Source organism: Spinacia oleracea, chromosome 1 (assembly GCF_020520425.1).
Source record: "Spinacia oleracea cultivar Varoflay chromosome 1, BTI_SOV_V1, whole genome shotgun sequence".
In the NCBI taxonomy this organism is placed as follows: Eukaryota; Viridiplantae; Streptophyta; class Magnoliopsida; order Caryophyllales; family Amaranthaceae; genus Spinacia; species Spinacia oleracea.
The window spans coordinates 39,254,300-39,379,831 of record NC_079487.1 but is presented as its reverse complement, the minus strand read 5'-3'; the positions used below and the strand labels follow the sequence as shown (position 1 = coordinate 39,379,831).

The 125,532-nt window shown below is 38.8% G+C and overlaps 1 protein-coding gene and 3 long non-coding RNA genes across 6 annotated transcripts; 2 read left to right on the top strand and 2 right to left on the bottom strand.

The window, feature by feature from the left end:
- Positions 1-14,607: 14,607 nt before the first annotated feature.
- Positions 14,608-18,753, bottom strand: LOC110785390 (uncharacterized). The gene is made up of 4 exons (XR_008925847.1): positions 17,992-18,753; positions 17,671-17,739; positions 15,752-17,035; positions 14,608-15,616 (listed from the first exon to the last, which is right to left on the bottom strand). It is a non-coding gene; the product is annotated as an uncharacterized lncRNA (long non-coding RNA).
- A 775-nt stretch (positions 18,754-19,528) lies between these two features.
- On the bottom strand, positions 19,529-23,254 carry LOC130465830 (uncharacterized). Of its 2 annotated transcripts, none has more exons than XR_008925846.1 (3): positions 22,814-23,254; positions 22,493-22,561; positions 19,529-21,858 (listed from the first exon to the last, which is right to left on the bottom strand). It is a non-coding gene; the product is annotated as an uncharacterized lncRNA (long non-coding RNA). The 2 variants fall into 2 exon arrangements; XR_008925845.1 differs by having other exon boundaries at positions 22,493-22,533.
- Positions 23,255-41,739: 18,485 nt separating this feature from the next.
- Positions 41,740-46,426, top strand: LOC130465829 (uncharacterized). 2 transcript variants are annotated; one of them, XR_008925843.1, is made up of 7 exons: positions 41,740-41,835; positions 41,915-42,000; positions 42,201-42,365; positions 42,764-42,923; positions 43,120-43,401; positions 44,073-44,395; positions 45,970-46,426. It is a non-coding gene; the product is annotated as an uncharacterized lncRNA (long non-coding RNA). The 2 variants fall into 2 exon arrangements; XR_008925844.1 differs by having other exon boundaries at positions 42,743-42,923.
- A 22,726-nt stretch (positions 46,427-69,152) lies between these two features.
- Positions 69,153-78,748, top strand: LOC110779339 (uncharacterized). Its single transcript, XM_021983859.2, has 11 exons — positions 69,153-69,723; positions 70,776-70,863; positions 73,430-73,521; positions 73,602-73,720; positions 76,759-76,874; positions 76,947-77,077; positions 77,175-77,261; positions 77,738-77,798; positions 77,878-77,918; positions 78,001-78,121; positions 78,353-78,748. The coding sequence occupies exons 1-11, from the start codon at positions 69,344-69,346 to the stop codon at positions 78,410-78,412; spliced, it is 1,296 nt and encodes a 431-aa protein (XP_021839551.1). The 5' UTR covers positions 69,153-69,343; the 3' UTR covers positions 78,413-78,748.
- The last annotated feature ends 46,784 nt before the right edge of the window (positions 78,749-125,532 follow it).

Genomic DNA, 125,532 nt, shown 5'->3' with positions numbered 1-125,532 from the left:
AAGGGTTAAAATCTAAAGTGTCAATCAACGAAAATTATGGTCCAATTAGCCTAAGTCTGAGAGTCGCTTGGTCAAGTGTTATAGGCTTACGCCGCGTCATTATTTTGAGTCTAGGCCACCTCCTTGTATTCATACACGGGTTATAATCAGAAAATTAATGAAAGTTCGAGTCTAAATCACGACTTCCAATTAAATCCCGGAAACTGGAGTCTGGAAAGAAACAAAAATATTTTCGATGTAATTCTTTCGTTAAATTTCAATAAGGTAAAAACAACATTTTGAATCTACGCTATTTGCACCTTTTAAGAAACGGCTAAATACGCTTGCAAAGTAAGACAATTTAAAAGGTCCACCCCAAGCCTACTAAAGCTAAAGGTCCACCCTAGGCCCACTAAAATTAAAGGTCCACTATAGGCCTACCAAACGAGGCTCACTCAGTCTCGCCTCGTGACTCAAAGACCACAACCATATACCTTTTAGCCAAAAAATTTATGTTGGGGAGAAATCCCATGCAAAAGGAAAAAATAGAAAGAGAAAAGGAAGAGCGAAGAGAGCGAGCCATGATATACTTAGCCCGTACAACCCAAAGTGCGAAATCTACCCAAGTAAACGAAGGAAAAGAATTGACTCAACCAATCCAAATCATAAAATTCTACGATGTCTACCCTTTCCAATCCTTATGCTCTTAGACGCCTTCGCTCTGGGGTCCCTGTTCAGCTCATTTAACCCATCCATGTTCTCATTGCCATAACCCAAGAAACCATTACCTCAACTCTTGTTTTTGAACTTGTTATCAACCGCAAACCACGCACGGCCATTGACACGTGCGTCACCCATCATTTCCAAAATCCAAACCTGCTCTTACACCACCATTAGCATAATGACCATATAACTGGTTTGGATACGTCCTGTTGATATACCCTTGAGCCGTCCCTATGCTACTCATTGGCCTTGATTGATGTAAACTCGTGACACTAGCCTGGGGCCGTAAAATGTGAATCCTAGCAGATGTAATCCTCATGCTTGACCAATACCTATACAAATTATCCTATCTCATTCAACCCATCCTTCAAACCGTCTTGAGTCACGAATAAAAAAAGGAAAACAAATGAAAAGTACAAAAAAGTAATAAATAATAAAAGGGAACTTTGCAAAGCGCCTCTAAAGTTAGTCTAAAAAGAAAAAGGAGCATTTAGCGCACCAAAAAAGATCCGCCCAGAAATAATTTTCAGCGCCCACAGCTGGGCGCCGAAATCTTTAGCGCCCCAGCGTCGGCGCTGAATCTCTCTGCTTGCCAAATCTTGTCCAGAAGTGCTCGTCATTTTATCCGCACATGCACGGAAAAATAACGAACACTTGGAGGGGTACAACACGTATTCAGGTATACGTATACGTACCAAAAAACACATGAAAATAAAATACATGTACTTAAAAAATAAAACAAAATTTTGGCTTACGGCAAAGCAGCAGATTAAATAATAATGAACTTCACTTATCTCATCCTATTTCAAGCATTACGATTCCACCTCAGAACGTACTTGTTTAAAATCAGCATTCTAAGAAACCATTTTCTAGGCTAAGAACTACGCAAGACCTGATTCCAAATTAAATCTATTTAAGGAGGATACGTAGGCAATCCATGATTCGGTCCAACCAATTTGCAAAAATATTAAAGCCTATAGAAAAACATGAATAAAAAATAGAAGTCCCTTATTGAAATTTAATTACTTGCAATCCAAGTCGAAAGAAAAATTTAAGTCAAAGGAAGAATCCAAGTCGTCAAGATGCCAAAATTAATGAGCACACATCGAAAAATAATAAGGGCACGTACCCTTGCCAGAAGGAGCACTCACACTCCTAGGCACTTAGCCAAGACTCAAAAAGATCGCTTTGCCTCAATTGAATAGGGGGCTAGCGCAAGCGTCCATGACCTCTAAAGTACTCGACTTGACCCTCCCTAAAGAGAACTAACTCACTTAAAGACTTTCTTTCACCACTAGACATAGTCGTTCGCTTAAAGACCTTCTTTCACCACTAGACACATTCATAATCGCCAACAAGTAGTAAAGGCAGTAAGCTTGCAATAAAGAGGATTGTTCTACGGCGTCGCCCCATCGTTCCTTCGAGCTCAGGGCACCCGTTCATGGTAACTCAAATGCTCGCGAATCCCGTTTTTTAAAAAAATCAAACATTGTCAATAGGACTTGGCACTTAACCAAGGCTCACTCTACTCAGACATATGACACGGGCATCTAAAAACGAAATCTGAAACATCATTAATGGGAAGACATAACAGCAACTGGGGGCTAAAAGATTGAAATGAAAAAAACTAGGGAAAGAACTAAGTATACCTTGACCTTTTGTACAGACATACACCAGGTAAATCTAAGTCAATTTGAAAACGGTTTATATTCCCGCAATTCTGGAAAAGATGGCCTTAAAAGCCTAAAGCATATGCCAAACGGGCACAAGTATATCTTGACGCCTGCACCCTGGCTCCCAGCAAATCCTTAGACAGCATTCCAAAAATCGTAACAGTATTTTGATTCACTCATGTAATCCTGTACGAACCCTTCTATAAGTCAACTTACTTAGGACACCTCGGACTGTACACAGTAGGATTCGGATTTTAAATAATTTCCAAATAATTTTCAAAGACTTCTTCGAACATAATAAAGAGTCGTTGGTTTAATCTAAGTATGCGTTTATCCCGATGTTGCAAGTGAGTCAAAAAGATTTCTAAATATGATTATGTGTAAAAGAAAGGCACCTAACTTTTGGTCAAGGCACACTTCCACGTGTTACTACCTTGACCATGGCGATGTCGCATAATACGACATTTACAAGAGAAGTAGCAGGTCACTACTCGAACGTACCTCGCACTAAACGAGTCTGGTTCAAACTATTCATGATCCATGTCACCATGAATGCATAAAGACGTATGCAAAGCATTATAGCACCAAGCCAATCATGTAGCTACAATTGGGGGCTTGAGAAAAACACTCTAAAAATGCTTGAAATGACGATTTTATCGCAAATTCTCTACGCTAATGCTATACATATGTCATAGGGGCACAATCCTAAGCTTTAATCGCGTAAAACGAACCTTAGAATGGCTACAACCCCTCCCAAATTCTAAGCGCTACTTAGAATATATAAAGTCACCCCACTAACAAGGGTAACTGAAAATCGCGAGTCACCAAAACTCCGATTAAACTACTGCACCCAACGCTCGCCCTATAAGCGCCCGTTACATAGTCTACGTCGTTCCAAAGAAAAAGCGAAAGAAAAATCAAGGATAAGAAATGTCAAAACATACCCAGAGATAATTTTCAACGCCCAGAGTTGGGCGCCGATATCATTAACGCCCCAGCCTGGGCTCTGAATCTTTCTGCTAGCCAAGTTTTGCCCAGATATAAAAATAAGAAAGAAACACCTATGAATCCTCGCATCGAACGAAGTAATAAACCGTGCAAACCCACACAGAAGGTGCTACAATTGTTCGAACACCTGAACGAGGCGTGATGAAGTACTCCAATGCAAAAATAATAATGATATCCCAACGCCTGGAGGAATGTTCTAAGACACGTTGTTAGGCCACACAAGCCTACGTCGCACCATAAGTTCAACCATCCCACGGTACAAGTTTCAAAAAGGAGAGTAAGGCATATTGCACTAATGTAGGCACGACCAAGAGCATGCGTAAAAGAGGCAAAGACTACTTATCGCCCAAATTCAAAATGCAAGCCACACGACTCCTACATTAAGGATTATGAAGGAAATAATGCCCTTGGTCCAAGTATGCATTCTATGTTAAGTCTAATAAGTGCGGTTCAGTATTAATTAACAAGTTAATAATTCAGTGAGATCAAGTGAGCTGAATGCCTAGCTAGAGGCCGCTTCAGTTCAAGTGGAATTAATGATATTAATCCACAGCTTACTCTTGACTGAACCCGTAGGGTCACACAAATAGTACGTAAACGGATCAAGTATTTAATGGCATTAAATACTCCATCTATGGATATTCGGAATCGACGGATCTTGGTTTCAGTGGGAGCTGAGATCGTCACAGGCAAGAAATGAATGCTCCGGAAACGATGATATTGCCGGAAACGGAAATATGGATCGTATCGGAAATATAAATATTATCCAAGTCGTAGATGTTGCCGGAAACGGAATCATGGTACGTATCGGAAAATATTATCGGAAATGGAAATATTGCCGGAATCGGAAATATTGCCGGAAACGGAAATATTGTCAGAATCGGAAATATTATCGGAATCGGAAAATAATTCCGGAAACGGAAATATTAAATATTTGTTCGAAACGGAAATTAATTCCGGAATCGGAAATATTAAATATTGTTCGTATCGGAAATGAATTCCGGAATCGGGAAATTAATCGGAAGCGTATCGTACGAATTAGCATCGGACGAGGCCTGCCAGACGAAGGCCCAGCACGAAGCCGGGCCATCGCCCAGCAAGCTAGCGCGCCACAACGCACCAGCCAAGGCTGCGCCAGGCCCACCGCAAGGCAGGCCCAGCGCGCGCCAACGCTGCGGCAGCGTGTGGGCCTCGCAGCAATGGGCTGCGAGCTCGCGGGCTGCGCGCGCGCGCATGGCGCCCCTCGTGGGCTGCTGTGCGTGCGTGTGTGTTGGTGTGCTATACGAATCCTAAAGCTATCAGGTTTCGACTAATGATTAAATTCCTAAACCTAAAAGGATGAATTAATTAAATAAGAATTCTATTAGGATTCTAGTTTAATTAATTCGTATCCTAATAGGTTTACGATTCCCTTTCCATACCTCTATAAATAAAGGCCTAGGGTCATTATTTTATATAGAGATTTCAAGTATTAAAAGTGATTTTTGAGAGCAAAAATTCAGTCATACAATTGCCTATACTAGCAGAAAATTCTAAGTACCTTAAGGCCGATCCTAGTTGGTCAAGCTTAAGGCGGATCCGGACGTGCTGTGGAGTATCTACGGAGGGACGACACTTGGAGTCCTAAAGACTTGTTCTTGTTCGGTTCGGGCGCAGCTAGGGAAGGCACGCAACAAAGTGTATGCATCTAAACTATGCTAAATGATTATGTGTAAATAATATGCTTTCCTGGCTTTATGGTTTTTCCGCATGATTTATGAATTGTCATATGTATCATAACCTAACAGTGGTATCACGAGCCTCTTATTATTTTCATAATCTAAATTGCATGAACATGGTTAAATATTACAAATTTGCAAGAATTAAAATGGGTAATTAATTTTCGTAATTGTTAATTAATTGCAAATTGCGTTTATTTAATTATATGTACGCAGTTTTTCGGCAGTTTCTTCGTTACTCATCCAAATCGAGTGATTTTTGTGTCAATTCCGCATGTAAAAGGCATTCTAAAATTTTGACAAAAATAGTAATTTTCGGCCGAACCCAGAATTCTCAAATTCGAAGCCTAACTATGACTTTTGGGAGGTTTTAGTTTTTCGAATGCAAAATTTCGTAAATTTAAGATGTTAAATTAAATATTTGCGATTCTTGTTGATAAATCTTGAATTTTTGATTGACCTACTGTATATGTTTAACAAGTTTGAATGCCTAGCCTTGTTAATTATGCAATCTAATTTGTAATTATGATTAATTTGTTGAAAATTGGAATAATTTAGAATTAATTTGATTTTCATAATTAAGTTATAATTTAATTAGATACCTATGATTAAAAACCACCATAAAAATTGTAAATTTATGTTAAATTTTAAATTTTTATGACCTAGACTTGAATCCATGTTAATCGGAAATCAATTGAATAATAAATTTTCGATTTTTCGCCCTAAAATTATGAAATTAATATTATTTATTAATTTGTCATTAATTTTGAATATAAATTTTAAATTTTTATGCGATTCGCTCATATAACTTGCACGCACAAAGCAATGGACGCTACGTGTTACCCTTAAGGGGTGTTGTATAGTGCGGGCATGTGACGACGAGCAAGGGAGCTCGTCGCCCATGCGGTATGAATGCAATGAGCAAGGCCATGGTGCACGAGCACAAGGCAGCAGCCCTGCCTTGTGTCGTGGGCTGTGTGCGATTGGCGAATGGGCGAGGGCGAGAGCAAGGCACGAGCAGTCGCGTGTGGGCAGCAAGCGAGCTGCGCCACAGCGCGCACTGCCTCGCGCAAGCGTGCGGAGCCTCGCGCGCAGCGAGCGCAAGCTCGCGTGCCACGAGTGCTACGCTCCAGCAATGATCGCTCGCGCGCAACGAGCGCTATTGTGCGTGCGACAAGCGCTGCGCCCAGCGATGGCGTGCAGCGTGCTTGTTGCGACGTGCGACGAGCGCTGCGCCCAGCGATGGCAAGCAGCGTGCTTGTTGCGACGTGCGACGAGCGCTGCGCCCAGCGATGGCAAGCAGCTTGCTTGTTGCGACGTGCGAAGAGCGCTGCGCCCAGCGATGGGCTGCGGCAGCATGCTCGTGCGTCGAGCGCTGGCGCGCGCAGCGAGCACCAGCTCGCGTGATGCCTTGCGATGGTGAGCAGCAGCGATGCGACGCAGCGCATGGGCTGCGCGCACATGGCCAGCGATGGATGTGTGCGTGTGGCCCATGGGCGTGCGATGCGTGGGATTGTTGCGTTGCGATTAGATCGTTTTGAAATTTTAATTTGAAATTTTCAGTTTACGTAATTTTAATTAATTTTAAAATTGATAATTTAAATTATTTTCTTGGATTTCAATTTTGAATATTGTAATTATAATAAATTTTATTTATTCTAATTATTTTACTAAAATTAAAATCATGAATTAATTTAAATACGACTGAAATTAAATTAAACTTTTGGATTCAATTATAAATTTATATGAGCTTTAAATTTTAATTAAATTTGTATGTTTCCGGTTAGACTAGAAATACATTTTTATGTTTAAAATTAGTAAAGCATATGAATTTATTGGTTTAAGTGGGAGCCCCTTTTAGTCATAAACTCTTGATTAGGTCTACAAATCCTTAAGGTTAAAACAACTTGATTAGAATTAATAAGGACTGAATAATTTGTAGATTATTGGTGCCCTTGATTAATTGCAGCAAATGTTTATGTGATGCATAATGTGTTTTACTAACCAGCTATGTGGGCCATTCATGATAATGAATGGGTGAATGGTATATATTGTATATGTACTGTTTTGCAGGTTATGAAGTGACTAGTATGACCCAAATAGGATAGAAAATATGGTCTGCGTACCATTAATTTGAATGTAATTGGTCTAAAGTACCAAAGTTATTTTTCAATTCAAATATGGTCTGCGTACCATCAAATAGTTGTAATTAGTTTTAATTATAGCTTATCCTATTTGAAGAAAATGGTGCCTCCCACGGAGATTTTCAAGACGGACTTTGAAGTTAAAGTTTCAAGATGAAGTCGGGCCATACTAGATCACATTTATCTTATGCATGTTTTAAGTTATTTATTGCTTTTAAATATGTCTTAAAATGCATGAGATCAAAAGCTTGATTATGTTGCATGATTAAGGATTTTAGTTCACTTAAAATCTAACCAACATAGTAAGAGCCTTAAGTTCCAAACTTAAAAATTGAGTTAAAAGGTGCCATGCCAAAATATACACTTGCTTGGATATCCTTTACATCAATCTAGTAATAGTTTTCGCTCAGCGAGGTGTTACTTATTGGTCCTAAAGGGGCAAGGTACACAAATAATTGTGAGTACATGTTAGTTTTGGTGAAACTCAACGATATAAGTAAGGAGTCCTTTTATGTCGTGGCAAAATCGATAGGTTTACCTAATAAGTTCTTAGACGTACCTATCAACCAAGAATAGTTTCTAGACTATTAGCAAAAGGCTTTTGCTTACCTAAGATGTTTTAGGATTAAGTCGACAAACTGTGCTTAGTTCTTCAATGATTTTAGGATCTTGGAATCATTTTATTCACACCTGCCGGAACACATAACTTGAATAAAATGCTTAATGAACATTGAATTATACATGTATGCTAGAATTTAAGTTTATTAAGAGAAACTGTGAATGGTTATTTATTTGTTTATTCTTTTCAATTGTAGTTTTAAATATGGCAAACAACAATTCATTCAACATTCGATCAATTCTCGAAAAGGAGAAGTTGAACGGGAAAAACTTCCTTGACTGGCAAAGGAACTTGCAAATAGTTCTTATGCGGGAAGAAAATGAGTATGTCCTAGAAGAGGCGATGCCCGAAGCCGCAGGCGACGGGGTCACTCAGGCAGCCCTCAATCGTTGGATTGATGCCAACAAGGATGTGAAATGTCTAATGCTCGCCACCATGAGTGCAGATCTGCAGAAAACGTTCATCAACTCAGATGCTTTCACAATCATCAGTGAGTTGAAGAACATGTTCCAAGATCTGGCTCGAGTCGAAAGATTCGAGACTCATAGGCAAATTCTTGAGACCAAGCTTAAGAAAGGCGAGCCCGTAAGTCCACATTTTCTCAAAATGATTGGACTCATTGAGAATATGAGTCGGCTGGATCAGCAATTTTCTCAGGAAATGGCTATAGACACCATCCTCCATTCTCTTCATAGCGGGTATGATCAATTCAAACTGAACTACAGTATGAATAGTCTGGACAAAACGCTCACTGAGCTTCACGGTATGCTGAAGACCGCTGAAAAGAAGCTCAAAAGTGATAAGCAGGATGTGCTTATGGTGCGTGGGGGCAAGTTCAAGAAATCTGGAAAGAAGAGGAATGCTAAGAAAGGTGGCAACAAGGCCAGCCCAACTAAGTAAACTGGCGCCAAATCTGTAAAGAGGAAGGTCAGTCAACCCACTTCTGAATCCGAATGCTTCTACTGCAAGAAGAAGGGGCATTGGAAGAGAGATTGCTTGAAGCTAAAGGAAGATCAGAAGAACGGAACAGTCGTTCCATCTTCAGGTATTTTCGTTATAGATTGTATAATTGCTAATTCAACTTCTTGGGTATTAGATACAGGTTGTGGCTCACACTTATGTTCCAATCCACAGGGACTAAGAAGAAGTAGAAAGTTAAGCAAGGGTGAAGTCGACCTACGAGTGGGAAATGGAGCACGGATTGCTGCATTAACTGTAGGAACTTACTATTTGTCGTTGCCCTCCGGGCTAGTTTTGGAACTGGAAGAATGTTTCCATGTTCCAAGTCTTACTAAAAACATCATTTCAGTTTCTTGCTTAGATGCTAAGGGATTTTCCTTTTTAATAAAAGACAATAGTTGTTCGTTTTATTTTAAAGAGATGTTTTATGGATCTGCTAGATTAGTCAATGGACTTTATTTATTAGATCACGACAAACAAGTATATAACATAAATACCAAAAAGGCCAAAAAGGATAATTCAGATCTCACCTATCTGTGGCATTGTCGATTAGGCCATATAAACTTGAAACGCTTAGAAAGACTTCAAAAGGAAGGAATTCTAGAACTTTTGACTTAGAGGATTATGGTAAATGCGAATCATGTTTACTTGGCAAAATGACAAAGCAACCTTTCTCTAAAGTTGGAGAAAGAGCAAATGAACTATTGGGTTTAATCCATACAGATGTATGTGGACCAATGAGTACAAATGCTAGAGGTGGTTTCAGCTACTTTATCACTTTCACTGATGACTTTAGTAGATATGGTTATGTCTACCTAATGAAGCATAAGTCTGAATCCTTTGACAAATTCAAGGAATTTCAGAGTTAAGTATAGAATCAATTAGGCAAGAAGATTAAGGCACTGCGGTCTGATAGAGGCGGTGAATATCTGAGCTATGAATTTGATGACCATCTGAAAGAATGTGGAATTCTATCAGAATTGACTCCTCCTGGAACACCACAATGGAACGGTGTGTCGGAACGGAGGAACATAACCTTGCTAGACATGGTCAGGTCAATGATGGGTCAGGCCAAACTTCCATTAGAATTTTGGGGACATGCACTAAATACAGCTGCACTCACTATAAATAGAGCTCCGTCTAAAGCTGTCGAAAAGACTCTATATGAATTATGGTTTGGAAAGCCTCCAAATGTGTCTTTTCTTAAGATTTGGGGATGTGAAGTATACGTCAAACGATTAATTTCAGACAAACTTCATCCAAAATCTGACAAATGTATCCTTGTGGGCTATCGAAAGGAAACAAAGGGGTATTACTTCTACAATACATCTGAGAACAAGGTGTTTGTTGCTCGAGATGGTGTCTTTTTGGAGAAAGATCACATTTCCAAAATGACAAGTGGGAGAAAAGTAGACCTCGAAGAAATTCGAGTCGAACAACAAACTCTAGAGAATGCTCAAGATGACATTCAGGATGAAACTCAGAGATCCTTAGAAGAATCTGGTGAGAATCATGGTCAATCTAGAAATGTTACCCGCGTAGATCGCAAAGATATAGATCTCAACCGGAAAGGTACTTAGGTATTTTGACGAACGAGAGCTATGACGTTCTATTACTTGAAAGTGATGAACCTGCGACTTACAAACAAGCTATGACGAGCCCTAGCTCCAAGCAATGGCAAGAAGCCATGCAATCTGAATTAGACTCCATGTCTGAAAACCAAGTATGGGATTTGGTCGATTTGCCAGATGGCTACCAAGCCATTGGAAGCAAATGGGTTTTCAAACTGAAAAAAGACAAGGATGGGAAACTTGAAGTTTTCAAAGCTAGATTGGTTGCAAAAGGTTACAGGCAAGTCCACGGTGTGGATTACGATGAAACCTTTTCACCAGTTGCAATGCTAAAGTCTATTCGGATAATGTTAGCAATCGCTGCATATTACGATTACGAAATATGGTAGATGGATGTCAAAACTGCTTTCTTAAACGGCGTTTTAACAGAAACTGTGTTTATGACACAGCCTGAAGGTTTTGAGGATCCAAAGAATGCTAAAAAGGTATGCAAGCTAAAGAAGTCAATCTACGGATTGAAGCAGGCATCCAGGAGCTGGAATATACGTTTTGATGAAGCAGTAAGTGACTTTGGTTTCATCAAGAACGCAGACGAATCTTGTGTATACAAGAAGGTCAGTGGGAGCAAAATTGTTTTCCTAGTATTATATGTCGACGACATATTACTTATCGGAAATGACATTCCTATGTTGAACTCTGTCAAGATTTGGCTTGGGAAATGTTTTTCGATGAAAGATCTAGGAGAAGCACAGTACATATTGGGCATCAAGATTTACAGAGATAGATCTAAAAAGATGATTGGACTTAGTCAAAGCACTTATATCAATAAGATGCTTGATAGGTTCAAGATGGCGGACTCCAAGCGAGGCTACCTACCCATGTCTCATGGAATAACTCTAAGCAAGACTCAGTGCCCAAAAATACTTGATGAGCGTAGACGAATGAATGGGATTCCATATGCATCATTGATTGGTTCAATAATGTATGCTATGATATGTACACGCCCGGATGTTGCGTACGCACTCAGTGCTACGAGCAGATACCAGTCAGACCCAGGAGAGGCGCATTGGACTGCTGCCAAGAATATTCTGAAGTACCTGAAAAGGCACAAAGATGACTTCCTGGTCTATGGTGGAGATGATGAATTAATTGTTAAAGGCTATACGGATGCAAGTTTCCAAATCGACAAAGATGATTTCAGATCACAGTCTGGGTTTGTCTTCTGCCTCAACGGGGGTGCAGTAAGCTGGAAAAGTGCTAAGCAAAGCACCATTGCGGATTCTACAACTGAAGCGGAGTACATTGCTGCACATGAAGCAGCAAAGGAAGCTATATGGCTAAGGAAGTTCATAGGTGAACTTGGTGTAGTCCCCTCCATTAAAGGACCAATAGCCCTGTATTGTGATAATAACGGAGCTATTGCACAGGCAAAGGAGCCTAGACACCACCAGAGAGTCAAGCATGTACTTCGTAGATTTCACCTTCTACGAGAGTTCGTTGAAAGAAAAGAAGTCGAGATAAACAAGATTGGAATTGATGACAACATATCAGATCCATTGACTAAACCTCTGCCGCAGGCGAAGCACAACTCGCACACTGCAGCTATGGGAATCAAGCATATTGGAGAATGGCTTTGATATCCCTGTTTAATGTTTTAAAGTTTTAGAGTTTAAATCTTTGTAAAACATTATTGGTTAATCATTCATAACAAATGAAAAGAATTCATTTTTCCATTTAATTTGTGGTTTATTAAATGATGAGTCCCTTCAATTTGACGATATATTCAAGATAGGATGTCAGGACCAGTCCTGTGACTAAGAAATGTCTATCAAGTGAACTTGAATGTCAAAGGTTGAAAATGGTCCCTAGTCGGAGTTTTCTATAAAATTGGACGCATAGAAAACGTTAGACGATTAGAATGCAAGATGACTAAAAGTTCTGTTTCTTGAACTATGTGGACATGGCAATGTCATAATCATTTGCATAGATACTTACTTTGGGAAGACTAGTATCGGACAAGACCTACGAAACTTTACTGTAAGAGATGAAAATCTGTCATAAGTAAATTTCATTAAAATTATTAGACACTAAATCCTCAATACCTGAGTGATTTGAGATTACTTGTTTGAGACCTGGTTGCTTTGACGTTGACCAACCGTCGCACCGTAAAAGGAGGCTATAAAGGCAACGCTCAGGTAATCACCTATCAAACGAAGTCTAATCTCAAGATCGCAAGATTGGGATTGTCCTCCCATAAATCGGGATGAGATGCTTAAAAGTTGTACAAGGCCACTCGGAGAGCTAGAAACTGTGGAATGCATGGCCGTGCTCGGATGAATCATAGGCTATGATTATCTGTTTATTTGATCAGTTGAACTCTGAAACCGAGGAACACCTCTGGACATAATAAGGATGACAACTCTTACCTTATGTTCAAGAGCAAGCATCGAGCGACAAAGGAATTAGGAAATGCACACTTGTCCCTAAGGACAAGTGGGAGACTGAAGGAAATAATGCCCTTGGTCCAAGTATGCATTCTATGTTAAGTCTAATAAGTGCGGTTCAGTATTAATTAACAAGTTAATAATTCAGTGAGATCAAGTGAGCTGAATGCCTAGCTAGAGGCCGCTTCAGTTCAAGTGGAATTAATGATATTAATCCACAGCTTACTCTTGACTGAACCCGTAGGGTCACACAAATAGTACGTAAACGGATCAAGTATTTAATGGCATTAAATACTCCATCTATGGATATTCGGAATCAACGGATCTTGGTTTCAGTGGGAGCTGAGATCGTCACAGGCAAGAAATGAATGCTCCGGAAACGATGATATTGCCGGAAACAGAAATATGGATCGTATCGGAAATATAAATATTATCCAAGTCGTAGATGTTGCCGGAAACGGAAACATGGTACGTATCGGAAAATATTATCGGAAATGGAAATATTGCCGGAATCGGAAATATTGCCGGAAACGGAAATATTGTCAGAATCGGAAATATTATCGGAATCGGAAAATAATTCCGGAAACGGAAATATTAAATATTTGTTCGAAACGGAAATTAATTCCGGAATCGGAAATATTAAATATTGTTCGTATCGGAAATGAATTCCGGAATCGGGAAATTAATCGGAAGCGTATCGTACGAATTAGCATCGGACGAGGCCTGCCAGACGAAGGCCCAGCACGAAGCCGGGCCATCGCCCAGCAAGCCAGCGCGCATAAACGCACCAGCCAAGGCTGCGCCAGGCCCACCGCAAGGCAGGCCCAGCGCGCGCCAACGTTGCGGCAGCGTGTGGGCCTCGCAGCAATGGGCTGCGAGCTCGCGGGCTGCGCCCGCGCGCATGGCGCCCCTCGTGGGCTGCTGTGCGTGCGTGTGTGTTGGTGTGCTATACGAATCCTAAAGCTATCAGGTTTCGACTAATGATTAAATTCCTAAACCTAAAAGGATGAATTAATTAAATAAGAATTCTATTAGGATTCTAGTTTAATTAATTCGTATCCTAATAGGTTTACGATTCCCTTTCCATACCTCTATAAATAAAGGCCTAGGGTCATTATTTTATATAGAGATTTCAAGTATTAAAAGTGATTTTTGAGAGCAAAAATTCAGTCATACAATTGCCTATACTAGCCGAAAATTCTAAGTACCTTAAGGGCGATCCTAGTTGGTCAAGCTTAAGGCGGATCCGGACGTGCTGTGGACTATCTACGGAGGGACGACACTTGGAGTCCTAAAGACTTGTTCTTGTTCGGTTCGGGCGCAGCTAGGGAAGGCACGCAACAAAGTGTATGCATCTAAACTATGCTAAATGATTATGTGTAAATAATATGCTTTCCTGGCTTTATGGTTTTTCCGCATGATTTATGAATTGTCATATGTATCATAACCTAACAGATTAAAGGTAGCAAAATATTACCTACCACGGAAGGGATAGCTCGCACCTACACGAGCGGAACACCAAGGCATCTTCCTCGAAAGAACCTACAAAAATCGTACGCCAAAAGGAAGCATCCCAACATGCATACTTGGGGGCTCCAAGCTACGAAACGACCATAGCAAAATAAAAAACTCGAAGCAAATGTTTGAACGATCAAGAAGGGCACGATGCTTGAGCCCACTTCATGAATGGGCCTGAACCCTATCAAGCTTCTAAGCAAACTATTCAAAATCAGTCATTGCTCAAAAAAAATGATTCAAGCAAACTGATTAATGGACCGCACACAACGGCCATTCTATGAACGCTCGTTCGCACATACATATCATCATTCTAAGTATCGAACATTCACGAACGCGTTCAAAAGGAAAGATATACAACAACAAGAGCGGTCAAAGTCTTACGCCTCAAGGTATGTTCCTCGGGCCATATAGACTCGCCCAACTATCGCAATAACTGTACGCCTTAAGAGCAACAGTTCCTTAAAATAATCGCCCCAAAGCGACAAGCACCGTAGTCCACCAATCGGCTACGGCTTCTCAAGAAAATCATCACGTTCTAAAAACAAAGAAAAAACAAAAGAAAAGAGAATACATAGAACTTCCAAGTGAAATAAACGAATGAACAGGAGGCCAACTGTGTCATCAAAAGACCAGCCCAAACAACACTTTCAACGCCCCACCTGGGCGTGAATTATTTCAACGCCCAGGCCTGGGCGCCGAAAATGTACCCTGGCTCAAAAAAAGGCCCTAACTTCTAGTGGGCCCTGCCGCATCCATTCGACTCGAAAATTGCCGATTTCCTTACTGAAAGTCGCACCTCACGACTTTGTCAAGAGTAGCACACCACTACAAAGATCGCTCGCACTTACGAGCACAATCCCAAAACATGATCAAGGACATCACAAATTGCGTATCCCCAAGGAATCCCTTTGACAAGAAATGACCGTCAAGCACGAGTGCTTGGTGGCTCGAAAGAAAAAAAATATATCTAAAAAAAAGTATGCAAAGTTAAAACAATATTCCCAGACTACGCTGTACAAAGTCCCGTGTTTGGATAATCTCAAAAGATAAAACCGGATTACGACCTCAAGACAAATGTCGCCGTTGATACTTATACATAGTCCCCTAATCAAGGACCCAGGTAATGGAAAAATTGAGCCATAAATACTAGCTCAAAACCATGAAAGAAGATGAACACAAGACAATGGTCCATCTAAGCACGTTGTCAACCCACATTCAGGTTGCAACTAAATCCGAGCATCCCTCGAAAGAATTCGCTCCTGCAAGAATGAATGAAAACAAATTCTCAAGAGAAATCACAAGAAAAAAAATGAAATAGGGACTTGTCCACCTCAATCAGGCAAGACCGCGGCACGCGAATCCCAAATCAAAAAGACGAATTCAGGTTCGCTCACCTCCAGCGAGCGGGGCGTCCACCCTTAGCGGACAGGGCTCGCCCACCTTCAGCGGGCGGGGTCTGCGTCACTAGCCGCGCAGGTCCTCAGTTTTCGAAAAATAAAGTCTTCAAATTCAAAATAGGCTCGCCATCTTCAGCCGGCGGGGTCTACGTCACAAACCATGTAGGTCCTTATTTTCAAAAAAAAAAAGCAAACAAACCTTAAAACAGATTCGTCCACTTCTATCGGATGGGGTGTCCACCTTTAGCGGATAGGCTCGCCATCTTTAGCCGGCGGGGTCTGCGCCACTAACCGCGCAGGTCCTTAGTCGCTGCAGCGACAACTTTTTCTGGTTTTCCCTTTTTCCAAAAATTAAAGGATCGGTTTTCCCTTTTTCCAAAAATTAAAGGATCGATTTTCCCTTTTTCCAAAAATTAAAGGATCGGTTTTCCCTTTTTCCAAAAATTAAAGGATTGATTTTCCGTTTTTCCAAAAAAGAACGATGTGCTGGATTTTCCTTCATTTTACGTCCCATAAAAACAAGGGGGTTTTTCTCGTTTAGCTAACCCTGAAAATGAGAATCTTTAAAAACATTTTTACCTCGTGGTTGGGCTTGGCCAGACCCAATTACACTTTATAGCTTTGATTTCGAAAACATCTGTAGCTACTCCCAATGGCAAAGTGAGGGAGTTTCTACGCCTCTTTAGATACTTCCAATGACAAAGTGAGGGAGTATTCTATACTATCCGTTGACAAAACCCAATGACACGTGAGGGATATGTCGACACTCCAAGTGATGACCCTTAAGTCAAATGTTATCACTCGGGGGCTCGTGAGACCCTCGCAAAAACAGGTCACCATGGCTTGTGTGGCGCACTCCGTCTAGTACTTTGACCATCGTCTTATTCCAAGACTCATTCAAAGTGGGGGCTAACTGTAGACACCTACTTTTGTCCCCATTCCCGAAAGGGAAGGTGTAACACCCCGACTTCTAAACACCATTAATTAGGTTAATTATCTTTAATTAGCAGCGGAAAATCCTAGCTTAGTCGGAGCGTCACATGTCGTATCTCCCTCGTAGAAAATATAAGGCGACATAACCTTTTTAAATTACTAAATAATCTTTAATAATAAACACTTCTAGCATTGATTAAATATTAATATTCAATTCTTGAAATTAAACTTAGAGTTTAAATAATACATCCATTATTACTAGTGAGACATAGTTATCTTTACTGAAGATCGATCGTGAATTTGGTGGTTGCATCCTCACTCTAAGGCATCCTATGATCTTCTTTGTACCTAAAATAAAAGCAACATCGTGAGCCGAGGCCCAGTAACATACTGCCCTAACAACGTAAATTCATTTCAATTCATTTTATTTAATTTGCAATCAGGGAGAATAGAATATAGTAAATCACTTTCATAAACTCATTATAATAAAACATCATTTATAACTTGAAACTTTAATAGTTCCCATTATCTTTCATAAAACATCCATTTTACTTGGTAACTGACAAGTTAGCCTTGCGGGACGTCTCCCACCTTGCGATAGTCCTCAAGGAGCACTCTCCCTTGTTGGACATACGCCCGTACCTAAATAATTTCTCTTTTAGCTTGCGGTAACCCTCAAGGAGCACTCTCCCTTGTTGGGTGTCCCGCGGTACGGCGGTACGTGCACGACCTAGAAATAGTAACCCCACTAACTGCCAGAACCTGTTACACTTTTATTTATCATGTTTCGTATCTTATTCGTAACTCATAAACATCATTCTTATAAAATCATTTATCAATACATTTGAATATCATCATGCATAAAACAAACTTCATAAATACATTTCATATCCCACAATCCAATACAACATATCATTATAAACACATTTTATAATCTAAACACATTTCATAAGGGGATTGTGGGTGTTAGCAATAGATGTTACCTCAACCGTAGTTTATACTTCCTGTTTGATGGATCTTCATCCTGAGCTTCGAGGACCAATTAATTACTCCTTTCGTATATGAAATATCAAATTAGTAAATATACAAACAATATAATAACGTGATCCTTTTAAATATATTTTTGGGTTTATTATGAAATCATCACTTTATTATTCATAAAACGATCTTACTCTATTTTGAAAACAATGTGATAAAAACCATACGGCAATCAGCATATATATTGTTTTTATAATAGTACAAAATTGTGGGTTGACTTTTAGAAGAATATAATTGCCAAGTTTTAGGAAGTTTTAAAGACTAACCTTTCTTAATAAAAGAGTATGAAGAAGAGGAGGGAGATGGAGTTGCGTGAGCGGACGACGACCAAACAAGGGTGGCGTCCATGGTGGCTGGAAAACTCACCAGATTTTATGGGCGGTGGTATGGGTGGTTGTTGTGGTGGTTGTTCGCATCGGTTATGAGAGAGAGAAAGAGGTAATACCCGAGTTCGGGTGCGGTTTCAGCAACAGAATATACAACTTAGGCACGACATTTGTGGGTATTGGTTGTTACTCGTTTGTGCTTTCTGTAAGGAGTGTCATGTTGATGACGGTAGCAGAAATAGTTTGCAGTGGTGGAGGAGCCATGGTGGCTATAGTGGTGGTCAAGAACAAGTATGAAACAAGGGAGTTTCTAAGGGCTTTAGAAAGTAGCTTTCTTTGGATTAATTTGCTATGAATTGTTGTTTGTTGTCTGAGTTTTATGGCCAGATTAACTGGGTATTTATATAGGAATGAAGGGGGGAAAATAACGTAATCCATGATATCATGTTAATGGTATTACAAAACCATCTAATTTCAATACCGTGGGATTTTTGTGAGAGAAAGAATGAAACCAGGGATTTTACAATTGATGAGTAAGCTAGAATGAGAAGAATGAGTGACAACTGGAAAGTAATGTTTCTTGGTTTAACACGTATGGAAGAGTATAGAGAAAGAAGAAGATAGTTTGTCTTCTTGGAGTCATAAGGGTGAAAAGGTAATTTGCATCAATTAGGCAAATTTCTGAAATTCCATTGTTATAATTAGGAATTCACAAAAATAGAAATCCTTAACTAAAACGAGTTTTGAAATAATTCTTTATAACATATCGATAACATAAATTTAGTTTTCGAATAAATTAAGAATGTTCAGAAATTATTAAAAATTCGAAAAAAAAAGAAAAAAAATGTTTAAGCTCGGAAAATTAAATTATAAAATCTTAAAATTAAAGCGTGTAACGATATTAAAATTAATTTAGCATAATTACTCAAGTTTTAAAAATTCGGGGTATTACATTCTTACCCCTTAGAAAAAGTTTCGTCCTCGAAACTTGAAAATTTAGTTGTATAAAATGATTGTTGAAAATCGAAAACATTCGAAATAAAAGTATGATATTTTATTTTAAAACCAAGATCTCACAATTTCATTCCAATTCCGACAATGTCTAGCTTTCATTCCGCCATCTTCTTTGATGACTCCGCTTCAACTCGAGACCTAGAATTGAAGAGTAAAAAAAGGGCAAAATTATATATCGACCCTTAATCGTCATTAAGGTCAATTACATTCTGCCAGCATCTTTCTTATCTCCACTTTACTTCATAAAATAGGATCAAGGAGCAAAGAACATAAAAGGGGCAAACTTGTTAGCTTAGACTAGGCTCCCATTTTACTTTGTGATATCTTGTTTGAAAATATTTTTCTTACCAAAAATAGTAATATTTAATGCAAAATTATGATTTTGAAAATGAAAATAAATATTTATCTAACAATTGCAATACTCAAACAATTTGTAAAAATCATTTATTATAACAATCTCGTACTCTGAGCTCAGGAGAACTTCCATCGAAGACGGCTTCCTTGTATGACGATTATATTACCAATACAATCATATCAGCATAAACATTTTCCACAAAGCATATCATAAAGACATAATTGAAAATTTCACATTCAACATAAGAATAACATTCCTATCATAATCATTTGATCTAACACACGAGCATGGTTGATTCATAACACGTTTACATAAAACATTGCGATTCGTACATTATATCATTCTTGGGCGACTAATTGGAGATATTGCGTTTTCGTTTGCTCTTGCGCTTCTTTGCTGCAGGAATCTTGTCGTTGACTTTCTCTAGTTGATTTGTTTTGATTTTGATCTCAGATCTTTTCTTCTACGTTGGATAACTTCGTTGACTACGTTCGTTGCAGGGGTTCGAGTCCAATCACGTGACTAGAAATATATCGTTAGACATATGACTTCGTTACTTATCCTTGATATTTTAAGTTAGTAAATCTCGTATTTTGCAGATAATACTAAGCCATCAAGCGTGCCTAGCTCCTAGAGAACTTAGTTCAGACTACCTGGTTCCATAGACATGTCATTTTTTCGACTTTCTATTCCCAATTTCATTGCATTCCTCAATCATTCATAATTCTCTTCGATTCCATAACATTCATTGATATCATCAACCTAATAGACAAACTAATTCTCAATAACTTATTTTGGTAAGGTCCTCAAAACTTTATATGCAAACCCACTTTCATATTTTCACCATAAATCATGCTCGATTTCGCATAATATTCTTGCATAACCTTTAAAATTTCTAGCTTAGCTTCCCTAACAGAGGCATATCAATCATCATTTAGATAGTAGACTTTTGTACTTATAACCACCAAAATATTCATGGTGAATAACACAGGAAGATAACCCTAAAATCAATTTCATTCTTAACTTGAACACTTTAATCCTAGAATAACCTTTACTTAATTAATGATCCACCACTCGTGAAATACAACCTTATTCTCGTTTGGTACTTAAACATTTCTACTATCCTTAAAGATTTCATAACCATAAAAGTTCATATCCACAAATTCTTTGAGTTTGCATCGTGCTTAACTTAACTTCTTCCAAGAAAATAGTAATGCTTAAACTTTGCGTAGTCTGTCCAGGGTAAGAAACTCGATAAACATAAAATCAAGGGAAGTTCGGTTCCAGAGTGAGAGAGATAAATTAAAATAATATCAGCATTGGCGTCATCTTCGTCTTTCATCATGTAAGCTCTTACGTATATTGGTGGTCGTGATGGATTATGATTAACCTTAGCATCGTTGCTCCGTCCGTGATCGGTCGAGGTTTCTCCTCCTGTATTCGTGAAAGGTGGTTTAGGACAGTCTCTCGCGAAATGATCTTTCCTCCACATCGATAACATGTATTCGTTTCTGCACGACACTTGCTTCCTATTCGTCGGGCATTACAAAGTTTTGAATAGTTGATCTATCTGGTTGATCCATTTTTCATGTTCCATCGAATCGGGCTTGTCGTCATAGATTGGTGGATTTGAGTGTGAATTTTTTTTCGTATGGTGAAGCATTTTCGTTCGCTTTAGTGTCTTTCGTTTGTCGAGAATCTTTGACTAATTCAGTTAACATCGTACTTGTCGTTCCTAATCGTTCCATCATCTCTTGTGGTCTTCTATAGGTTGGTCGTCATAAATATCAACATGGAAAACATCATTGTGGACGACGTCATCGTGAATGTTGCGCTTGTAAGCTTCGTTCGTGGCATCGTTAGTAACCTCGATAGTCGATATTTTGCATAACATATTCAATCAAGAAAACATAAATAACAGAAGAAATAAATCCCTTTTATCCCGTTCCTACACTCAAACTCATTCCATTTTAACTTGACTTGATTTTAACATATTCTTTTTTAACTTATTCCTTAAAATTCTTGCTTAACGCCTATTGAATTTTTATTTCGTGCAAAACCCGTAAGGTTTAGCACTTATGGTCGCAGAACCTTGGCTCTGAATACCAAACTGTAACACCCCGACTTCTAAACACCATTAATTAGGTTAATTATCTTTAATTAGCAGCGGAAAATCCTAGCTTAGTCGGAGCGTCACATGTCGTATCTCCCTCGTGGAAAATATAAGGCGACATAACCTTTTTAAATTACTAAATAATCTTTAATAATAAACACTTCTAGCATTGATTAAATATTAATATTCAATTCTTGAAATTAAACTTAGAGTTTAAATAATACATCCATTATTACTAGTGAGACATAGTTATCTTTACTGAACATCGATCGTGAATTTGGTGGTTGCATCCTCACTCTAAGGCATCCTATGATCTTCTTTGTACCTAAAATAAAAGCAACATCGTGAGCCGAGGCCCAGTAACATACTACCCTAACAACGTAAATTCATTTCAATTCATTTTATTTACTTTGCAATCAGGGAGAATAGAATATAGTAAATCACTTTCATAAACTCATTATAATAAAACATCATTTATAACTTGAAACTTTAATAGTTCCCATTATCTTTCATAAAACATCCATTTTACTTGGTAACTGACAAGTTAGCCTTGCGGGACGTCTCCCACCTTGCGATAGTCCTCAAGGAGCACTCTCCCTTGTTGGACATACGCCCGTACCTAAATAATTTCTCTTTTAGCTTGCGGTAACCCTCAAGGAGCACTCTCCCTTGAGGGTGTCCCGCGGTACGGCGGTACGTGCACGACCTAGAAATAGTAACCCCACTAACTGCCAGAACCTGTTACACTTTTATTTATCATGTTTCGTATCTTATTCGTAACTCATAAACATCATTCTTATAAAATCATTTATCAATACATTTGAATATCATCATGCATAAAACAAACTTCATAAATACATTTCATATCCTACAATCCAATACAACATATCATTATAAACACATTTTATAATCTAAACACATTTCATAAGGGGATTGTGGGTGTTAGCAATAGATGTTACCTCAACCGTAGTTTATACTTCCTGTTTGATGGATCTTCATCCTAAGTTTTGAGGACCAATTAATTACTCCTTTCGTATATGAAATATCAAATTAGTAAATATACAAACAATATAATAACGTGATCCTTTTAAATATATTTTTGGGTTTATTATGAAATCATCACTTTATTATTCATAAAACGATCTTACTCTATTTTGAAAACAATGTGATAAAAACCATACGGCAATCAACATATATATTGTTTTTATAATAGTACAAAATTGTGGGTTGACTTTTAGAAGAATATAATTGCCAAGTTTTAGGAAGTTTTAAAGACTAACCTTTCTTAATAAAAGAGTATGAAGAAGAGGAGGGAGATGGAGTTGCGTGAGCGGACGACGACCAAACAAGGGTGGCGTCCATGGTGGCTGGAAAACTCACCAGATTTTATGGGCGGTGGTATGGGTGGTTGTTGTGGTGGTTGTTCGCATCGGTTATGAGAGAGAGAAAGAGGTAATACCCGAGTTCGGGTGCGGTTTCAGCAACAGAATATACAACTTAGGCACGACATTTGTGGGTATTGGTTGTTACTCGTTTGTGCTTTCTGTAAGGAGTGTCATGTTGATGACGGTAGCAGAAATAGTTTGCAGTGGTGGAGGAGCCATGGTGGCTATAGTGGTGGTCAAGAACAAGTATGAAACAAGGGAGTTTCTAAGGGCTTTAGAAAGTAGCTTTCTTTGGATTAATTTGCTATGAATTGTTGTTTGTTGTCTGAGTTTTATGGCCAGATTAACTGGGTATTTATATAGGAATGAAGGGGGGAAAATAACGTAATCCTTGATATCATGTTAATGGTATCACAAAACCATCTAATTTCAATACCGTGGGATTTTTGTGAGAGAAAGAATGAAACCAGGGATTTTACAATTGATGAGTAAGCTAGAATGAGAAGAATGAGTGACAACTGGAAAGTAATGTTTCTTGGTTTAACACGTATGGAAGAGTATAGAGGAAGAAGAAGATAGTTTGTCTTCTTGGAGTCATAAGGGTGAAAAGGTAATTTGCATCAATTAGGCAAATTTCTGAAATTCCATTGTTATAATTAGGAATTCACAAAAATAGAAATCCTTAACTAAAACGAGTTTTGAAATAATTCTTTATAACATATCGATAACATAAATTTAGTTTTTGAATAAATTAAGAATGTTCCGAAATTATTAAAAATTCGAAAAAAAAGAAAAAAAATGTTTAAGCTCGGAAAATTAAATTATAAAATCTTAAAATTAAAGCGTGTAACGATATTAAAATTCAATCTCATTAAAACTTCTTTAATTAAAATATTTGAAGTTAGGATTTTAAATGGTTTTAAGCTAAAATAAAAATTAATTTAGCATAATTACTCAAGTTTTAAAAATTCGGGGTATTACAGAAGGTTCGATGATGAAAACGTAAATCTCCACTTGACAACGCATCTCCTATAAAATAACGAATCTCATTACCCCTATTCATTTCACCCGAAACCTGCTATTTATAGAAACCTGCTATTTATGGAAACCTGTTAAAAATAGTAACTGCCGTAATGGGTAGTTGTTAAAAGTGGCAAGTCATAAAAGATAGAAACCTATCAGAATTAGGTGTTGCACTCCAACATAAATCCTAAATGAGATAGAAATTGCGAGAGAATCCTATTCCTAATATGATTCGAAAGTAAGAGTCACGTATTAATTAAAATCCTAACGAGCCTAGAGTTCGTAACGGGCCCGGACGCATCCCGTCACAAGGTTAATATGCACTAAAGGACTCAATTAAATCTCAAATACTCCGGATTCTAGGAATCCGAATCTGACTAAGAAAAACGGCCCAGATCCTATTTTCAACGCCTGGTTCTGGGCGCCGAAATCTTCGGCGCCCAAGCTTGGGCGCTGAAAATACCTGGTACGTGTTTTTTCCTAATTCCTCGTGGATTAGAGTTCTGCAATTCTATCTTTCCACGAACTATTTTCTATAAATAGGGCCTTAAGTTCGACGTGAAAAGGACACAACACACAATTATATTCTGAGTATTGACTCTAAACCCCTAAGCCTAAGCCTCACGCTGCAAAACTGATCATGCGTTCTGTCGCAATCGATCCATAAATCGAACAGAACGTATCCTGTCCCATAATTTGAGATTCGTTAAATAAAAGGAGAAATAGCAAAGTCAAAGTGGTTAGTTTTTTGAGAACCATGACGCACCTCTCAAGGGTGCGTCGTAATGTGTCCTTTTTTCCATGGTTTAATTGCTTTCCTCGCCCTTTTATGAACTGTTAAACTAACTAAATCTGATTGTTCGATCACACTTAATAAATATGATATTTTTGGGAAATTGGATTATCATGCTAGGTCCCTTAAAACAACCTAAATCAGATAATCACGTTCGATCTAGTACTATATGTTGCATATTGATAAAATCAACTCAGATTAGTTTAATAGTTAACGCATGTCCCTTCAATTATTTATGCTGAGCTAGTAAGGATATCCTGCCTCTGGAGTTATCGAAGAACGAGTACTCCTCTCGGTAGTTACAGTCCCCCGAACCCTCAATCTCTACCCTACGGGTGTACGTTGAGCGATCCCCACCACCAGGGATCACAAGGGAACCTACGGTCGTCGTGGTCAAACATAATTGCACTCCCTTTATGTCACGATAACCGGGTTTTGTCAGTTTTTCTCATTGTTGTTAAAAACTGAATGGCGACTCCTATATTACTAGTCAATTGGGTGTAAACTCACAGGAAATCCAATTACACTTGATTTGACAAAAAGAAGTGTCACACCCATGAGGGACGAGGTCACGCAATAGCCTCGTGCTTTTTCAACCCCCTCACACAGCCAAGGCAAGGCAGCAGGCTGGCACGCCCAGCATGGGCCGCGTGCCAGCGCTGCTGGGCCGAGCCGCGCGTGCGCACAGCGCCCCTCGTGGGCTGCTCGTGTGTGTGTGTGTGTGTTGCGTTCGTGCATGCTACGAATCCTTAGATGCTTATGATTTGTCCGGTTAGTTGTTTTCCTAAATCCACTAGTGTTAGTCGTTTAACTAAACACTAAAATACAAAGGATTAATTTTAATAGAATTATAATTGAATTAGTAAATTGAATCCTAGTGGATATCTAAGTCCGATAATTCCTCCCTATAAATAGGTGATACATAATCACAATTTATATAATATAATCTCAAGTATTCATTTAGTTTTAAGATTAAACTAAGCTTAATAATTTGCCAAATAATTAAGTTCGAATAACATAAAACCTTAGACTATATTCTAGTTAATTGAATCTAAGGCGATCCGAACGTGCTGTGGACTAACTACGGAGGGACTACACTTGGAGTCCTAAACTTGTTTTTGTTCGGTTCGGGAGCAGGTTGGGAAGGCCTGCATCACATGTATGTATCCTAAATTATGCTAATTGACTATGTGGCAATTAATTTGGATTCCTGGCTTTATGGTTTTTCCGCATGAAATATATGTTTTATATTTGTCATAACCTAACAGTAATACCACCTCGCCCCCACCCCCCCCCCTCTATCTCTCTCTAAGCACGTTGTTCTTGATTTTTCTTAAGCACATTGGAAGTATGTTGTTTATTTTTCTTGCTTAATTAGTTACAATTCGTTTTGCAGAGAAGGATAATCTTATAATGTATGGTTTTCATGCAAATGATTAAAGGTGGGTAAATCGTCATCGACATTTTGAGACTTTTAGGTGGGTTTTATTTGTATATTTTTGTTGTTAGGGGAATTTACATTTAGTTTTAGTTTTCCTATAAGAAAAGTTTTGTCAGTATATTTCAATAGCTAGACTTTGTTAAGTCTTTCCCTTAATTGGATAACATGAGTATAGTCGTAAACTGTAATAGTTGCAAATTTGTTTGGTCTTTGTACAAATGATATGTTATTGGTGGTAATAAGTGATTTAAAGTGGATCTATTTTTTCAGGGAAGATGAACATAAGCAGAAAAATGTAATGATTAAAAAGACAAGACTTCATATGTCAAAGTTTTACTTATTGTCATTTGGTTTAAACACCTTCTAACACCTACTTAAGAACAGCATAACTTCTAAATTCCATTACCCGACCAACATATAACCAGCCCGTTCGCCGAACGGGTCCAAAAACTAGTTAAGTCTAATACCAATGTTCAGATTACTTACGAACAATTAATTCAGTGAGATCAAGTGATCGGAACAGCTAGCTGGAGCAATGCTTCCGATCAGTGAGTTCTGATCTATATTAGGCTCACAGCTTACTCTTGACTGAACCTATAAGGTCACACCAATGGCATGTAACAGATAACCGGATTAAATGAATCGAAAATTCATTTAATAGCTTTTCGGGAATTAGTTCGGAAAAACATAATATACGATACGACCTTGCATCGGAATCGTATATCGTGTCGCGAATATTCGTAAGCTGGGCGAAACGAATGATCGTATCGTACGACAGTGATTCGTCATGCACGATACGATAAATAATAGCCGTAAGGCTTTTGTCGCGAATACGAGCCGCAACGGAGTTGCCGGCCCGTCGAGCCAAACTCGCATGCACGCAAGGCCTAACGAGCCAGCGAGCTCGCGTGAAGCAAGCAAGCCAGCCCGCGGCACAGCATGTGCACGCACAAAGGAAAGCAGGCAGCGAGCATAGCAAGCAACGGCCCGCGGCCCATTGCTGTTGCTCGGCTGCTGTGGACTTCGGCCATGTCTGGGCTTGCGTGTGAGTGTGTGCATGCGTGTGGCCAGTCAAGGACTTATGTCTTGGCCGGTTACACAAATATAACCTTAGGTTTATATTCCAAACACTCTTAGTAGTTTTTCCGACCCTATACCTAATTCAAAAATTACGTAGTTTCAGTTTTGTTCTCTACACAAAACTGTTCTTCCCAAAAGGCAAACACTCTTGAATAGTGTCTAAGCTACATTATCAAGACGAATCTGAGCGTGTCGGTGAACCAAATAGAAGAACGATAATTGGAGTTCTTTTTTCGTGTTCGTTGATACTAAACTCCGGAAAACATGCTTCGAATGTAAGTTTGCTTAATATGTGCTTTATACATGTTTCCTGGCTTTGGGGATTGTTCCGCACATGTTATATGTATTTAACTGTATTCCCCTGCACCGAATACTCCATAATAAATACTACATACACTTTTTGTGACAAAAACGAAACCCTTAAAATAGGGAAAATTATATCAAACAAAACACAACATAGCCGTTAGGCGGTGCGACCGTGAAGAGTTTCAATCTTTCAATACTAAGGATTGTATTTATCTTCTTCATGGTTAGTGTATTGGTACTTAGATACAAATATGGGATCAAATCTTTATTAATCACCGTATTCTTATTTTTTATCATCATAAAAAAAAGTTTAACATCACAAAGTATAGAGATATAACAAAAAAAAAATACTTTCATGGTACTGTATACTTATCTTTTTTGTATCATACGAAGTAGAATTTAAGTTTTAAACACAAGATATTAACACCAAATCGTGCATCGCACGGGCTTAAAACTATTTACTACGAAAAAGAAACAAGATTGTTTGGTATCCTTATAGAGGTGTGATACACCGCATGGGGACAACGGATTTTCGTCCCCCTACCCACCCAAAAAAAGTAAAAGAAAAGTAATTGGAGAGGATGGCCCACCCCTTAATTGAATGTAAAAGTGTTGCTAACTTGCTATATATTGTCAACAGTTATATAAGTTGTCATTGTTGTATTAAAATCTGTCATAATCACCCAAAGAAAAGGAAATGAAATAGAAAAGTAAATTAACCACTTAAATGAATGGGTAAAAGTATTGCATATATACTGTCATCGTTTTTATAACACTGTCATGATTGTAGTAAAGTATTTTCATTGTTGTATTAATTACTGTCATTGTTGTCGATACTTAGTACTTTGTTTGACTTTTCAACACATTAAGCGAAAATATTATTTTACCCCTTGATATGGGCGAAAAATCCGCTATCCCCAACAGTGTATCAAGCCTCATCATATACCACGTGTCAAACATTTCTTGGGTGAAGTTGGTTTTCCATTTCTCTCTCCTCTCTCTACCTATTTTGTACTTTATTTTAATCTATCTATAACCCTAAAAGAAAAACTAATACGTGTCGCTCTCACAATTAAAAATTTCCTGTTCTTTTGTCATTACCTAATTAAACAGAATAATTATATTATTTGCTTGATTTATGACAATATTTTCCCTTCCCAAATTAAAAAAATAATTACTCCGTATATGCTTTACTTGATTTATGATAAAACTATATTATTATATATGTTAAAAAAATATAGATTGTTAACTAAAGAAAATATTTTAAATGTATTATTTATATCTGGATATGTGAAGTTTTTACGATTTTTCAAAAGATTCTACTATTTTGTACAGTTAGTACTAAGTATGAGTTTTTTTAACATGTTGGACATAAAAATATAAAAACATATTGTTTATCATAGATATATTTTGTCAGCTTTGATAAGAGTATGTCATACAATTAATTTTTTGTTACTTTTTTTTAGTTTTTAAGAATTCTTTATTATATGATGAAAGCTACATTATATTTATTGTAATTTTATTAGCGAACAGGAGTACTAAAAAAATATAAACAAAGAATATGTATAAAAAAACTGAATCAAAATAATAGTGTTACGTTGTAGAAAAATTCTCTCTAAAGGTTAATTCACCAAATTTGGTATAAAATTAAGTTGCCCCCTCACGTCCTAATATATATCTAAATAAATTTTATTTAGTCTTCTATACATTTTATTTTGTGCAGTACTGTTTAATATTATTTTAAAGTACGTGTTTAATTGCATTATACGACTAATAAGAATGTTAGCTAAGAGTATGAAACTGATTTAAGGGGTGAAAATTTTCCTCAATGCCCGTTAAAAAGAAGGATTTGAATAGGAAAATATATTTAGGGATAAAGGTTTTGTGCATATTTTTCCTACTTTTAATTAACTTCACAATCTTTCCTTTTGTTTGAATAAATTTCGTTCAAATATAATCTAAATTTACTTATTAAATTTAGTTCATTAATTATTGTTGAGACAATAATTAGTGGTAACCAAGAGAATTCAAAAAGAAAAGTGAGAATATTAATACTTTGGGAAGTACCAAATTACAACCCACATGAAATTTGTTCACTCAAAAAGGTATTGGTGAACAAGAAGGTAGACCCCTTGAGAAAGTAAATAAAGTACATAGTGTAGACACCTACTCTTGTCCACATTCCCGCAAGGGAAAGGTTCGATGATGAAAGCATAAAAACTCCACTTGACAACGCATCTCCTATAAAATAAACGAATCTCGATTTCCCATTTCTTTTCACCCGAAACCTGCTATTTATGGAAACCTGCTAAAAATAGTAACTGCCGTAAAAAGTAGCGTCTAAAAGTGGCAAATCATAAAAGATAGAAACCTGTCAGAATTAGGTGATGCATTCCAACATAAATCCTAAATGAGATTGAAAACCGCGAGAATCCTATTCCTAATAGGATTCGGAAATAAGAGTTACGTATTAATTAAAATCCTAACGAGCCTAGAGTTCGTAACGGGCCCAGACGCATTCCGTCACAAAATTGATACGCGCTAAAAGACTCGAATTAATCTCAAACTCTACGGATTTTAGGAATCCGAATCTGACTAAACAAAGCTGCCCAGACCCTATTTTCAACGCCTGGCTCTGGGCGCCGAAATCTTCGGCGCCCAGGCCTGGGCGCTGAAAGTACCTGGGTACGTCTCTTTTCCTAATTCTTTGCGGATTAGAACTCTGCAAATTCTATCTTTCCACGAACTCTTCCCTATAAATAGGCCCCTAGTTTCGACGTGAAACAACACACAACAACACATAATATATTCTGAGTATTGACTCTAAACCCCTTAGCCTAAGCCTCTCGCTGCGAAACTGTTCACGCGTTCTGTTGCAATCGATCCATAAATCGAACAGAACGTATCCTGTCCCATAATTGAGATTCGTTAAATAAAAAGGAGAAATAGCAAAGTCAAAGTGGTTAGTTTTCTGAGAACCGTGACGCACCTCTCAAGGGTGCGTCGTGATGTGTCCCTTTTCGATGATTTAACTGCTTTCCTCGCCCTTTTTATGAACTGTTAAACTAACCTAATATGATTGTTCTATCACGCCTAACAAATATAATATTTTTGGGAAATCGGATTATCATGCTAGGTCCCTTAATGTTATTTAAATCAGATAATCACGATCGAATTAGTATTATATGTTGCATATTGCTAAAATCAACTCAGATTAGTTTAATAGTTAACGCATGTCCCTTCAATTATTTATGCTGAGCTAGTAAGGATATCCTGCCTCTGGAGTTATCGACGAGCGAATTACTCCTCTCGGTAGTTACAGTCCCCCGAACCCTCAATCTCTACCTTACGGGTGTATATTGAGAGATCCCCACACCAGGGATCACAAGGGAACCTACGGCCGTCGTGGTCAAACATAATTGCACTCCCTTTATGTCACGATAACCGGGTTTTGTCAGTTTTTCTCATTGTCGTTAAAAACTGAATGGCGACTCCTATATTACTAGTCAATTGGGTATATACTCACAGGAAATCCAATTACACTTGATTGAATAAAAAGAATCGTCACATCCACGAGGGACAAGGTCACGCATTAGCCTCGCGCTTTTTCGACCCCCTCACAGTGGCGACTCCACTGGGGATAGTGAAGGAAATACTTGTGCTTGTAGGTAATCAAAATAGCCGAAGGGCGAAACGATCCTACCCCGCGTTTATTTCCCCATCAAGTTGGGACGACCTGAAAATCAGCATATTAATGTGAACGGGCAGAACATCATAACGAATCTCGGCTCCCTCGGGAGTTGGGACTAAGGATACCTTTTTTCGCCAATAGGGGGGTGCATACGCCGCGCATATTTCCCACTCGGTACTTGTGCAGGTAGTACACCTATCCCGAACCCAATCGCTCGCCCATTAGGTCCCTCTCGCCTGCCTGCCCCTTGGCTTGCACTTGCGAGTTGGCCTCTTGAGCGAAATTCGTCTGTTGAAGACACTACCTCGACCGGGGCATGTGTTGGATCTACGATAGAAGCGGTACCAAGCCAGGCGCAAATACTACCCAGAGAAGCCTATCATAAACTACGTGGCATATTTAATTTTCAAATCCATGTTTGTAATGTAGTTATGTGTAGCGAAATATGTGATTGTGTGTGACAAACTATCCTAGAAAACCAATGACCTTAAAAATTGCCCAAACATTCATAGACTAATTTGCCAAAGAGTTATACCGAAACACGTGTTCCGCAAACCCGAATGATCGCCACAAAATAAGCGACGCTCGGGATGGCCTGTAACGAATCCCACAAACGCTGTTACGCGTAAAGGACGTTATTAGGCAAGCGCGCAAATCGAAGTCGCATAAACAGAAAACAGAAAACGAGAACCAGCCAGGGACGCATTTTCAACGCCCCTGGTTGGGCGCCAAAATTTCTCACGCCCACTGCAGGGCGCTGAAGTTGCTGCTTGGCTTTCTGGTCAGGCGCAGCAGCCTCGGTGCCCAAGCAAAAAGAAAGTACGTAGCACAAAAAATGCTCATCAAAAGAATTGCTACGAGGGCGTAAGAAAAGCACTCGATTTCAAAAGGCGACTCGCGAAAAATTAATAACTCTTTGTGTCGTCGTTAGGCCTCCTACGACGGCAATGCTCGGCACCAAAACCGAACATGCTAACAACTATGAATGTCACACGGGCAAGTGTTTCGAAAATCCAAAGAACGACCAAAATAAAAAAAAAAAAACCCCAAAAAGTGTACCGACAGAAGAAAGAGCGAAAAGAAAACACCAATTTAGAGAGTCGAAGTCTAGACTAAGTAATGCTTGAAACTTTGGGAACCTAAACTTTAGCTTATCTTATGCCTAGGACTGGTCCTGCCACTTGTTGCCGATCAGGGAATCAACGGCTAGTGCGTCTCGAAGATACATCACCAACACCAGGTCTAGTAACTCCAAGCTCCGTCCGTCGTCCCTCATTTCAAGGATCTCCGCTTCCCCAACCTCGATTCGCACCTCCAAACATGTCCATCGAAGATTTGCGAGACCAGATGGTCCAAATGACCCAACTCATGGGCCAACTGAAAATGGAAAATGAAGCCTTAGCGGCTGCGCATGCCAAAAATGACCTCGAAAACGAGAAGAGGATCGAAAAAATGGTCCTACAGCAAACCATGGGGAGCAAATACTTCTCCCTCGAGCCTGAACCTTTTTCTGGAAAATTACCAGAAAAGTTCAGTTCATCTGACTTACCAAAGTTCAAGGCCATGGACAACCCCCGTGATCATCTACTGAGCTTTGTGAATACCATGAACTTGAAAGGCGTGGACAAGTCCATGTACCTACCTGCCATTCCTTTGTCCTTGGAACCTGTGCCGCTCAAATGGTACTATCACCAGGACCCTAAGCTCTTCCCCACCTGGGAAGACTTTGTCAATGTCTTCATCAAGCAATACTCGTCGAACATGGATTTCCAAGTCACCATGCGCGAGCTGGAAGTTCTCTTCCAAAAGAAAAATGAGGGTTTCACAACCTACTTTGCTAGATGGAGGGACCAGGCGGCCCAGCTAATCAATAGGCCTCCCGAAACAGAATTGGTCCAAAAATTCATTGACAACTTGGACCCGGCTTACAGACAACACCTTAGGTACCTGGGACTCGACACTTTCAAAAGGGTTTATGATGTGGGAATAAAAATCGAGGACGACCACGCCAAAACCATACAGAGCAAACCTGCATATAAGACCAACACCTATAATCGGGGTAACACACCCCAAGCCCAAGAAGTCCATGCTGTAGAAGAGGCTCCCGCCCGAAGATACCCTGTAAGATGGGTCCGAGACCGAAAGTTTGCCCAACTCGGGTCAACTTTGGTACAAGCCTTTGAAAGACTAACCAATCAAGGAAAGTTGAGACCTATAGGCCCCACCCGTGACCCTCCTGTCAAAAACAAATATTGGGTCGAAGGTACTTACTGCAAATTCCATCAAGGAAATTGGCATGACACTGAAAACTGCTGGAATCTAAAACATACGATCCAGGACATGATAGAGGATGAAGTAATACCTCTCCCTAACGTTGGCAAACCCAACAACAACAAGAGCCCACTCGGCTCTTGTCACATCTCTCTCGACCAACCAGAGAATTTCGACCCCACGGTGTATATTACACCTCAAGGTGCACCACTCGCTGTGGTACCTATGGATCGAATCGAGGGGGAAGTGTGCGGTGTGTGGAACGATGATGCTGAAGATATTTACCTATCTCAAATATCGGGCCAGGACCTCTTCACTGAAACTTGGCCCGGGTATGCTCTCATTGACACCACCCCTTAGGAGCCCGAGGTCGACAACCTCACCCGATCCGGAAGGATATACCAACCGGATATTCACCCACCTCCTATGGACGACATCCCTGTTAGGAAAACTCCTGAGAACGGGCGGCACGCCACCGTCGCGGAAGTCATTGAAAATCCTCTCCTGAAACAACTGAAAAGAACCAAGGCTGAGATTACCATCTGGGATCTTATGTGTACTTCAAAGGAACATAGCGAAAAGCTTATTCGCTCACTTGACCTCATCTCAGTACCCACAGATATCACACCTGACTCATTGGTTAGCCATGTCACGAGAGATGCCGGAGAAAAGGCCATAGTTTTCACTGATAAAGACTTACCCAAAGAGGGGGGTGCTCACAATAAAGCCCTTTACTTAGTGGTTGGATGCAAAGGACATCCCCCTAGCGCTCGTAGATAATGGTTCGGCGGTTAATGTCTGCCCATTGCGAACCGCCCATTGCTTGGGGCCAGGAAGCGATGACTTCCAAACCTCCTCACAAGGGGTACGAGCTTATGATAACTCCCGAAGGCCTGTGTTGGGAAAAATCAACCTTACCATACAAACTGGGCCTGTGGCACGCACCACAGAGTTTCAAATAATCGACATCAAGCCCACTTTCAACCTCCTCTTGGGGCGACCTTGGCTCCATGACTTAGGAGGTGTGGCTTCAACCTTTCACCAAATGGTTAAACTTAACCATAACGGGGTAATACTAGAAATCCGCGCCCCTCCTCTCGACGTCAGTTGTACTATGGTTGGAACGGCCGAAACTGCAGATGACCTTTATGGGTTTCAAATGGAAGAAGCAATCCAGTTCATCGAAGATTATGATCCAGCATTCCTAGACCCGCATGCATCCCGAGTCATCCCTAGAATGCTGTTGGCTCAAGGTTATTTCCCAGGAACCCCATTGGGCATAAGGAAGAAGGAATGCACATTCCATCATTTTCCCGACAAATCTACTCCCTTTGGCTTAGGTTATGAACCAACGGAGGAAGATATTGCTGACCGCCTATCTAGGCTACGCCTTAACAAAGCCAAACAAACCACCCTCCTTCCCCCATATCAAAGGACCCTTAACGGGATGTTTGTTCGGGAAGGAGAAGAACACCCATGCTGTGATTTCCCCGAACCCTTCGTTCAGGATGGCTTGCTAAAACCCGGATTTGAAATTTTCCATGACTGCCACACCTTGGATGAGGCACCCCACCTCACCAAGACTAAAACAGCTGAAATATTGGACAATCAGGCTCTATGGACATTGTTTAACGAATCGAGGCCTATGGAGAACGAGACTGTGATGACTACCCTAGCTTTACAAGATGAAGGTTTTGATCCAACCCGGTTAATCTCTCCTGCATCAACACTAGAAGAGGTCGGGAACGGATGGGTGAAGACATATCAGTGGGTCAACGCAAAAGGAATAGGATTCAAGATGAGTACCGGTGAAGGACCGAAGTTTTATGAGACTAAACCCCAGGCTTGAGCCATATAGAGCAACATTAGTAGTTCTTTAGATTGATAGAAAAAATAATAGAGACTTTAGATGGTCCTAAGGCCCTTTAGAATATGGGTCAGTTTTATTTCAGTGTGTTTTCCTTACTTTCCAAATCAATAAAGGCGTAATATTTCTCCTAAAAATTTTATTCTAACACTAAATAAACACCAAATGTACTTGCAAGATAAAAAAAATAAAGAAGCGGCCCACTATAGGCCCAACAAACAAAGCCCACTCGGTTTTGAAATAATGCCATGTGAACCAGTTCCCGAAACCCACAAAATAAACCACACTATCCCATCCTCAAAACCTAAAAAGCCAACCAATGTCATCATGAGAGCCAATCCATGCAACCCAAAATCAAAAAGAAATCAAAAATTTAAAACAAATGCAAATGTTACCAAAAAAATAAATTCATAAAACATAGAATCCGCCAACAGTTGTTTCACATAGATTCCATCATACCCTCCACAAAGATCTTCATGAGTTCCGCACCCTAACTCCATTTGCAAAACTATTTTGAGTCACCAATAGAAAAAATTAATCTGGACAAAAATGCGTTTCACGCTAACAGTCAAAAAGCCTCCAAAATAGCCTCAAAATTAACTTTAACTACGAAGAAAAATATCAAGGCACAAAAAACGAAATAGAAATAAACGCAAGAACATGTGAAGCAAAAACGTCAAAATTGACCGCCCAAGTTATTTTCAGCGCCCAGGGCTGGGCGCCGAAATTTCTGACGCCCCAGCCTGGGCGTTGAAACTCTCTGCCTGCCAAAAGTTTTCCTTTTTTCGAAAAGTGCTCGTCATTTTATCCGCACACAACGGAAAAATAACGAACACTTGGGGGGTACAGTACGTATCCAAATAGGTTTACCAACAAATTGGTCGAATTTTACGCAACCTATGGAAAACGGCAGATGAAAATAATGGCAAATACTTCACTCATTTGACCGATTAAGTAATATGTTTCCACTTCAGGACATATCTACCGAAATCCGGCATACTAGAACTTATTCTAAAGCTAAGAACTACGCGCGACCTGATTCTGACAAGATACGTAGGCAATCCTTACCAAGGATTCGGTCCAAATAATAATAAAAAAATTATATTCTTTGTGTAAAAAAGTGTTAGACATATAAACAAAATTGAATGGAAACTAAAAATACGCCTTTATTAAAATATAATAAGAAGGAAAACAAAGTGCTAGGAATAAAAACAAACACAACTGAAATAAATAGAAGGCACCTACACCCTAGCAAAGAACTACACTACTCTAGTTCTTCCGGATCATCAAATAAATTCTTGAAGAGAGCAATATTCGCAGGATCCACCCCCATAGTCTTCTGCGCTGCCCCAATATCAATCTCCATAAGAACTGGCTCCTGGACAGTAACTTCCAAAGATGCCAAAGCTTTAGAAACATTCTCAGTTATAGCCCGCTCAGCCTCAAGGGCACAAACAGTGGTGGGAGAAGGATTACTATCATCAACTGGACTAGCCACTGTTTCTACAAGCGGCTGAGCCTTCCTAACCCATACATTGTTCCGGCGACGATCTCCGCGAGACCTTGCATTTCTTTTAACAACAGCAGGCCCCTTCATGTTAGGCATCTTTTTAGGCCTGACACTGGAACGGGGAAGAACTTCCTTTCGCTTTCGATCAGGACGAGCTTTCACAGTCTTAAAACTATAGGTACGAGGTCTGGCAGAATCAGGACCCTCATACTTAACACGAATACGAGGTATCAAAAGCTCAGCCGACTCCCCATTACGAGCCTCGGTCCTCACATCCTTGTCATCGGAACTCATCCACAACTTATAGTTTTCAGAAAGACCCACAAACCCATTTGTAGCTACAGCCCAACGCGGGAGCCATCATAATACCTAGCCCACGCTAAGACCCGTGTTTGTGCAAAGGTCGCTACCTTAGGTGGTACCGTATCAGAAAAGGGGATAGTCTGCCTTAAACCATATTGACGCATGACTCGGTAAGGAAAAATATAAATGGGACAAGATAGCCCCAACAAAGAAACATAAACCGATACATCAGACCCCCCTGTCATAGTAGTCAAACCCCACCATGGTACCACCCACTTAATAGAACAAATGCCATTAGTAAAAAAGGAGGTCCATTCGACCTCGTCCTGGCCTTGGTGCAAGTATTTTCGGTTACCCAAAGCTATAGGGCGATAATGTTTAGGATCGGCAGGAGCTTCCAAAAGTCTAAGCCGTTCCGCAAGCCAAATCTGCAAAAATAGGTACGATCGAATCAAAAGAATGAAAAGAAAGAAAAAAGGTTCCTGGGGCGCAGTTTCAACGCCCAGGACCAGGCGCCGAATATTCCAGCGCCCAGCCCTGGGCGCTGAAACTCAGCCCCAGGCAAAAAGAAATATATAAAAGTGGCGTATGTGTGCGCAAAGAAAAAAATAGATTACCTGCAGTAATAGGGGGCTTCCCTTAAAAATTTCGGATTTGGCATCCTTTTTCAGCTCATCCGCACTCAGCAAAGTCTCAGCAACAACCAACGGCATAATAGAATAGCATCTTTCCATCTGGCTAATCAAGGGGATCAGCCTTATGTCACCGAACTCACCATTATTATTCGACAGCAAATAATGATTCAACAAGCAAAATACAAGGGCTCGAATGTTCAATTTTTGTTCGGTCATATTCTTACTAGGCCTAAAATGATGTTTTACGAGTTTTGCCAAGTTAACCTTATCGTCTACAACAAGTTCAGCAAACATGTTATCATCTAGCCCTAGGAAAGCCCTTATGGTTGTTTTACCCTCTTCAATAGTGCCAGGGGTAACAGGAGTAGCATTAGTAGGATAACCAAGGATCGCAGCAAATTCATCAGGCAAAGGACATATTTCATTGCCCCGAAAGGAAAAAACATGATGATCGGAGTCCCAAAAGTTTAGGGCAGCATGCAGAAAATTATAATCAATATTAATTTGTTGTAAGCCTAAAAGTGCCTCTAAGTGGTATTCTTTTAACAAAGCTTTTTCTGTGGGAGTAAGGGCTCGTAGCCAACGCCTAACAGTTCGTTGGAGTTAGAAAGTAGGGATCGACATGGCAAAAGCAGTAAATAATTAGAGCACAGCAAAAAAGAGAGAAAGAATTTGAGAGTGGTGGAAAATAAGGACGTACCTAGCCCCTATATAACTGAACGTACCCAATAAACATCCTGATCCCATTCGGAAACGTGTTTAGAAATCCGAAAATCAAATATTTCCAGGAAAGAACTTTCAGCGCCCACCTCTGGGCGCCGAAATTTTTAACGCCTGAGCTTGGGCGCTGAAAATGCAGCCCAAGGCCCAGATTTCACAAAAACACGGAATAGGAAAGGACTTAAGACCGTGTTGCTAAAACACGAGGCCCTATTACAAGTAAGATCAAGCCCAAAGCACCTTTAGCTCCCAAATAAGCAAAAAATAATAATAACATTGAAACTTGGTCGAAACTTAGACTCATCTCAGAAAACGCTCATGTACACTTTTCAAAAAAAGCAAGTTAAATATCATGGTCATTATCTTCGAAACACCAAAAATATGTGTCGTCAAGTCATTGGTTTTCCAAATAGAAAATGTCTGTCTGTCAAAGGGATAATCCGGGCCAAGCCAAAACCGGATGTCGCCTGAAAGCTAAAGTCGCACTCTACGGCTTCACTAAAATAGCACACTACTATAGGAGGTCGCTCGCACATACGAGCGTGACCCCAAACATGATTACAAGACGCGAAAAACAACCGACGAGCCCCAACACTTGGGGGCTCGCGAAAAATGGACTCCAACAAAGAGTGCGCAATCAAAATCACATTCCCAGACTGCGCCACGCACCATATCATGTTTGGATATCTCAAAAAATATATTGTTAAATATACACGGTGTGGACCCACTTATAGGACACATCTAATCAGGAAATATTACGACCCACCAACAGGTTGTAATCACCAAAAGCTCTTCTACATAGGCAAAATAAGAAATTCAAATGGGCTCGCCCACCCTCAGCGGGCGGGGTCTGCGTCACTAGCCGCGCAGGTCCTCAGTTTTTCGAAGAATAAAGTCTTCAAATTTAAAATAGGCTCGCCATCTTCAGCCGGCGGGGTCTACGGCGCAAACCACGTAGGTCCTTATTTTCAAAAAAAAAAAAAAAAAATTTCAAAACAGATTCGTCCACTTCTATCGGACGGGGCGTCCACCCTCAGCGGACAGGTTCGCCATCTTCAGCCGGCGTGGTCTACGTCACAAACCGCGTAGGTCCTTATTTTCAAAAACATCAAACAGATTCGTCCACTTCTATCGGACGGGGGGTCCACCCTCAGCGGACAGGCTCGCCCACCTTCAGCGGGCGGGGTCTGCGTCACTAACAGCGCAGGTCCTTAGTCGCTGTAGCGATAACTTTTATCGGTTTTCCCTTTTTCCGAAAATCAAAGGATCGGTTTTCCCTTTTTCCGAAAATCAAAGGAACGGTTTTCCCTTTTTCCGAAAATTAAAGGATCGGTTTTCCCTTTTTCCGAAAATTAAAGGATTGGTTTTCCCTTTTTCCAAAATTTAAAGGATTGGTTTTTCGTTTTTCCAAAAAAGAGCGATGTGTTGGATTTTCCTTCGTTTTACTTCCTATAAAAACAAGGGGGTTTTCTCGTTTAGCTAGCCCTGAAAATGAGAATCTTTAAAAACGTTTTACCTCGTGATTGGGCTTGGCCAGGCCCAATTACACTTTACAGCTTTAATTTCGAAAACATCTGTAGTTACTCCCAATGACAAAGTGAGGGAGTTTCTACGCATCTTTAGATCCTTCCAATGACAAAGTGAGGAAGTTTCTATACTATCAGTTGACAAATCCCAATGACACGTGAGGGATATGTCGACACTTCAAGTGATGACCCTTAAGTCAAATGTTATCACTCGGGGGCTCGTGAGACCCTCGCAAAACAGGTCACATACACCATGGCTTGTGTGACGCACTCCGTCTAATACTTTGACCATCGTCTTACTCCAAGACTCAGTCAAAGTGGGGCTAACTGTAGACACCTACTCTTGTACCCATTCCCGCAAGGGAAAGGTTCGATGATGAAAGCATAAAAACTCCACTTGACAACGCATCTCCTATAAAATAAACGAATCTCGATTCCCCATTTCATTTCACCCGAAACCTGCTATTTATGGAAACCTACTAAAAATAGTGAAGGAAATAATGCCCTTGGTCCAAGTATGCATTCTATGTTATGTCTAATAAGTGCGGTTCAGTATTAATTAACAAGTTAATAATTCAGTGAGATCAAGTGAGCTGAATGCCTAGCTAGTGGCCGCTTCAGTTCAAGTGGAATTAATTATATTAATCCACAGCTTACTCTTGACTGAACCCGTAGGGTCACACAAATAGTACGTAAACGGATCAAGTATTTAATGGCATTAAATACTCCATCTATGGATATTCGGAATCGACGGATCTTGGTTTCAGTGGGAGCTGAGATCGTCACAGGCAAGAAATGAATACTCCGGAAACGATGATATTGCCGGAAACGGAAATATGGATCGTATTGGAAATATAAATATTATCCAAGTCGTAGATGTTGCCGGAAACGGAAACATGGTACGTATCGGAAAATATTATCGGAAATGGAAATATTGCCGGAATCGGAAATATTGCCGGAAACGGAAATATTGTCAGAATCGGAAATATTATCGGAATCGGAAAATAATTCCGGAAACGGAAATATTAAATATTTATTCGAAACGGAAATTAATTCCGGAATCGGAAATATTAAATGTTGTTCGTATCGGAAATGAATTTCGGAATCGGGAGTTTAATCGGAAGCGTATAGTACGAATTAGCATCGGACGAGGCCCACTAGACGAAGGCCCAGCACGAAGCCAGGCCATCGCCCAGCGAGCCGCACGCAGCAACGCACGCCTCGACCAGACCCAGCGCAAGGCCAGGCCCAGCCAGGGCGCGCGCGCGCAGCACCGCACATGGGCTGTGCGCTTGTCGTGGGCCGCAAGGCCTGCGCGGGTGCACGGCTTGTACGATGCGTGTGCGGGAAATCCTAATCCTATTAGGATTCGTGCGAAGATTAAAATCCTAATCCTATTAGATTTGCTTTGTTATTTAAAGTCCTAATAAAGTTCTAATTAACAAATCCACATCCTAGTAGGATTACAATTCCTTTTCCATCTCTATTATATAAAGGAACAGCTGAGGGCATTTTAGTAACAACAATTTTTGTGTCCCCTTTTAAAAAGACTAATATACCCCTTTACACTACTCTATTCTACACGAGGATTCATTCAAAGTTCAAACCCTTACTGCTCGGCTGCTCCACCGTTTTCTCTCTCCTTCCTCCCGTTTTCTCCTTCGATCTTCTTCCTCTACGATCTTCTTCGATCTTCTTCCTCAAAAATTACGCCCTTCGTTCTCAACTCCATCGCAATTTCAATCATAATGGTGAGTATTTTACAATTTCAATCGCAATTTACCCTTTTTCAATTTGATTTCAATTTTCTGACTAATTGAATCTTCTCAGAATTGCAAATCTGGAATTAGTCCGCTCCAGGGTTCTTTAAATTTGGGTGAAATTCCTGGGTTTGATCGATCTTCTTCAATTATCGGGTAAAAGTTCTTCATTTTCTTTTCTGTTTTGTTTAAATTACATTTCTTTTTCTGGGTATTTTTTTTTCTTCTGTTTTGATAATTATTAGGATTTTAATTAGGTGTTGGTAATTTAATTTCGTTTTGTGTTTGTTTTCAAGCAATATTCTGATTTCCTTTAGGTGAATTTAATTTCATTTTGTGATTTTTTTTTTCTTCAGGATTTTAGTTAATTTTTAGTTTGCTGAGGTTTCTGCAATTTATTTTTGAGAAAATGGGAAAGCGTGGAAATAATCAGAAGAAAGCCCCTCAGAATTTGAAGAAAATGAAGCTGAATAATGAAGATGTGAAAAAATTCAGTAGTATGGAGGATGAAATTAATGTCTGTAAGTATTCTCCTTCTTATTGTTCTTATAATTATTGTATTGAGTTTGTATTTATTAGAAATATTGAGTTTGTATTGATTTCTTTGATTAATTAAATTGTAGAGTATTTCTTTGAATTATTACAGAGTATTTCTTTGAATTATTTTAGTTTGTAGAGTATACCCTATGATTTTATAACCTATGATTTTTCAGTATTATTTTGCAGTTCATATTTATGGGAATAGCAATTTAACTTTAATCAGCAATTTAAAAGACTAATGTGGTACTATAAATGTTGAATGTATGGTGGGTTTAATTCAGTTAGTTTCTTTGATGTGTATGTTGCTTCTGTCACTCTGTGCATAGGCTTTGAGTTGTTGCTTAATTTAGATGAGTAGTTATCCTCCTGTTTTCTGCAGGGCCGTTTCGAAATTTTATCACTCAGATTCATTCACGCTTTCAAATGGTGGTGGTCCACGTAGCAGGGGCGGCGGTTTAAGTGTTTCTTTAGCTGGGCCAGATGGGCGGGTCTTAGGAGGTGGTGTTGCCGGTGTTTTAATAGCTGCGTCCCCAGTACAGGTTTGACATCTGTTTATCTCTCACTCTTCCTCATAGGCCAACTTTGTACTTTTTTTCAGCGTCTGGCAATGGTTATAAGTTGTGGATTGATTAGTTGTACTGAAAAAATGCCACATATTTTTGGTAAAATCTAAATGCTTTGACTGCTCATGTTGTGCTTTGACTCCAACTACATCCGAATTCGATTTTATTGCAGACTTATACAAGATAAAGTTTGGCCAAATCTATTTGAGTAAGTCGATGCCGACAGAATCAGATGGTGAAACAAATAACCCAGAGAATGGCATGGAGCCTCAAAGAGCTGCAATGGGGAAGCAGAACCACTGTCAGGTTCAATATACCCAGCAGGCCCACCTCCAGCAGCAGACACAGTGAGGAGAATAACCAGCACAAAGAAGCTGAAGGAACTAATGAAATGACATGGACAGCTCAAGCAGAAATGCTGGAGAAGTGCTTGATCGTCTCACACTTATAACAGGTTCAGTTTCTCTCATTGCATAAAAATTCTGAGTACTGTTTGTGGGCTTGGGAAATTGGAAAAGCAATGTTGATGATGGGAGTGTAGGGTGAAGTTAAAAGAGCTGTTAGATTTGAATTTGATTGATTATCATCATAATGTTTGGAACTCCAAATGTGTTGAAATTTTTGTATAATTAGAAACGAAGTTTGAAAGTTTCAGTTCGTATTCGATGCATAAAATCAGATTAAGATCAATTAGTGTATGATGAAATGTTAAAACGATGTTGAATCGAGTCATATACGAATCTGATGTAATGCAGGCATGCAGTTATGTTAATTTTGAAGTTCTTGCTGCTGATCATTTATCAAGTGGAGTAGAATTTATGATCATGAAAATTTGGTAATGCATTGTTGTAGATTTAAGAAAATCGAAATGTGTTGAAAATTTGTATCTAAGCATACTTATGACCAAGCCAGTATCCCAGCATGTTAGTATCTAAGTATCTACCAACTGACATACTTGCATAATACATTTCTGCATAACTGTTTTTGGAGTATTGCGAACTTGAGGACTGCAGTTCTGCTTCTATAGTCAATTATTTTGTTTTTAAAATGTTGGTCTTTTTATTACAAATTTGAGATGATTCTTTTTTCATCTTATTTTGGGTACTGTAAACTGATTGAGTGCAGGGAGCAAATTTGTGAATATTTTGCACTCGGCTTCTCTGTAGCAATTCCTCGAGCAGCTTGAGTGCAGGGAGTAAATCACCGGTCAGGGTGGTCGTTGAAGCTGTCAGCGACATGCTGTCGACGGCATTTCCGGTATGGGTTGCTCTAGGATGCTTAATGGGGCTTCTGAAGCCAAGTGCTTTCAGTTGGGTCAGTCCACAGATGTCTATAAGGGGCTTGACTATAACTATGTTGGGTATGGGCATGACAATTACTTTGGATGATTTGAGTGGGGCATTTGCGTTGCCTAAAGAAGTTATGCCGGATTTTTTCTTCAGTACTCGGTTTGTTTCTCAACTGGAACTTTCAGTATGGTTTGTTATTTCAATTGTTCAATATGTTTGTTCCCTTGATAATCTCTATTATATAAGCCAAGAGGTGAGGGGTATTACGGTAAACACACTTTTCGTGTCCACTATAAAAAAGACGAAAATACTCTATATCTTTTACTGTCAAACCACCTCGCGTACAACACATATTTCATTTCTCCGCCCCTTCCCTATCACTCTCACAGTATCACATACTTTCTCTCTCCTTCGATCTCCCTCAAACCCTCAAATCTTCGATAAAGGCTAAGGAGCTCTCCATCCTTTGCGACGCCGAGGTTGGAATCATTATCTTCCCCAGCATCGGCAAGGTCTATGAAATTATTATTTGGTATGTTAATATGTTTGCTGTATATTAATTCCTACTATACCATCAAATTAGGTATTTGAAAAAATTAGGTATATTAATTCCTACTATACCTACTATACCTACTATCGTATTTGAATCTGATTGTTACCAATTAATCTGTTTGCCACAAATTTTATAAGTATCAAATTGATTATAACATTAGTCTTCTAATCAACCAGAGGTTGTAATTTTAGAATTAGAATTAGGAAAAACAATCCTGGGCTTTTACTATTTGACTGAGCAGGAGAGAGGCATATGATGCTAGAAAGTCTAATGTGAATACCCTTTTCAACACTCTGGTCAAGATTTAGAGCAATTAGTGCTACAATCTTTAATTGGTATTTGATTATTATGCGCATCTATGTAAGCCAAGGTCTCCATTCAAGTAGTAGTATCTGGATGGCTACAATTCTAAACGCATTAACCTCATTCAGGTAGTAATTGGGCCTTTTTGCTATGATAAATCAAAGACCCCTGCTGATATCCAAAATGAGAGAATTTAGGCTAATTAAAGCTACCTAATTAATTTTATCTAAGGAAAAATTACAATATTGAGGGCTATATGTAGCTCTTCCCCTCTTATAAGGAAAATTTAGGCTTATTAAAGCTACCTAATTATTATTTTTAATCAAGTGCGACCCACATAAAGTTGTATACCTCTCTCCCCCTCTTTCTCTTGCTCCTTGATTTTGCATCAAATTTGTTGTTTCTTCGGATTTGGTTCTGTTTTGTGACTCCGAATTACAAATTAGGGATTTTAATTGCTAATTGTTTTTGTTTTTGCAATTTTCATTGCCAATTGAAAGTGTATTTATAACGAGGTTTTGTTTTTTTATTAGGTTTTAGAAATCTGATTTGGGTTCCTAATAAGTTCTGCCTACAATCTGTTATGAAGTAATTTTAGGTTTTCCAATGATGTTTGTTGAAATTTGGAAATATTCGCTGTGATTTCGATCTGTTTCTGCTATTATTTATAGAATTACGGAAGTTTTGGTGAATATTACTTGAAATGGCGTAATTCTTAGCTTAAAATTTGTGGCCACTTCTCTCATTTGAAGCTTAATGGTTATTATTGATGAACTTCTGAACAATTATATGTTTTTAAGTTCTGTTAATTTTTTGCATATTATGCTTGAATCAAATGAAGGTTTGCTGAAACTGATTGCCAGATTTTAATTCACAGATGATTACCGAGGCCTTGGTGTCACTCAAGGAGAGAAATGGATCAAGCCATTACGCAATCGCCAAACACATAGAAGAGCAGAAGGTGAATGATCTCCCTTCTAACTTCAGGATTCTTGGAGCAGAAGCCATTAGAAACTAGACCGACATTCTGGAAGCAAAGCTGAGACCACTGAACCAATTCTTGGAGGCAAGATTGTGGCTCAAGTTACTGGTACTTATGCAGTTGCAAGGTGCTACAATTAGCTTCAGCTTGCTTGCTACAGGCTAACAGGCTACAACTTACCATCTGATTTATGCAATTAATTAAATTCGTCTTTATTTCGATCATGCACTTAATAAACCAAATGCTTCCCTCTTTGGGATTGTGATTTGTGATCTGTGATCAATAAATAGAAAAGAAGGATGCTCCCTTTTATGCTTTGTAATCACATCGATCTATTATCAATGCTAATTAAGAGTTTTTATTTTAATACTATTGACTTTACATTGAATTATGAATTTTTTGTGCTATTTGTTAATATTGATGATTTTATCTTGATTTTACAGTATGTTGGCTCAAGGAGATCAAATTTGCTTTTTTAAAATCGCACGCATCGCGTGCATATAAGACTAGTACCTCTATAAATAAGGGCCTAGGGTCATTATTTGTATATACGATTCAAGTATTCAAAGTGATTTTTGAGAGCAAAAATTCAGTCATATAATTGCCTACAATAGCCGAAAATTCTAAGTACCTTAAGGGCGATCCTAGTTGGTCAAGCTTAAGGCGGATCCGGACGTGCTGTGGACTATCTAAGGAGAAACGACACTTGGAGTCCTAAAGACTTGTTCTTGTTCGATTCGGGCGCAGCTAGAGAGGGCACGCAACAAAGTGTATGCATCAATACTATGCTAAATAATTATGTGAATATAATATGCTTTCCTGGCTTTATGGTTTTTCCGCATGATTTATGAATTGTCATATGTATCATAACCTAACAGTGGTATCACGAGCCTCTTATTATTTTCATAATCTAAATTGCATAAACATGGTTAAATATTACAAATTTGCAAGAATTAAAAGGGGTGATTAATTTTCGTAATTGTTAATTAATTGCAAATTGCGTTTATTTAATTATACGTACGCAGTTTTTCGGCAGTTTCTTCGTTACTCATCCAAATCGAGTGATTTTTGTGTCAATTCCGCATGTAAAAGGCATTCTAAAATTTTCGGCCGAACCCAGAATTCTCAAATTCGAAGCCTAACTATGACTTTTCGGAGGTTTTAGTTTTTCGAATGCAAAATTTCGTAAATTTAAGATGTTAAATTAAATATTTGCGATTCTTGTTGATAAATCTTGAATTTTTGATTGACCTACTGTATATGTTTAACAAGTTTTAATGCCTAGCCTTGTTAATTATGCAATCTAATTTGTAATTATGATTAATTTGTTGAAAATTGGAATAATTTAGAATTAATTTGATTTTCATAACTAGTTATAATTTAATTATAAACCTATGATTAAAAACCACCATAAAAATTGTAAATTTATGTTAAATTTTAAATTTTTATGACCTAGACTTTGATCCATGTTAATCGGAAATCAATTGAATAATAAATTTTCGATTTTTCGCCCTAAAATTATGAAATTAATATTATTTATTAATTTGTCATTAATTTTGAATATAAATTTTTAATTTTTATGCGATTCGCTCATATAACTTGCACGCACAAAGGAATGGACGCTACGTGTTACCCTTAAGGGGTGTTGTATAGTGCGGGCATGCGACGACGAGCAAGGGAGCTCGTCGCCCATGCGGTACGAATGCAACGAGCAATGGCATGGTGCACGAGCACAAGGCAGAAGCCCTGCCTTGTGTCGTGGGCTGTGTGCTATGGGCGCATGGGCAAGGGCGAAAGCAAGGCACGAGCAGTCGCGTGTGGGCAAGCGTGCAGAGCCTCGCGAGCAGCGAGCGCAAGCTCGCGTGCCACGAGCGCTACGCCCAGCGTCGATCGCTCGCGCGCAGCGAGCGCCAGCTCGCATGCCGCTGCCTCGTGCGATGAGCGCAAGCTCGCGTGCGAGAAAGGCAGGCGCGCAGCGAGCGATGGCTCGCATGGATCGAGCGCTGGCAAACGCGCGCAGCGAGCGATGGCTCGCGTGCATCGAGCGATGGCTCGCGTGCATCGAGCGCTGGCGCGCGCAGCGAGCACTGGCTCGCGTGTTCGATTGATGCCTTGCGATGGGGTGCAGCAGCGATGCGACGCAGCGCATGGGCTGCGCGCACATGGCCAGCTATGGCTGTGTGCGTGTGGCCCATGGGCGTGCATTGCGTGGGGTTGTTGCGTTGCGATTAGATCGTTTTGAAATTTTAATTTAAGATTTTCAGTTTACGTAATTTTAATTAATTTTAAAATTAATAATTTAAATTATTTTCTTGGATTTTAATTTTGAATATTGTAATTATAATAAATTTTATTTATTCTAATTATTTTACTAAAATTAAAATCATGAATTAATTTAAATACGACTGAAATTAAATTAAATTTATGGAATCAATTATAAATTTATATGAGCTTTAAATTTTAATTAAATTTGTATGTTTCCGGTTAGACTAGAAATACATTTTTATGTTTAAAATTAGTAAAGCATATGAATTTATTGGTTTAAGTGGGAGCCCTTTTAGTCATATACTCTTGATTAGGTCTACAAATCCTTAAGGTTAAAACAACTTGATTAGAATTAATAAGGACTGAATAATTTGTAGATTATTGGTGCCCTTGATTAATTGCTGCAAATGTTTATGTAATGCATAATGTGTTTTACTAACCAGCTATGTGGGCCATTCATGATAATGAATGGGTGAAAGGTATATATTGTATATGTACTGTTTTGCAGGTTATGAAGTGACTAGTATGGCCCAAATAGGATAGAAAATATGGTCTGCGTACCATTAATTTGAATGTAATTGGTCTAAAGTACCAAAGTTGTTTTTCAATTCAAATATGGTATGCGTACCATCAAATAGTTGTAATTAGTTTTAATTATAGCTTATCCTATTTGAAGAAAATGGTGCCTCCCACGGAGATTTTCAAGACGGACTTTGAAGTTAAAGCTTCAAGATGAAGTCGGGCCATACTAGATCACATTTATCTTATGCATGTTTTAAGTTATTTATTGCTTTTAAATATGTCTTAAAATGCATGAGATCAAAAGCTTGATTATGTTGCATGATTAAGGATTTTAGTTCACTTAAAATCTAACCAACATAGTAAGAGCCTTAAGTTCCAAACTTAAAAATTGAGTTAAAAGGTGCCATGCCAAAATATACACTTGCTTGGATATCCTTTACATCAATCTAGTAATAGTTTTCGCTCAGCGAGGTGTTACTTATTGGTCCTAAAGGGGCAAGGTACACAAATAATTGTGAGTACATGTTAGTTTTGGTGAAACTCAACGATATAAGTAGGGAGTCCTTTTATGTCGTGGCAAAATCGATAGGTTTACCTAATAAGTTCTTAGACGTGCCTATCAACCAAGAATAGTTTCTAGACTATTAGCAAGGCTTTTGCTTACCTAAGATGTTTTAGGATTAAGTCGACAAACTGTGCTTAGTTCTTCAATGATTTTAGGATCTTGGAATCATTTTATTCACACCTGCCGGAACACATAATTCGAATAAAATGCTAATGACTTGTTTAAATTTCATGATTGCTTTCATTTTCAAGTTATTATTCATGATAAATGTTTAGACTTTGCATGCTTCAATGTATGTTTTAATTATTGTTTATAATTAAATATCTTGCACTGCAATAAATCCTTTTAGAAAGGTAACAGTAAATTTCCTCGATTGGTAGTGAATTCAAGAACGATTCACGGAAATGAGAGAAAATGAGCGATTTAAAATGTACGTTTCTTTTAGCGACTTTTATGGTTGTTTTCGAGTATCAAAGTCGAATGGCAAACCGATTGGTGCTTGTGAATTCAAAATACAATGTAGTTTTGAGATCATAAAGCATTGAGTTTAAACGCTCAGCTTTACCAATGGTTAACAACCTAAAATCCTTTTTCCATTTAATTCTCGAATGAGTCTAGTTCCTAGACATTCGAATACATCAATGCTTAGAGAACTTTAGAAGCTTCTGGTAAGATCATCTAGTTGAAACAGAATATTCAACATAAATGGTAAGAACTTTGATAAAATGACATTGGACATGTCTAACAAAGTATAAAAGTCAACACTAGAGAATTCAATTCTTAAGACTATAAGAAAGGGTACAAGAAATAGGAAAACAAAGGAACAAATGAAAGGAATTTACGATTCCGGTTCTACCTATAAGTTTATGTTTAAAGAGAAGGTCCCTAGCAATCAAACTTCCTTGGTATCATATACCGCTTGAGGTTCTTACTTCGGTAATAACTCAAACAATGGAAGCTAGGCTACACTAATGACCTACAAGTGGGAAATGAAGCATGGCAATGCTACATTAGTTGTAGGGTCATCTAGTTTGTTTTAAGTCCTTTCAAAGGCTGGAACTTAATGGATATTTTGTTCCATAATCAGCATACCTAAATTTCTGTTTCAAACACAGAAAGACTCACATTCAGAAGAACAAAAACAATGTTTGTTTGTTTGTTTGAATGAAATGGTCATTTACGGGTTGAGTCAATATGCTTGATTAAAACAAACAAATCTTTAACAATGAAACTTTACTAGGTTCAAATCAATCTCTTGATTTGAGTTCCACTAACCTTTAGCATTGTTGCTTAGACCATATCAACAAGTTAACATTCAAAAGCTCTATTTTTGATGGACTTTTGAAAGTTCTTTGATTTCTAAATCAATTTAAGACAACTAGTCTTACTTGTTGAAAGTAACAAAAGATATGAACTATTGTTAGAACGCCTAGACAATAAAGTTCAAAGCTAAAGAAAGGTTTTATGACTTTATTATTTCACACAGATTTGAGTGAATATAGGTTTATTTACTCAATGTGATATAAGTTTGAATCTGTTTGGCTAGTTCAAAGATTCAGAAGTATAAATCCCACTTGGTAAGAAATCATAAAGATCTAGGTTAGATCATGTTGATGATTACTTAAATCAAGAATGATCATCAATGATTGTGTAGTAAAATTCACAATCTAGCTCCATAGGATATGGCATATCTAAGTTGGAATGATCGAAGTCGATTAGTACTTGATTCGATCAATGATGGATCATAAAGACTTTTCCTTTAATTTCTAAAACAAAATGCTCAACTACCACCAAACTAAACTAAATTCGTCAAAGCTATAGAAAAGTAATTTCAGAATATCTTTTCGATAATATATATCTAGAGAGTTGCTAAACTCAGTGGGAGCTTAGTGTTTGTTATTCAACAAACTAAGGCCCAAGTATAGATATATGTTTCATTGTGATTTATTCAAATGAGACACAAGGGTATTGTTTCTACCACGAATTTTTTGAGAACATAATATTTGTTTGCTCGAAATGATGTCCTTTTGGAGATTCGTTTCCAAAATGACAAGTGGGAGAAAATAGACCTCGAAAGTCTTCGAGGCGAATAACAAACATAAACGGACATTCCGGAGGCTTTTCGAGTTCTTTAGAAAATCCGAACACGTATTCTTTAAGGACTTTAGAAGTGGCTTTAAAGAATAGACATCTCTTAGAAGACTTTACAAGTGCTTCAAGGAGAACAGAATATTCAAAGGACTTTTAAGTGGCTATTGATATTCTGTTGTTTGATGTTCTATACCCTTGTAGGCATAGAGTTCAAGTCACTGAAACTATGAGATTCTTCTATTAGATAGTGAAGAAACATGGAGTTCAGGTCACTGAAACTATGCAATTCTTCTATTAGATAGTGAAGAAACCTACAACTTGCAGTCAAACTATTATCATGTAGATTAATGAGTTTGTGACTTGTAAGAAAGCTATGACGAAACCCAGATTCCCTAAAATGGTTAGAGGCCATATATAGACTCAATGTTTTAAATGGTTAGAGGCCATAAAACATACTCAATGTTTTGATGACAAAATTGAAATTTTGTTGATTTGCAAGAATATTTTCACACCTATTGGTTGCAAGTTTGTTTTAAGGATAAAAACCATCAAACATGGAATTGTGTTCACACACAAAGCTAGATTAGTTGCTAAAGGTTACAAGCAAATTCATGACATGGATTGTGTTGAAACCTCATGCATAATCGTAATGCTTAAGTCTATAATTCAAGCAATGATTGCATATGGCAATTGGATGACAAAACATCTTCCTCAGTCAAATGTTGGAAGAAACTATGTACATGGCATGTCATAGGATTTTTGGATCCAAATAAATGCTTGAAAAGGAATGCTAACTTATGAAATCTAAGTACAGATTTAAGCAAGCAATTGGGAATTGGAACTGTATTTTAGTGAAGCTAATAAGCATTTTTAGTTTCATAAAATATACATGATTCTTATAGATATATAAGAAGTTTAGTGGGAGTACGTAAAACTTATTTGGTCCTATGTGTATCACACATATCTCTCTATTGTGAAATAACATTCAAATGCTAATGACTTAGATTTGAAATTATTCATCAATGATGGACCAAGGCGAAACTTAGTACATACTGGGTATTATGATCTATTTACAAAGATCTTATATTAATGTTTTGGATTAAGTAATGGCATTTACTAAATCAAACACGAAAGACTCCATTGGAGATATTCGACCCATGTGAATAAATCTAAGTAAAGAATGTTTGAACTATGTATAAGCGTTTACTAAGTTAAACATCAAAGGATCTAAGTAAGATTCTTAACCTATATTATATGTCAAAGAATTTAGTTGGATTCAGTATCTACTGAAACTGAATGAGCTAAAGTTACATGAATAGAATTCAATTGGGAATTATTCTGCAAAAGAATTTATCATGTATATAATATAATATGAGGATCGCCAAAAACGTATCGTATGACTTTAGGCATGACGAACATATACCAATCTCTATTGATCTAAGTGAAGATCAACTAGATTGAGATCAAGAATACTTATGGTACTTGAAAAGGTACATAGGAATAGTTCTTAATTCAAGAAAATAAAGATATGCTAAATATTGATGCTACACGCATAAACACTGGCAAAGGATCAAGCAAGACCCTTTGGAGTTAACCATTGATAAGGACGAGCTATAAAGCATCGTGTTTTGAAATGGCAACATGGATTGGAGACCATGAGTTGTTGCGTGGGAAATTAAAATAATAATTTCTATGTTCTAAGATATAGTTGGAGAGTCTTCCACATATCTGTGAACTGCTTGGATAAGTAGATCCAAACAAAGCATCACTAGCAACCTATACAGTTGAAGTAAAAGTAATTATTGCCTAAGAAGCAATAAAATAGAGTTGTTTATATGAGTTCTTCATTGAACTTGGGAAGATCACATGTCTGTTGACTTAATGGTTCTTCATTGCAAAATGCGTAGAACCACTAATGTAGCAAGAAAGACTAGATCACAAAATAAACATACTCAAAAGTTCTTATCATCATATCTCGAAGAACATTCGATGAAAAGGATGTTAAGATTGGCAAAGCGTGATGACTAAACCTATGCAACAAGTGAGAAGCAACACTCACGTTGTAGCACTGGAAATCAAGCATAGCTTTGAATTCCATGAACTGTTTTAAAAAGATGGGTTTGAGGCCCATGGTTGTAAAACAATGGGGTTGAACATTTATCATATATGAAATGTATTTTCATATTCCATTTAATCTTGGTTTAGTATTAAATGATGAGTCCCTTCAATTTAACGATATATTCAAGATAGACTGTCAGGACCAGTCCTGTGACTAAGAAATGTCTATCAAATGAACTTGAATGTCAAAGGTTGAAAATGGTCCCTAGTCGGAGTTTTCTATAAAATTGGACGCATAGAAAACGTTAGACGATTAGAATGCAAGATGACTAGTAGTTCTGTTTCTTGAACTATGTGGACATGGCAATGTCATAATCATTTGCATAGATACTTACTTTGGGAAGACTAGTATCGGACAAGACCTATGAAACTTTACTGTAAGAGATGAAAATCTGTCATAAGTATATTTCATTAAAATTATTAGACACTAAATCCTCAATACCTGAGTGATTTGAGATTACTTGTTTGAGAACTGGTTGCTTTGACGTTGACCAACAGTCGCACCGTAAAAGGAGGCTATAAAGGCAACGCTCAGGTAATCACCTATCAAACGAAGTCTAATCTCAAGATCGCAAGATTGGGATTGTCCTCCCATAAATCGGGATGAGATGCTTAAAAGTTGTACAAGGCCACTCGGAGAGCTAGAAACTGTGAAATGCATGGCCGTGCTCGGATGAATCATAGGCTATGATTATCTGTTTATTTGATCAGTTGAACTCTTAAACCGAGAAACACCTCTGGACATAATAAGGATGACAACTCTTACCTTATGTTCAAGAGCAAGCATCGAGCGACAAAGGAATTAGGAAATGCACACTTGTCCCTAAGGACAAGTGGGAGACTGAAGGAAATAATGCCCTTGGTCCAAGTATGCATTCTATGTTATGTCTAATAAGTGCGGTTCAGTATTAATTAACAAGTTAATAATTCAGTGAGATCAAGTGAGCTGAATTCCTAGCTAGAGGCCGCTTCAGTTCAAGTGGAATTAATTATATTAATCCACAACTTACTCTTGACTGAACCCGTAGGGTCACACAAATAGTACGTAAACGGATCAAGTATTTAATGGCATTAAATACTCCATCTATGGGTATTCGGAATCGACGGATCTTGGTTTCAGTGGGAGCTGAGATCGTCACAGGCAAGAAATGAATACTCCGGAAACGATGATATTGCCGGAAGCGGAAATATGGATCGTATCGGAAATATAAATATTATCCAAGTCGTAGATGTTGCCGGAAACGGAAACATGGTACGTATCGGAAAATATTATCGGAAATGGAAATTTTGCCGGAATCGGAAATATTGCCGGAAACGGAAATATTGTCAGAATCGGAAATATTATCGGAATCGGAAAATAATTCCGGAAACGGAAATATTAAATATTTATTCGAAGCGGAAATTAATTCCGGAATCGGAAATATTAAATGTTGTTCGTATCGGAAATGAATTTCGGAATCGGGAATTTAATCGGAAGCGTATCGTACGAATTAGCATCGGACGAGGCCCACTAGACGAAGGCCCAGCACGAAGCCAGGCCATCGCCCAGCAAGCCGCACGCAGCAACGCACGCCTCGACCAGGCCCAGCGCAAGGCCAGGCCCAGCCAAGGGCGCGCGCGCGCGCAGCACCGCACATGGGATGTGCGCTTGTCGTGCGCCGCAAGGCCTGCGCGGGTGCACGGCTTGTACGATGCGTGTGCGGGAAATCCTAATCCTATTAGGATTCGTGCGAAGATTAAAATCCTAATCCTATTAGATTTGCTTTGTTATTTAGAGTCCTAATAAAGTTCTAATTAACAAATCCACATCCTAGTAGGATTACAATTCCTTTTCCATACCTCTATAAATAAGGGCCTAGGGTCATTATTTGTATATACGATTCAAGTATTCAAAGTGATTTTTGAGAGCCAAAATTCAGTCATATAATTGCCTACAATAGCCGAAACTTCTAAGTACCTTAAGGGCTATCCTAGTTGGTCAAGCTTAAGGCGGATCCGGACGTGCTGTGGACTATCTACGGAGGGACGACACTTGGAGTCCTAAAGACTTGTTCTTGTTCGGTTCGGGCGCAGCTAGGGAAGGCACGCAACAAAGTGTATGCATCTAAACTATGCTAAATGATTATGTGTAAATAATATGCTTTCCTGGCTTTATGGTTTTTCCGCATGATTTATGAATTGTCATATGTATCATAACCTAACGGTGGTATCACGAGCCTCTTATTATTTTCATAATCTAAATTGCATGAACATGGTTAAATATTAAAAATTTGCAAGAATTAAAAGGGGTAATTAATTTTCGTAATTGTTAATTAATTGCAAATTGCGTTTATTTAATTATACGTACGCAGTTTTTCGGCAGTTTCTTCGTTACTCATCCAAATCGAGTGATTTTTGTGTCAATTCCGCATGCAAAAGGCATTCTAAAATTTTCGGCCGAACCCAGAATTCTCAAATTCAAGCCTAACTATGACTTTTCGGAGGTTTTAGTTTTTCGAATGCAAAATTTCGTAAATTTAAGATGTTAAATTAAATATTTGCGATTCTTGTTGATAAATCTTAAATTTTTGATTGACCTACTGTATATGTTTAACAAGTTTGAATGCCTAGCCTTGTTAATTATGCAATCTAATTTGTAATTATGATTAATATGTTGAAAATTGGAATAATTTAGAATTAATTTGATTTTCATAATTAGTTATAATTTAATTAGATACCTATGATTAAAAACCACCATAAAAATTGTAAATTTATGTTAAATTTTAAATTTTTATGACCTAGACTTTGATCCATGTTAATCGGAAATCAATTGAATAATAAATTTTCGATTTTTCGCCCTAAAATTATGAAATTAATATTATTTATTAATTTGTCATTAATTTTGAATATAAATTTTAAAATTTCATGCGATTCGCTCATATAACTTGCACGCACAAAGCAATGGACGCTACGTGTTACCCTTAAGGGGTGTTGTATAGTGCGGGCATGTGACGATGAGCAAAGGAGCTCGTCGCCCATGCGGTACGAATGCAATGAGCAAGGCCATGGTGCACGAGCACAAGGCAGCAGCCCTGCCTTGTGTCGTGGGCTGTGTGCGATGGGCGAATGGGCGAGGGCGAGAGCAAGGCACGAGCAGTCGCGTGTGGGCAGCAAGCGAGCTGCGCCACAGCGCGCACTGCCTCGCACAAGCGTGCGGAGCCTCGCGCGCAGCGAGCGCAAGCTCGCGTGCCACGAGTGCTACGCCCCAGCATCGATCGCTCGCGCGCAGCGAGCGCTATTGTGCATGCGACAAGCGCTGCGCCCAGCGATGGCGTGCAGCGTGCTTGTTGCGACGTGCGACGTGCGACGAGCGCTGCGCCCAGCGATGGGCTGCGGCAGCATGCTCGTGCGTCGAGCGCTGGCGCGCGCAGCGAGCACCAGCTCGCATGATGCCTTGCGATGGTGAGCAGCAGCGATGCGACGCAGCGCATGGGCTGCGCGCACATGGCCAGCGATGGCTGTGTGCGTGTGGCCCATGGGCGTACGATGCGTAGGATTGTTGCGTTGCGATTAGATCGTTTTGAAATTTTAATTTGAAATTTTCAGTTTACGTAATTTTAATTAATTTTAAAATTGATAATTTAAATTATTTTCTTGGATTTTAATTTTGAATATTGTAATTATAATAAATTTTATTTATTCTAATTATTTTACTAAAATTAAAATCATGAATTAATTTAAATACGACTGAAATTAAATTAAACTTTTTGGATTCAATTATAAATTTATATGAGCTTTAAATTTTAATTAAATTTGTATGTTTCCGGTTAGACTAGAAATACATTTTTATGTTTAAAATTAGTAAAACATATGAATTTATTGGTTTAAGTGGGAGCCCTTTTTAGTCATAAACTCTTGATTAGGTCTACAAATCCTTAAGGTTAAAACAACTTGATTAGAATTAATAAGGACTGAATAATTGGTAGATTATTGGTGCCCTTGATTAATTGCTGCAAATGTTTACGTGATGCATAATGTGTTTTACTAACCAGCTATGTGGGCCATTCATGATAATGAATGGGTGAATGGTATATATTGTATATGTACTGTTTTGCAGGTTATGAAGTGACTAGTATGGCCCAAATAGGATAGAAAATATGGTCTGCGTACCATTAATTTGAATGTAATTGGTCTAAAGTACCAAAGTTGTTTTTCAATTCAAACATGGTCTGCGAACCATCAAATAGTTGTAATTAGTTTTTAATTATAGCTATCCTATTTGAAGAAAATGGTGCCTCCCACGGAGATTTTCAAGACGGACTTTGAAGTTAAAGCTTCAAGATGAAGTCGGGTCATACTAGATCACATTTATCTTATGCATGTTTTAAGTTATTTATTGCTTTTAAATATGTCTTAAAATGCATGAGATCAAAAGCTTGATTATGTTGCATGATTAAGGATTTTAGTTCACTTAAAATCTAACCAACATAGTAAGAGCCTTAAGTTCCAAACTTAAAAATTAAGTTAAAAGGTGCCATGCCAAAATATACACTTGCTTGGATATCCTTTACATCAATCTAGTAATAGTTTTCGCTCAGCGAGGTGTTACTTATTGGTCCTAAAGGGGCAAGGTACACAAATAATTGTGAGTACTTGTTAGTTTTGGTGAAACTCAACGATATAAGTAAGGAGTCCTTTTATGTCGTGGAAAAATCGATAGGTTTACTTAATAAGTTCTTAGACGTACCTATCAACCAAGAATAGTTTCTAGACTATTAGCAAAAGGCTTTTGCTTACCTAAGATGTTTTAGGATTAAGTCGACAAACTGTGCTTAGTTCTTCAATGATTTTAGGATCTTGGAATCATTTTATTCACACCTGCCGGAACACATAACTTGAATAAAATGCTTAATGAACATTGAATTATGCATATATGCTAGAATTTAAGTTTATTAAGAGAAACTGTGAATGGTTATTTATTTGTTTATTCTTTTCAATTGTAGTTTTAAATATGGCAAACAACAATTCATTCAACATTCGATCAATTCTCGAAAAGGAGAAGTTGAACGGGAAAAACTTCCTTGACTGGCAAAGGAACTTGCAAATAGTTCTTATGCAGGAAGAAAAGGAGTATGTCCTAGAAGAGGCGATGCCCGAAGCCGCAGGCGACGGGGTCACTCAGGCAGCCCTCAATCGTTGGATTGATGCCAACAAGGATGTGAAATGTCTAATGCTCGCCACCATGAGTGCAGATCTGCAGAAAACGTTCATCAACTCAGATCGTGAGTTGAAGAACATGTTCCAAGATCTGGCTCGAGTCGAAAGATTTGAGACTCATAGGCAAATTCTTGAGACCAAGCTTAAGAAAGGCGAGCCCGTAAGTCCACATGTTCTCAAAATGATTGGACTCATTGAGAATATGAGTCAGCTGGATCAGCAATTTTCTCAGGAAATGGCTATAGACACCATCCTCCATTCTCTTCATAGCGGGTATGATCAGTTCAAACTGAACTACAGTATGAATAGTCTGGACAAAACGCTCACTGAGCTTCACGGTATGCTGAAGACCGCTGAAAAGACGCTCAAAAGTGATAAGCAAGATGTGCTTATGGTGCGTGGGGGCAAGTTCAAGAAATCTGGAAAAAAGAGGAATGCTAAGAAAGGTGGCAACAAGGCCAGCCCAACTAAGCAAACTGGCGCCAAATCTGTAAAGAGGAAGGTCAGTCAACCCACTTCTGAATCCGAATGCTTCTACTGCAAGAAGAAGGGGCATTGGAAGAGAGATTGCTTGAAGCTTAAGGAAGATCAGAAGAACGGAACAGTCGTTCCATCTTCAGGTATTTTCGTTATAGACTGTATAATTGCTAATTCAACTTCTTGGGTATTAGATACAGGTTGTGGCTCACACTTATGTTCCAATCCACAGGGACTAAGAAGAAGTAGAAAGTTAAGCAAGGGTGAAGTCGACCTACGAGTGGGAAATGGAGCACGGATTGCTGCATTAGCTGTAGGAACTTATTATTTGTCGTTGCCCTCCGGGCTAGTTTTGGAACTGGAAGAATGTTTCCATGTTCCAAGTCTTACTAAAAACATCATTTCAGTTTCTTGCTTAGATGCTAAGGGATTTTCCTTTTTAATAAAAGACAATAGTTGTTCGTTTTATTTTAAAGAGATGTTTTATGGATCTGCTAGATTAGTCAATGGACTTTATTTATTAGATCACGACAAACAAGTATATAACATAAATACCAAAAAGGCCAAAAAGGATAATTCAGATCTCACCTATCTGTGGCATTGTCGATTAGGCCATATAAACTTGAAACGCTTAGAAAGACTTCAAAAGGAAGGGATTCTAGAACTTTTGACTTAGAGGATTATGGTAAATGCGAATCATGTTTACTTGGCAAAATGACAAAGCAACCTTTCTCTAAAGTTGGAGAAAGTGAAAATGAACTATTGGGTTTAATCCATACAGATGTATGTGGACCAATGAGTACAAATGCTAGAGGTGGTTTCAGCTACTTTATCACTTTCACTGATGACTTCAGTAGATATGGTTATGTCTACCTAATGAAGCATAAGTCTGAATCCTTTGACAAATTCAAGGAATTTCAGAGTGAAGTAGAGAATCAATTAGGCAAGAAGATTAAGGCACTGCGGTCTGATAGAGGCGGTGAATATCTGAGCTATGAATTTGATGACCATCTGAAAGAATGTGGAATTCTATCAGAATTGACTCCTCCTGGAACACCACAATGGAACGGTGTGTCGGAACGGAGGAACAGAACCTTGCTAGACATGGTCAGGTCAATGATGGGTCAGGCCAAACTTCCATTAGAATTTTGGGGACATGCACTAAATACAGCTGCACTCACTATAAATAGAGCTCCGTCTAAAGCTGTCGAAAAGACTCCATATGAATTATGGTTTGGAAAGCCTCCAAATGTGTCTTTTCTTAAGATTTGGGGATGTGAAGTATACGTCAAACGATTAATTTCAGACAAACTTCATCCAAAATCTGACAAATGTATCCTTGTGGGCTATCCAAAGGAAACAAAGGGGTATTACTTCTACAATACATCTGAGAACAAGGTGTTTGTTGCTCGAGATGGTGTCTTTTTGGAGAAAGATCACATTTCCAAAATGACAAGTGGGAGAAAAGTAGACCTCGAAGAAATTCGAGTCGAACAACAAACTCTAGAGAATGCTCAAGATGACATTCAGGATGAAACTCAGAGATCTTTAGAAGAATCTGGTGAGAATCATGGTCAATCTAGAAATGTTACCCCGCGTAGATCGCAAAGATATAGATCTCAACCGGAAAGGTACTTAGGTATTTTGACGAACGAGAGCTATGACGTTCTATTACTTGAAAGTGATGAATCTGCGACTTACAAACAAGCTATGACGAGCCCTAGCTCCAAGCAATGGCAAGAAGCCATGCAATCTGAATTAGACTCCATGTCTGAAAACCAAGTATGGGATTTGGTCGATTTGCCAGATGGCTACCAAGCCATTGGAAGCAAATGGGTTTTCAAACTGAAAAAGGACAAGGATGGGAAACTTGAAGTTTTCAAAGCTAGATTGGTTGCAAAAGGTTATAGGCAAGTCCACGGTGTGGATTACGATGAAACCTTTTCACCAGTTGCAATGCTAAAGTCTATTCGGATAATGTTAGCAATCGCTGCATATTACGATTACGAAATATGGCAGATGGATGTCAAAACTGCTTTCTTAAACGGCGTTTTAACAGAAACTGTGTTTATGACACAGCCTGAAGGTTTTGAGGATCCAAAGAATGCTAAAAAGGTATGCAAGCTAAAGAAGTCAATCTACGGATTGAAGCAGGCATCCAGGAGCTGGAATATACGTTTTGATGAAGCAGTCAGTGACTTTGGTTTCATCAAGAACGCAGACGAATCTTGTGTATACAAGAAGGTCAGTGGGAGCAAAATTTCTTTCCTAGTATTATATGTCGACGACATATTACTTATCGGAAATGACATTCCTATGTTGAACTCTGTCAAGATTTGGCTTGGGAAATGTTTTTCGATGAAAGATCTAGGAGAAGCACAGTACATATTGGGCATCAAGATTTACAGAGATAGATCTAAAAAGATGATTGTACTTAGTCAAAGCACTTATATCAATAAGGTGCTTGATAGGTTCAAGATGGCAGACTCCAAGCGAGGCTACCTACCCATGTCTCATGGAATAACTCTAAGCAAGACTCAGTGCCCAAAAACACTTGATGAGCGTAGACGAATGAATGGGATTCCATATGCATCATTGATTGGTTCAATAATGTATGCTATGATATGTACACGCCCGGATGTTGCGTACGCACTCAGTACTACGAGCAGATACCAGTCAGACCCAGGAGAGGCGCATTGGACTGCTGCCAAGAATATTCTGAAGTACCTGAAAAGGCACAAAGATGACTTCCTGGTCTATGGTGGAGATGATGAATTAATTGTTAAAGGCTATACGGACGCAAGTTTCCAAACCGACAAAGATGATTTCAGATCACAGTCTGGGTTTGTCTTATGCCTCAACGGGGGTGCAGTAAGCTGGAAAAGTGCTAAGCAAAGCACCATTGCGGATTCTACAACTGAAGCGGAGTACATTGATGCACATGAAGCAGCAAAGGAAGCTATATGCCTAAGGAAGTTCATAGGTGAACTTGGTGTAGTCCCCTCCATTAAAGGACCAATAGCCCTGTATTGTGATAATAACGGAGCTATTGCACAGGCAAAGGAGCCTAGACACCACCAGAGAGTCAAGCATGTACTTCGTAGATTTCACCTTCTACGAGAGTTCGTTGAAAGAAAAGAAGTCGAGATAAACAAGATTGGAACTGATGACAACATATCAGATCCATTGACTAAACCTCTGCCGCAGGCGAAGCACAACTCGCACACTGCAGCTATGGGAATCAAGCATATTGGAGAATGGCTTTGATATCCCTGTTTAATGTTTTAAACTTTTAGAGTTTAAATCTTTGTAAAACATTATTGGTTAATCATTCACAATAAATGAAAAGAATTCATTTTTTCCATTTAATTTGTGGTTTATTAAATGATGAGTCCCTTCAATTTGACGATGTATTCAAGATAGACTGTCAGGACCAGTCCTGTGACTAAGAAATGTCTATCAAGTGAACTTGAATGTCAAAGGTTGAAAATGGTCCCTAGTCGGAGTTTTCTATAAAATTGGACGCATAGAAAACGTTAGACGACTAGAATGCAAGATGACTAGTAGCTCTGTTTCTTGAACTATGTGGACATGGCAATGTCATAATCATTTGCATAGATACTTACTTTGGGAAGACTAGTATCGGACAAGACCTATGAAACTTTACTGTAAGAGATGAAAATCTGTCATAAGTAAATTTCATTAAAATTATTAGACACTAAATCCTCAATACCTGAGTGATTTGAGATTACTTGTTTGAGAACTGGTTGCTTTGACGTTGACCAACCGTCGCACCGTAAAAGGAGGCTATAAAGGCAACGCTCAGGTAATCACCTATCTATCAAACGAAGTCTAATCTCAAGATCGCAAGATTGGGATTGTCCTCCCATAAATCGGGATGAGATGCTTAAAAGTTGTACAAGGCCACTCGGAGAGCTAGAAACTGTGAAATGCATGGCCGTGCTCGGATGAATCATAGGCTATGATTATCTGTTTATTTGATCAGTTGAACTCTGAAACCGAGGAACACCTCTGGACATAATAAGGATGACAACTCTTACCTTATGTTCAAGAGCAAGCATCGAGCGACAAAGGAATTAGGAAATGCACACTTGTCCCTAAGGACAAGTGGGAGACTGAAGGAAATAATGCCCTTGGTCCAAGTATGCATTCAATGTTAAGTCTAATAAATGCGGGTTAGTACTAATTAACAAGTTAATAATTCAGTGAGATCAAGTGAGCTGAATGCCTGACTAGAGGCCGCTTCAGTTCAAGTGGAATTAATTATACGGTTTTTTCATGAAATACCCTCGAGCTTTACAAAAACGTACCAAATACCCTCGCGTGTTTCGATTCACATAATATACCCCTATTTATCCGTACTGTTCATGAGATGCACCTAACAGTTAACGGCGTTAGTCTACCGTTAGTGGAGTTTTACTATTTTGCCCTTAATTGTGTTATGACCCCCATTTAATTACCTTCCCTTTGGCAGAAACTCAAAAAAAAAAATCTCATATTCTTCTATTTCTCTCTCCTCTCCCCTGATCTTCAAGCTTCAACCTACTCGAAACCCAGTAATTCTGGGTAGATCCGTCCGATCTCATATTTTTTTATTTCTCTCTCCTCGCCGGCGGAGGCCGATCTCTGGTCGCCGGCAGTGATCCGGAGGATCACTTAAATCTGATGCTGATGGTGGTCGACTTGGCTTCGCGAAGGGTGGTCGTTTTCCGGTGGCCGCATTGGGAAGGTTGTCGATTCTCCGGTGGCGCGGAAGTTTCGCGGCGGTGTGTTGGATGGGAGGGGGTTGTTGATGGCTGCGACAGTAGGGTGGTGGTTGCTGATGGATGCGACGGGGGTGGTGGAATCTGGGTGGTCTTTCGCAACCACGGATAGGTTTGCTGGCGCGGGTGGTTGCTCTTGTGTTGGCTGGGTCGGGTATTTTAGCCCAGCTCGATCCACCACTTGAGTTTCTGTGACATTAAGCAAATACTAAACTGCTCCCAGATCTCCCTTGAACTTGTAGCAACTCCGTACACAAGCTCGTGTCCTCAAGAATCCCAAACCAAATTTTTGATGGAATTCTCAACGGACTCCCGCGCTGAAAGAAAAGTTCCATTCCCCACAGGTTCATGGTTCGGTCCTCTCCACACTTTAATCTGTTCCTTCATAAGCGTAACTGGGATACATGGCACCAAGTCCTGATAAAAAATTTGGTGACAAACAACCAGAGATTCAGAGGAATTAACTAATCTGTCATTTGAAAAATTGGTTGTTGCCATTATTTTGTTGGTGTAGACTGTAGAGTGTACTTAGATGTTGCTGACTTGCTGGTATAGTACTTGGGACCCATTTGTTTCATAAATATTGAAGTGGTAAAATTGGGAACTTGACATGGAATTTGATCGGTAGCATTGCAACTGATTTGGTGGAGTTTTGGGAAAGAGCTAGAAGATTAGGATTGACGACAGGTAGCTCCTATAAGTTTAAAAGGTTAATACGAATGAAGTAAATCATTCATTCTAAGCGCCTGACCTGTAAATACTACACCAAAAAATCGCACTGATTTGGTGGTGGAGTTTTAAACTTGACTAATGCACTGATCGATATGTACACCAACAATATAATTCAATTCAATCAATTTCTTATTGGATTTGTTGTTTGATCATTTCAATTTTCTTTGATTATTACTTCTATTTTTGTTTTATGTTTAACTTTTAGGTTGATTAATTTGATTAATTAGGTGAACAATTTGTGGAAATCAAATTCTGCAGTTTAAAACCAGTTTGAGTATTTGGTGCAACTTAGTTTCAAAATAGGTGTATATTGTGCAATAGGTTTATAAATAGGGGTATTTTGTGAATTATAAACACGACTTAACGGAGGACTAACGGAAGGTCGGTTTAGGGGTATTTGGTGCAAACTTGGAAAAAAATAGGGGTATATTATGTGAATCGAAACACGCGAGGGTATTTGGTGCGTTTTTGCAAACCTCGGGGGTATTTCATGAAAAAACCGTTAATTATATTAATCCACAACTTACTCTTGACTGAACCCGTAGGGCCACACAAATAGTACGTAAACGGATCAAGTATTTAATGGCATTAAATACTCCATCTATGGATATTCGGAATCGACGGATCTTGGTTTCAGTGGGAGCTGAGATCGTCACAGGCAAGAAATGAATACTCCGGAAACGATGATATTGCCGGAAACGGAAATATGGATCGTATCGGAAATATAAATATTATCCAAGTCGTAGATGTTGCCGGAAACGGAAACATGGTACGTATCGGAAAATATTATCGGAAATGGAAATATTGCCGGAATCGGAAATATTGCCGGAAACGGAAATATTGTCAGAATCGGAAATATTATCGGAATCGGAAAATAATTCCGGAAACGGAAATATTAAATATTTGTTCGAAACGGAAATTGATTCAGGAATCGGAAATATTAAATATTGTTCGTATCGGAAATGAATTCCGGAACCGGGAATTTAATCGGAAGCGTATCGTACGAATAAACATCGGACGAGCTTGCTAGACGCAAGGCCTAGCACGAAGCTAGGCCCAACGCCTACCAAAGCCCGCGCGCGACCAAAGCAAGCAAAGCCCAAACGCGAGAGCAAGGCCAGCAGGCGCGCGCCCCTCGTGGGCTGCGAGCACTTGCTGGGCCTGGGCTCAGCGCGCGCGCGCGCATGGCGCCCCTCGTGGGCTGCTGCGCCTGCGTGTGTGTTTGTGCTTGCGTACGAAACCTTGATCGGTTAGGATTCGTATAAGATTGATTTCCTAAGTCTACTAGATAAATTAAGTGATTGAATTTTAGATTAATTCAGATTCACTAAATCGTTTCCTAGTAGGATTCTAATATCCGATACCCATGCCCTATAAATAGGTGATCAATGCTCACAATTTATATCGAGAATTCAAGTATTCAAAGTGATTTTTGAGAGCAAAAATTCAGTCATACAATTGCCTATATGTGCCGAAAATTCTAAGTACCTTAAGGGCGATCCTAGTTGATCAAGCTTAAGGCGGATCCGGACGTGCTGTGGACTATCTACGGAGGGACGACACTTGGAGTCCTAAAGACTTGTTCTTGTTCGGTTCGGGCGCAGCTAGGGAAGGCACGCAACAAAGTGTATGCATCTAAACTATGCTAAATGATTATGTGTAAATAATATGCTTTCCTGGCTTTATGGTTTTTCCGCATGATTTATGAATTGTCATATGTATCATAACTTAACACGAATTAGTATTATATGTTGCATATTGCTAAAATCAACTCAGATTAGTTTAATAGTTAACGCATGTCCCTTCAATTATTTATGCTGAGCTAGTAAGGATATCCTGCCTCTGGAGTTATCGACGAGCGAATTACTCCTCTCGGTAGTCACAGTCCCCCGAACCCTCAATCTCAACCTTGCGGGTGTATATTGAGAGATCCCCACACCAGGGATCACAAGGGAACCTACGGCCGTCGTGGTCAAACATAATTGCACTCCCTTTATGTCACGATAACCTGGTTTTGTCAGTTTTTCTCATTGTCGTTAAAAACTGAATGGCGACTCCTATATTACTAGTCAATTGGGTATATACTCACAGGAAATCCAATTACACTTGATTGAATAAAAAGAATCATCACACCCACGAGGGACAAGGTCACGCATTAGCCTCACGCTTTTTCGACCCCCTCACACATAGTACAATCTAGCTAATTTGATCTAATATGGAGTAAGAAACATCCGCACTTTCCTAATATTCCTCAATATTTAAAGTACCTTACAATCTAAAATATTTTGTTTCAAATATTCTATTCTTGATTACCAATATCTCATATCAAAAGAAAAACTCAGTACCATGTGAAAACCAAATAATCTATCTTAATCACCAATATTTATATATTTTTAAAATGAAGATTTGAATCATATTGGAAATTTAAAAGTAGAAAACATTTAAAGTATTAGAAGCATCACATAAAACCAAAAATCAAACACATGTAACATTTAATTTTTAAATTTTTTTTGATAGAAATGTAACATTTAAAATTGATAATTTAAATAAAGCACAAGCACCTGTGACAATTTAATAATACATATCATTCAAATTGTGGTAATCAATATAATATGAATAAGTGACTAATATGCTAACTATAAAATAGCATTCCCTCAGTTAATTTTATTTACGGTTAGTGTGGGATTAGGGGACAATTTTTTTCCAAAATAGGAATGAACTAGAAGCGTAACCCACAAAAAGAATGAAAATAAAAAGTGTAACCAACAAAAAACGGAGGGAATATAACAATTCTCATTATACTAAACTTATTTGATGTTGTACAAATTAGGTATTTTGGATTTGTAAACTGTGTATATTGCATATATTGCACGGGTACAAGTGCACATGTGGTACAACATGCTTATGATTGGATCTAAATTCTCGTGATATGTGCCTCAAATTTTAAATAACATGTTTGACGACTACTTTAAATAGTAAAAGGTAATGTCAATGTAAATATTTAAGTTAGACACAAAAAGTATTTAATTTTTGCGGCACCTATTATGAAAATAACGTGTAGCAATTAGCTAGGAACATGAGAGCAAGATCAAGGGAGTTTTGTCTTAAGACTTTCTTCAATTGCCATGTCAGCATTTCATTAATATTTAATAATTAAGTTGTTGTTAAGAATTATTAAGATTCAATCAAATTTAGCTCTTCACCCATCAAATTCATTTAAGACTTGTAAATTTATGTACAATATTAATTTTATTATTTAATTTAACTCACACACCAAGTCTTAAGCTGAGTCTTAGTTTTTCAAGACTCAATTTAAAACTTTGTTAAGACTCGTCTACTTCAATGCTACAATTTCTATGTGTCTTATCTTAAGACTGATGAGTCATATGCCACGTCAGCACAATTCAAATCTTAAGACCTGAGGCTGATCATCTCTGATACTCAAAGACTTATTCGTATAAACTTGCAATATTTTTTCAATATTTATTGTTATCAATATATTTTATTTTTTCACTCATCAAATATATTAAATTCTAAAATTATGTCGTCGTGTAAAAAAAATTGAAGTTGTCAAATAAAATATCAAGAAAGATACAAATATGATGAATCATCCAAGACAAGTAATTTAAATTTTATTCAATTGCATCATGCATCTTGAGAGAATTCAATCTGGTAATTTATCAAATTGTAATAAATTTATGATTAACCTCCTAATGTTGAAGCATAAAGTTTGATGTGAAACTTTGTACATTCAATGATTTTTAAATATAAAGCGTAAATTTCTTCGCTTGTGTTATATGAGTTGTAAACAACTAAATTTTTTATCATCGAAATAAAATTATCGTAGTGCATCTTAGAACTATTTTTTTAGCTCGAAATAATTGGTAAACTTTATGAGGATATTTTTCCCAAATATTAGGATAGCCACTACGGGGATAAACTCCTAGCAGAGTGAACACATGAGAAAACTAATTTAATGTTTTTTATTATTTGGTGATTTTTGATGTTTGGAAAGTGTAATACATATTTTAATTTATAAAAAAATAACAAAGGGTGCAACTATAAGTTTAGTGTTTTAAAGCATACACCAATAATAAAACCATAAAAGAGTAGTAAATGAATATTCAATAATTAGACAATATGATTGAAATACCGACACATTAAATTATACCCCGTAACACATATTTTTTTTAGTTTTGCATACCCGGTTCACCGGAGTTTCTGCATACAGCAAGACTCGAACCCAAGACCTCCATTAAGCGGAATCAAATTACTTGCCACTTGAGCCAAATATATATTGGTGTAATATGTTTTTTTTTAATCCCTGCAATTCGGATATTATACTAGTTCATTATCTATTTTGAACACCAATACACCAATGTTGCTAACGTGCTCTAATCATCTAATGCACACGCAAAGTTGGTCAATTAATTTAGTTACCTTTCCATCCGAAAATCAAAAGTAGTGTAAACGTCAAGTTTGTAACTTTGTAAGAGTGTGTTGTTAGCGAGAGAGAAATATGACATCCCGGCGACGAGCACCTTCGGCTAACGGCGGCGCAAATCCGGCGAGACGAACCGTAACTAACACTCCTCCGCCACAACAATCTCCACCCCCAACTTCGCCGGAAGAACTCAACCTCACAATTTCATCTTCTAAATGGGCCAAAATTCTTTCTCTCTCCTGCTTATTGTTGCTCCCATACGCTTACCTTCTGTTGATCCATTTCCAAATCGACGGCGAACTCAAGCGATCCATCCTCATAAATGCCGCGCTCAGCTTCGCTGGATTTCTGTTCACCCTAAAATTGATTCCCGTCGCTTCTCGTTACGTAATTCGTCGGAATTTGTTTGGTTTTGATATCAATAAGAAAGGCACTCCTCAGGGAAGCATCAAAGTGTCAGTATTTCTTCTCTTGATTAATTTATGCCAAGTTCGGAATTTTGATAAATCTTTGTGAATTGAAAATAGTTGATAGCTTGATTTCAATGTTAGGATCACAAAATCATGTGTTCTAATGCGGGGTTGATTGATGGATTTCAGTGCTATTTGTTGGAATTTTGATGAAATTTTGTGATTTGTGAGCTTGTTGCTATGTAAAGAGATGTTGAGTTTTGATAGGGTGTAGTGATGGAATTTAGGGTTATTGTGGATTGTGGATTGTGGATTAAGCCTAATTTGTAATTTACTCGTGAGTTATCAGGAGTTCCTTTTAATGTTTATTCAGAGGTTTAGTTTATTGTTCAGTGTATGAGAAATTCCAATTTTTCGAATTTTGTGCAAATTTAACAATTGAATAGTAGTTTCTAGTGAATACTCAGCAAATTTAGCAATTTAACAATTGGAGTAGATCTTTTGTAGGGCTTGGTCTGTGCTCATTCTGTTTGGCGTTATTTTTGAACTTGTGGTGAGTTCTATGTGATAGTGCCATCTTTTGCTTGTTTTTCAGAAAAGATTTTATTTCTTTTTGCAAAGCCTGATCATATCTTAGCTGAAGTCTATATGTTAGCTTATAGTCTAGATCGGACAACCCCTCGGACACTAGTACCCCTATTTACTGCAAACTACATTGTTGATAAAAGTATTTTTCCGTTCTTCTATGTTGTTCTATTGTTGCATTCTTCTTATTATAAATCTTCGTGTTTGGACTTTGGAGTCTATCTTTTGATTTCATGTTTCTCCTTTTTCTTCTCAGTAGCCTTTACTTATTTTAGGAGTTTCAGTGTTGATGTTACTTTAACTTTGGAAAATGGATGTGTAAAGTGAGGAAGAAAATAAGTGAAGGTCTTGTGATTAAATGTCTAATATTGAGGAGCTACCTGGGACCCATTTTTCCCGTCAAAAAAAAATTTAAATTGTACCCAATATGAATTACTTTTGACGTATGCTTTATGCTCTTTCCCTGTCTATCTTTCCCCACTTATGTAATCATGTGCCATATCGATTTTCAGACCCGAATCTTTGGGAATAGTTGTCGGGATTGTCTTTTTGGTTGTGGCGATTTTGTTTCAACATTTTAACTTCACTGCCGACTCTCTTGTAAGTTCTTGAACTGCTATTAGTTTTATCTGTTTTGCGACTGCATTTTTTTATGCATAATTCTTCATTTTTCCAGTCACTTTTTTCTACATTGTTCTTTCACTTAATATAATTTTGCAGTCTGTTTTTCTGGATGCTTTGAAAAGAGATTTTCTTTGGTACTAGACATCTTTAATTCTTTGACTTACTGTGGTTACGTAGCTTCAAAACGGTAGAGGGTGAGGAAGGGTCAAGACTTGGTTCTTGGATCAAACAGTTACAATTTTACAGAAGTGAAATAATTGTCTAGATTAATAGGTACTACTGAACTAGGGATAAAGAAGTTAATTAACAACTGAAGGATTCTTTATGATTACGAAGCCATGATTTTGTGGAAATAACTCGGTAATTTTTGGTGACTTGATGACAAACATCAGCGGTTACTGGCTGCAGTGGCATATTGGTGACTCTTCTGAGATTAACATTAGAATTAAGTACCTCTTCTTATATTGGACCATGGAAACAAATCCAGTGTACATGGGCGTGCCGCGTGGTTTCATCCTTGACTGAGATAATCAAATAGCAAATGTCATTGTTTTATAACTGATTCTTGATATGTTAACCATTTTTTTTTGCAAACTTGCCCTTGCATTTATCCATTACCTTCAATCTTTATTTGTTGTTGATAAATTTAATGCTGATATTAAGTTGCTTTATAAACCTAAAAAATTTCCTTTTGCCAATGTCTTTGTGTTGTGTTTTGTGGGTGGTAAGACTGGAACACCTCTTTGTTGTTATGATTGCTTTCTAGATTCTTTAGGTATAAACTCTTTAAGTACTCTTTCCATCTCATTTCAATCCCAACTGCCTTTTTTTTTGCACCTGCAAATTCTTATATTTTCTTTGGTAGGAATAGGGCCTGGAATTTTTTTGTGTGGAGTTTCTGTATTCCATATTTTCCTTACTTCGTGGGTATTGCTCGAGAGGAATGCTTTAATCGTGATATCTTGGGTTTCTCTCCTGTCTCCTTTGCTGGATAGAGACAGTGAGACATAGATCTTGAGGTCTTCTTTAGGATTTTCTTCATGTAGTCTGAAGCTATGAAGCACGGGTACGTTGCCCGGGTGCCGAATCCCGTACCGGGTACGGGACGGGTACGCCCCAAATACGTCCCCAGGCCGAATCTAAATAGTGGGTACGCGGGTGGGAAATGGGTACGGTTGGATTCGTTTTTGGGGACGGGTGGGTACGTATTCGGGCTTGAAATCACGTACCAAGAGTATTATGTTAGCCCAAATGGCCGTTTCTCCTTGCCGGGTTTCTTCTTCAGTTCTCGGATCCTTCGAGGCTTCGACTCGCCGGTTCTTCGCTTCTTCTTCTACAAATCTTGAGATCCTTCGGCCTTCGAGCTTCGAATCTTTGAGGAAGCAGCCGCCGTGGTCGGTGGGTCGAAGGAGGAGAGAGAGAAAAGAAGAAAAGAAGGTGGTCGCTGGTCGGTGGATTGAAGGAGGAGAGAGAGAAAAGAAGAAAATAAGGTGGTCGTTGCCGGTGGATTGAAGGAGGAGAGAGAGAAAAGAAAGTGGGTCAAATTCCACTTTTCTTATTTATTATTATTATTTAAATTAATTTTAAATACTTTGTAGCTTCTAATCATTACTACTCCGTAATTACAGTACTCCGCAAATTTTCATCTAGGGCTTCATATATATATGTATATTTTTTATTTTTTTTTATTTTTGCCGAATCCATGCCGTACCCGTTTTTAGAAATTTTGGTTTTGCTGTTTTCCGTTCCTGTATCCGTATCGGTGCTACCTAGTTTTGAAGCGTGATTGACATGTAATCCCCCCCCCCCCCTCTCATTTTGCTCTCCATTTTTTCATGCCAAACTCATAATTTTGTAGTTCCATTAGTAAACTGATTTTGTTGTTAAGGGAAGAATAACAACTTAAAATAGACAGTAAAGCATATAGAGTGGGAAGGAAAAGAGACTAAGGCTCCGTTTGTTTCAACGGAAAACATTTTCAAAGCAAAACAACTTTCAAGGGAAAGCATTAAGGGAAAATAGTTTTCCTTTGTTTGTTTCCTTACAAGAAAAATTATAAAGAAAAAGATCATAGAAGTAGAAATGAGATGAGAGAAAAGGAAATGTAAGAGATTAGAGTGGAAAATATGGCATTCTTCTTTTCAAAAGGAAAGTTGATTTTCCCCTAAAGAAAGTTGTTTTCCACCTTTGGTAAAATTGTTTTCCTCCCTTAATAAAACAAACAAAGGAAAATGGAAAAGACTTGAAAACTGCTTGCCAGTTATCTGACCAATGTGAACCAATTTTCAACAAAGCTTCCTTTTCTCTCTTATTTGTATGTTTCTTGCTATGATGCACTAGGTTGAAATGATAATACAATACTTTCTAACAAAAATGCATCTTTTCATATTGTTAGTCAGTTTAAACCAAAGCGTGCTTGCCTATTCTGCATTTATGCGAGTTTTCTTGTAACGTTGGTGCTCTTTTGACTTGTTTTAATTGACAAGTTTCCTTGATATGTTTTAGGACAGATTATCATGGTACTAATATATTACTTTTGTAGTGGTTGGTTGAGTATAATGCAGCTTTGGCATCCATCTGTTTCATGATCTTACTTGGATTTGTTGACGATGTCCTCGATGTTCCATGGAGAGTGTAAGAATCATATCCCTTACAGACCCTCCAACAATTTTGTTCAGGGAGAAAGTTTGCACTGAGAAATTTGTCATGTGCAGGAAATTGGTCTTGCCTTTTGTTGCTTCTCTTCCTCTGTTGATGGCTTATGCTGGTCATACAACTATTGTAATCCCGAAGCCTCTCATTCAGTATGTTGGGCAGGAGGTGTTGGATCTAGGTAAATTGCTTATGTGAATTCTTTTTGTTATGCATGTTGATTCATTGGTCAGTCAATGATGCCTTGTGACTTGTGAGTTGTGGCGATAGGATTTGGCAAAAGCTTAGGTGCCTATGAACCTACTATTGAAAGCATGGGGTCTGTTTCATCATTCATTGACTGCATGGGTGTTTAAACTTTAAAGTGACTATTCATTATGTGGGTGATTATGGGGTGTTCATTCTGCCTTTTCTACGATTTAGAATAAAAAGATGTTCAAGCGCTTCTTAAAGTTTTGTGTTTAATAACTCATATTACGAGGGAATGTCTCGGTGTTACTTAATTCGCTAATCCCCGCCAACAAAAATGTAAGTACATGAAAGTAGTAAATTTTGGCCTAATTTATAAAATTGGGTAACAAATTGAGTTCCCATGACTAGCAAATTAGGTAACAATGGAATGTCTTGCCAAGTGATGGTCAGTGGGTATGTGTAGATAGTATGTGTAGATTGTACTTGAGGCAGCTTTAGACGCCTACACTCTCGTCCCGTTTCGGAATGTTCAATGATGAAACTATAACGCACTTGTCAACAACGCACTCTGATTAAGCGACGAGCGACCCTTCGATTGACTGAACAGACCTTCGGACAGAAACCGTTAATTATAGTAATTGCCAAAAATATAAACTATTAAGCATAGTAGCTACTAAATATAAATGTCATTCAAGATTGAATTAGAGTTCGTAAAAGATGAATTTGCATTCCAATATGTCTTTCTTACGAACTAAGATTGTGAGAAAATATAAGAATTCGAAATAAACCGAAGCCTTCAGAAGCCGCTGAACGCAAACCCATCTGCGCTAGAAAGTTCTAGCGCAGGATGGCATGCGCTAGATTATTCTAGCGCACGGTAAAGTTTCTTGCGGACGTTTTCAATACAAACACTATATTTGTAACCCTTTCCAGCGCATGCTAGCGCATAATTTCGTGCGCTAGAAAATTCTGGCGCATGAATTGTAGTTTTGGCTTGTTTCCAATTCTTTTTCACGTCTGTCTTCTCAACCGATTTTCATTATAAATACCACCCTTCTAAACCTCCTAAAATCATCAACTCTTGATCAACATTCTGTCTCACTCACCTTGATATTTAAATTCTCTCTCTCTCCATGACTCTGTAATTTTGTTAGTTAAGACCCGTCTCGATATCTTTGTACTTCTCATCTTATTCTTATCCTAGCCCTTAATCAATCTCCATAAAAGTTACTCTGGGGAAATTAATAGTAAGGTTACTCAAGAGGAATCGAATCAATCTGTTAGTCACAACTCACAAGGGTCCTCGAATCCTAAACGGAGATCCAGCAAAGACAAGTGGAAAGATTCTGAAAACCGCAGCACAACCTCAATTGTGTTGTTACGTGAAATTAAATTCTTTATTGTTTTTACCGCCATTATAGATCTGCTCATATAAATCTAACCTATGTTACTTCGACACGTCTATTTTGAGCCCATACTCGTGTCGACCCGGTCCGACACCGATCCGGGTATGGAATCCGTACCGGATCCGTGACTGGCTAGTCAGACAAGGCAGGGTAGGTAGGAGGGAGAAGCAATCAATATTTGTCAACCCTAGATCTGTTAATTGGAAGTGGAATTTACCTACTTTTTTTTTTTTATTAATGTATATCCGAACTCAAATAGATGATTCTTCCCGGTAGTCATCACACCGGTTAATCTCCGGCGATGGTGAGAGGTGGTGAAGATCGAAGAGTTCACGTGCTTGTTCCTTTTTTTCCTTTTCTTCCGATAAGAGGAGTGGGAATCAGGAAGGGGATGTGAGGGGTTAAAAATCATTAAAAAAATGTGTATGTTTGAAAGTTGAATCCCACGTGACTCTTACAGCTGGCTTCTTTCGTTTGATAAAAATTACAGTTGTACTTCTACAATTCTATTTCCTCTTTTTATTCTGATTTAAGTACTTTTCCAATGCAATTTCTTTTGAACTTGTTTTTTTTAAAAAAGAAATTTTCTTTTCTTTTTTTCCCTTACAATATTAATTATTGATTTATTTTTATTTTTATCGTTCTGTATCACTGTACCCGTGTCTAAAATTAGGACAGAGTCCCTGTGTCTTGAAATTCTAGCTTTGCAGGGTCCGGCACTCTGATCCATACCCGTGTGCGACACGTGTACCTGAGTTCGAGTAACATAGAATCTAACTATATTGTAACGCCTAATAAGATAATCTCTGGACAATATGACTATTCTAATATGACTATTCTGCTAAGTTCCTTAAATCAACCTAAATCACATATTCGACATACTCCGTATTGTTTAGTTAAATTATTTGTGCATTAAAATCAATTCAGATTAGCAATGTAGCATAACGCATGTCCCTAAATTGATTTTGTGTCAGGCTAGTAAAGACCTTCGAGGGCTGATACTGGTATTCCCCGTATTAGTAACTTTACCCCTGAACCCAAACTCTAGTGTACGGATGTATGTTGGGGTGATTTTCATTCGAGATCACAAGGGAACCAATTCTTATTGTGGTCAAATACTCGAGCCTCGGCAGATCAAGTATCTGCGGTACTTTTGTATCACAAAAACTGGGTTTTGTTAGTTTTCTCCGTAAAGGCTAAAATTATTTGACGGCTCCATAACACTAGTTAAGGCAGGATAAGCTTTTTCCTTAATCACAAATTGCCACTACATATTATTAGAGGGAATAGTTAAGTATCAAGTAGACTACGCGTCTACGCATCCCGTTCTTGCAAAAGAAAGGTTGTGTCTGGAAATTGCATCAGTTTTCGACCCCCTCACAGCAACCTTCTGTCTTTCTATGTAATGGTTTTCTGTTACTCATTATTTGTACGAAGAGTGGGTTTTCATCACTTTTCCTTGTTCAGTGTACAGGTGATTATAATTTTGCAGAAAAAACTGTACTTAGTGCTGTTGGCAACCTATGAATCATTTGATGTTGAGCATTTTTCCGTTTCCTGTTATGTCATTGTGACTTGTGACATCCTTCTATTTGACATTACTTCCTTTCTATGTATGCAGGATGGATATATAAAGTGTATATGGTCCTCCTAGCAGTGTTTTGCACCAATTCTATCAATATTCATGCTGGCATAAATGGTCTTGAAGTTGGGCAGACACTTGTCATTGCATCTGCGGTAAGCCTATGCACTTCCGAATTTGCCGCATCGTGAGATTTTATACAGTCTGATAATTTGAGTTCTTTACAGATTCTGATACATAATGTCCTGAAAATTGGGGCATCCATGGAAAATTCCGAGAACCAGCAGGCTCATGCATTCTCTATATATCTTGTTCAACCCTTGTTTGCCACTTCTTTGGCTTTACTCTCTTACAATTGGTAATTATTTTGTTGGCTAACTGACCGGTTTTATATGTTTATGTCATGTGTTCTCACTTTTGTGACTTCTTTTGAGATCTTTCTTCACGTCTTCTAGGTTTCCGTCTTCAGTTTTTGTCGGGGATACGTATACATACTTTGCAGGAATGACAATGGCTGTTGTTGGCATTCTGGGTCACTACAGGTGAGTTTTTTTTATTTTGTTATTGGGACACCATTTAACTTAAACTTTTTAAGTCTTAAAACTGTAAACAGTACCTACGCACCTAAGTTGCTTTTAAGGATGCAAATGCATGTATCCATGAAATAGTTCACACTTCTAGATTGTGTCATGAAGAGTAACTAAGACTTCGTGCAGTATTGCCTAGGCCTAATATGGTATATGTCTAGCACAAGCTCTAGGTTCTGCAATCTGTAGCTTTTCACTATGTCCTTTCCATGCAATCCGTCTTCTGTTTGTTTTAAATACTGTGCTTTGATCTTGGGTTTCATGAAAGTCATTTTGTGTATGCAAGTGTGTTACCATCTATCATCAATTCATCATACATTCTCAAAATAAATGTCCTGCCTTCTTAGGAGTCAATTTACATACACTTGTTTAAGAGTAATATTTATATCTCCTTTATGCTGTCCTTTTCTGATTTTCTCTAAATTTTACAGTGAAGCACTATTGATTTTCTTTGGTCCTCAAATCTTTAATTTCCTCTTGTCACTTCCCCAGGTTAGATTTTCCTCTTCTCTCTTCCGTCATTTGCACTTGAGCATTGCTATTTGCTAATGTGTGGTGACTTTCTTACCAGCTTGCTAAAATTTTTCCTTGTCCTCGGCATCGTCTCCCAAGGTAATCTTTTCTTAGTTTTCTACCTACTCAACCACCAGTTCATAAGTCTTTCAACCTCATCTGACAATATCTTGAATGGCAGATTTGACCCTCAAACAGGATTGCTAACGGGGACAAGGGATGGGACACTTGTAAATGTTTCTTTGAGGCTGTTCGGAAGGATGTCTGAACAATCGCTCTGCATTTTTCTCCTTTTTCTCCAGGTGAACCGTCAAGTTTCTCTGCAAAACCCCATCCTACTCCCCTCTCCAAAAATAATAAAAAGTGAAAAGTTTAACAATGACGTAAAAAAAGTTATACTAGTGGGAAAAAACAATCTTCACTATCCTTCTCTACTGTTCTCTATTGTCATCCTGAAGACCCATACTACTTAGATCAACAAAGTTTTGCTCTTTTGCCGCCAATAACTAGTGCATGATCACCTTTTTCCACAGGCTGCTTCTTGCGGTTTTTGTTTCTTGCTGCAGTGGCTCCTTGCTGGTTGGTACAAATAAGAGATCTCGACTCTAGAAAAAAACAATTACTTCGTATGAGATTATTAGCAACAGCTTTATTGGACAAAGAGGTTGGTGCACTTGTGTAACTCGCACTTGAAGAAACCTGACCAGAGAAACCTGAGTGTAGGATGACAGGCTGACAGTGATAAGTCAGAGATATTCATGCGGCGTTCATGCTGAATCTGTAACATAAACTACATTAGGTTCAAGTTCAATAGATCAAGTAAAGATTTTTTGAAGTGGATATTTCCATTTTTTGACAGAGGGAAAATGTGTTTTAAAAGACTTATTGCTCATTGCTCGGAAATATATTATCTCAGTTTTTATTTTTTACATTTCGTATCTAGTTAATCAACAGTTTATAGTGGCAGCAGTTAGATTTGTCTGCCCTATTAGTAGTCCTGAACAGGCGCGGTTCCGATGCGAACCCATCTTGTGATGAGAGTTCTCAGCGCTCGGTAATCGACACCCCATATTAAAGGTTGGTCTGCTTTATGAGGGTTTTTTAATAATCCAAACTTTTTTGGGTTATTGTTATAAAATATATATTAGGGTGGATGCCTATTAGACCCTTTCCCCTATATAATATTATGTATGTGTATATATTATAGATGTCTAATGAAATAAGGGATAACCGCCAGTTTCTCTCTTCCTATATCTCCCCCTCTCTCTATTTTCATAATACGTTATCAGCACGAAGCGTGGAAGACCAATTGGTTCCAAAGACAAAAAGGAGCAATGATTGACGATGGTCAAATATAAATAATTTTAAAAGGATCTCCAGAAGAGACTTTAGACATGATAGATGATGAAATTCAGGTACTTGATAATGAAGAAATTTCAACAAATTACATCATGTCTGGAATTACATGGAATCGAAATCAAATCGACGTCGATGATGTTTTTGCATGCAATGTAGCATTAGATGTTATGGATGACGATGAGGATCATGAACCAAAGTCTATTGAAGAATGTAGACATAGAGATGATTGGCCAAAGTAGGAAGCAATTGAATCAGAATTGAAATCTCTTGCAAAAAGAGAAGTATTTGGACCTGCAGTCCGTACACCTGAAGATGTAAAGCCAGTGGGACATAAATGGGTCTTTGTGCGAAAGAAAAATGAAAATTGTGATATTAAAAGATATAAAGCAAGATTAGTTGCACAAGGCTTCTCACAAAGACCTGACATTGATTATGAGGAGACATATTCTCCTGTGGTGGATGCAACAACTTTTAGATATATAATCAGTCTGGCAATGAGAGAGGGACTTGAATTACGCTTAATGGATGTAGTCACAGCTTATTTATATGGCCCACTGGATAATGATATCTATATGAAACTCCAGAAGGATTTAAGTTGCCAGAAGCAAAAAAAGCAAGTTCTCGAGAACATTTCACTAATCATATGAATAATGAAAAACATTTAGAATATCGAAATAGGTTCGTTTGTTGGTAGTTGGAATCGAAAATGCCATTTTTGGCCAAAAATGACCTATATCGACCCAAATGAACCATAGGCGTGCATAACGAACTTGAAATGAGTCTTATAATCATATAACTAATCATATTAATCATGAAAAACGTTTAGAATATGGAAATAGGTTCGTTTGTTGGTAGTTGGGATCGAAAATGCCATTATGGGCCATAAATGACCTATATTTACCCAAATGACCCTTAGGCGTACTTAACGAACTTGAAATGAGTTTCATAAACATATAACTAATCATATTAATCATTAAAAAGGTTTATAATTTGAATATAAGTTCATTTGTTGGTAGTTGGGATCGAAAATGCCATTTTTGGCCATAAATGACCTATATCGACCCAAATGACCCTTAGGCGTGCATAACGAAGTTAATTAAAATGAGTCTTATAATAATATAATTAATCATAAGAATCATGAAAAAAATTTAAAATATGGATATAGGTTTGTTTGTTGGTAATTGGGATCGAAAATGCCATTTTTGACCATAAATGACCTATATCGACCCAAATGAACCATAGGCGTGCATAACGAACTTGAAATGAGTCTTATAATCATATAACTAATCATATGAATCATGAAAAACGTTTAGAATATGGAAATAGGTTCGTTTGTTGGTAGTTGTGATCGAAAATGCCATTTTTGGCCATAAATGACCTATATCGACCCAAATGACCCTTAGGCGTGCATAACGAACTTGAAATGAATTTCATAAACATATAACTAATCATATTAATCATTAAAAAGGTTTGTAATTTGAATATAAGTTCGTTTGTTGGTAGTTGGGATCGAAAATGCCATTTTGGCCATAAATTACCTATATCGACCCAAATGACCCTTAGGCGTGCATAACGAACTTGAAATGAGTTTCATAAAAATATAACTAATCATATTAATCATTAAAAAGGTTTGTAATTTGAACATAAGTTCGTTTGTTGGTAGTTGGAAACGAAAATGCCATTTTTGGCCATAAATTACCTATATCGACCCAAATGACCCTTAGGCGTGCATAACGAAGTTGAAATGAGTATTATAATAATATAATTAATCATAAGAATCATGAAAAACATTTAGAATATGGATATAGGTTTGTTTGTTGGTAATTGGGATCGAAAATGCCATTTTTGACCATAAATGACCTACATCGACCCAAATGAACCATAGACGTGCATAACGAACTTGAAATGAGTCTTATAATCATATAACTAATCATATGAATCATGAAAAACGTTTGGAATATGGAAATAGATTCGTTTGTTGGTAGTTGGGATCGAAAATGCCATTTTTGGCCATAAATGACCTATATCGACCCAAATGACCCTTAGGCGTGCATAACGAACTTGAAATAAGTTTCATAAACATATAAGTATATAACTAATCATATGAATCATTAAAAAGGTTTATAATTTGAATAAAAGGTTTATAATTTGAATATAAGTTCGTTTGTTGGTAGTTGGGATCGAAAATGCCATTTTTGACCATAAATGACCTATATCGACCCAAATGAACCATAGGCGTGCATAACGAACTTGAAATTAGTCTTATAATCATATAACTAATCATCTAAATCATGAAAAAGGTTTAGAATGTGGATATAAGTTCGTTTGTTCGTAGTTGGGATCGAAAATGCCATTTTTCGCCATAAATGACCTATATCGACCCAAATGACCAATAGGCGTGCATAACGAACTTGAAATGAGTATTATAATCATATGACTAATCATATAAATCATGAAAAAGGGTTAGAATGTGGAAAGAGGTTCGTTTGTTGGTAGTTGGGTTCGAAATTGTCATTTTTGGCCAATATAATTGTTTTCGCGACCAATATAATTTTTGTTTTCGCATATGAAACTTAATTTAATTTATTGGTTTGCATGTACGGTGTTCTTTTAAAGGTTTTAAAAACTCCGAGGGGCCCTTTACCAAAAAGGAGTTTGATGAAGTTCGAGACAAGTGGGCTATTTACTTCAACGATTGTGAACTACCCTCAGTGTAATAAATAGAGCAGGCTTGTAGTTATTCGTGACTCTTACATTATTTTGTTATTTATCGATTTAATTAATTACATTTGAATTAATTTGGTAATATTATTAGAAATTTGAAATTTATATCATTTTTGAGAATGTCAAGCTGATGTTTGATGAAACAGAAATTATATTGCAGAATATTAGGAATTATATTGCAGATTTTTTTTAATTTTTTTTTATAAAAAAACTCAAAAGTCGCCCTTGTTTGCAACAAGAGCAACTTATGTGTGTGAGGGGGTCGAAAAAGCACGAGGCTAATGCGTGACCTCGTCCCTCGTGGTCGTGACGTTGTCGGATCAAGTGTAGTTAGATTTCCTTGTGAGTTTACACCCAATCGACTAGTAATATAGGAGTCGCCATTCAGTTTTTAACGACAATGAGAAAAACTGACAAAACCCGGTTATCGTGACTTAAAGGGAGTGCAATTATGTTCAACCACGACGGCCATAGGTTCCCTTGTGATCCCTGGTGTGGGGATCGCTCAACGTACACCCGCAGGGCAGAGATTGAGAGTTCGGCGGACTGTAACTACCGAGAGGAGTGCTCATCGATAACTCCAGAGGCAGGTTATCTTTACTAGCTCACCATAAATAATTGAAGGGACATGCGTTAAACTATTAAACTATTCTGAATTGATTTTAGCAATATGCAACACATAATACTAAATCGATCGTGATTATCTTATTTAAATTGATTTAAGGTACCTAACATGATAATTCAATTGTCCAGGGTATTATCTTATTAGGCGTGATAGATCAATCAAGTTAATAGTTTGACAATTTTATAAAAGGGTGATGAAAGCGATTAAATCATATGAGGGACAAATTACGACGCACCCTTGAGAGGTGCGTCACGGTTCTCAGAAAACTAACCACTTGGCTTTGCTATTTCTCCTTTTATTTAACGAATCTCGGGTTTCTAAACAGTGTTCCAGTATTTGGGCTTAATTCATCAGCTACAAGGGACAGGATGCGTTCTGTTCGACTTTTGGGTCGATTGCGACAGAACGCGAGATCAATTTCGCAGCGTGAGGCTTAGGCTTAGGGTTGGAGTCAATACTCAGATTATGAATTCTGTGTTGTGTTGTTCACGTCGGCTTTAGGGGTCTATTTATAGGAAAAAGTGGTGTAGAAAGATAGATTTTCAGGAATATGAATACGAAACAGATTAAGAAAAGAATCCGTCCCAGGTATTTTCGGCGCCCAGCACTGGGCGTCAAAGATTTCATCGCCCAGGGATGGGCGTTGAAAATTGGATCTGGGCAGAATTCTTTGTCAGATTGGACTCTAGAGTACGGAGCCCATTAAGAGACTTAATCCGAGTTATTTGGTGCGTATCAATTTACGACAGAATGCGTCTGGGCCCTTTACGAACTCTAGGTTCGTTATGAGTTTAATTAATACGTTAACTCTTTTATCGAATTGCGATAGGAATAGAATTCCTTTTACAATTTCTATCTCTTTTAGGATTTATGTTGGAGTGCAACACCTAATTCTGACAGGTTTCTATCTTTTATTCTTACTACTTTTAGCAATTACCTTTTACGGCAGCTACTATTTTTAGCAGGTTTCTATAAATGGAAGCTTTGGCTGAAATGAAGGGTGATTTGAGATTCGTTATTTTATAGGAAATGCGTTGCCAAGTGGAGATTTATGTTCTCATCATCGAACCTTCCCTTTCGGGAATGGGGACAAAAGTAGGTGTCTACAGTTAGCCCCCACTTTGACTGAGTCTTGAGATGAGACGATGGTCAAAGTACTGGACGGAGTGCGTCATACAAGCCATGGTGTATGTGACCTATTTTGCGAGGGTCTCACGAGCCCCCGAGTGATAACATTTTACTTAAGGGTCATCACTTGAAGTGTTAACACATTCCTCACGTGTCATTGGAATCTGTTAACCAATAGTATAGAAACTCCCTCACTTTGTCATTGGAAGTATCTAAAGATGTATAGAAACTCCCTCACTTTGTCATTGGAAGTATCTACAGATGTTTTCGAAATCAAAGCTATAAAGTGTAACCAGGCCTGGCCAAGCCCGATCACGAGGTAAAAATGTTTTTAAAGATTCTCATTTTCAGGGTTAGCTAAACGAGAAAACCCCCTTGTTTTTATAGGACGTAAAACGAAGGAAAATCCAGTACATCGCTCTTTTTTTGGAAAAGCGGAAAACCAATCCTTTGATTTTTGGAAAAGGGAAACCATCTTTTGATTTTTGGAAAAAGATAAACCATCTTTTGATTTTTGGAAAAAGATAAACCATCTTTTGATTTTTGGAAAAAGATAAACCATCTTTTGATTTTTGGAAAAAGATAAACCAAGGAAAGTTTATTGCTGCAACAACTAACGACCTGCGCGGTTAGTGGCGCAGACCCCGCCCGCTGAAGGTGGGCGAGCCTGTCCACTGAGGGTGGACGCCCCGTCCGATAGAAGTGGACGAATATGTTTTGATGTTTTTGAAAATAAGGACCTATGCGGTTTGTGACGTAGACCCCGCCGGCTCAAGATGGCGAGCCTGTTTTGTGTTTTTGAAGATTTCATTTTCGAAAACCGAGGACCTGTGCGGTTAGTGACGCAGACCCCGCCGGATAAAGATAGAGAGCCTGTTTTTGTTTTTGAAGAATTTTATTTTCTTTCGAGGGATGCTCGGATTTAGTTGCAACCTGAATGTGGGTTGACAACGTGCTTAGACGGACCATTGTCTCGTGGTCATCATCTTTCATGGTTTTGAGCTAGTCCTTACGGCTCAATTTTGCCACTACCTGGGTCCTTGATTAGGGGACTATGTGTAAGTATCAACGACGACCTTTGTCTTTGAGGTCGTAATCCGGTTTTATTTTTTTGAGATTATCCAAACACGGGACTTCGTACAACGTAGTCTGGGAATATTGTTTTAACTTTGCATACTCTCTTTTGAAATATATATTTTCTTTAGAGCCCCCAAGCATTCGTGCTTGACGGTCATTTCTTGTCAAAGAGGTTCCTTGGGGATACGCATTTTGTAATGTCCTTGATCGTGTTTGGGGATCGTGCTCGTAAGTGCGAGCGATCTTTGTAGTGGTATGCTGTTAGGTTATGATACATATGACAATTCATAAATCATGCGGAAAAACCATAAACCCAGGAAAACATATTATTTACACATAATCATTTAGCATAGATTAGATGCATACTCTTTGTTGCGTGCCTTCCCTAGCTGCGCCCGAACCGAACAAGAACAAGTCTTTAGGACTCCAAGTGTCGTCCCTCCGTAGATAGTCCACAGCACGTCCGGATCCGCCTTAAGATTGACCAACTAGAATCGCCCTTAAGGTACTATTATTTTCGGCACTTTATAGGCAAATGTGTGACTGAATTTTTCTCTCAAAAAATTCACTTTGAATACTTTGAAACTTGTGTTATAAATTGTGAGCCCTAGCCTCATATTTATAGCGGTATGGAAAGGGAATCGAAATCCTATTCAGATACAAATTAATCAAACCTAGAATCCTACAAGAACTCTAATTTAATTAATTTATCAAATAGAATTTAGGAATTTAATCATTAACCGAACTCTGCATGTTTTAGGAAACGTGCACGAACACAAACACTTGCACACACACGCACGGCAGCCACGATGGGCCCCATGCGTGCGCGCGAGCAGCAACCCACTCAGCGCCCGCGCGCGCTGCGCGTGCTGTGCGCGCTGTGCGCGCTGCGCGCTGCGCGCAGCCTGCTGGGCCTGGCCTTGCGCTGGGCCTGGCGTGGCTGTTTGTGCGGCGCGCTTGGCTTGCTGGGCGATGGCCTGGCTTCGTGCTGGGCCTCGTCCGGCAGGCCTCGTCCGATGCTTATTCGTACGATGCGCTTCCGATTAAATTTTCCGATTCCGGAATTCATTTCCGATACGAACAATATTTAATATTTCCGATTCCGGAATTAATTTCCGTTTCGAACAAATATTTAATATTTCCGTTTCCGGAATTATTTTCCGATTCCGGTAATATTTCCGATTCTGACAATATTTCCGTTTCCGGCAATATTTCCGATTCTGGCAATATTTCCATTTCCGATAATATTTTCCGACACGTACCATGTTTCCGTTTCCGGCAACATCTACGACTTGGATAATATTTATATTTCCGATACGATCCATATTTCCGTTTCCGGCAATATCATCGTTTCCGGAGTATTCATTCCTTGCCTGTGACGATCTTAGCTCCCACTGAAACCAAGATCCGTCGGTTCCGAATATTCATAGATGGAGTATTTAATGCTATTAAATACTTGATCCGTTTACGTACTATTTGTGTGACCCTACGGGTTCAGTCAAGAGTAAGCTGTGGATTAATATCATTAATTCCACTTGAACTGAAGCGGCCTCTAGCTAGGCATTCAGCTCACTTGATCTCACTGAATTATTAACTTGTTAATTAATACTGAACCGCATTTATTAGACTTAACATAGAATGCATACTTGGACCAAGGGCATTATTTCCTTCAGTCTCCCACTTGTCCTTAGGGACAAGTGTGCATTTCCTAATTCCTTTGTCGCTCGATGCTTGCTCTTGAACATAAGGTAAGAGTTGTCATCCTTATTATGTCCAGAGGTGTTCCTCGGTTTCAGAGTTCAACTGATCAAATAAACAGATAATCATAGCCTATGATTCATCCGAGCACGGCCATGCATTTCACAGTTTCTAGCTCTCCGAGTGGCCTTGTACAACTTTTAAGCATCTCATCCCGATTTATGGGAGGACAATCCCAATCTTGCGATCTTGAGATTAGACTTCGTTTGATAGGTGATTACCTGAGCGTTGCCTTTATAGCCTCCTTTTACGGTGCGGCGGTTGGTCAACGTTAAAGCAACCAGTTCTCAAACAAGTAATCTCAAATCACTCAGGTATTGAGGATTTAGTGTCTAATAATTTAATGAAATTTACTTATGACAGACTTTCATCTCTTACAGTAAAGTTTCATAGGTCTCGTCCGATACTAGTCTTCCCAAAGTAAGTATCTATGCAAATGATTATGACATTGCCATGTCCACATAGTTCAAGAAACAGAACTACTAGTCATCTTGCATTCTAATCGTCTAACGTTTTCTATGCGTCCAATTTTATAGAAAACTCCGATTAGGGACCATTTTCAACCTTTGACATTCAAGTTCACTTGATAGACATTTCTTAGTCACAGGACTGGTCCTGACAGTCTATCTTGAATATATCGTCAAATTGAAGGGACTCATCATTTAATAAACCACAAATTAAATGGAAAAATGAATTCTTTTCATTTATTGTGAATGATTAACCAATAATGTTTTACAAAGATTTAAACTCTAAAACTTTAAAACATTAAACAGAGACATCAAAGCCATTCTCCAATATGCTTGATTCCCATAGCTGCAGTGTGCGAGTTGTGCTTCGCCTGCGGCAGAGGTTTAGTTAATGGATCTGATATGTTGTCATCAGTTCCAATTTTGCTTATCTCGACTTCTTTTCTTTCAACGAACTCTCGTAGAAGGTGAAATCTACGAAGTACATGCTTGACTCTCTGGTGGTGTCTAGGCTCTTTTGCCTGTGCAATAGCTCCGTTATTATCACAATACAGGGCTATTGGTCCTTTAATGGAGGGGACTACACCAAGTTCTCCTATGAACTTCCTTAGCCATATAGCTTCCTTTGCTGCTTCATGTGCAGCAATGTACTCCGCTTCAGTTGTAGAATCCGCAATGGTGCTTTGCTTAGCACTTTTCCAGCTTACTGCTCCTCCGTTGAGGCAGAAGACAAACCCAGACTGTGATCTGAAATCATCTTTGTCGGTTTGGAAACTTGCGTCCGTATAGCCTTTAACAATTAATTCATCATCTCCACCATAGACCAGGAAGTCATCTTTGTGCCTTTTCAGGTACTTCAGAATATTCTTGGCAGCAGTCCAATGCGCCTCTCCTGGGTCTGACTGGTATCTGCTCGTAGCACTGAGTGCGTACGCAACATCCGGGCGTGTACATATCATAGCATACATTATTGAACCAATCAATGATGCATATGGAATCCCATTCATTCGTCTACGCTCATCAAGTGTTTTTGGGCACTGAGTCTTGCTTAGAGTCATTCCATGAGACATGGGTAGGTAGCCTCGCTTGGAGTCCGCCATCTTGAACCTATCAAGCACCTTATTGATATAAGTGCTTTGACTAAGTCCAATCATCTTTTTAGATCTATCTCTGTAAATCTTGATGCCCAATATGTACTGTGCTTCTCCTAGATCCTTCATCGAAAAACATTTCCCAAGCCAAATCTTGACAGAGTTCAACATAGGAATGTCATTTCCGATAAGCAATATGTCGTCGACATATAATACTAGGAAAGCAATTTTGCTCCCACTGACCTTCTTGTATACACAAGATTCGTCCGCGTTCTTGATGAAACCAAAGTCACTGACTGCTTCATCAAAACGTACATTCCAGCTCCTGGATGCCTGCTTCAATCCGTAGATTGACTTCTTTAGCTTGCATACCTTTTTAGCATTCTTTGGATCCTCAAAACCTTCAGGCTGTGTCATAAACACAGTTTCTGTTAAAACGCCGTTTAAGAAAGCAGTTTTGACATCCATCTGCCATATTTCGTAATCGTAATATGCAGCGATTGCTAACATTATTCGAATAGACTTTAGCATTGCAACTGGTGAAAAGGTTTCATCGTAATCCACACCGTGGACTTGCCTGTAACCTTTTGCAACCAATCTAGCTTTGAAAACTTCAAGTTTCCCATCCTTGTCCTTTTTCAGTTTGAAAACCCATTTGCTTCCAATGGCTTGGTAGCCATCTGGCAAATCGACCAAATCCCATACTTGGTTTTCAGACATGGAGTCTAATTCAGATTGCATGGCTTCTTGCCATTGCTTGGAGCTAGGGCTCGTCATAGCTTGCTTGTAAGTCGCAGGTTCATCACTTTCAAGTAATAGAACGTCATAGCTCTCGTTCGTCAAAATACCTAAGTACCTTTCCGGTTGAGATCTATATCTTTGCGATCTACGCGGGGTAACATTTCTAGATTGACCATGATTCTCACCAGATTCTTCTAAAGATCTCTGAGTTTCATCCTGAATGTCATCTTGAGCATTCTCTAGAGTTTGTTGTTCGACTCGAATTTCTTCGAGGTCTACTTTTCTCCCACTTGTCATTTTGGAAATGTGATCCTTCTCCAAAAAGACACCATCTCGAGCAACAAACACTTTGTTCTCAGATGTATTGTAGAAGTAATACCCCTTTGTTTCCTTTGGATAGCCCACAAGGATACATTTGTCAGATTTTGGATGAAGTTTGTCTGAAATTAATCGTTTGACGTATACTTCACATCCCCAAATCTTAAGAAAAGACACATTTGGAGGCTTTCCAAACCATAATTCGTATGGAGTCTTTTCGACAGCTTTAGACGGAGCTCTATTTATAGTGAGTGCAGCTGTATTTAGTGCATGTCCCCAAAATTCTAATGGAAGTTCGGCCTGACCCATCATTGACCTGACCATGTCTAGCAAGGTTCTGTTCCTCCGTTCTGACACACCGTTCCATTGTGGTGTTCCAGGAGGAGTCAATTCTGATAGAATTCCACATTCTTTCAGATGGTCATCAAATTCATAGCTCAGATATTCACCGCCTCTATCAGACCGCAGTGCCTTGATCTTCTTGCCTAATTGATTCTCTACTTCACTCTGAAATTCCTTGAATTTGTCAAAGGATTCAGACTTATGCTTCATTAGGTAGATATAACCATACCTACTGAAGTCATCAGTGAAAGTGATAAAGTAGCTGAAACCACCTCTAGCATTTGTACTCATTGGTCCACATACATCTGTATGGATTAAACCCAATAGTTCATTTGCTCTTTCTCCAACTTTAGAGAAAGGTTGCTTCGTCATTTTGCCAAGTAAACACGATTCGCATTTACCATAATCCTCTAAGTCAAATGGTTCTAGAATTCCTTCCCTTTGAAGTCTTTCTAAGCGTTTCAAGTTTATATGGCCTAATCGACAATGCCACAGATAGGTGAGATCTGAATCATCCTTTTTGGCCTTTTTGGTATTTATGTTATATACTTGTTTGTCGTGATCTAATAAATAAAGTCCATTGACTAATCTAGCAGATCCATAAAACATCTCTTTAAAATAAAACGAACAACTATTGTCTTTTATTATAAAGGAAAATCCCTTAGCATCTAAGCAAGAAACTGAAATGATGTTTTTAGTAAGACTTGGAACATGGAAACATTCTTCCAGTTCCAAAACTAGCCCGGAGGGCAACGACAAATAGTAAGTTCCTACAGCTAATGCAGCAATCCGTGCTCCATTTCCCACTCGTAGGTCGACTTCACCCTTGCTTAACTTTCTACTTCTTCTTAGTCCCTGTGGATTGGAACATAAGTGTGAGCCACAACCTGTATCTAATACCCAAGAAGTTGAATTAGCAAGTATACAGTCTATAACGAAAATACCTGAAGATGGAACGACTGTTCCGTTCTTCTGATCTTCCTTTAGCTTTGGACATTCTCTTTTGTAATGGCCTATTCCATCACAATAAAGACAGCTTGATGTGGACTTGTCCTGCTTTGATTTAGCATTGCCCTTGGACTTTCCACCTTTCTTGAATGGTCTCTTTCTAGCCTTGAGTAAATCTTTGGCTTCACAGTCCAGTACTATTTCAGCCTTTCTGACAAGGTGAATAAATTCTGCAACTGTTTCTTCTCTTGGTTCACTTAGGTATAGTTGCTTGAAGCGACCAAACCCACTGTGTAGTGAATTGAGCAAGACAGAGACTGCCATCCTTTCGCTTATTGGTGTTCCTAGTAGACTTAGGCGATCAAAATATGAACACATAAGATCCACATGGAACCTCAGTGGGACGCCTACCCTTTGTTTAGTGCGAAGGAGCTGAACATGTGTTTCTTGGACCTCCATCCTATAACACCTGTTGGGAGAACTAACCTTTAGACCAGACATTGATTCAATCAACTCATGGACGTTCAGGTCCCTGTCCTCCGTACTTCCACGACAGATATCCCTCAGATTCTTGATGAGCGTAAAAGGTTCATAGGCTACAAACCTTCTAGCCCAATCATCAGGGATATTGTTCAGCATGAGACTCATAACCTTTTTGAGATCCGCATCCCAGGCGTAAAATCTCTCAGGGGTCATGTCTCTGGCATAGTAGCTTGGCATGGGATGTGACAGTACATACTCAAGTCCATTGAGTTTGACTATTTCAACTAGCTTAGCTTCCCATTCAAGAAAATTTGTCAGGTTCAGCTTGACCATAAGCTCAGAACCCATGATGATGTTTTGATTGTTGTTTGCCATATTAAAACTACAATTGAAAAGAATAAACAAATAAATAACCATTCACAGTTTCTCTTAATAAACTTTAAATTCTAGCATACATGCATAATTCAATGTTTATTAAGCATTTTATTCAAATTATGTGTTCCGGCAGGTGTGAATAAAATGATTCCAAGATCCTAAAATCATTGAAGAACTAAGCACAGTTTGTCGACTTAATCCTAGAACATCTTAGGTAAGCAAAAGCCTTTTGCTAATAGTCTAGAAACTATTCTTGGTTGATAGGTACGTCTAAGAACTTATTAGGTAAACCTATCGAATTTGCCACGACATAAAAGGACTCCTTACTTATATCGTTGAGTTTCACCAAAACTAACATGTACTCACAATTATTTGTGTACCTTGCCCCTTTAGGACCAATAAGTAACACCTCGCTGAGCGAAAACTATTACTAGATTGATGTAAAGGATATCCAAGCAAGTGTATATTTTGGCATGGCACCTTTTAACTCAATTTTTAAGTTTGGAACTTAAGGCTCTTACTATGTTGGTTAGATTTTAAGTGAACTAAAATCCTTAATCATGCAACATAATCAAGCTTTTGATCTCATGCATTTTAAGACATATTTAAAACAATAAATAACTTAAAACATGCATAAGATATTTGTGATCTAGTATGGCCCGACTTCATCTTGAAGCTTTGACTTCAAAGTCCGTCTTGAAAATCTCCGTGGGAGGCACCATTTTCTTCAAATAGGATAAGCTATAACTAATTACAACTATTTGATGGTTCGCAGACCATATTTGAATTGAAAAATAACTTTGGTACTTTAGACCAATTACATTCAAATTAATGGTACGCAGACCATATTTTCTATCCTATTTGGGCCATACTAGTCACTTCATAACCTGCAAAACAGTACATATACAATATATACCATTCACCCATTCATTATCATGAATGGCCCACATAGCTGGTTAGTAAAACACATTATGCATCACGTAAACATTTGCAGCAATTAATCAAGGGCACCAATAATCTACCAATTATTCAGTCCTTATTAATTCTAATCAAGTTGTTTTAACCTTAAGGATTTGTAGACCTAATCAAGAGTTTATGACTAAAAAGCGCTCCCACTTAAACCAATAAATTCATATGCTTTACCAATTTTAAACATAAAAATGTATTTCTAGTCTAACCGGAAACATACAAATTTAATTAAAATTTAAAGCTCATATAAATTTATAATTGAATCCAAAAAGTTTAATTTAATTTCAGTCGCATTTAAATTAATTCATGATTTTAATTTTAGTAAAATAATTAGAATAAATAACATTTATTATAATTATAATATTCAAAATTAAAATCCAAGAAAATAATTTAAATTATTAATTTTAAAATTAATTAAAATTACGTGAACTGAAATTTTCAAATTAAACATTCAAAACGATCTAATCGTAACGCAAACACCCTACGCGTTGCACGCCCATGGGCCGCACGCACACAGCCATCGCTGGCCATGCGCGCGCAGCCCATGCGCTCGTCGCATAGATGCTGCATCCCTATCGCAAGCCTCCGCACGCATTGGTGCTCGCTGCGCGCGCCAGCGCTCATCGCACGCGGGCTATCGCTCGCAGTGCGCGCGCGACATCGCTCGCTGGGCGCGCGACATCGCTCGCTGGGCGCGCGACATCGCTCGCTGGGCGCGCGACATCGCTCGCTGGGCGCGCGACATCGCTCGCTGGGCGCGCGAGCCATCGCTCGCTGGGCGCGCGACATCGCTCGCTGGGCGCGCGACATCGCTCGCTGGGCGGGCGACATCGCTCGCTGTGCGCGCGAGCAATGCTAGGCGCAGCGCTCGTGGCACGCGAGCTTGCGCTCGCTGCGCGCGAGGCTGCGCGCTTTTGTGCGAGGCAGCGCGCGTTGTGGCGCAGCTCGCTTGCTGCCCACACGCGATTGCCTTGGCTCGCCCTTCGCCCATGCCCATTCGTCCATTGCTCGTGGCCCACGACACAAGGCAGGGCTGCTGCCTTGTGCTCGTGCACTACGCCCTTGCTCATTGCATTCGTGCCGCACGGGCGACGAGCTCCCTTGCTCGTCGTCGCATGCCCGCACTATACAACACCCCTTAAGGGTAACACGAAGCGTCCATTGCTTTGTGCGTGCAAGTTATATGAACGAATCGCATAAAAAATTTAAAATTTATAAAATTAATGACAAATTAATAAATATTATTAATTTCATAATTTTAGGGCGAAAAATCGAAAATTTATTATTCAATTGATTTCCGATTTACATGGATTCAAGTCTAGGTCATAAAAATTTAAAATTTATCATATATTTACAATTTTTATGGTGGTTTTTAATCATAGGTTTCTAATTAAATTATAATTAATTATGAAAATCAAATTAATTCTAAATTATTCTAATTTTCAACAAATTAATCATAATTAATAATTAGATTGCATAATTAACAAGACTAGGCATTCAAACTTGTTAAACATATGCAGTAGGTCAATCAAAAATTCAAGATTTATCAACAAGAATCGCAAATATTTAATTTAACATCTTAAATTTACGAAATTTTGCATTCGAAAAACTAAAACCTTCGAAAAGTCATAGTTAGGCTTCGAATTTGAGAATTCTGGGTTCGGCAGAAAAATACTATTTTTGTCAAAATTTTAGAATGCCTTTTACATGCGGAATTGACACAAAATTCACTCAATTCGGATGAGTAACGAAGAAACTGCCGAAAAACTGCGTACGTATAATTAAATAAACGCAATTTGCAATTAATTAACAATTACGAAAATTAATCACCCCTTTTAATTCTTGAAAATTTGTAATATTTAACCATGTTCATGCAATTTAGATTATGAAAATAATAAGGGGCTCGTGATACCACTGTTAGGTTATGATACATATGACAATTCATAAATCATGCGGAAAAACCATAAACCCAGGAAAACATATTATTTACACATAATCATTTAGCATAGATTAGATGCATACTCTTTGTTGCGTGCCTTCCCTAGCTGCGCCCGAACCGAACAAGAACAAGTCTTTAGGACTCCAAGTGTCGTCCCTCCGTAGATAGTCCACAGCACGTCCGGATCCGCCTTAAGATTGACCAACTAGAATCGCCCTTAAGGTACTATTATTTTCGGCACTTTATAGGCAAATGTGTGACTGAATTTTTCTCTCAAAAAATTCACTTTGAATACTTTGAAACTTGTGTTATAAATTGTGAGCCCTAGCCTCATATTTATAGCGGTATGGAAAGGGAATCGAAATCCTATTCAGATACAAATTAATCAAACCTAGAATCCTACAAGAACTCTAATTTAATTAATTTATCAAATAGAATTTAGGAATTTAATCATTAACCGAACTCTGCATGTTTTAGGAAACGTGCACGAACACAAACACTTGCACACACACGCACGGCAGCCACGATGGGCCCCATGCGTGCGCGCGAGCAGCAACCCACTCAGCGCCCGCGCGCGCTGCGCGTGTTGTGCGCGCTGTGCGCGCTGCGCGCTGCGCGCAGCCTGCTGGGCCTGGCCTTGCGCTGGGCCTGGCGTGGCTGTTTGTGCGGCGCGCTTGGCTTGCTGGGCGATGGCCTGGCTTCGTGCTGGGCCTCGTCCGGCAGGCCTCGTCCGATGCTTATTCGTACGATGCGCTTCCGATTAAATTTTCCGATTCCGGAATTCATTTCCGATACGAACAATATTTAATATTTCCGATTCCGGAATTAATTTCCGTTTCGAACAAATATTTAATATTTCCGTTTCCGGAATTATTTTCCGATTCCGGTAATATTTCCGATTCTGACAATATTTCCGTTTCCGGCAATATTTCCGATTCTGGCAATATTTCCATTTCCGATAATATTTTCCGACACGTACCATGTTTCCGTTTCCGGCAACATCTACGACTTGGATAATATTTATATTTCCGATACGATCCATATTTCCGTTTCCGGCAATATCATCGTTTCCGGAGTATTCATTCCTTGCCTGTGACGATCTTAGCTCCCACTGAAACCAAGATCCGTCGGTTCCGAATATTCATAGATGGAGTATTTAATGCTATTAAATACTTGATCCGTTTACGTACTATTTGTGTGACCCTACGGGTTCAGTCAAGAGTAAGCTGTGGATTAATATCATTAATTCCACTTGAACTGAAGCGGCCTCTAGCTAGGCATTCAGCTCACTTGATCTCACTGAATTATTAACTTGTTAATTAATACTGAACCGCATTTATTAGACTTAACATAGAATGCATACTTGGACCAAGGGCATTATTTCCTTCATATGCTACTTTGATGAAGTCGTGGAGTGCAACTTTCAGTAAAGAAATCGGCAATTTTTGGGTCGAATGGATACGGCAGGACCCTACAGAAATCCTGGGCGTTAGAAATATTTCACGCCCAAGTGGGGCGTTGAAAATATTGCTTGGGCTGGTCTTTTGATGACACAGTTGGCCTCTTGTGAGGAACCAATTTTAGGCTAAAACCTCTGGTGAGGAACCAAAAAATCTACGAGATAGCCGTCTATACAGGTAATAGGGAGGATTAATGGTTCCTCGTATAGCATGGTTGCGAGGGAAGGAATCCATGATTCGAGCTTGACTGAGGAGGAATTATCATACCCGTACGTGAGACGAGTTTCTGCCTCATACAGCTCAGGCCGAAGACCGGGGGAAGTTACGAAGAGATGAGGAGACCCAGCAGCTGCCGGTCGGGGCGGGGATAAGCCACAGCTTTTTATTTCAACTAAATCTGTATGTTCAATATGTTCGTTCGTTTATTTCACTTGGAAATTCTACGTATTCTCTTCTCTTTTGATTTTTTCTTTATTTTTGGAACGTAGAATTTTAGGGATCACAATGAGTTGAGTTGATTTTCAGCGCCCAGGGCTGAGCGTCGGAATATCCGGCGCCTGTTCCTGGGCGTTGAAAGTGCGTCCCAGGCAGGACTTTGTCGTGATGATTTCTCGAGAAGCCGTAGCCGATTGGTGGACTATGGTGTTTGTCGCTTTGGGGCGATTTACTTAAAGGAACTGTTGCTCTTAAGGCGTACAATTATTGCAATAGTCGGGCGAGTCTATATGGCCCGAGGAACATGTCTTGAGGCGTAAGACTTTGATCGCTCTTGTTGCTATTTTGAACGTATATTTTTTTTCTTTTGAACGTGTTCGTGAATGTTCGATACTTAGAATGTATGTGCGAACGAGCGTTCATAGAATGGCCGTTGCGTGCGGTCCATTAATCAGTTCGCTTGAATCACTTTTTTTTTTAGCAATGACTAATGTTGAATAGTTTTCTTAGAAGCTTGATAGGGTTCAGGCCCATTCCTGAAGTGGGATCAAGCATCGTGCCCTTTTGATCGTTCAAACATTTGCTTTGAGACCCTTTTTTTTTTTTTTTTTTCCGCTATGGTCGTTTCGTAGCTTGGAGTCCCCAAGTATGCATGTTGGGATGCTTCCTTTTGGCGTAGGTTCTTTCGAGAAAGATGCCTTGGGGTTCCGCTCGTGTAGGTGCGAGCTATCCCTTCCGTGGTAGGTAATATTTTGCTACCTTTAATCCTTAATGTAGGAGTCGTGTGGCTTGCATTTTGAATTTGGGCGATAAGTAGTCTTTGCCTCATACTCTTGGTCATGCCCGCATTAGCGCAATATGCCTTACTCTTTTTTTTTAGACTTGTACCGTGGGATGTTTGAATTTATGGTGCGACGTAGGCTTGTGTGGCCTAACAACGTGTCTTAGAACATTCCTCTAGGTGTTGGGATATATCATCATTATATTTTTTGTATTGGAGTACTTCATCACGCCTCGTTCAAGTGCTCGAACAAGTGTAGCACCTTCTGCGTGGGTGTGCACGACTTATTACTTCGTTCGATGCGAGGATTCATAGATGTTTCTTTCCTTTTTTATCCTTGATTTTTCTTTCGCTTTTGCTTTGAAACGACGTAGAGTGTGTAACGGGCGCTTGTAGGGTGAGCGTTATGTGCAGTAGTTTGATCGGAGTTTTGGTGACTCGCGATTTTCAGTTACCCTTGTTAGTGGGGTGACTTTATATATTCTAAGTAGTGCTTAGAATTTGGGAGGGGTTGTAGCCATTCTAAGGTTCGTTTTACACGATTAAACCTTAGGATTGTGCCCCTATGACGTGTGTATAGCATTAGCGTCGAGACTTTGCGATAAAATCGTCATTTCGAGCATTTTTAGAGTGTTTTTCTCAAGCCCCCAATTATAGCTATGGGATTGGCTTGGTGCTATAATGCTTGGCATACGTTTTTATGCATTCATGGCGACATGGATCATGAATAGTTTGAACCAGACTCGTTTATTGCGAGGTACGTTCGAGTAGTGATTTGCTACTTCTCTTGTAAATATCGTATTGTGCGACATTGCCATGGTCAAGGTAGTCACATGTTGAAGTGTGCCTTGACAAAAGGCTAGGTTCCTTTCTTTACCCATAATCATATTTAGAAATCTTTTTTTTTTTGACTCTCTTGCAACATCGAGATAAACGCATACTTAGCTTAAACCAACGACACTTTATTATGTTCGAAGAAGTCTTTGAATATTTTTTTTGAAATCCGAGTCCTACTGTGTACAATCCGAGGTGTCCTAAGTAAGTTGACTTATAGAAGGGTTCGTACAGGATTACATGGGTGAACTGTTACGATTTTCGGAATGCTGTCTAAGGATATGCTGGAAGCCAGGGTGCAGGCGTCAAGATATTACTTGTGCCCGTGCGGCACGTGCTTTAGGTTTTTAGGGTCCTCTTTTCCAGAATTGCGGGAGTATAAACCGTTTTCAAATTGACTTAGATTTACTTGGTGTATGTCTGTACAAAAGGTCAAGGTATACTTAATTCTTTCCCTAACTCTTTCATTTCAACCTTTTAGCCCCCGGTTGATATTATGTCTTCTCATTAATGATGCTTTCAGATTTCGACTTTAGATGCCCGTGTCATATGTCTGAGTAGGGTGAGCCTTGGTTAAGTGCCAAGTCCTATTGGCAATGTCTGATTTTTTCAAAGGGGATTCGCAAGCATTTGAATTACCATTAACGGATGCCCTGAGTTCGAAGGAACGATGGGGCGATTCCGTAGAATAATCCTTTTTATTGCAAGCTTACTGCCTTTACTACTTGTTGGCGATTATGACTGTGTCTAGTGGTGAAAGAAGGTCTTTGAGTGAGTTACTTTGCTTTAGGGAGGGTCAAGTCGAGTACTTTATGAAGGAAATAATGCCCTTGGTCCAAGTATGCATTCAATGTTAAGTCTAATAAATGCGGTTCAGTATTAATTAACAAGTTAATAATTCAGTGAGATCAAGTGAGCTGAATGCCTAGCTAGAGGCCGCTTCAGTTCAAGTGGAATTAATGATATTAATCCACAGCTTAATCTTGACTGAACCCGTAGGGTCACACAAATAGTACGTAAACGGATCAAGTATTTAATGGCATTAAATACTCCATCTATGGATATTCGGAATCGACGGATCTTGGTTTCAGTGGGAGCTGAGATCGTCACAGGCAAGAAATGAATACTCCGAAAACGATGATATTGCCGGAATCGGAAATATGGATCGTATCGGAAATATAAATATTATCCAAGTCGTAGATGTTGCCGGAAACGGAAACATGGTACGTATCGGAAAATATTATCGGAAATGGAAATATTGCCGGAATCGGAAATATTGCCGGAAACGGAAATATTGTCAGAATCGGAAATATTATCGGAATCGGAAAATAATTCCGGAAACGGAAATATTAAATATTTGTTCGAAACGGAAATTGATTCCGGAATCGGAAATGTTAAATATTGTTCGTATCGGAAATAAATTCCGGAATCGGGAATTTAATCGAAAGCGTATCGTACGAATTAGCATCGGACGAGGCTCGCTAGACGAAGGCCCAGCACGAAGCCAGGCCATCGCCCAGCAAGCCACACGCATCACCAACACACGCCAAAGCCTCGACCAGGCCCAGCGCAAGCCAGGCCCAGTCGAAGCCATGGGCGCGGGCGGACAGTAGCATGGGCCGAGCGCTGTGCGCTCAGCGTGGGCCGCAAGGCCTGCGCGGGTGTACGGTGCTCGTGCGATGCTCGTGTGCGAATCCTAAAGCTATCGGGATTCGATAAAAGATTAAATCCTAAACCTATTAGATAAAGTTTATTTAAATAGAGTCCTAGCAGGATTCTAATTAAATAAATTAGTATCCTAATAGAATTCCAATTCCTTTTCCATACCTCTATAAATAAGGGCCTAGGGTCATTATTTATACATAAGTTTTCAAGTATTCAAAACTAGGATTTTTAAGCAGAAAAATCAGCCATAACTCTTGCCCATTTAGCCGAAAATAAGTAGTACCTTAAGGGCGATTCTAGTTGGTCAATCTTAAGGCGGATCCGGACGTGCTGTGGACTATCTACGGAGGGACGACACTTGGAGTCCTAAAGACTTGTTCTTGTTCGGTTCGGGCGCAGCTAGGGAAGGCACGCAACAAAGTGTATGCATCTAAACTATGCTAAATGATTATGTGTAAATAATATGTTTTCCTGGCTTTATGGTTTTTCCGCATGATTTATGAATTGTCATATGTATCATAACCTAACAGTGGTATCACGAGCCTCTTATTATTTTCATAATCTAAATTGCATGAACATGGTTAAATATTACAAATTTGCAAGAATTAAAAGGGGTGATTAATTTTCGTAATTGTTAATTAATTGCAAATTGCGTTTATTTAATTATACGTACGCAGTTTTTCGGCAGTTTCTTCGTTACTCATCCAAATCGAGTGATTTTTGTGTCAATTCCGCATGTAAAAGGCATTCTAAAATTTTGACAAAAATATTATTTTTCGGCCGAACCCAGAATTCTCAAATTCGAAGCCTAACTATGACTTTTCGGAGGTTTTAGTTTTTCGAATGCAAAATTTTGTAAATTTAAGATGTTAAATTAAATATTTGCGATTCTTGTTGATAAATCTTGAATTTTTGATTGACCTACTGTATATGTTTAACAAGTTTGAATGCCTAGCCTTGTTAATTATGCAATCTAATTTGTAATTATGATTAATTTGTTGAAAATTGGAATAATTTAGAATTAATTTGATTTTCATAATTAGTTAATAATTTAATTAGATACCTATGATTAAAAACCACCATAAAAATTGTAAATTTATGTTAAATTTTAAATTTTTATGACCTAGACTTGAATCCATGTTAATCTGAAATCAATTGAATAATAAATTTTTGATTTTTCGCCCTAAAATTATGAAATTAATATTATTTATTAATTTGTCATTAATTTTGAATATAAATTTTAAATTTTTATGCGATTCGCTCATATAACTTGCACGTACAAAGCAATGGACGCTACGTGTTACCCTTAAGGGGTGTTGTATAGTGCGGGCATGTGACGACGAGCAAGGGAGCTCGTCGCCCATGCGGTACGAATGCAATGAGCAAGGCCATGGTGCACGAGCACAAGGCAGCTGCCCTGCCTTGTGTCGTGGGCTGGGTGCAATAGGCGAATGGGCGAGGGCGAGAGCAAGGCACTAGCAGTCGCGTGTGGGCAGCAAGCGAGCTGCGCCACAGCGCGCACTGCGTCGCGCGCAGCGAGCGTAAGCTCGCATGCCACGAGTGCTGCGCCAAGCATCGATCGCTCGCGCGCAGCGAGCGCTGTTGTGCGTACGACGAGCGCTGCGACCAGCGATGGCGTACGAGTGCTTGTTGTGCGTGCGACGAGCGCTGCGCCCAGCGATGGCGTGCGGGTGCGTGTTGCGACGTGCGACGAGCGCTGCGCCCAACGATGGGCTGCGGCAGCATGCTCGTGCGTCGAGCGCTGGCGCGCGCAGCGAGCACCATCTCGCGTGATGCCTTGCGATGGTGAGCAGCAGCAATGCGACGCAGCGCATGGGCTGCGCGCACATGGCCAGCGATGGCTGTGTGCGTGTGGCCCATGGGCGTGCGTTGCGTGGGGTTGTTGCGTTACGATTAGATCGTTTTGAAATTTTAATTTGAAATTTTCAGTTTACGTAATTTTAATTAATTTTAAAATTAATAATTTAAATTATTTTCTTGGATTTTAATTTTGAATATTGTAATTATAATAAATTTTATTTATTCTAATTATTTTACTAAAATTAAAATCATGAATTAATTTAAATACGACTGAAATTTAATTAAACTTTGTGGATTCAATTATGAATTTATATGAGCTTTAAATTTTAATTAAATTTGTATGTTTCCGGTTAGACTAGAAATACATTTTTATGTTTAAAATTAGTAAAGCATATGAATTTATTGGTTTAAGTGGGAGCCCTTTTTAGTCATAAAATCTTGATTAGGTCTACAAATCCTTAAGGTTAAAACAACTTGATTAGAATTAATAAGGACTGAATAATTTGTAGATTATTGGTGCCCTTGATTAATTGCTGCAAATGTTTATGTGATGCATAATGTGTTTTACTAACCAGCTATGTGGGCCATTCATGATAATGAATGGGTGAATGGTATATATTGTATATGTACTGTTTTGCAGGTTATGAAGTGACTAGTATGGCCCAAATAGGATAGAAAATATGGTCTGCGTACCATTAATTTGAATGTAATTGGTCTAAAGTACCAAAGTTGTTTTTCAATTCAAATATGGTCTGCGTACCATCAAATAGTTGTAATTAGTTTTAATTATAGCTTATCCTATTTGAAGAAAATGGTGCCTCCCACGGAGATTTTCAAGACGGACTTTGAAGTTAAAGCTTCAAGATGAAGTCGGGCCATACTAGATCACATTTATCTTATGCATGTTTTAAGTTATTTATTGCTTTTAAATATGTCTTAAAATGCATGAGATCAAAAGCTTGATTATGTTGCATGATTAAGGATTTTAGTTCACTTAAAATCTAACCAACATAGTAAGAGCCTTAAGTTCCAAACTTAAAAATTGAGTTAAAAGGTGCCATGCCAAAATATACACTTGCTTGGATATCCTTTACATCAATCTAGTAATAGTTTTCGCTCAGCGAGGTGTTACTTATTGGTCCTAAAGGGGCAAGGTACACAAATAATTGTGAGTACATGTTAGTTTTGGTGAAACTCAACGATATAAGTAAGGAGTCCTTTTATGTCGTGGCAAAATCGATAGGTTTACCTAATAAGTTCTTAGACGTACCTATCAACCAAGAATAGTTCCTAGACTATTAGCAAAAGGCTTTTGCTTACCTAAGATGTTTTAGGATTAAGTCGACAAACTGTGCTTAGTTCTTCAATGATTTTAGGATCTTGGAATCATTTTATTCACACCTGCCGGAACACATAACTTGAATAAAATGCTTAATGAACATTGAATTATGCATGTATGCTAGAATTTAAGTTTATTAAGAGAAACTGTGAATGGTTATTTATTTGTTTATTCTTTTCAATTGTAGTTTTAAATATGGCAAACAACAATTCATTCAACATTCGATCAATTCTCGAAAAGGAGAAGTTGAACGGGAAAAACTTCCTTGACTGGCAAAGGAACTTGCAAATAGTTCTTATGCAGGAAGAAAAGGAGTATGTCCTAGAAGAGGCGATGCCCGAAGCCGCAGGCGACGGGGTCACTCAGGCAGCCCTCAATCGTTGGATTGATGCCAACAAGGATGTGAAATGTCTAATGCTCGCCACCATGAGTGCAGATCTGCAGAAAACGTTCATCAACTCAGATGCTTTCACAATCATCAGTGAGTTGAAGAACATGTTCCAAGATCTGGCTCGAGTCGAAAGATTCGAGACTCATAGGCAAATTCTTGAGACCAAGCTTAAGAAAGGCGAGCCCGTAAGTCCACATGTTCTCAAAATGATTGGACTCATTGAGAATATGAGTCGGCTGGATCAGCAATTTTCTCAGGAAATGGCTATAGACACCATCCTCCATTCTCTTCATAGCGGGTATGATCAGTTCAAACTTAACTACAGTATGAATAGTCTGGACAAAACGCTCACTGAGCTTCACGGTATGCTGAAGACCGCTGAAAAGACGCTCAAAAGTGATAAGCAGGATGTGCTTATGGTGCGTGGGGGCAAGTTCAAGAAATCTGGAAAGAAGAGGAATGCTAAGAAAGGTGGCAACACGGCCAGCCCAACTAAGCAAACTGGCGCCAAATCTGTAAAGAGGAAGGTCAGTCAACCCACTTCTGAATCCGAATGCTTCTACTTCAAGAAGAAAGGGCATTGGAAGATAGATTGCTTGAAGCTAAAGGAAGATCAGAAGAACGGAACAGTCCTTCCATCTTCAGGTATTTTCGTTATAGACTGTATACTTGCTAATTCAATTTCTTGGGTATTAGATACAGGTTGTGGCTCACACTTATGTTCCAATCCACAGGGACTAAGAAGAAGTAGAAAGTTAAGCAAGGGTGAAGTCGACCTACGAGTGGGAAATGGAGCACGGATTGCTGCATTAGCTGTAGGAACTTATTATTTGTCGTTGCCCTCCGGGCTAGTTTTGGAACTGGAAGAGTGTTTTCATGTTCCAAGTCTTACTAAAAACATCATTTCAGTTTCTTGCTTAGATGCTAAGGGATTTTCCTTTTTAATAAAAGACAATAGTTGTTCGTTTTACTTTAAAGAGATGTTTTATGGATCTGCTAGATTAGTCAATGGACTTTATTTATTAGATCACGACAAACAAGTATATAACATAAATACCAAAAAGGCCAAAAAGGATGATTCAGATCTCACCTATCTGTGGCATTGTCGATTAGGCCATATAAACTTGAAACGCTTAGAAAGACTTCAAAAGGAAGGAATTCTAGAACCATTTGACTTAGAGGATTATGGTAAATGCGAATCATGTTTACTTGGGAAAATGACAAAGCAACCTTTCTCTAAAGTTGGAGAAAGAGCAACTGAACTATTGGGTTTAATCCATACAGATGTATGTGGACCAATGAGTACAAATGCTAGAGGTGGTTTCAGCTACTTTATCACTTTCACTGATGACTTCAGTAGATATGGTTATGTCTACCTAATGAAGCATAAGTCTGAATCCTTTGACAAATTCAAGGAATTTCAGAGTGAAGTAGAGAATCAATTAGGCAAGAAGATTAAGGCACTGCGGTCTGATAGAGGCGGTGAATATCTGAGCTATGAATTTGATGACCATCTGAAAGAATGTGGAATTCTATCAGAATTGACTCCTCCTGGAACACCACAATGGAACGGTGTGTCGGAACGGAGGAACAGAACTTTGCTAGACATGGTCAGGTCAATGATGGGTCAGGCCAAACTTCCATTAGAATTTTGGGGACATGCACTAAATACAGCTGCACTCACTATAAATAGAGCTCCGTCTAAAGCTGTCGAAAAGACTCCATACGAATTATGGTTTGGAAAGCCTCCAAATGTGTCTTTTCTTAAGATTTGGGGATGTGAAATATACGTCAAACGATTAATTTCAGACAAACTTCATCCAAAATCTGACAAATGTATCCTTGTGGGCTATCCAAAGGAAACAAAGGGGTATTACTTCTACAATACATCTGAGAACAAGGTGTTTGTTGCTCGAGATGGTGTCTTTTTGGAGAAAGATCACATTTCCAAAATGACAAGTGGGAGAAAAGTAGACCTCGAAGAAAATCGAGTCGAAAAACAAACTCTAGAGAATGCTCAAGGTGACATTCAGGATGAAACTCAGAGATCTTTAGAAGAATCTGGTGAGAATCATGGTCAATCTAGAAATGTTACCCCGCGTAGATCGCAAAGATATAGATCTCAACCGGAAAGGTACTTAGGTATTTTGACGAACGAGAGCTATGACGTTCTATTACTTGAAAGTGATGAACCTGCGACTTACAAACAAGCTATGACGAGCCCTAGCTCCAAGCAATGGCAAGAAGCTATGCAATCTGAATTAGACTCCATGTCTGAAAACCAAGTATGGGATTTGGTCGATTTGCCAGATGGCTACCAAGCCATTGGAAGCAAATGGGTTTTCAAACTGAAAAAGGACAAAGATGGGAAACTTGAAGTTTTCAAAGCTAGATTGGTTGCAAAAGGATACAGGCAAGTCCACGGTGTGGATTACGATGAAACCTTTTCACCAGTTGCAATGCTAAAGTCTATTCGGATAATGTTAGCAATCGCTGCATATTACGATTACGAAATATGGCAGATGGATGTCAAAACAGCTTTCTTAAACGGTGTTTTAACAGAAACTGTGTTTATGACACAGCCTGAAGGTTTTGAGGATCCAAAGAATGCTAAAAAGGTATGCAAGCTAAAGAAGTCAATCTACGGATTGAAGCAGGCATCCAGGAGCTGGAATATACGTTTTGATGAAGCAGTCAGTGACTTTGGTTTCATCAAGAACGCAGACGAATCTTGTGCATACAAGAAGTTCAGTGGGAGCAAAATTGCTTTCCTAGTATTATATGTCGATGACATATTACTTATCGGAAATGACATTCCTATGTTGAACTCTATCAAGATTTGGCTTGGGAAATGTTTTTCGATGAAGGATCTAGGAGAAGCACAGTACATATTGGGCATCAAGATTTACAGAGATAGATCTAAAAAGATGATTGGACTTAGTCAAAGCACTTATATCAATAAGGTGCTTGATAGGTTCAAGATGACAGACTCCAAGCGAGGCTACCTACCCATGTCTCATGGAATAACTCTAAGCAAGACTCAGTGCCCAAAAACACTTGATGAGCGTAGACGAATGAATGGGATTCCATATGCATCATTGATTGGTTCAATAATGTATGCTATGATATGTACACGACCGGATGTTGCGTACGCACTCAGTGCTACGAGCAGATACCAGTCAGACCCAGGAGAGGCACATTGGACTGCTGCCAAGAATATTCTGAAGTACCTGAAAAGGCACAAAGATGACTTCCTGGTCTATGGTGAAGATGATGAATTAATTGTTAAAGGCTATACGGACGCAAGTTTCCAAACCGACAAAGATGATTTCAGATCACAGTCTGGGTTTGTCTTCTGCCTCAACGGGGGTGCAGTAACCTGGAAAAGTGCTAAGCAAAGCACCATTGCGGATTCTACAACTGAAGCGGAGTACATTGCTGCACATGAAGCAGCAAAGGAAGCTATATGGCTAAGGAAGTTCATAGGTGAACTTGGTCTAGTCCCCTCCATTAAAGGACCAATAGCCCTGTATTGTGATAATAACGGAGCTATTGCACAGGCAAAGGAGCCTAGACACCACTAGAGAGTCAAGCATGTACTTCGTAGATTTCACCTTCTACGAGAGTTCGTTGAAAGAAAAGAAGTCGAGATAAACAAGATTGGAACTGATGACAACATATCAGATCCATTAACTATACCTCTGCCGCAGGCGAAGCACAACTCGCACACTGCAGCTATGGGAATCAAGCATATTGGAGAATGGCTTTGATATCCCTGTTTAATGTTTTAAAGTTTTAGAGTTTAAATCTTTGTAAAACATTATTGGTTAATCATTCACAATAAATGAAAAGAATTCATTTTTCCATTTAATTTGTGGTTTATTAAATGATGAGTCCCTTCAATTTGACGATATATTCAAGATAGACTGTCAGGACCAGTCCTGTGACTAAGAAATGTCTATCAAGTGAACTTGAATGTCAAAGGTTGAAAATGGTCCCTAGTCGGAGTTTTCTATAAAATTGGACGCATAGTAAACGTTAGACGATTAGAATGCATGATGACTAGTAGTTCTGTTTCTTGAACTATGTGGGCATGGCAATGTCATAATCATTTGCATAGATACTTACTTTGGGAAGACTAGTATCGGACAAGACCTATGAAACTTTACTGTAAGAGATGAAAATCTGTCATAAGTAAATTTCATTAAAATTATTAGACACTAAATCCTCAATACCTGAGTGATTTGAGATTACTTGTTTGAGAACTGGTTACTTTGACGTTGACTAACCGTCGCACCGTAAAAGGAGGCTATAAAGGCAACGCTCAGGTAATCACCTATCAAACAAAGTCTAATCTCAAGATCGCAAGATTGGGATTGTCCTCCCATAAATCGGGATGAGATGCTTAAAAGTTGTACAAGGCCACTCGGAGAGCTAGAAACTGTGAAATGCATGGCCGTGCTCGGATGAATCATAGGCTATGATTATCTGTTTATTTGACCAGTTGAACTCTGAAACCGAGGAACACCTCTGGACATAATAAGGATGACAACTCTTACCTTATGTTCAAGAGCAAGCATCGAGCGACAAAGGAATTAGGAAATGCACACTTGTCCCTAAGGACAAGTGGGAGACTGAAGGAAATAATGCCCTTGGTCCAAGTATGCATTCAATGTTAAGTCTAATAAATGCGGTTCAGTATTAATTAACAAGTTAATAATTCAGTGAGATCAAGTGAGCTGAATGCCTAGCTAGAGGCCGCTTCAGTTCAAGTGGAATTAATGATATTAATCCACAGCTTACTCTTGACTGAACCCGTAGGGTCACACAAATAGTACGTAAACGGATCAAGTATTTAATGGCATTAAATACTCCATCTATGGATATTCGGAATCGACGGATCTTGGTTTCAGTGGGAGCTGAGATCGTCACAGGCAAGAAATGAATACTCCGGAAACGATGATATTGCCGGAATCGGAAATATGGATCGTATCGGAAATATAAATATTATCCAAGTCGTAGATGTTGCCGGAAACGGAAACATGGTACGTATCGGAAAATATTATCGGAAATGGAAATATTGCCGGAATCGAAAATATTGCCGGAAACGGAAATATTGTCAGAATCGGAAAGATTATCGGAATCGGAAAATAATTCCAGAAACGGAAATATTAAATATTTGTTCGAAACGGAAATTGATTCCGGAATCGGAAATGTTAAATATTGTTCGTATCGGAAATAAATTCCGGAATCGGGAATTTAATCGAAAGCGTATCGTACGAATTAGCATCGGACGAGGCTCTCTAGACGAAGGCCCAACACGAAGCCAGGCCATCGCCCAGCAAGCCACACGCATCACCAACACACGCCAAAGCCTCGACCAGGCCCAGCGCAAGCCAGGCCCAGCCGAAGCCATGGACGCGCGCGGACAGTAGCATGGGCCAAGCGCTGTGCGCTTAGCGTGGGCCGCAAGGCCTGCGCGGGTGTACGGTGCTCGTGCGTTGCTCGTGTGCGAATCCTAAAGCTATCGGGATTCGATAAAAGATTAAATTCTAAACCTATTAGATAAAGTTTATTTAAATAGAGTCCTAGCAGGATTCTAATTAAATAAATTAGTATCCTAATAGGATTTCAATTCCTTTTCCATACCTCTATAAATAAGGGCCTAGGGTCATAATTTAAAACATGCATAAGATAAATGTATGGCCTAACACTTTAGAGGTTATGGAGGTCATGGATGCATAAGATAAACATCCAAAATATTTTAAGTTATTTATTTAACCTAACACTTTAGAGGTCATGGATGCTCGCGCTAGCCTCCATTCAATTGAGGCAAAGCGATCTTTTGAGTATTGGCTAAGTGCCTAGGAGTGTGAGTGCTCCTTCTGGCAAGGGTACGTGCCCTTATTATTTTTCGATGTGTGCTCATTTTGGCATCTTGATGACTTGGATTCTTCCTTTGACTTAAATTTTTTCTTTCGATTTGGATTGCAAGTAATTAAATTTCAATAAGGGACTCTATTTTTTATTCTTGTTATTCTATAGGCTTTAACATTTTTGCAAATTGGTTGGACCGAATCATGGGTTGCCTACGTATCCGCCTTAAATAGATTTAATTTGGAATCAGGTCTTGCGTAGTTCTTAGCCAGAAAATGGTTTCTTAGAATGCCGATTTCAAACAAGTACGTTCGAGTGGAATCGTAATGTTTGAAATAGGATGAGATAAGTGAAGTTCATTATTATTTTAATCTGTTGCTTTGCCGTAGGCCAAAAATTTGATTTATTTTTTAAGTACATGTATTAGCACAAATCTTTTGATGTATTTTTTTTTGGTATGTATATCTGAATACGTGTTGTACCCCCCCCAAGTGTTTCGTTATTTTTCCGTGTATGTGCGGATAAAATGACGAGCACTTCTGGACAAAATTTGGCAAGCAGATAGATTCAGCGCCCAGGCTGGGGCGTTAAAGGTTCCGGCGCCCAGCTCTGGGCGTTGAAAATGATTCCTTCTTTTCGTTTTGTGCCAAATATTTGGGAATCTTTTTTGTGCGCTAGATGCTCTTTTTATTTTTTAGACGAACTTTAAAGGTGCTTTGCAAAGTTTCTTTTTTACTATTTTATTTTTTTATTTTTTTTATGTTAAGCGTAGAATGTACTTTTCATTTGTCTTTTTTTTTTATTCGTGACTCAAGACGGCTTGAAAGATGGGTTGAATGAGATATGATTATAGATATTAGTCAAGCATGAGGATTGGGAAGGGTAGAAGATCGTAGAACTTTATGTAGTTTTTGTGGTATGATTTGGGTTGGTTGACTCAATTCTTTTCCCTCGTTTACTTGGGTAAATTTCGCACTTTGGGAGGTACGGGCTAAGTATTTCATTACTTAGTCTAGACTTCTGACTCTTTCTATTGGTTTTCTATTCTCACTTTTATTGGTACACTTTTGGCTCTTCTTTTGGTAAATTTCGCACTTTGGGAGGTACGGGCTAAGTATTTCATGGCTCGCTCTTTCCGCTCTCCCTTTTCTCTTTCTCTTTTTTCTTTTTGCTCGGGATCTCTCCCCAATCATAAATCCTTCAAATTTTTTATTTGGGCTAAAAGGTAGATGGTTGTGGTCTTTGAGTCACGAGGCGAGACTGAGTGAGCCTCGTTTGGTAGGCCTATAGTGGACCTTTAACTTTAGTAGGCCTAGGGTGGACCTTTAAATTGTCTTGCTTTGCAGGCGTATTTAGTCGTTTCTTAAAATGTGCAAATAGCGTAGATTCAAAATGTTGTTTTTTACTTTATTGAAATTTAACAAAAGAATTACATCGAAAAATAATTTTTTGCTTCTTTTCAGATTCCAGTTTCCGGGATTTAATTGGAAGTTGTGATTAAGACTCGAACTTTCATTAATTTTTCTGATTATAACCTGTGTATGAATACAAGGAGGTGGCCTAGACTCAAAATAATGACGTGGCGTAAGCCTATAATACTTGACCAAGCGATTCTCAGGCTTAGGCTAATTGGACCATAACTTTCGTTGGTTGACACTTTAGATTTTAACCCTTGGGTGTTCATTTGTCATGCGCCATTTTGCTTAATGTTGGCAAGGTAGTTAGTTGGGGAGATCGAATTTTCATTTTTGCAAGGCTAGAATCATTAGTGCGGCTTCCCTCTTAGTGTGTATCGCTTTACCCCAATGGTAGCCTTATGGCATGCCGATTTGGGTATTTTCATGGTTCGTCATGTTGCATTCATGGAAAATCTTTTAGTCTGTACTTAGAAGTACTTCAAGGAGCGAGTGGCTCGAGAGGACTATGATGGTCGTGACCCAATGTGATCATAAGCGTTGAGGCCATTAATTTTTTGCCAATGGTATTGATGAAGGAAATAGTGCCCTTGGTCCAAGTCTGCATTCAATGTTAAGTCTAATAAATGCGGTTCAGTATTAATTAACAAGTTAATAATTCAGTGAGATCAAGTGAGCTGAATGCTTGACTAGAGGCCGCTTCAGCTCAAGTGGAATTAATTATATTAATCCACAACTTACTCTTGACTGAACCCGTAGGGTCACACAAATAGTACGTAAACGGATCAAGTGTTTAATGGCATTAAATACTCCATCTATGGATATTGGGAATCGACAAATCTTGGTTTCAGTGGGAGCTGAGATCGTCACAAGCAAGAAATGAATACTCCGGAAACGATGATATTGCCGGAAACGGAAATATGGATCGTATCGGAAATATAAATATTATCCAAGTCGTAGATGTTGCCGGAAACGGAAACATGGTACGTATCGGAAAATATTAACGGAAATGGAAATATTGCCAGAACCGGAAATATTGCTGGAAACGGAAATATTGTCAGAATCGGAAATATTATCGAAATCGGAAAATAATTCCGGAAACGGAAATATTAAATATTTGTTCGAAACGGAAATTAATTCCGGAATAGGAAATATTAAATATTGTTCGTATCGGAAATGAATTCCGGAACCGGGAATTTAATCGGAAGCGTATCGTACGAATAAGCATCGGACGAGGCCTGCCGGACGAAGGCCCAACACGAAGCCGGGCCATCGCCCAGCAAGCCAAACGCGCGCCACACGCCAAGCCTAGGCAGCGCCCAGGCCCACCGCAAGGCAGGCCCAGCGCGCGCCAAGGCCATGGCTGCGTTGCGGGCCTCGTGGCGTGGGCTGAGCGCGCGCGCGCATAGGCGCCCCTCGTGGGCTGCCGTGCGTGTGTGTGTTTGTGTTCATGCACGATTCCTAAAGCTATTAGGATTTGGTATATGATTAAATTCCTAATCCTAAAAGGATAAATTAATTAATTAGAGTTCTTATAGGATTCTAGTTTAATTAATTCGTATCCTAGTAGGATTCCAATTCCCTTTCCATACCTCTATAAATAAGAGCCTAGGGTCATAATTTATAGGCACAATTGAAGTATTCAAAGGGTAAGTTTTTGAAAGAAAATTCAGCCATACACTTGCACTAACCTAGCCGAAAATCCTAGCACCTTAAGGGCGATTCTAGTTGGTCAATCTTGAGGCGGATCCGAACGTACTGTGGACTATCTACGGAGGGACGACACTTGGAGTCCTAAAGACTTGTTCTTGTTCGGTTCGGGCACAGCTAGGGAGGGCACGCAACAAAGTGTATGCATCTAAACTATGCTAAATCATTATGTGTAAATAATATGCTTTCTTGGCTTTATGGTTTTTCCGCATGATTTATGTTTTGTCTTATGAATCATAACCTAACAGTGGTATCACGAGCCTCTTATTATTTTCATAATCTAAATTGCATAACATGGTTAAATTTCACAAATTTGTAAGGAATTAAAAGGGGTGATTAATTTTCGTAATTGTTAATTAATTGCAAATTGCGTTTATTTAATTATATGTACGCAGTTTTTCGGCAGTTTCTTCGTTACTCATCCAAATCGAGTGATTTTTGTGTCAATTCCGCATGTTAAAGGCATTCTAAAATTTTATGAGAATATGAGTCAAGTCCACATGTTCTCAAAATGATTGGACTCATTGAGAATATGAGTCGGTTGGATCAGCAATTCTCTCAGGAAATGGCTGTAGACACCATCCTCCATTCTCTTCATAACGGGTATGATCAGTTCAAAATGAACTACAGTATGAATAGTCTGGTCAAAACGCTCACTGAGCTTCACGGTATGCTGAAGACCGCTGAAAAGACGCTCAAAAGTGATAAGCAAGATGTGCTTATGGTGCGTGGGGGCAAGTTCAGGAAATCTGGAAAGAAGAGGAATGCTAAGAAAGGTGGCAACAAGGCCAGCCCAACTAAGAAAACTGGCGCCAAGTCTGAAAAGAGGAAGGTCAGTCAACCTACTTCTGAATCCGAATGCTTCTACTGCAAGAAGAAGGGGCATTGGAAGAGAGATTGCTTGAAGCTAAGGGAAGATCAGAAGAACGGAACAGTCGTTCAATCTTCAGGTATTTTCGTTATAGACTGTACACTTGTTAATTCAACTTCTTAGGTATTAGATACAGGTTGTGGCTCACACTTATGTTCCAATTCTCAGGGACTAAGAAGAAGTAGAAAGTTAAGCAAGGGTGAAGTCGACCTACGAGTGGGAAATGGAGCATGGATTGATGCATTAGCTGTAGGAACTTATTATTTGTCGTTGCCCTCTAGGCTAGTTTTGGAACTGGAAGAGTGTTTCCATGTTCCAAGCCTTAGTAAAAACATCATTTCAGTTTCTTGCTTAGATGCTAAGGGATTTTCCTTTTTAATAAAAGACAATAGTTGTTCATTTTATTTTAAGGAGATGTTTTATGGATCTGCTAGATTAGTCAATGGACTTTATTTATTAGATCACGACAAACAAGTTTATGACATAAATACCAAAAAGGCCAAAAATGATGATTCAGAGCTCACCTATCTGTGGCATTGACGATTAGGCCATATTAACTTGAAACGCATGGAAAGACATCAAAAGGAAGGAATTCTAGAACCATTTGACTTAGAGGATTATGGTAAGTGTGAATCATGTTTACTTGGTAAAATGACAAAGCAACCTTTCTCTAAAATTGGAGAAAGAGCAACTGAACTATTGGGTTTAATCCATACAGATGTATGTGGACCAATGAGTACAAATGCTAGAGGTGGTTTCAGCTACTTTATCAGTTTCACTGATGACTTCAGCAGATATGGTTATGTCTACCTAATGAAGCATAAGTCTGAATCCTTTGATAAAATCAAGGAATTTCAGAGTGAAGTAGAGAATCAATTAGGCAAGAAGATTAAGGCACTGCGGCCTGATAGAGGCGGTGAATATCTGAGCTATGAATTTGATGACCATCTGAAAGAATGTGGAATTCTATCAGAATTGACTCCTCCTGGAACACCACAATGGAACGGTGTGTCGGAACGGAGAAACAGAACCTTGCTAGACATGGTTAGGTCAATGATGGGTTAGGCCGAACTTCCAATAGAATTTTGGGGACATGCACTAAATACAGCTGCACTCACTATAAATAGAGCTCCGTCTAAAGCTGTCGAAAAGACTCCATATGAGTTATGGTTTGGAAAGCCTCCAAAAGTGTCTTTTCTTAAGATTTGGGGATGTGAAGTATACGTCAAACGATTAATTTCAGACAAACTTCATCCAAAATCTGACAAATGTATCCTTGTGGGCTATCCAAAGGAAACAAAGGGGTATTACTTCTACAATACATCTGAGAACAAGGTGTTTGTTGCTCGAGATGGTGTCTTTTTGGAGAAAGATCACTTATATCAATAAGGTGCTTGATAGGTTCAAGATGGCAGACTCCAAGCGAGGCTACCTACCCATGTCTCATGGAATAACTCTAAGCAAGACTCAGTGCCCAAAAACACTTGATGAGCGTAGACGAATGAATGGGATTCCGTATGCATCATTGATTGGTTCAATAATGTATGCTATGATATGTACACGACCGGATGTTGCGTACGCACTCAGTGCTACGAGCAGATACCAGTCAGACCCAGGAGAGGCACATTGGACTGCTGCCAAGAATATTCTGAAGTACCTGAAAAGGCACAAAGATGACTTCCTGGGTGGAGATGATGAACTAATTGTTAAAGGCTATACGGACGCAAGTTTCCAAACCGACAAAGATGATTTCAGATCACAGTCTGGGTTTGTCTTCTGCCTCAACGGGGGTGCAGTAAGCTGGAAAAGTGCTAAGCAAAGCACCATTGCGGATTCTACATCTGAAGCGGAGTACATTGCTGCACATGAAGCAGCAAAGGAAGCTATATGGCTAAGGAAGTTCATAGCAGAACTTGGTGTAGTCCCCTCCATTAAAGGACCAATTGCCCTGTATTGTGATAATAACGGAGCTACTGCACAGGCGAAGGAGCCTAGACACCACCAAAGAGTCAAGCATGTACTTACTTTGGGAAGACTAGTATCGGACAGACCTATGAAACTTTACTGTAAGAGATGAAAATCTGTCATAAGTAAATTTCATTAAAATTATTAGACACTAAATCCTCAATACCCGAGTGATTTGAGATTACTTATTTGAGAACTGGTTACTTTGACGTTGACCAACCGTCGCACCGTAAAAGGAGGCTATAAAGGCAACGCTCATGTAATCACCTATCAAACGAAGTCTAATCTCAACATCGCAAGATTGGGACTGTCCTCCCATAAATCGGGATGAGATGCTTAAAAGTTGTACAAGGCCACTCGAAGAGCTAGAAACTGTAAAATGCATGGCCGTGCTCGGATGAATCATAGGCTATGATTATCTGTTTATTTGATCAGTTGAACTCTGAAACCGAGAAACACCTTTGGACATAATAAGGATGACAACTCTTACCTTATGTTCAAGAGCAAGCATCGAGCGACAAAGGAATTAGGTAAATGCACATTTGTCCCTAAGGAAAAGTGGGAGACTGAAGGAAATACGACCCTTGGTCCAAGTCTGCATTCAATGTTAAGTCTAATAAATACGGTTCAGTATTAATTAACAAGTTAATAATTCAGTGAGATCAGGTAAGCTGAATGCCTGACTAGAGGCCGCTTCAGTTCAAGTGGAATTAATTATATTAATCCACAGCTTACTCTTGACTGAACCCGTAGGGTCACACAAATATTACGAAAACGGATCAAGTGTTTAATGGCATTAAATACTCCATCTATGGATATTCGGAATCGACGGATCTTGGTTTCAGTGGGAGCTGAGATCGTCACAAGCAAGAAATGAATACTCCGGAAACGATGAAATTGCCTGAAACGGAAATATGGATCGTATCGAAAATATAAATATTATCCAAGTCGTAGATGTTGCCGGAAACGGAAACATGGTACGTATCGGAAAATATTAACGGAAATGGAAATATTGCCGGAATCGGAAATATTGCCGGAAACGGAAATATTGTCAGAATCGGAAATATTATCGGAATCGGAAAATAATTCCGGAAACGGAAATATTAAATATTTGTTCGAAACGGAAATTAATTCCGGAATCGGAAATATTAAATATTGTTCGTATCGGAAATGAATTCCAGAACCGGGAATTTAATCGGAAGCGTATCGTACGAATAAGCATCGGACGAGGCCTGCCGGACGAAGGCCCAGCACGAAGCCGGGCCATCGCCCAGCAAGCCAAACGCGTGCCACACGCCAAGCCAAGGCAGCGCCCAGCCCCACCGCAAGGCAGGCCCAGCGCACGCCAAGGCCATGGCGTGGGCTGAGCGCGCGCGCGCATATGCGCTCCTCGTGGGCTGCCGTGCGTGTGTGTGTTTGTGTTTATGCACGATTCCTAAAGCTATTAGGATTTGGTATATGATTAAATTCCTAATCCACAGCTTACTCTTGGCCGAACCCAGAATTCTCAAATTCGAAGCCTAACTATGACTTTTCGGAGGTTTTAGTTTTTCGAACGCAAAAGTTTGTAAATTTAAGATGTTAAATTAAGTATTTGCGATTCTTGTTGATAAATCTTGAATTTTTGATTGACCTACAGTATATGTTTAACAAGTTTGAATGCCTAGCCTTGTTAATTAAACAACCTAATTCGTAATTATGATTAATTTGTTGAAATTCGTATAATTTAGAATTAATTTGATTTTCATAATTAATTAATAGTTTAATTAGGTATCTATGAGTAAAATCCACCATAAAAATCGTTAATTTATGTTAAATTTTTAATTTTTATGACCTAGATTTGAATCCATGTTTATAGGAAATTAATTGATTAATAAATTTTCGATTTATCGCCCTAAAATTATGAAATTAATATGTTTTATTAATTTGTCATTATTTTTTGAATTAAAAATTTTAAATTTTTATGAAAACGCTCATTAATGTTGCACGCACAAAGCAATGGAAGCTACGTGTTACCCTTAAGGGGTGTTGTATAGTGCGGGCACGCGACGACGAGCAAGGGAGCTCGTCGCCCGTGCGGTACGGATGCAGCAAGCAACATAGCGCATGGCGCGCGCACGAGGCAACGCAGCCATGCGTGTGTGCGTGTGTGCTATGTGATGGGCGAGGGCGACGATGCAATGCACGAGCGATGAGCAAGACGCGTGTGGGCAGCGATGCTGTCGCGCCATAGCGCGCCTGGCTCGCCCAGCCAACAAGCAGAACGCGCGAACAGGGAGCGATCCCTCGCTCGGCGCGCGCTGGCCTGCGCAGCAACACACGACACAGGACAAGGCTGCGTGCAGCGTGGCCAGCTGTGGCGTGTCGCTGTGTGTGCTTTGTGCTACGATCAATCGAACGGGGCGCGAGCCTCGTAGCTTGATGGGGCTTGGGCGCAAGCCCAAGTGCCTCGTCTCGCAACGATTGGTACGTTTTGATTTTAATTTTAATTTTCAGTTCGGAAAGGATTTTAATTAATTTTAAAATTTGAAATTTAAATTGTTTTCTTGGATTTTAATTTTGAATATTATAATTATTATAAATTTTATTTATACTAATTATTTTACTAAAATTAAATCTTGAATAAATTTAAATTCGTTTAATTCAACTGAAATAATTTAAATTAATGGATTCGATTATAAATTTATATGAGCTTTAAATTTTAATTAAATTTGTATGTTTCCGGTTAGACTAGAAATACATTTTTATGTTTAAAATTAGTAAAGCATATGAATTTATTGGTTTAAGAGGGAGCATTTTTAGTCATAAACTCTTGATTAGGTCTACAAATCCCTTAAGGTTAAACAACTTGATTAGAATTAATAAGGACTGAATAATTGGTAGATTATTGGTGCCCTTGATTAATTGCTGCAAATATTTATGTGATGCATAACGTGTTTTACTAACCAGCTATGTGGGCCATTCATGATAATGAATGGGTGAATGGTATATATTGTATATGTACTGTTTTGCAGGTTATGAAGTGACTAGTATGGCCCAAATAGGATAGAAAATATGGTCTGCGTACCATTAATTTGAATGTAATTGGTCTAAAGTACCAAAATTGTTTTTCAATTCAAATATGGTCTGCGTATCATCAAATAGTTGTAATTAGTTTAATTATAGCTTATCCTATTTGAAGAAAATGGCGCCTCCCATGGAGATTTTCAAGACGGACTTTGAAGTTGAAGCTTCAAGATGAAGTCGGGCCATACATGTTTTCAAGACGGACTGTGAAGTTGAAGCATCACATTTATCTTATGCATGTTTTAAGTTATTTATTGCTTTTAAATATGTCTTAAATATGCATGAGATCAAAGCTTGATTATGTTGCATGATTAAGAATTTTAGTTCACTTAAAATCTAACCAACATAGTAAGAGCCTTAAGTTCCAAACTTAAAAATTGAGTTAAAAGGTGCCATGCCAAAATAACACTTACTTGGATATCCTTTCTTCATCGATCTTAGTAATAGTTTTCCGCCATAGCGAGGTGTTACTTATCGATACTAAAGGGGTAAGGTACACAAATAATTGTGAGAACATGTTAGTTTTGGTGAAACTCTACGATATAAGTAAGGAGTCCTTTTATGTCGTGGCAAAATCGATAGGTTTACCTAATAAGTTCTTAGACGTGTCTATCAACCAAGAATAGTTTCTAGACTATTAGCAAAAGGTTTTTGCTTACCTAAAAGATTTTAGAATTGAGTCTAAATACGTAATGTGCTTAATTCTTTAATGAATTTTAGGATCTTGGAATCATTTTATTCACACCTGCCGGAACACATAACTTGAATAAAATGCTTGATGAACATTGAATTATGCATGTATGCTAGAATTTAAGTTTATTAAGAGAAACTGTGAATGGTTATTTATTTGTTTATTCTTTTCAATTGTAGTTTTTTTTTTTAATTGTAGTTTTAATTATGGCAAACAACAATTCATTCAACATTCGATCAATTCTCGAAAAGGAGAAGTTGAGCGGGAAAAACTTCCTTGACTGGCAAAGGAACTTGCAAATAGTTCTTATGCAGGAAGAAAAGGAGTATGTCCTGGAAGAGGCGATGCCCGAAGCCGCAGGAGAAGGGGTCACTCAGGCAGCCCTCAATCGTTGGATTGATGCCAACAAGGATGTGAAATGTCTAATGCTCGCCACCATGAGTGCAGATCTACAGAAAACGTTCATCAACTCAGATGCTTTCACAATCATCAGTGAGTTGAAGAACATGTTCCAAGATCTGGCTCGAGTCGAAAGATTCGAGACTCATAGGCAAATTCTTGAGACCAAGCTTAGAGCCCGTAAGTCCACATGTTCTCAAAATGATTGGACTCATTGAGAATATGAGTCGGCTGGATCAGCAATTCTCTCAGGAAATGGCTGTAGACACCCTCCTCCATTCTCTTCATAACGGGTATGATCAGTTCAAAATGAACTACAGTATGAATAGTCTGGACAAAACGCTCACTGAGCTTCACGGTATGCTGAAGACCGCTGAAAAGACGCTCAAAAGTGATAAGCAAGATGTGCTTATGGTGCGTGGGGGCAAGTTCAGGAAATCTGGAAAGAAGAGGAATGCTAAGAAAGGTGGTAACAAGGCCAGCCCAACTAAGCAAACTGGCGCCAAGTCTGAAAAGAGGAAGGTCAGTCAACCCACTTCTGAATCCGAATGCTTCTACTGCAATAAGAAGGGGCATTGGAAGAGAGATTGCTTGAAGCTAAGGGAAGATCAGAAGAACGGAACAGTCGTTCAATCTTCAGGTATTTTCGTTATAGACTGTACACTTGTTAATTCAACTTCTTGGGTATTAGATACAGGTTGTGGCTCACACTTATGTTCCAATTCTCAGGGACTACGAAGAAGTAGAAAGTTAAGCAAGGGTGAAGTCGACCTACGAGTGGGAAATGGAGCATGGATTGATGCATTAGCTGTAGGAACTTATTATTTGTCGTTGCCCTCTAGGCTAGTTTTGGAACTGGAAGAGTGTTTCCATGTTCCAAGCCTTAGTAAAAACATCATTTCAGTTTCTTGCTTAGATGCTAAGGGATTTTCCTTTTTAATAAAAGACAATAGTTGTTCGTTTTATTTTAAGGAGATGTTTTATGGATCTGCTAGATTAGTCAATGGACTTTATTTATTAGATCACGACAAACAAGTTTATGACATAAATACCAAAAAGGCCAAAAATGATGATTCAGATCTCACCTATCTGTGGCATTGACGATTAGGCCATATTAACTTGAAACGCATGGAAAGACATCAAAAGGAAGGAATTCTAGAACCATTTGACTTAGAGGATTATGGTAAGTGCGAATCATGTTTACTTGGTAAAATGACAAAGCAACCTTTCTCTAAAATTGGAGAAAGAGCAACTGAACTATTGGGTTTAATCCATACAGATGTATGTGGACCAATGAGTACAAATGCTAGAGGTGGTTTCAGCTACTTTATCAGTTTCACTGATGACTTCAGCAGATATGGTTATGTCTACCTAATGAAGCATAAGTCTGAATCCTTTGATAAATTCAAGGAATTTCAGAGTGAAGTAGAGAATCAATTAGGCAAGAAGATTAAGGCACTGCGGCCTGATAGAGGCGGTGAATATCTGAGCTATGAATTTGATGACCATTTGAAAGAATGTGGAATTCTATCAGAATTGACTCCTCCTGGAACACCACAATGGAACGGTGTGTCGGAACGGAGAAACAGAACCTTGCTAGACATGGTTAGGTCAATGATGGGTTAGGCCGAACTTCCAATAGAATTTTGGGGACATGCACTAAATACAGCTGCACTCACTATAAATAGAGCTCCGTCTAAAGCTGTCGAAAAGACTCCATATGAGTTATGGTTTGGAAAGCCTCCAAAAGTGTCTTTTCTTAAGATTTGGGGATGTGAAGTATACGTCAAATGATTAATTTCAGACAAACTTCATCCAAAATCTGACAAATGTATCCTTGTGGGCTATCCAAAGGAAACAAAGGGGTATTACTTCTACAATACATCTGAGAACAAGGTGTTTGTTGCTCGAGATGGTGTCTTTTTGGAGAAAGATCACATTTCCAAAATGACAAGTGGGAGAAAAGTAGACCTCGAAGAAATTCGAGTCAAACAACAAACTCTAGAGAATGCTCAAGATGACATTCAAGATGAAACTCAGAGATCTTTAGAAGAATCTGGTGAGGATCATGGTCAATCTAGAGATGTAACCCCGCGTAGATCGCAGAGATATAGATCTCAACCGGAAAGGTACTTAGGTATTTTGACTAACGAGAGCTATGACGTTCTATTACTTGAAAGTGATGAACCTGCGACTTACAAACAAGCTATGATGAGCCCTAGCTCCAAGCAATGGCAAGAAGCCATGCAATCTGAATTAGACTCCATGTCTGAAAACCAAGTATGAAATTTGGTCGATTTGCCAGATGGCTACCAAGCCATTGGAAGCAAATGGGTTTTCAAACTGAAAAAGGACAAGGATGGGAAACTTGAAGTTTTCAAAGCTAGATTGGTTGCAAAAGGTTACAGGCAAGTCCACGGTGTGGATTACGATGAAACCTTTTCACCAGTTGCAATGCTAAAGTCTATTCGGATAATGTTAGCAATCGCTGCATATTACGATTACGAAATATGGCAGATGGATGTCAAAACCGCTTACTTAAACGACGTTTTAACAGAAACTGTGTTTATGACACAGCCTGAAGGTTTTGAGGATCCAAAGAATGCTAAAAAGGTATGCAAGCTAAAGAAATCAATCTACGGATTGAAGCAGACATCCAGGAGCTGGAATATACGTTTTGATGAAGCAGTCAGTGACTTTGGTTTCATCAAGAACGCAGACGAATCTTGTGTATACAAGAAGGTCAGTGGGAGCAAAGTTTCTTTCCTAGTATTGTAAGTCGATGACATATTACTTATCGGAAATGACATTCCTATGTTGAACTCTGTCAAGATTTGGCTTGGGAAATGTTTTTCGATGAAGGATCTAGGAGAAGCACAGTACATATTAGGCATAAAGATTTACAGAGATAGATCTAAAAAGATGATTGGACTTAGTCAAAACACTTATATCAATAAGGTGCTTGATAGGTTCAAGATGGCAGACTCCAAGCGAGGCTACCTACCCATGTCTCATGGAATAATTCTAAGCAAGACTCAGTGCCCAAAAACACTTGATGAGCGTAGACGAATGAATGGGATTCTGTATGCATCATTGATTGGTTCAATAATGTATGCTATGATATGTACACGACCGGATGTTGCGTACGCACTCAGTGCTACGAGCAGATACCAGTCAGACCCAGGAGAGGCACATTGGACTGCTGCCAAGAATATTCTGAAGTACCTGAAAAGGCACAAAGATGACTTCCTGGTCTATGGTGGAGATGATGAATTAATTGTTAAAGGCTATACGGACGCAAGTTTCCAAACCGACAAAGATGATTTCAGATCACAGTCTGGGTTTGTCTTCTGCCTCAACGGAGGTGCAGTAAGCTGGAAAAGTGCTAAGCAAAGCACCATTGCGGATTCTACAACTGAAGCGGAGTACATTGCTGCACATGAAGCAGCAAAGGAAGCTATATGGCTAAGGAAGTTCATAGCAGAACTTGGTATAGTCCCCTCCATTAAAGGACCAATTGCCCTGTATTGTGATAATAACGGAGCTATTGCACAGGCGAAGGAGCCTAGACACCACCAAAGAGTCAAGCATGTACTTCGTAGATTTCACCTTCTACGAGAGTTCGTTGAAAGAAAAGAAGTCGAGATAAGCAAGATTGGAACTGATGACAACATATCAGATCCATTGACTAAACCTCTGCCACAGGCGAAGCACAACTCGCACACTGCAGCTATGGGAATCAAGCATGTTGGAGAATGGCTTTGATGTCCTTATTTAATGTTTTAAAGTTTTAGAGTTTAATTCTTTGTAAAACATTATTGGTTAATCATTCACAATAAATGAATAGAATTCATTTTTCTATTTAATTTGTGGTTTATTAAATGATGAGTCCCTTCAATTTGACGATATATTCAAGATAGACTGTTAGGACCAGTCCCGTGACTAAGAAATGTCTATCAAGTGAACTTGAATGTCAAAAGTTGAAAATGGTCCCTGGTCGGAGTTTTCTATAAAATTGGACGCATAGAAAACGTTAGACGACTAGAATGCAAGATGACTAGTAGTTTTGTTTCTTGAACTATGTGGACATGGCAATGTCATAATCATTTCCATAGATACTTACTTTGGGAAGACTATTATCGGACAGACCTATGAAACTTTACTGTAAGAGATGAAAATCTGTCATAAGTAAATTTCATTAAAATTATTAGACACTAAATCCTCAATACCTGAGTGATTTGAGATTACTTATTTGAGAACTGGTTACTTTGACGTTGACCAACCGTCGCACCGTAAAAGGAGGCTATAAAGGCAACGCTCAGGTAATCACCTATCAAACGAAGTCTAATCTCAACATCGCAAGATTGGGACTGTCCTCCCATAAATCGGGATGAGATGCTTAAAAGTTGTACAAGGCCACTCGGAGAGCTAGAAACTGTAAAATGCATGGTCGTGCTCGGATGAATCATAGGCTATGATTATCTGTTTATTTGATCAGTTGAACTCTGAAACCGAGAAACACCTCTGGACATAATAAGGATGACAACTCTTACCTTATGTTCAAGAGCAAGCATCGAGCGACAAAGGAATTAGGTAAATGCACACTTGTCCCTAAGGAAAAGTGGGAGACTGAAGGAAATACGACCCTTGGTCCAAGTCTGCATTCAATGTTAAGTCTAATAAATACGGTTCAGTATTAATTAACAAGTTAATAATTCAGTGAGATCAAGTAAGCTGAATGCCTGACTAGAGGCCGCTTCAGTTCAAGTGGAATTAATTATATTAATCCACAGCTTACTCTTGACTGAACCCGTAGGGTCACACAAATAGTACGTAAATGGATCAAGTGTTTAATGGCATTAAATACTCCATCTATGGATATTCGGAATCGACGGATCTTGGTTTCAGTGGGAGCTGAGATCGTCACAAGCAAGAAATGAATACTCCGGAAACGATGAAATTGCCGGAAACGGAAATATGGATCGTATCGAAAATATAAATATTATCCAAGTCGTAGATGTTGCCGGAAACGGAAACATGGTACGTATCGGAAAATATTAACGGAAATGGAAATATTGCCGGAATCGGAAATATTGCCGGAAACGGAAATATTGTCAGAATCGGAAATATTATCGGAATCGGAAAATAATTCCGGAAACGGAAATATTAAATATTTGTTCGAAACGGAAATTAATTCCGGAATCGGAAATATTAAATATTGTTCGTATCGGAAATGAATTCCGGAACCGGGAATTCAATCGGAAGCGTATCGTACGAATAAGCATCGGACGAGGCCTGCCGGACGAAGGCCCAGCACGAAGCCGTGCCATCGCCCAACAAGCCAAACGGTCGCCACACGCCAAGCCAAGGCAGCGTCCAGCCCCACCGCAAGGCAGGCCCAGCGCACGCCAAGGCCATGGCTGCGTTGCAGGCCTCGTGGCGTGGGCTGAGCGCGCGCGCGCATAGGCGCCCCTCGTGGGCTGCCGTGCGTGTGTGTGTTTGTGTTCATGCACGATTCCTAAAGCTATTAGGATTTGGTATATGATTAAATTCCTAATCCTAAAAGGATAAATTAATTATTTAGAGTTCTTATAGGATTCTAGTTTAATTAATTCGTATCCTAGTAGGATTCCAATTCCCTTTGCATACCTCTATAAATAAGAGCCTAGGGTCATAATTTATAGACACAATTGAAGTATTCAAAGGGTAAGTTTTTGAAAGAAAATTCAGCCATACACTTGCACTAACCTAGCCGAAAATCCTAGCACCTTAAGGGCGATTCTAGTTGGTCAATCTTGAGGTGGATCCGGACGTACTGTGGACTATCTACGGAGGGACGACACTTGGAGTCCTAAAGACTTGTTCTTGTTTGGTTCGGGCACAGCTAGGGAGGGCACGCAACAAAGTGTATGCATCTAAACTATGCCAAATCATTATGTGTAAATAATATGCTTTCCTGGCTTTATGGGTTTTCCGCATGATTTATGTTTTGTCATATGAATCATAACCTAACAATTGACACCTTAGGTTCACTTTGGGGGTTGTGCGACTATGGAGGAATGATTTTCTGAATGTGACTGTTTCCATTTTGCAAATACTTGAATTACATAATATATTCTTTTTATTGGTGAGAGAGAGTATTGAGGCCGTAGATTCTTAGCAAGGGATGACAATTACATATGGGTGCTTATTGATTTCTTTTAAATGTTAGGAAGGGAGACTCAATATGGTTTAACCTTTTAACTTGCAGGACGACACCAAACATTAGGACCGATTCTATGTATAAGACTACTAAGACTTAGGATTTATATTGTACTTTGGCATAGCCTAGTGTAGACTCGGATTTATTTATTTTTTATTCGAACATTATTTTTCCTTGAAAACTTTATTTGAACATCATTTTTTTTTTGAATACTTTGCCCATGTGACATTCAAGGTCATTTAATTAGCGTGCTCGGTTTTGGTGCCGAACATTGTCGTCATAGGAGGCCTAATGACGACACAAAGAGTTGTTTATTTTACAAGTCGTTCTTAGAATTGAGTGCCTTTTTCATACGTCCTCGTAGCAAATTTGTTACGAATTTTTTATTGTTACGTATATTTTGTGCGCGGGCACCGAGGCTGCGGTGCCTGGCCAAAAGGCCAAGCA

Bases quoted from the DNA above. Each gene is read 5' to 3' on its own strand.
- LOC110779339 (XM_021983859.2), top strand. From the start codon at position 69,344: ATGACATCCCGGCGACGAGCACCTTCGGCTAACGGCGGCGCAAATCCG. The intron at 70,864-73,429 runs GTAAGTTCTTGA...TTACTTTTGTAG, and splicing joins ACTTCACTGCCGACTCTCTT to TGGTTGGTTGAGTATAATGC. The intron at 78,122-78,352 runs GTGAACCGTCAA...CTTTTTCCACAG, and splicing joins TTTTTCTCCTTTTTCTCCAG to GCTGCTTCTTGCGGTTTTTG.